The sequence below is a fragment of the Pongo abelii genome, chromosome 1, assembly GCF_028885655.2.
Source record: "Pongo abelii isolate AG06213 chromosome 1, NHGRI_mPonAbe1-v2.0_pri, whole genome shotgun sequence".
In the NCBI taxonomy this organism is placed as follows: Eukaryota; Metazoa; Chordata; class Mammalia; order Primates; family Hominidae; genus Pongo; species Pongo abelii.
This window is the reverse complement of record NC_071985.2, coordinates 224,831,351-224,959,554: the sequence shown is the minus strand read 5'-3', so window position 1 is coordinate 224,959,554 and position 128,204 is coordinate 224,831,351. Positions and strand designations below refer to the sequence as shown.

The 128,204-nt window shown below is 53.2% G+C and overlaps 1 protein-coding gene across 2 annotated transcripts; it reads left to right on the top strand.

Annotated features, from left to right (window-relative positions):
• The first annotated feature begins 14,822 nt into the window (after positions 1-14,822).
• Positions 14,823-92,851, top strand: SPSB1 (splA/ryanodine receptor domain and SOCS box containing 1). Of its 2 annotated transcripts, none has more exons than XM_024235867.3 (3): positions 14,823-15,003; positions 79,100-79,942; positions 90,762-92,851. In XM_024235867.3, exons 2-3 carry the CDS (start codon positions 79,249-79,251, stop codon positions 90,887-90,889), a joined length of 822 nt encoding a protein of 273 aa, XP_024091635.1. In that variant the 5' UTR covers positions 14,823-15,003; positions 79,100-79,248; the 3' UTR covers positions 90,890-92,851. The 2 variants fall into 2 exon arrangements, with proteins under 2 accessions (XP_024091635.1, XP_024091641.1); XM_024235873.3 differs by lacking the exon at positions 14,823-15,003 and adding an exon at positions 66,462-66,529.
• The last annotated feature ends 35,353 nt before the right edge of the window (positions 92,852-128,204 follow it).

Here is a 128,204-nt window from a genome sequence, read left to right as displayed (position 1 = left end):
CACACCTCACTTTGATCCTGAATTTTGGCCATCACTTGCTATATTTCCCAGGACTCCTTTGGTTGCAAGGGACAGAAACCCAACTCGAACTAAATTTAAAAATGAAAAAATAAAAATAAAAAAGGGAAATGTCCTGGCCCTTCTCCTTGGAAGGCCCCAGGGGTGGAAACAGCTTCAGCAGAGCTGGGTCCAGGGACGTTAAGCAACGTCGCCAGGAAACTGTGAGTTCAGCTCCCTTTGCATTCGCGTTGCCAGATTGAGCAAGTCAATCTTCAAGATGCCTAGTTAAGTTTGAATTTCAGATAAAGAACAAATACCGTTTTAATATAAGTATGTCCCTTGCAACATTTGTGACATACTTATACTAAAAATTATCTGCTGTTTATTTGAAATCCAAATGTGCCTAGGTGTCCTCTGTTTTATCTGGCAACTCCATCGTATGTATCGGCCATTTTCTTGCCTCCTGCATTTGGCTTTTCTTGTAAGGGAAAACGGCTCCAAGCAGCTCTCAGCATCCTGATGGCCCAAGATGCCAGAGGAAGAGAGGCTATCGAGCTGCATGGCTGCACCTTGTACATCCTAGGGAGGCCCTGGCTGGGTCTGTCGTGGATGCCGTGGCTGCAACATTGGGAAGCCCCTGGGGTGCCTTCTCACTTCCCCCAACCCCAGCAGCCTCCTCCCTCCCCCACCAATTCTTAGGTAGGACTGGTTGAGAGTTGCTCAGTCTTTGTCAAGGGCTGTGCCAACGCAGTTTCAAGCCTGGCTGTGCTCTCTCTCTTCCAATCGGATTCTGCCCAGAGCCCCTCTCCATGGGGATTCTGGTAGGGTTCATGTCTGAATCGATCACTTGCTGGATTGGGATGGGGGCCGGTTGTCCATCCCTGGGGTGTTTCACGGCCCTGGGTGGGATGCTCCCAGAAGGAAATGCCGAGCACAGAACCACACGAATCCGTGCAGGGGCTGGAGGTGAAAGTTCCGAGGCATCCCGGAACTTGTCACTAAGCGTCTACCAGGCCATAGAAATCAGGACGGCCTAGTGAACAGAAAAAAACAACTTTAGCAATTGTGATTCCATGTTCCAGGGAAGGGAACATCCACTCAAAAGTTTTTCTAATCATAAAGTTATTTCAGAAGCAAGTCATGCCCCAAGAAAACCACGCCGAGGGGTGTGTTTATAACCAGAGCCTCACAGGCAGTCGGCTCCAACGCCCACCTGCATTGGAGAGCAAAGTTCGCAGGAGACTGAGGTGGGAGGAGAAGAGGCCTCTTCCTGCTCTCGAGAATCAGCATGGGTCGCAGTGCTTCCCTTCCTCAGCTCCCCCCACCGCAGGCTGCTAAAATGACCCCAAGTGCCTCAGAAATCTCAGGGCCACCGCAGCCTCTCCCCTCTCAGCCATGGTTCGATTCCTTGTAAATATTAAGACTTCCTGTGCTCCTGCGTGGATTTTCACCAAGTCCTAAAATGCAGTGTAGACACTCCGGGGAAGAGGAAGCAAGTGACATTCCTGGCCTGCTCGGATGCCACAAGCTCTGCAGACACCGAAAGTTTGCTCACAGGAGGCGGGAAGTGCCAGGGATTGGGCCTCAGGTCATGCAGAGGCCAACTGTGGGCCGAGGTCCCAGCGGCAGCCTCCCCCACACCCAGGGCTTTGCTGAACCCTGGAGAGAGAGGGCGAGAGAGAGAGAGACAGAGCGAGAGAGAGCTAGCAGGAAGGCTTGTCAGAGGCCTGACTCCCCAAGGCCAGACCCTAAGGCCTCGAAGGTCAGCCAAGAAGTTGACCAAGCCAAGAAGTCTTGAGACTTGGAACCACAGGGCCAGTGGGGCACCATCTCCCCAGAACAAAAACGGTACCCCAAGAATTGAAGGGAAATATTATTTTTACTCTGAAACGTTCTGGAGCAGAATGCAAAATTCCATCCCTTTCAAATAGAAAACACAAGCTATTCCCACTTGAGGTGGGTGAGGGTGCTTTTGGGGAAAAGTTTGAGAGTCACGTGCTGGGCACTGGGCAATCATCAGAGAGTGTCTCCCTCGGGAGGGGTCCAGTCAGGCCTGGCTTCACGGGGATGGTCAGTGAGGTAGGGCTGGGCAATGGGCGCCGGCTCCTCCTGGAGTCAACCTTTCATTCATTCATTAAGCAAATGGCAGCCGTGGGGTAGGCAGCTATGCCCATGGCAGTCAAGGCCCTCCCTTTCCATTCCAGACAGTGATTGATCCGTGCTCCCTGCCCCGCCCCCACTCCCCGCCCCGCCGCTGGCAGCGGGCAAGGACCCACGACTCATCCCCGTGGCCTCCCTCTGGGTAAGTGCTTGTCGACTGAGTCAACGACTGAATCAGCCGCGGTTGTCAGGGCTCAGCTGGACTGAGCACTGCTGCCTGTGGGCGTTTCCTCCTCATGTGTTTTTTATCAGCAGCAGCGGCTGCAGGGTCCCCATGCCCAGGGGTTGCCTCTGCGTGTTCACTCTGCCCCGCGCTCTGCCCACACCCCTGCTCCACCTAACTCGCAGACAGAGCGGTTTCCTTTGAGCCCCAGTCCTGTCCAAACACACACGGGTGCTGGGTTTTCCCTGTGGCACATTTTCTACCGTCTGTAGGCGGGAAAGAGCAAGCACATGGAGGGAGCCCTGTTGTCCTTGGCCTTTCCAGGACATCTGGGAGGAGACAGCACCCTGTGAGGCTAAGAGCTGGACTCTGGAGTCAGAAAGGTCTGAGTTCAAATCCCACCCCTGCTGCTGAGAGAGTGGCACAGGGCAGTTTCACCACTGTGAGCTTGTTCCTCCTCTGTGAACTGAATCATAAACCCTGCTTTCCAGAAAAGAGGCACACAGCGAGGACTTTATCGTAGGGCCCACGATGAGCTCCCGGGGTCTGAGCGAGAGACCCGCAGCACCACTTGGTGGGGGCAGGGCCATGTGTCTGCGTGTGCACCTGTTCATCTGCCCACCGCAGGCTCTCACACGCCAGGGCTTTGTCTTCTGCAACGATGACCAAGACATGGCCCTGCACTCAGGAAATGACAGGCAAGGAGCATTCTCGGGGTGGCAGATGTTGTGAGAGCACTTGGGTCGGAGCCACAGGGCTCTGGGCAGAGACTGCGGTTCTGTGTTGGGGGAAGGAGGTTAGGGAGTCAGGAAAGATCTCCATCATGTGGGGGCCTCGAATTAGAAGTTCAGCAAGTGCCACAGACTGATTTCACATCCCACCACAAGTATTTATTGAGCACCTATTGTGTGACAGGCACTGTGCCTGGTGCTGGGATACACGGGGTGGTAGCACAAAGGAAGACACTGCCCAGGGCTCCTGGCCTGGTGGGGACACAGACAAGGGCCCAAGGGATGGCAGCCCCAAGGGGCAGGGCCGAGCTCGGCCATGCGGAGGGTGCCGTGGGACTGTCTGGCAGGGGCATCTGCCCACCCTGGGGATCAGCGTAGAACGTGATTCTATCCTGATGGAAAAGACGTTTCGGCTGGGAGCAGAAAGATGAGGAAAACGCTGCTGTGTGGCATGGGGCCAGCTGCTTCCCCTCTCTGGGCCTCGGTCTCCTCACCCACAAGCAGAGGGACTTGGAGCTCTGCTCTCTCAGGTTCCGGTGGCTCTGATGGGATGTGACACCCATGACATTCCCAGGGGCCGAGAGGATCTCCTGCTACTTGATAACCTGGAAGGCCCGTGAAAGCTTAGGGCTCTGTCAATGTAGAAATCAAGGCTGTGGAGGCAGATTAGCAGCAGTCCAGCCCCGGGCTGGGGCCTGCTCAGCACGCCTCCTCTGCACTGGCATTGCCTGCATGCCCAGGTCCTGCCACAACTGCACACTCCACCTCCCAGCCCGAGCCCCAGGGCCCCAGGGCCCTCTGAGAGGAGGCAGAGCTTCTCTCTTGGCCTTTGCTGCAGCTCCGCGCCCTCCCCAGCTGGCCCAGGAGCCAGATGGGACCCGGCCGAGCTGCAGAACACCGTGCACCTTCCTGCAGTCCTCAGCCTGGGACCCAAGGAGCACAGGCTGATGGCCTGATGCGGCTTCCATACAGAGCTCAGCCCACTCTTGGGAGGTGCCAGCTGCCTGGGTGGTCTGGTATCGGAATGAAATCCAGAGGCCAGAAGGAGCCCGGGGTTCAAATTGCCACCAATTTCCTGAAAGTTCCTCTAGAGCTCCGGGCAAACCCACCAGCTGATTGCGGAAAATAACAGACCCCTCACTTAAAACCAGATGTCAGCATCTGTCTTGAACCAGCCCAGGGAGACAGAGGCCCCTGCTCCCTCCTTTTCCTTCTCCTCCCCCTTCCCCACCTTTTCCTCCCCTTCCTCCTCCTCCCCTTCCCCCTCCTCCTCCTCCCCTTCCCCCTCCTCCTCCTCCCCTTCCCCCTCCTCCTCCTCCCCCCCTTTTCTCCTCCTCCCCCTTCCCCCTCCTCCTTCACCCTCCTCTTTCACCCTCCTCCTTTCCCCTCCTCCTTCCCCCTCCTCCTTCCCCCTCCCCCTCCTTGTCCTCCTCCTCTCCCCCTTCCAACTCTGCAACCAGGTCAACCACGACCTCTGGCCACACAACAGACCCTCTGCAAAGGAAACAACTTAGCTGGCACCTAAAAATATTGACTTGTGTTTTTCTTTAAATAGAAAGGAAACTCAGCTCACTCCACCCCAGTGCTCCTCTTTCTGGATTCAAGTGGGCACCCTGGGACCTCACCCAGACTCAGCCACCCCCTCACTGAGCCACCTCAGTTCGGAGGGATGGAGCCATTCAGGATGGAGGAGGGAGTGAGGCTTGCCTGCTCCTGAGAAAGGTCTCCTGGGGCAGGATGGGAGTGGGGCTGACCAGATATCCCAAAGCCCCATTCATCCAGAGAGGGATGGCCTTTGATCAAGGAATGGGGTGTCTCTGTGGCACACATAAATCAGAGGATGAGGTGCTCACAGTTACCAGATGATCCATAAAACAAGAAGAGTGACAGGCGCCAGGAACAGTGGCTCATGCCTGGAATCCCAACACTTTGGTAGGCCAAGGCTGAAGGATCACTTGAGGTCAGGAGTTTGAGACCAGCCTGGGCAACACAGAAAGACCCTGTCTCTACAAAAAAAAAAAAAAGCTAGCTGGGCATTGTGGCATGTGCCTGTAGTCTACAGGCACTAATTGGGAGGCTGATGTGGGAAGATCACTTGAGGCTGTAGTGAGCTAGGATCATGCCACTGCACTGCAGCCTGACTCTAAAAAAAGAAAGAAAAGAAAACGAAGGGGGTGACAGGGAGGCTCTGATGCCTCAAGCAGCCAGGCCTTGCCCAGATCTCCTGGGCTTACTGAGCTTGCCCCACCCCAGATCCCTACTTGGGCCTGTCTGAAAAGCAAGTTCGTGGACAGTGGCCAGGGCAGGAGCATCTCCTTCTGGGTTGGGTGCCAAGGCTGTGAGCTCTGCCTGAGAGGAGAGGCCCCTGGGCCCAGTGGCTCTACTCCTGCATCTGTGGCTGGCCTCATGAGGGCGCTTGAGCTCACACAGGCCGCTACAGCTGGGAGCCCCTGCCTGATAATGAGGCACAGCCATGCGATGGGAACTAGGGAGAGACCCTGACGCGCTGATGGAAGGCATCTCCAAGTAAGGCTGTTGGGGGAAAGAGGAAAGAGGGAGCCCTGTGTTGGTGTGTGGTACCCACCTTGGAGAGCACAGATGAGTCTGAAAGCTCTGGGCGACACCCAGGAAGCTGACCAGTGGGTGACCACTGGAGAGGGGAACGGGGATTCCTTTTACTGTCAGAATCCCTTTTTCTCGATTTGGTTTGCGTTTTCATCCAATAATGCATGCTGTTCAGTTCTGAATGTTTGTGTTCCCCCCCACCCCCAAATTCCTCTGCTGAAATCCTAACCCCCAAGGTGGTGGTATTAGGAGGTAGGAGCTTTGGGAGGTGATGAGGTCATGACAGTGGAGCCCTTAGGATGAGATTTAGTGCTCTTGCAAACATGGCCCCAGGGAGCTCCCTTACTCCTCCACCACGTGGGGTCACACAAAAAGAGCCAGCCCTCAAGGAACACCAAATCTGCCAGCACCTTCATCTTGGACTTCCCAGCCTCCAGAAATGTGAGAAATAAAATTTCTGTTGTATATTTCTCTTTTGCTTATAAGCTACCCAGTTTACAGTACTTTGTTACAGCAGCCTGGATGGACTAAGATACGTGCAAATAGTTTTTAAAATGTCAGAGTGCTACAAGTAAAACAAACAAACAAAAAAAACCCAACCACTTCTTACCCCACCCCTTCCCACGCCCAACTGCTACACCCAAGAGGTGACAACTTACTATTCTTTTTAGCTGTTCTGATATTTACTGCCGTATTTCTCAATAGCCTGCTTATGCTTCTGTTTTATAATCTTTTCATTTTTGGCATTACCTGGGTTCAATTCCAGGTGCCGCCACTTACTAGCTGTGCAACCCTGAACAAGTCACTAATCTGTGCCTCAGTTTCCTTATCTATGACATGGGATCATAGTACCTACACTATAGGGCTCATGTGAGGATTAAAGGAGTTTACACATGTAAGTATTTATTCTGTGCTTGGAACATAATAAGCTCTCAATTAAGTGTTGGCACTATTATTATTATTATTATTAACTTCCAGGTATGAGAGATGAGGAGTCACACTCTTCTTCCAACTTCATGGTATGGTTGTATTACAACTTTTGGTTAATCAATATTCATCATATTATTATCAGTATGTAAATATTGTTTACAGCTGAGCCATGTAGTGAACTATGATTACATTTTCTTTATAGTTTATTTTTTGCTCTATTTTTCCTGTATGTAATTATTGCCTTGTCTTTTAGTTTCCTAACGTGAGATTTTCCCTCCAAATCACTGACAGAATTATGACTTTTCTGTTAATATAACCAGTATGTAAGGTAACCCATTGATTCCACTTCTGGAGCCTGTTGGCCTCCTCCTCCTCACTGCAACCTCCATCTTCAGGGTTCAAGCGATTCTCCTGCCTCAGCCTCCTGAGTAGCTGGGAATACAGGCATGTGCCACCACACCTGGCTAATGTTTGTATTTTTAGTAGAGACAGGGTTTCACCATGTTGGTCAGGCTGGTCTTGAACTCCTGACCTCATGATCTGCCTGCTTTGGCCTCCCAAAGTGCTGGGATTACAGGCGTGAGCCACCGTGCCCGGCCTAACATATTTTTATAAATGAGATAGACATTAAACAAATCAGTAAAAGAAATAAGTATTTAACAATTGTGGTAAGTGCAGTATAGGAAAAGCAAGAGTGTTTGACAGGGAACCTAATCTTACTACGGCAAAGGGCAGATCAGCAAAGGTTACTTGAAGAAGTGATATTTAAGCTGTGACCTCAGTAAGTAGAAATTATCCAGGTTAGAAGGTGGTACAGAGTCTAAATACAGAGGAAAAAGAAAGCAATATATGAAAGCAGTATGGTATGAAGGATCAACCGGGGATCGGAGGGTACAAAGGTAGAAAGGTGTGTGACTCGGTGTGATCAGAGGGGGGCCCATGGGAGCCATGAGGTAAGTGAGCAGCACAGGGTCCTGTCCCAGAGTCCTCTTCTGTGGCCATGGCAGGGCCAGCGTGTGTCACCCCATGGTGAAGGTGGGCAGGTATGCGTATGTCCTTCCACAGGAACCTAATGCTAACCTTGGCAGGGTCCCCTGGAGAAGGTTTCCTGAAGACCACCTCAAGAGGCCGGGGCTGTAGCCCATTAGACCTACAGACTCCCAAGGTCCTCTTTCAGTTCTTCTCCTGCTGTCTCTTCATTTCCACTTAACTCAGTTTTGCTCAAGCAAATGTCTCCATTTGTTCAACAAACATTGTTTGAGGACAGTAGAAGATTACATTAGTGTTCAAATGTTTACTGTCCCCCCACCCAGTGAAGCAGCGTCCTTTTCCACCCCATGGCCTGGGGCTCGACCATAGGACTTGTTTTGCAAAGCCACTGGAAGTGAGTGGATGGGACTGAAGCCGAATTGAAATGCACTCGTTCTGACGGGCTTTCCTTCTCCTCCTCTACCATCGCCGGGAGAACTTCCAGGCCGCCCAGCACCCTTCGGCCCAAACCCCAGGACTAACACATGCAGAGCTGCTCTGTGGGCCAAGCCCAGGCAGCCTACATGCCAAAGCAGTCACCCGGTCAAGCCCAGGGGGACCCGCTGAGCCCCCTCCAGCCACCCTGCAGAAATGAGAATGAGAACAAATAATTTGAAGCCACTGAGTTTGGGGGTGGTTTGTTCCACAGCAATGGATGACTGATACAAGGGACTACCACGGGTCAAGGTCCCAACCACATAAGCCTTGGGAGTTCAGTGGGAAGCAAAGGCAGACCCTCATGAAATGAACAGTCTGGCGAGATGTAGATTAACGAAAGAATCAGACAAGTAAGTATGAAAATCGCCCCCGTGACAAGTGTAATGAGGGGGTCCATGGGAGCGTGTGCCATAGGAGCAGTGAGCAAGTCAGACCACAGAGAGTCTGTGGCCACGTAAGGTTTTTGGACTCTATTTTAAAAGCAGTGAGTGGGGGTCTGAAATGTGTATTTTGCAAAGATCATTTCTGCTGTTGAGTGGGAAACAGATTGGGAGGGGCTACGAATGCCAGGAGGTGGGTGAGGAGGCTCGGCAGTCAACCAGGTGAGAGGCGATGGTGGCACGTGGCTGTCAAGGTCAAGATCAAGGTGTGGGCAGGGCTGTGGTCTCTCTGAAGGCTCTAGGGGAGGATCCTTCCTTGCCACTTTCAGCTTCTGATGGTTGTGGGCAATCGTTGGCATTCTTTGGCTTGTAACGCATCACTCCAATCTCTACTCCTCTTCTCTGTGTTTCTGTGTTCAAATCTCCCTCCTCTTATAAAAAGGACACCTGTCATTAGATTAAGGCCTGTCCTAATCCAGTATGGCCTCATCTTAACTTGGTTATGTCTGCAAATACCCTATTTCCAAATAAGGTTGTATTCACAGGTTCCAGATGGACATGAATTTTGGGGGCACACTCTTTAACCCAGTACAGAGTGGCATGGGGTGGGGGCAGAGGATGTGACAGGGTGGACAGTGTTGGGGGTTACTTGGGAGGGGGCCACCGGTGGGCCATCTGGTGCCCTATTCTTTTCTTGAGCACCTTCTGATCCTTCTGTCTGGCCATGGAGCCACTCCTTAGAGCCAATGTCTGCTCATTTCCTTGTCGTGTAGTCAGCCTTGTCCCTTACTTGCACAGATTCTTTATGTGGCTATTGTTCTGCTTATGACCCTCACTGAGGCTGCAAAGGCAGCACCTACCCTTTTCTTTGCCAGTTGGTACTCCCAGTGCTCTGGGTTCAGAAGAATCACTCTCAATCTGACCTGGGCCAACGTGCAGCTTGGCTTTTGAGTTCAGGGGTTCAAGTCCTGGCCCTACCACTTACTGGCTTGGCGACTCTGGGAGATCTACGTAACCACTTTGTATCTCAGCTTCCCCACCATAGAGTGGAGATAATCATAGAACCCACCTCCTAGGAGGGTCACATGAGATGCTCCCTGTACCATAGAGAGCACGGTGCCTGGCACATAGCACTCAATAAATTTTAGCTTTGAAAACATCTATTGTCATTCTATGGGTTTGGGTCCCTTAATTATTTCTTCTTCCAACCTGATATCCCCTGAAGAGAAAGATCCAGGACATCCCCACTGAAACAGCCCTCCCAGAGCTGGCATCACTGAGTTTTCAGCTGGAATGTGCCAAGCTCTGTGCAGAAGGATGGCAGGACAGACTGGGTGCGGTGGCTCACACCCGTAATCCCAACACTTTGGGAGGCTGAGGCAGGAAGATCACTTGAGCTCAGGGGTTCGAGACCAGCCTGGCCAACATGGTGAAACCCCATCTCTACTAAAAAATACAAGAATTAGCCAGGCATGGTGGCAGGTGCCTGTAGCTCCAGCTACTAGGGAGGCTGAGGCAGGAGAATTGCTTGAACCTGGGAGGTGGAGGTTGCAGTGAGCCAAGATCATGCCACTACACTCTAGCCTGGGCGAGAGAGTGAGACACCATCTAAGAAAAAAGAAGGGTGGCAGGACTGACGCTCCAAGCTCCTGGGGGTATTTTTCCAGGAATGATGCAGAATGGGAGCTGATTCACTCTCATTCTCCAATCTGGTCCCTCATGGGATCAACGCTAACTTTAAAACCTCCAAGCACGGAGCAAGGCATACAACTTACATCCAATAAATGCTTGCTGAATGAATGAGGCAGTTGATCCTCTGGCTGGGGACAGGGGCATCCTGAGATGAGGATGGAGCAGAGAAGCTGGACCTGTCAGTCTGGACTCTTTGTCAAGGTGTTGACCAAACACAGCCAGCCCTGTGGTGGGAAACAGGAGGGTGAGATGTGTCCCTGACTATTGGAAGTCTCTGATCTGTTATTTGAGACAGAAAGGTGACCTTTTCTAGAATGTTTATACCAAGTCTTAAAATTTGAACTGAAGCCACCGAATACAGGTCTTTCTCCCTCTCTCTCTAAGTTAAAAAAAAAGACCACAGAGCAAACTTATATAAAATGATTATTTGTTAACACTGTTACCATGTGGAATGATCTCATTTATTGTTTACTATTGGTCTCTCCCACTGAAATGGAAATTCTCTAAGGCCCAGAGCCTGGTCCATGTGGTTTATCATTCTCCAGTATGCAGAACAGCACTGTTCCATATTTATTCATAAGATTCCTAAATTTTTAATAAAAATAAATACAGGAGCCAAATAATAAATACTTGGAGGAGGTTTCACTTTGATTGTTTAATGGAGTTTTACTACATTAATACTATTAAAATTAATTAATTATATTATAATGTATATTCGAGATGTCCCATGGATAAAAATAAACTGAAATACTGTTAAAAGCAACTGGTGAAGATTTAAGATAGGCACCAATATCACAGTCTGCTCACTGTTACTTCACTGTGTTTTTGAAGAACTTTGTGATAGTTATTGTCCCAAACACAATATCATCTCTTATTATTTTTTTCTCAAAGTCATAGGAACTCTTTCCAAGCCTGTTTATCATCTAATGTCTCATTTAAATCTCCCCAAAACTTTGCTATGAGTCTTTTCCTTTATTCATGATTAACAAAGTCTGATAGAGCTATAGTGCAATATCATGCTTTGCCAGCAGGCGTCGCTGTCTGACAATATGTGATCCAGTGTGAGCACTACAGTAGTACAATATGTGATCTGGTGTGAGCACTACAGTAGTTTATGACCAAATGATCTACAAAATGAATCAATGTACTAAATTAGGAAATATTATGAGATCAAAATTCTGTAAGAAGTCAGCTGTGATGGCTCATGCCTATAATCCCAGTACTTCAGGAAGCCAAGGCAGGAAGATCACTTGAGCCCAGAAGTTCAAGACCAGCCTGGGCAACATGGTAAGACCCTGCCTCTATTTTTTTTTTAAATTAACATATAAAGCACTCTACTTCTGTTTTGCATCATGAGATAAGTACACGTCTTATGCTAAGGATGCATAATAGATGTAAATTTTATTAATATGCTTCAGTGTTCTTTATGTTCTGGTGGATCTTGCTACAATTATGTGTTGTGGATCCCAGGCTTTTCTTTAAAAAAAAAAATCTATTATCTTGAAAATTCTCAAAATCCTTGATTTCATTCTAGCACAATTAATTGTGCTCAATTAATGTTTGTTGAATGATTGCACCACCTCCCCAATTTCTGGGGAAATATGTAGAGCAGTTCTACTGATGAGAACGGGAAATCTCAGAAAGGTTAAGTAACTTGCTCAAGGTCACACAGCTGATGAATGGCAGAGCTGGGGGTTGCATTGGGTTTGTCTATTACCAAATCCGTTGTCCATTCGCTCTAATCAGCAAAAGGGACTCAGAGAAGATGGCAGCCCTTAACACTTGTGAGGGCAACAGGATTCTGCACTAAGAGCTCAAGGCTCAGAACCATCATCAGAAAAAGCAGCTGATGCTAATTCACCATCTAACAGTTTCTCTTCACCATTTCCCAGAGACAGATTAAAGACATGAGCAAATTGTGCTGATGCAAGTGATAAAATGTGTGTGGGGGTGGGGTGGAGTTGGGGAGGGGGTTGGGGGTGACACCACTGGGAGCCCAGAGCCACCTCCCTCCCGACTCACCCCCAGTACACAGATCCTTGTATAAGTCCTGAGTCACCCTTCAATTTTTTGGATAGTATCTATCAGCTTATGTCACAATGTTGCAAGATTATGTATCTTTTTTTAACAAACAATAGTATCAGCATGCTAGGGTGATTCTGGGCCCTTCTGACACATAAACTGGCCTCCAGGATTGCTCAACATTACCCCATGCTGCAGCAGTCACTGCCGGCTGACCAGCTTTCCATCATCCGGCCAACCTGCCCAGCGTCCTGGAGGAGAGGAGGCCCACTCCCCAGGGGTTCTTCTGGGAAATTTAGGTCAGCAGGATCTAATTATTCAACTGGATCAAGAGCTGAGATTTCCAGATTAACGCCAAAGGGGGGTGGGGTGGGGGCGCTGAAGACTTTTCATCAGGAACTGTCTTTCAGGGCCTTAAACATCAAAGCTGGATCTCTAGCTCCAAAGTGCCCCAGTCTGCCCTGGAAGCTTCCCGGATGGTAAGAGGTGAGGCTTGGAGGAGCTCCTCTTAGGAAAGCTGACAACACCATGGCCCCAGGCCACGTGGCCATAGCACCCATGAGATGACAGTGTCTGGTAGGTGCCACACACACAGTGAATAACCCACCAAACAGGGCTACTCTCCCAAGGAGGAACGAACCCATCAGAGGCAGCTGTGATTTTCAGCAATGACTGACGTGGGTTGCACCCCATGGGCCTGTCCCAGAGGCTCTCACCAGTCTCCCAAGTAAACAACAGTTTTCAAACTGCAGAGTGGCTGGAGGGGGTCATATGCTCTTTTAAAATTATTATTACATTTTTTTTCTTTTGAGATGGAGTCTGGCTCTGTTGGCCAGGCTGGAGGGCAGTGGTGCGATGTCGGCTCACTGCAACCTCCGCCTCCTGGGTTCAAGAGATTCTCCTGCCTCAGCCTCCCAAGTAGCTGGGATCATAGGCATGTACCACCACACTCAGCTAATTTTTGCATTTTCAGTAGAGATGGAGTGTTGCCATGTTGGCCAGGCTGGTCCTGAACTTTTTTTTTTTTTTTTTGGTGAACAGAGTCTCGCTCTGTGGCCCAGGCTGGACTGCAGTGGCGCAATCTCGGCTCACTGCAATCTCCGCCTCCCGGGTTCACGCCATTCTCCTGCCTCAGCCTCCCAAGTAGCTGGGACTTACAGGCGCCCGCCACTACGCCTGGCTAAATTTTTATATTTGTAGTAGAGACGGGGTTTCATCGTGTTAGCCAGGATGGTCTCCATCTCTTGACCTCGTGATCCGCCCGCCTCGAACTCCCCAAGTGCTGGGATTACAGGCATGAGTCACCGTGCCCAGCCTGGTCCTGAACTTCTGACCTCAGGTGATCCACCTGCCTCGGCCTCCCAAAGCGCTCGGATTACAGGTGTGAGCCATCATGCCCGGCCAATTATTATTATTATTATTTAATTTTTTTGCAGAGTCTGTGTCTTGCTCTGTTGCCCGGACTGGTCTTGAACTCCTAGGCTTAAGTGATCTGCCTGCCTCAGCCACCCAAAGTGTGGGGATTAAGGGCGTGAGAGCCACCACCTCCAGCCTCAAGTGATCTTTTAAATGGGAAGCACCCCTAAGCTGCTGGCCATGGCTGTCCACCTGACTAGTCTGGGTTCAACATTCCTAAACCGCTGGCACCTGGAAAGTTAGAATGCCCACTCAGGCCCGCCCAGCCCAGGGCAGTTGGTTGAGTCTCCGTAATCCTATTCTGAGTTCAAACAAAGCTAAACTAAACCGATTTTCAGCACCTAAGATGGGAGACATCAAACTTTGTAATCTCACAGTTTAGTTGGTTTCCAAGTTCTGGACAGCTGGCCTCGGGCCAGTCACTGTTTCCTCGCCTTTACAGCAGTGTGTCATTAGTCCCACCCTCACTGTACCGGGTTATGGTAAAGACACAGTAACTACGGAAGCCCAGCTATTTGTTTCGGCTCCCCACAGTAAAGGTTAACTCCTCACCGTTTTCAATGGACACTACACAGCGAGGGGTGGGGAATGCCAGGAGATTTTGCTCTCAAAACAGCAATGTCTTTAAAATCTTCCCAGTCCCAAGTGACTGCTCTGTTCGGGGAAGGGGGAGGAAAATTCCTTGAACGAGCTAGAGCCACAGGACAAGTCCCCAGAGGCTGGGACCTGTTCAGGGAGCGGCCCTGCGGATGCCAGGTGCCCGCGCCCTCAAGGTCTCGAGGTCCGAGGCCCCCGTCCCGGTGGGCACCGAAACGTGAGCGGCCGAAACAGCGCTGCAGGAGGCTCCCTGGACCCCCGGCGGCCGCCCACTCGTCCCCGCTGGGCACTTCAGAGGAGGCCGGCGAGGCCTTGCTCGGGGTTCCTGGGACAACCCCACTCTCCGCGAAGATTTCTCCTTCTCGTAAGACCCCCGCCCCCACTCCAGCCTCCCACGGCTGCAACCCAGGCCCTGCGCCACGCGTTTCCCAAAGACGCCTCCGGAGGGACCGGAGCTTCGGGCCGGCAACACCAGGGCGGTGGCTCGGGAAAGGGCTGCGGACTAAAGGGGCGGAGGGGGCGGCCGAACCAGCGCCGGGCTGACGCGCCCAGCGCCCCGCGCCCTGCGCCCCCGGCCTTCCCTGTGCTGAGTGGTCCGTGCGCCCGAGGCCGGGGGCGGGGCGGGGCGGGGCGGGGCAGGGACGGCCCCGCCCACCGGCGCTTTTCTCTTTTTTTGACTTTAAAGCCGTCGGTTGCTTTTTCTCCTCCGCACAGAAGTCGCGCTCGGGCAGCCTGCGCGCACTCAGCAGGAACCAGGCTCCAGGCGCCGGCGCCGGGGCCGCGGGGAGGAGGCGACTTCGCTCCCTGCGGCGGGCGCGGCCCGGGCGCCCGAGCCTCCTCGGCCTTGGAGAGCAGGGGCGGCGGCGGCACCCCGGGCGCGGTAGGCGGCGCGGGGCACCTGGGACCCGATGGGTGGGCGTCCGGCCCGGGAGGGGAAGGCGCGGGGGGCCGGGCGGGGGCGGACGCGGGGATCGCGCCGCTGGGGGACCGAGTGGGTGGCGCGGGGCCGGGCACGGGGGAGCGGGTGGAGTACGGGATGGGGACTCGGGGCGCGGCCCCTCCCGCGGTGGCTCCGGGGGCGCCTCCCTCGCCGCGGCTCCAGGGAGAGGGGCCCCGGCCCGCCCCGCGCTGCCGCCGCTGCAGGGCAGGGGGTCCCGGGGCGAGGCGCGGCGGGGGTCTCGGGGCGCGGGGACCGTCGCAACGAGTTGCTGTCCCGAGGAGGGGCTGGGGCGCTTCGGGGCCGCCGACCCGTCCCCCCGTTAGCCCGGGGAAAGCGGGACCCCGCTCGGCTGAGTTAGTTTCGCTTTTCCCGCCAGTCCGAGTCGGGATTGGCGGCGCGGCCCGGTCCCCCGTCGGGGCGCCCCCACCCTCCCGCAGCGCCTCCCCCAGGGAGCCTGCCGGGGACACCCGAGCGCCGCCCTCCCCGCCGCCCCGGAGCCGCCGCGGCTTCTCCCAGCAGCGGAGGGAGAGCCGGAGGGTTGTCAGGAAATCGATTAAATCAGAAAAACAAGGGCGGCCTGGGCCCGCGGGAGGAACCGCGGATGGGTCACCGTCCCCGGGCGTGTACTGGGCTCGGTGGCGTCCAGGTTCCGGTGAGGGCGGGACGGGACGGCCCCGAGGGGAGGGTGCGGGTCTGCAGGAAGAGCCGGTGTCTCTGAGAGTGCATCTGCGTGTGTGTTTGTGCGTGTCCTTGTGAATATGTACCTGCGTATGAGTGTGTGTGTGTGTGTGTCTCTAAGTGCATCTGTGTATGTGTCTCTGAGTGTGTGTGTGAGTGAGTCTGTGTGTCTGTCAATGTGTGCCTGTCTGAGACTCTAAGTGACTGTGTGTGTATGTCTCTGAGTGAGTCTTTGTGTATTTGTGTGTGCCTCTCTGTGTATGTCTGTGTGTGTCTTTGTGAGTGTGTGTCTGTGTGTGAGTGTGTATATGTCTTTGGGTGTATGTCTGCACGTTTGTGTCTCTGAGTGTCTGTCTCTGCAAATGTGTGTCTCTGTGTCTTTGTGTGTGTCGCTGTGTCTTTGTGTCTTTGTGTGTCCACATGTGTGTCTGAGTGTCTCTGTGTCTGTGTCTCTGAGTGTGTCTGTGTATGTTTGAGTGTCTGAGTGTGTGTCTCCAAGTGTGTGTCTGTGTGTCTTTGTGTGTGTGTGTTTCTCTGTGAGTGTGTGTGGGGACCATCCAGGGGGCCCTCTGGTTCCTAGGTACTGCTCCTCATGGTGATTTCTTTGCTTGGTCTGGATAGCCGGGCGTGCTGGGCCGCAGACACCCCACTAGGCAAGCCCTGCTGGTGCCCCCGAGGAGAGCGCAGGCTCTTCCTCTCTCCATTTCTCTGAAAATGAACTACACGGTTTGGGGGTGAGTTGGCAGGGGCTGCTTCCTGAGTGAGTAATATTTAATTAAACACTCCAGTCTGTAGCATCAGAAACTGGTCATGAGTTGAGTTTTAACAGGTGTTCATGGTAAAAGCGCCATCCCTGGTGACTAAGGTTTGGTGTCCTTGGAAGAATTTTCTCGTTGGGGGGGCTGGGCCCACAACTTCATTTCTCACTGTGGGGTGTGAGGAGAACAGCAAGCAAGGAAGGGGATGGGGGCCTCTCCCTTCTGCCCTGTCCCCCTCCTCAGACCCCCTCCCAGTGGTGGAAAGCCCTGGGCTAAGCATGAGCGGCACAGGTGGTCTCTCCCCAGTGAGGAATTTTGGAGTCAGGGAAGCCCTGTCTTACTGTCTAGGCCAGCCTGTCCTAGAGAGGCCCAGAGAGGGTGGTTCACTTACCCAGACTGCACAGCCAGGGCTGTGGACCAAGACTCCCCAGTCCTGAAACTGTTGCTGTTGGTTACTGTCCCCAGCACTGAGGTCATGGGCCAGGCACTTCATGTCTCCCCAGCTGTGAAGTGATGGGCGGGATTAGATCATTTAAAGCACTCCTGCTCTCTTACAGCTGCTTTTCTTCTGCAGGGAGCACTTTACCCAGTAGATGGAGTGTGTGTGTGTGAGTGTGTGTGTGTGTGTGTGTGTTTGCGGTTGGGGAGGTGTGGAGTGGACTAAGGCAATCACTTTACAAGTCTTCCTTTTCCAGTCTGGCTACCACCCTAGCAGCAGAGAAAACAAAAGAAGTAGCACATTGGCCCCAGTGGCTCAGACAGCCCCGAGCACAGAGCAGGGCCGGTGCCATGCCGGCTTCAGAGAGGCCAGGCCCTGGGAAGAATCAGTGGGTTTCAGGGCTCTTAGGAAGGAGTGGTCCTGCTTGGGGCCCTGGTGATGTCACTTTGGAGCTGGGTGAGGCCGTTTCTTGGGCTGCTCTAGTAAGGCTGGATCCGCCCTTCAGTGGGTTCCTCTGGGCTGCTGCAAAAAACTCACCCCCTTGGAATCATCACAGATGTTTGATTTCTTCACCAGAGCTGGGGAATGGGGTGGGGGCCGAGCTCGTGGAAGCCAGCGCTGCCCTCCCACCCCCATGGTATGTGCCGTGCTCCCTTCCTGCACCCGCCCCTCCTCCTGGGTGGATGGAAACTTGCCTGCAGACGCATTGTCAAATTTAGCGAAACCTCTGATTCTTATGGTATTCATGAGTTCGTCTGGGCATTTTGTATCAATTCTTCTCAAGAAATAGGTTGTGGCTGGTGTGCATGCTTCAGTGTATCTTTTTGTTCTGAAAAATTTTATCGCAGGAAAGCACAAGGTCAGGTACAGGTGTGCCTCAGTCTGCCCAGGGGTGTGTTATCCTCTCCCCAACCCTCAACACTAGATCAATGAAATCCAGACTCTAAGGGACTTTGATTTTGGACTTTGAGTGCTCTCCCCTCCCCCAGTTATCTGATAACATCTCCCCCCAGTCTAAAGTTCCACTGGCAGCCAGGTGCCAGGCTCTGTGCTACAGAGTGCTTAATGGGCGTGACTTTGTTTGAATCCTAAGCATAATAATAGCGGGTTTCATGGTTTCACGGTGCATGCGCATACCGGCTCTGATCTGAGTCCTTGACGCATTGACTCATGGGCTTCCTGAGGACCCTGGGAGGTGGGTTTTGCCTCCATGTCCCTTCTCCTGAGGATTGCAGGTAACTTGGCTAAGGTCTCACGGCAAGGGAATGGTGGAGCCAAAACTCGAATCCAGATTTGGCACCCAAGCCCTTCACCAGTAAGTTTGTCACCTCCACCACCCTAGCCTTTTCTTCAAGAAGCATGGGCTCATTTTTTTAATGAAATTTTTTGTTATTATGGAAAACGTCAAACATACCAAAGTTAGAAGCAGAGTATAATGAGCCGTCAGCTTTCCTCACCTCGCACGCGCACACATACACATACTCACATATGCACATACATACTTATGCTCACAGAAGACGTGTACACACATATACAAACGTATGCATGCACACATACATATGCACACACATATCTGCACACATACACACACATGTTGGATTATTTTGAAGCAAATACAAGATGTCAGGTCATCTGTAGCTTCTTCCTAAGAAGCATTTAAAGGAAGCATCACGTCTCAAAGAGGTTGACTGTTACTCTATGCGGGGCAAGAGTCGGGAGTTGTACATCCTTTCTGACTTGGGCTTGAGGCTCCTTCCTTGCTTGGACAAAGGGAGGATGGCAAAATCCAACAGCACATTGGGGGATCTGTCCTGCTGCCAACCCCCTGAAACCTTTGGGAAGCTGCCTGTTTGCTTTGTGTTTTAAAAGTTCTGTTCATTGCCCAACATTAAAAATAAATGAGTCCAGTGGTCATGAGACAGACCACATCAACAACAGGCTTAGGCTTTTGGGGCCTTTCTTGGAGATGGGGAAGAGAATCCGCCAAGGCACAGCCCAGCCTTGCCTGCCATTGAGGTCCAGACCTTGTGCAATGCAGGCATGGGATTTGTGGCAGGGCTGGGTGTCAGGAGATGTGACCATGAGAATGGCTTGTCAACAAGCTCTGGATCTGACCTGAAGCTTGGCCTGACCCTCTTGAATTTACTGCGTAGGCGATGGGTGGAGGAATCCAAGAGCCTCTGCCACCCTTGGGCGTCTCTTGGAAAACTAGGGAGGCATTGGGTGATTTGAGCACAAGATGAAGAAAGTATTAGGATGCAAACTCCACACTTGAGAAATGACTGCTGAGTAGGAATATAGGATTCCAGGGTTGGAAAAACCTACCCGTGACAAGGGCTTGACAGGTGCCCCAGTTGTGAACACACCTTGCCAGACAGTCTGAGTGTGGCCGATCTGGTCACACCCTTTCCAAGGTCAGAGTGAGGAGCTGCACTCCACGCCAAGAGAACCACTTGAGTTTTCTAATTTATACAAGCAGACACCAAGGGAGCATGTGTGGGAGTGGATATTAGGATGTGGAACGAACATGAAGTTAGATCCGGCCAAATTTATGGATATGGACCCACTAAGCAGAGATTCTGCACTTAATGTTGTAGTTCACGGGGTTAAGAAGAGATCTCTTTGGTTGGTTGACTGGAACATGGATCAAAGGATGACCCACTGTGAGTGAGTTGTAGTTTCTGGGTCTCCTTTGGTTTAATATAGAATTAGGGATTCATAGGCTTAGGTTTCATGTAGAGTTAGGGATTCAAAGGCTTAGGGACATTGGAATGCTGGAGTGGATTTGTCTCTTAAAAGCTACTCACCCACTCTGGGAAGATTCAGAAGACAGATCTTTCACCAGTACGTTGAGAAATAGATTTGTGAGGGGGCCCCAGCATCCCTGAAGAGCTCCGTGATCCAGCCCTTACAGTGGGAGCCGCAGTCACTCAAATGGAAAACTTAAATGCAATGGGAGTAATTGCATTTGGAGTGCAGGGGCCAAGTGGCAGTACTCAGCCATCCAAGGCAAGGTGAGTGTGGTTACCTAATGGACAGCAGAGGCAAAGCTGCCGTCAGAATAGTCTGACTTGTGTGGATCTATGGCATTGGATAGTTAGTCGTGGTGTTCCTAGAAGTGAAATAGACAGGAAACCTGTGAAATTCTTACTTGATCTTATAAGTTACTTGATTCTTTTAAGTTTTCTGTATAAGCAGAAACTTACAGGTCAAATGAAAAAAAGTCTAACTTGAATAATTAAAACAGAAAAATAATTAAAACAGAAAATCACAGCCCTCAATCAACTTCCCAGACTTAAGCCAGTTTATACAACTAAGCCCCCATGAATGAATGAATGAATGAGTGAATGAATAAATGAATGAATGAATGAGTGAATGAATGAATGAATGAATTGGAGGCTGGGTCCCTTTGAAGAAGGACCTCGGTACACTAGAGAAAGTTTATGCTATTAATTTTTCTCCTAGCCTTCCCCAAAGGGACCTATGGCCTTTTTCCAGGGTGAATATGCATTGAGGAAAGGGAAACAGTTAGACTGTTCAGGGATAACTGGATACTGAACTGATACTGATTCCAGGAAACCAAAAATATCACTCACTGTGGCCCACTAGTCAGAGAAGGGGCTTATGGAGGTCAGGTGATCAACGGAGTTTTAGCTTAGGTTTGACTCCTGGTGGCTCCCGTGGATCCCTGAACCCATCCTGGGGTTATTTCCTGGTTCCAGGTTCGAAATTGACATACTTAGCACCTAGCAGAATCCCCACACTGGTTCCCTACCTTGTTCGGTGAGGGCTGTTATGGTGGGAAAGGCCAAGTGGAAACTATTAGCATTGCCTCTGCCTAGGAAAATAGTACATCAAAAGCAACATTGCATCCCTGGGGTGGGGCTGCAGAGATTAGCACCACCATCAGGGACTTGGAGGAGGCAGGGGTGGTCACCCCCACCACATCCCCATTCAACTCTCCGATTTGGCCTGTGCAGAAGACAGATGGACTTTGGAAACTGATAGTGGATTATTGTAAACTTAACCAAGTGGTGACTCCAAAATTCACACATCTCTGGTCCCTGCTACTGCATGCAGCTGTTGATCTGACGAATGCCTTTCTCTTTATGCCTGTCCATAAGGCCCAGCAGAAGCAGTTTGCTTCTAGCTGGTAAGGCCAGCAATGCCCCTTGGCAGTCTTTGCTGATGGGTATATCAGCTCTCCAGCCCTATGTCACGGTTTAGTTCACAGTCATCTTGATCACCTTTCCCTTCCACAGATATCATGCTGGGGCTGGGCACAGTGGCTCACTCCTGTCATCCTAGCACTTCAGGAGGCCGAGGCAGGAGGATCGCTTGAGCTCAGGAGTTTGAGACCAGCCTGGGCAACATAGTGAGACATCATCTCTACAATTTTTTAATTTTTTTAATTTTTTTTTTTAGGCAGAGTCTCACTGATCTTGGTTCACTGCATCCTCTGCCTCCTGAACTTAAGTGATTCTCGTGCTTCAGCCTCCTGAGTAGCTGGGCTACAAGTGCGCACCACCACGCCCAGCCAATATATTTTTTTTTTTTTGGTAGAGATGGGGTTTCACTATCATCATCTCTACGAAAACCTTTTTAAAAAATTAACCAGACATGATGGTGCATGCCTGTGGTCCCAGCTGCTTGGGTGGCTGAGATGGGAGGATCGCTTGAGCCTAGGAGGTCAAGACTTGCAGTGAGCAGTGATTGTGCTACTTTACTCCAACCTGGGCAACAGAGCGAGACCCTGTCTCAAAAAAAAAAAGATATCATGCTGGTCCATTACATTGATGTCGTTATGCATGATTGAACCTAGTGAGCAAGAAGTCGCAACCACTCTGGCCTTATTGGTAGGACATTTACATGTCAAGCGATGGGAAATAAATTCTACTGAAATTTGGGGGCCTTCTCCCTTAGTGAAATTTCTCGGGGTCCAGTAGTGTCAGGCCTGCGAAGGTATCCCCCTCTAAGGTGAAGAATAAGTTGTTACAGCTTTCCTCCTGCAACCAAGAAAGAGGCACGATGCCTAGATGTGGATTTTGGAGGCAACACATTCCTCATTTGGGTGTGTTACTCCAGCCCATTTGCTAAGTCACCCTAACGCTTCTAGTTTTGAGTGGGGCCCGTAACAGAAGACTGCAACAGGTCCAGGCTGCTGTGCAACCTGCTTTGCCACTTGGGCCACTAGCAGATCCAGTGGTGGTTGAGGTCAGCGGCAGACAGGGAGGCTGCTCAAAGCCTTTGGCAGGCCCCTGTAGATGAATCGCAGTACAGGCCTTGGGATTTTGGAGCAAGGCCCTGCCATCATCCACAAATAACTTCATTCCTTTTGAGAGACAGCTCTTGGCCTAATACTGGGCCCTAGTAGAAACCTAACGTTTGACCATCAGCCATGAAGTTGCCATGTGACCTGAGCTGCCCGTCATGAAATGAGTGTTATCTATGATCTGACCCACCAAACCATACATTGGGCATGTATGGCAGAACGCTCCCATTGAGAGGAGGTGGTATATATGGGATCAGGCCTGAGCAGGTCCTGAAGGCACAAGTAAGTGACATGAGGAAGTGGTCCAAAGGCCCATGGTTCTTACTTTGCCCACTGCCTTCTCTCTCCAGCCTGTACCTATGGTCTCCTGGGGAGTTCCCTATGATCGGTTGACAGTGGAAGAGAAGACTCAGCCTGGTTTGCAGATGGCTACAGATGGCTCTGCACTATATGCAGGCACAACCCGAAAGTGGACAGCTGCAGCACTATAGCCCCTTGCTGGGACATCTCTGAAGGACAGGGGTGAAGGGAAATCCTCCCGGGCAGAGCTTCGGGCAGTGCACCTGGTTGTGCACTTGCTTCGAAGGAGAGATGGCCAGATGAGTGATTATACACTGATTCATGGGCCTGATGATTTGGCTGGATGGTCAGGGACTTGGGGACTCAGAAAGAATATGATCGGAAGATTGGTGACAAAGAAATCTGGGGGCCTGGCATGGTGACTCACACCTGTAATCCCAGCACTTTGGGAGGCCAAGGTGGGAGGATTGCTTGAGCCCAAGGAGTTCGAGACCAGCCTGGGCAACATAGTGAGACTCCCTGCCCCCGCCATGTCTACAAAAATAAAAAATTAGCTGGGCGTGGTAGCTCATGCCTGCAGTCCCAGCTACTTGGGAGGCTGAGGTGGGAGGATCACTTGAGCCTAGGAGGTTGAGGCTGCAGTGAGCTGTGATTGCTCCAGCCTGGGCAACAGAATGAGACCCTGTATCAAAAAACCCAACCAAACAAAAAAGAAATTGGGGGAAGATGTATGTGGCTAGACCTCCTGAGTGCGCACAAGACATGAGGTATGTGGGTAGGATGACCTAGGTGGATTCTAGTCAGCCTCTTTCCCTGGCCACCCCTGTCATCACCTGATGGGCTCAGGAACAAAGTGGTCATGGTGGCAGAGATGGAGGTGATGCGTGGGCTCAGCAACATGGACTGCCACTCACCAAAGCCGACCTGGCTATGGCTACCACTGGGTGTTAGTCTGCCAGAAGCGGAGACTAACACTGAGCTCCAATATGGCCCCATTCCCCAGGATGATCACTGCACCTGCTGGAAGGCACATTGGACCACTTCTGTTTTGGAAGGGGCAGCATTTTGTCCTTACTGGAACAGGCACTTATTCTGGATACAGATTCGTCTTCCCTGCACGCAGTGCTTCTGCCAAAGTCACCATCCGTTGATTCACAGAACACCTTACCCACTGTCATGCTGTCCATGTAGCACTGCTTCCAAGGAACTCACTTCACAACCAAAGAAGTGTGGCAGTGGGCTCCTGTGCACAGAATTGGCTGGTGAGCACGAGCCCACTGGTTTTACCTATCATGCTAAGTGGAACCACGGTCTTGTTATTGCCTTTATTTGGAAATTAAGTATGGTTTAAGAAGATGCCAGTGGGTGTCTGTGGGTGCCAGTTGATAAGGGGTGGACTTGTGATGATTGATTTTGGATGTCAACTTGACTAGATTAAGGAATACCCAGATAGATGGTAAAGCATTGATTATTCTCTATGCTTCAGTACACACTGAGCCTGTCCCTTTTCTGCTGACAGGGAAGCCCAGTGGTTTGACATTGTGTAGAATGATCGGGCTGCCCCAGATGTGTCTGTGAGGGTGTTTTTGGAGGACACTGGCAATTGAGTCACTCAACTGGGTGGGGAGGATCTGCCCTCCATGTGGGCAGGCACCATCCAGTCAGCCGGGGGCTTGGATGAAACAAAAAGCTGGACGAAGGGCGAATCCTGGCTCTCTGTCCCGGAGCTGGGACGCTCTTCTCCTGCGCTTGGATGTCAGAACTCCAGGTTCTCTGGCCTTTAGACTCTGGGACTCGTACGAGTGGTCCCCAGGGTCTTTGACCTGGGACTGGGAATGACCACGTTCCTCACCATCCTGAACCAGCTGACTTGAAAGAAGGGCAGTAGAGTCTTTTGAAGTTGCAATTACAACGCCAGCTAGGTGACAATACTTTGTAGGGCTGGGGCAGGGGTCTTCAAAAGGCTCTATGTACTCTGTATCAGCATCCAATATATGGTTCTGGTTTCTCCTGTAGCCAGGATTCACGGGTCCAGGAATCAAGGGGAGGAAATGGGAGTGGCACCGCACATCATATCCCCTAGGGACCCACTAGCAAAATTGTTGCTTCCTGTTCCTGTGACTTTATGCTCTGCTGGCCCGGAGGTCTTGGTTCCAGAGGGAGGAATGCTCCTACCAGGAGACACAACAGTGATTCCATTGAACGGGGGGTAAGGCTGCCACCTGGCCACTTTGGGCTCCCTGTGCCTCTGGCTCAGCAGGCTGAGAAGGGAGTGATGGTGTTGGCTGTGGAGACTGATCTGGACTACCAAGGGGAAATTGATCTGGACTGCTCCACAATGAGGCAAGGAAGAGTGTGTCTGGAGTACAGGATACTCCTTAGGGCATCTCTTAGTATTACCATGCCCTGTGATTAAGTCAATGGGAAATTACAAGGATACAATCCAGGCAGGACTGTGAATGACTCAGATCCTTCAGGAATGAATGTTTGGGTCACTCTGCCACTTAAAGAACCACAGCCAACTGAGGTGCTTGTTGCAGACGAAAGGAACACAGAACAGGACAGAGGGAGGTAGTTATAATAAATACCAGCTCCAACCACGTGACCAGTTACAGAAACAAGGGCCAGAATTGCTGGGAGTATTTCCTCCCTATTTTGTTCAGAATACAGTTGTATGCATTTACATGTATATTAGGCAAATATCTGTTTTCTTTCCTCTCTTACTCCTTATTCTTAGAACATGCGTTGAGTCTATAGCAGTATTTAAGTATTAATTTTACATCATAGTATTTAAGTTATTGAGTATCAGAGGAGAGAGGAGTGAATAGCACTCAAGGACTGTACCTCCTCTCTGGAGAAGGGATTAACGTGTCTTTGATATGCAGTATGGTAGTGTCATGATAGGTGGAACTATGACCTTGATACTGTCCTTGGAGATTAAGTACGGTTTAAGGAGATGCCAGTGGGTGCCTGTGGGTGCCAGGTGATAAGGGGCGAACCTGTGATGATTGATTTCAGATGTCAACTTGACTAGATTAAGGAATACCCGGATAGATGGTAAAGCGTTGATTATTCGCAATGCTTCAGTACACACTGAGCCCATCCCTTTTCTGCTGACAGGGAAACCCAGTGGTTTGGCATTTGCGTAGAATGATCGGGCTGCCCCAGGTGTGTCTGTGAGGGTGTTTTTGGCATTGGAGTCACTCGACCGGGCGGGGAGGATCTGCCCTCCATGGGGGCAGCCACCATCCAATCAGCTGGTGGCCTGGATGGAAGGAAAAGCTGGAAGAAGGGCAAATCCTGGCTCTCTGTCCCGGAGCTGGGACATCCTTCTTCTCCTGCGCTCGGATGTCACAACTCCAGGTTCTCTGGCCTTTAGACTCTGGGACTCATACCAGTGTTCCCCGGGGTCTTTGGCCTGGGGCTGAGAATGACCCCATTGGCTTCCCTGGTTCTGAGGTCTTCAGACTTGGCTGAGCCACACTCCTGGCTCCCCTGGGTCTCCAGCTTGCAGATGGCCTGTAGTGGGACTCAGCCTCCATAACCGAGTGAGCCAGTTCCCCTAACCCATCCTTTCTCATCTGTCTCTCCCTCTCGATCCTATGGGTTTTGCATCTCTGGAGAATCCTGGCTAATGCAGTTATGGTCGCCTTAAGAATCTAGTGGAGAGGAGGCTGGAGCTGGAAGGCCAGGGAGATGGCGGTTCATATCCCTGACCTGCCAGATGGGATGGAAGCTGGTGGCATCTCCAAGGTGGCATGGGTAGGCTTCGGTAACTAGTTGAATGTGGGGTGTAGAGAAGGGTGAAGAATTGCAGGTGCCTCAGGTTCCCAGCTAGTTTGGGGGTCATCATGAATGATGACCTACGGGCTGGTGGACTAGGTCCACGGAGGTGCTTTGAACCTGTCCCAAGTGGAAGTGGTCCAAGTTGACGTGTCCAGATGGCAACTGGGCTCAACACTCAAGCAATCCTCCCACCTCAGCCCCCCTAGTAGCTGGGACTATCGGTGCACCCCGCCACCCCCAGCTAATTTTTAAATTTCTCACAAAGACGGGGTCTCCCTATGTTGCCCAGGCTGGTCTCAAACTCCTGGGCTCAAGCAGTCCTCCCAAAGTGCTAGGATTATGGGCATGAGCCACAGCGCTCACCCTCTGCCGCTTGGGTTCCGTTGCCCCATCCTGGCTTAGAAAGCTCTGGCCATTCCCTGGGCTGCACCTGCCTCCTGCGCCCAGACCCATCTGGCGTTGCCTTCCCTACAGGGGCCTCTCCCACCTCTCCCTCTCGCCCTTGTGGCCCATCTGCCCCCTCAGGAGAGTCCCTCTCCTCCCTTATAGCCTCAGCCACTGTCACCTATATTCTGCTGACCCCGTCTCACACTATTCATGCTGCCTGGTCCCGCCTTGGCTGGCCCGTTCCCACTGGCTGGCCCGTACCCCTCTCGCTTCACTTTCCAAAACTGGATCCCCTCACTCCTCCGCTCTTCCCAGGGATGTCCCCTTCAGCAGGTAGCCCTGCCATCCACGGTCCACCCTGTCACCCAGACACATGCACTCTCAGCCGTGCCAGGGACAGCTGCTGTTGTGGGCAGCCCAGTGACCTGTGGGCTCCAGGAGGGCAGGACCCGGCCATATGGCTGTTGTTCGCTGCTGAGTCCCCAGTAGTTAGGTCCACAGTAGCTTCTTGGACACCTGTTGGATGAAGGAGTAACGGCAAGACCGGTGGCGTAGTGGATCCTAGCAGGGTCTGGGAGAGCTCGATATGGGCCCAGGATGTGAGTGCTGGGGGTGGGGACTCCCCGTCACGGAACTAAACTGCCAGGTGTTCCGTTCTCAGACCAGACTTCCTTCCATGCCCCGTGGGAGGTCAGGAACTCCGAACAAGCCTCTGTTCTCAGGAGCTGTTAGTGAACCACTTGTCATTCATGCTTTCATTCAAACATTTGCTGAGCACCTACTATATGCAGCCAGTCTGCTGGGGCTGAGGATACAAAGAATGAGGAAGCTTTCTCTGTCTGGTGGGTGAGACAGGCCCGTCTCTGCTGATGATAGCGCTCAGGGCATCAGAGGACACTGGTGGCAGGGGTGGCCACGTTGGAAAGGTGGGAAGGGTGCCCGTGTGTGGCCGAAATGAGCGCAGAGAGGCAGGAGGGCCCACATACCTGGGGACATTTGTGCAACTGCGAGTAACGTGGGAGAGAGGTTCGTGCTTTAGGGAACAAAGGCGTGTTGGGGACAGGGCAGTGGTTTTTGAGAATCAGCCGGCAGGCTGGGTCCCAGCCGTGCCCCTGCAGCGGGAGGGACCGAGACATGGGGGCTCCTAGAGGGCGAGTCTTGCCGTTGACCCTGCAGGGCAGGGACTGAGGGCACCTCAGGCGATTGCCTGTTGCCATCAACCGCTTTCATCCTTTCGGGTGTGCCAAGGGATGGCCGAGCTCTGGGCCTTCATCCTTTCAGGTGTGCCAAGGGATGGCCGAGCTCTGGGCCTTTCTAGTCGCGTCCTGCAGCAGTCGGCTTTTCTGCTCTGTGGTTTCCGCCACGGAGAGCATGTGGAGCACAGCAGAGCTGGGGTGGGAGGGATAACCAGTTTTCCTTTGTGATGCCCAGTCTGGAGGAGGTGGAAGATGGATGGAGTGGAGGGGGCTGTGGGAGGTACATGGACTGGGGTCTGTCTATAGTGGGGTCAGTGACACCAGCCATCAACGATGTGGCATATCTGAGCACACTTCCAGGTGCCGTGCATGCATGAAGTCATTCAGTCGTTACAATGTCAGTGATACCTGTAGGGTAGGTACTACCCATTTTACAGATGAGAAAAACTAGGACGACTCTGGGCCTCCCAGCCATCCAGGGGAAGAGCTGGGAGCTGAGCCCCAGCAGCCAGGCTCTCAGTCTTACTCTTCAGCACCATTTGCCACAAAGGAGGAGCGAGGAAGAAATGAGCGATCTGAGAGATAGGTCAGCAGAGTGAATGTCACTGTGGCTGGGTAAATAGGCTGCAGGGGGCTGATGAGAGTCAGAAGTGGTCCCAGGTACATGGGGATTGGTGTCTGAGCTAAGGAGAGAAAGTAGAGTCAGCTCCAAGATGTCCTGGATATGCAGATGTGCTCTGTGACATTGGCTAATTAGGCTGTCTTTTTTCTTTTACTTTTCTTCTTCTTCTTTTTTTTGAGGTGGAATCTCGCTCTGTCATTCAGGCTAGGGTGCAGCGGCACAGTCTCAGCTCACTGCGGCCTCCGCCTCCCAGGTTCCAGTGATTCTCCCACCCTAGCCTCCTGGGTAGCTGGGATTACAGGCACGTGCCACCACGCCTGGCTAATTTTTGTATTTTTAGTAGAGACAGGATTTCACCATGTTGGCCAGGCCGGTCTCAAACTCCTGACCTCAGGTGATCTGCCCACTTTGGCCTCCCAAAGTGCTGGGATTACAGGCATGAGCCACTGCGCCCGGCCGTCTTTTTTCAGTTGAGGTGAAATTCACATAATGTAAAATGAGCCATTTTAAAGTGAACAGTTCAGTGGCATTTAGTACATTCACAGTGTTGTGCAACTATCCTCTCTGTCTAGTTCCAAAACATCTTCATTCCCCCGGAAGGAAACCCCATCCACATTAGGCGTTACCTCCCATCCTCCCTCCCCAGCCCCTGGGAACCAATCTGTATTCTGATTTGACGGGTTTGCCTGTGCTGGACAGTTCATATAAATGGAACCATACGTTGCAGGCCTTCTGTGTCTGACTTCTGGCTAATTAAATTTTGCATGGAAGATTGAAGCATTTCCTAAGTGGAAGCTGGATTTCCCGTCCTGGCTCAGTTGTGGAGGCCACGTGAAGGTGGGATGGAAGAGTCCGATCCAAACAGCTTGTCTAAGAAGTTGGCTGGGAAATACGAACACCTGTCTTTCTTTCCATATCCCTCATCACCAGAGACTCAGCCACCATCGTCTTGCAGCCAGCGATCTTGTTACTTATTTATATCTTTTCCCATTGATCTATTAAAAATGACACCTGTTGTCAGCTCCCTTCTGGAGCCCATCAACAGTTCCCATTGCTCTTACGGTGAATTTGCAAATCTGTGATATGGTCTTCGGGGTGCGCGTGGCCCCTCCCAGGCTTACCCTGCGCCACTCCCTCCTCGCCATGGTCCCCCTCAACTGTTGATGCCAGAGGTGTCCCCATGGGGACCGACCCTGAGGCTGGGGGTCTGTAACTCATGGTGCTCCTCCTCCTGGGGGGCAGGAGCTGTTTCCAGGATTGGTTGCTGACAGTATTGCAATTCGGTGCCCCTTCCAAATCCTGTTAACCTGTCTGGGACCAGAACTTCAGCTTTAGCAAGTTGCTTTCTTAATTCCGTTTCTTCCAGTGTTTTCCAAGACATGGCAGGCCCGAAGGGGGTGGACTGCCTGTCATTTGACAGAGAGTGACAGAAGTGTGCTTAGGAGCTTCTTGATGGTGCCCTTGGGGCAGCGATGCAGTTGCCCTGACTGGTGGCACCTAGCAAGGGGGCCGTTTGCCCTGGGCCCACCCTTGGCAGAGTCATGGGCACTCCAGCAGTAGGTCCTGCATACCCAGGGCCCCCGGAGCCGCGGTGCCCTGACTGTGGATCAGGGGACAGTTTGTAGAAAGGAGACGGGTGGGGTTGCCTCAGGCACGAGAGAAAACCTAAGCTGTCATCAACTGAGGGACCGCTGGTCCCTTCCTTGTTGGAGCTCCCGACAACTTGTTCCTGCCTTTTCTCTCCCATGCTGGGGCCAGCATTTAGTTTAGGGTGTCTCAGATCCCATCTGCTGTGAGTGTGATTCTGCCTGAAATAGTCTTCACATGTATTGATTGAATGTGTGCCGTGAGCCAGGCGCTATGCTTGCCACTGTAGATGGGTTTTTAACCCCTTAAACAATCCTGTGAGTTAGATGTTACCTCCCAGTTTACAGATGAGAAAGAAGGACTTTTTTTTAGAGAGGTTTTCTGCGTTGCAGGAAGTGGCATGACTCCCTGGATGCTGGAAGGTGGACCTGACCCCACAGCCTGTGTTTTTTTCTACTGTGACAGTGGAACGTGCCAGTCCTGTTGATTGGGCACCTGCTATTGCCAAGCACAGCTTGGGAGGCGTGTGATGCACCTCCAGGCCCCTGAGAGCCTGTGGCCCAGCAGGTGTATGCAGGAAACATGAGCTCCCTGCCAGAGGCTGGGCGGGCACCAGGCCTGCATGGGTACAGAGGGCCTCCTGAGACTGTCAGGAGGGTTTGTTCTAGGCTGGGGGGTTTCACGGTAGGGGGCCAGGAGATTGGCTGCCATGAGGAGAGGACCGGGAGAAGGCCGCAGAGCTGTGTAGCAGGGAGGGCATCAAATGCCAGGCCCAGGGGTCGTCGGTGGGCATGGGGTGTCCCTGCACTTCCACGCCATTCACCTCCAAAGTTGTTCCTGAGATGTGCAGATAAGCTAGACTCCCCCCCTCAATTCCTGTGTGCTCCCCTGCAGAGAGAGAGAGAGAGAGAGAGAGAGAGAGAGAGAGAGAGAGTGTGTGTGTGTGTGTGTGTGACAGATTCTCTCTCTGTCACCCAGGCTGGAGTGCAGTGGTGCAGTCACAGCTCACTGCAGCCTCAAACTCCTGGGCTCAAGCAATCTTCCCACCTCAGCATCCTGAGTAGCGGAGATTATAGGTACATGTCACCATACCTGGCTAATTTTTTAAAGTTTTTGTAGAGATGGGGTCTTGCCATGTTGCCCAGGCTCTCCCTTGCATTTAAAACGTGGTAATCAGGCCAGGCACAGTGGCTCACGCCTGTAATCCCAGCACTTTGGGAGGCCGAGACGGGTGGATCACCCGAGGTCAGGAGTTCGAGACCAGCCTGACCAACATGGTGAAACCCCGTCTCTACTAAAAATACAAAAATTAGCCAGGGATGGTGGTGCATGCCCATAATCCCACTACTTGGGAGGCTGAGGCAGGAGAATCGCTTGAACCCAGGAGGCAGAGGTTGCAGTGAGCCAAGACTGCACCATTGCACTCCAGCCTGGGCAATAGTGTGTGACTCTGTCTCAAATATAGAATAGAATGGAATAGAATGGAATAGAATGGAAATAGAATGGAAATAGAAATAGAATAGAATAGACTGGGGGCCCTGACCAGTCTCCCTTGGGAGACCCAATTCAACTTCCTGGTCCTTTTGTTTGGCTATGCCTGGGGCTCTTATCTGTCTTCTTGGGGGTTTGGCTGTGAGTCTGCCCGAGGTCCTGGGCTTCTGGCTGGGGTAGTGTTGCCTGTTGCCCTGAAGCTCTCCTCAGGTGGGGGATGGTGAGGGGCCTGTGATGATGCTCCTGCACCTGCCTTGGGAAGGCCGCAGAGTCTAGGGGCCATCTGTGATGATGCTCCTTCACCTGCCGTGGGAAGGCCACAGAGTCTAGGGGCCATCTGCGATGATGCCTCTGCACCTGCCATGGGAAGGCCGCAGAGTCTAGGGGCCATCTGTGATGATGCTCCTGCACCTGCCGTGAGAAGGCCACAGAGTCTAGGGCCCATGCTAGTGGGACTTGCCTCTTGGGTTGATCCCAGGAAGCTTCAAGCAAACTCAAGATTCACAGGATTCAGACAATGGCAATTTCTGTGAGGGGCAAGCCGTCTGATATGAGGTTCTTGGGGCGCCTTCCTGGATTTCTAAGGGATGAGCTCCTGAATAGATCAAGAAGACCTGAGGGGCTGGGCATAGCAGCTCATGCCTGTAATCCCAGCACTCTGGGAGGCCGAGGCAGGCAGATCGCTTGAGGCCTGGAGTTCATGACCAGCCTGGGCAACATGGTGAAACCCCGTCTCTACTAAAAATACAGAAAAATTAGCTGGATGTGATGGTGCATGCATGTGATCCCAGCTACTCTGGAGGCTGAGGCAGGAGGATCACTTGAGTTTGGGAGGTCGAGGCTGCAGTGAGTTGTGATTGCACCACTGCACTACAGCCTGGGCAATGGGAGTCAGACCTTGTCTTAAAAAAAAAAAAAAAAAAGAGACCTGGGCAGCAGGACCTTGTCACCTCATTCCTCCGCAGATGGGGGTTGGGGGAGATTCTCGAGTGTTTGTCCTGTCCGAGGGTCTTCTCATTTGGAGATTTGAAGAAAGCGCTAATGAGAAAGGTTGCCCTGGCATTTGTGAAGCTTGGGGAAGTCATCCTAAGGGGGCCACAGCATGCTTAATTTATTCTAATTCCGTAATATATAAATTATATGTACATGTCAGGGTTCTTCTAAAAACACTTCGCCATCTTTGGAAAAATGGAATGTTCAAAAAGATAAATATTTTCCCCCCTTCTTCTAGTTGCATCCTATCGGGCCAATTTTGAGCTGTTCAGTGTGAACAGATCCTTTCTTCTCCCACCTCTAGCCTCCCAGGCTCCCTGAAAGCCAAGTCCTCACCCCCACGCCACTCTCAGGGGTGTCTAGACAGCGCAGGATAAAGGGTTTTTTTTTTTTTTTAATGCCTTCATCATTCAGCCAGTATTCCCTGAATGCCTGCTCTGTCCTGGCTGTCACAGTGCCTACGCCGAGAGAGCCATGCCCAGACAGGGCCGACCCAGGAGGCTGCGTCTGAGCCGAGTCCTGACCCATGACTGGGGTTTCTTTCTTCCCCCTGATGGGTCTCGGCGTGGCTGAGGTTTTGCTTTGCTGTCTGCATTTATGGAGATTTTTATAATGGAAAATTTCAAACACTGGGCGGAGTAGAGAGACTGGTATCCTGAACCCCATACCCACACCACCCAGCACCAACAAATATTCACTGGTCTCTTCACCATGCACGGGACATCTTCTTTTCTGGAAAGACCAATCGGGCTTAGAAATAGCATCAGAGTCCTGGAAAAGGATCAGACTTGAACCAATCCTTGAGCCAGAGCAGTCTCACTCTTATCTCTAGGCTTTTTTTTGCGGGACAGGGGAGCATTCTGTAGAAGAGTTAACTCCGCTGCTTCTGGGAAACAGCAGGAATAGATAAGGGTCAGCACCCAGGATGTTTCTGCTGGGGTTGCCGAGTGGTAGACTTGAAACGTGGCTTTATCCACCACATTTTGTGTGTTTGGGATGGGACCTCTATTTTCTCCCTGAAAAGGTGGGTTTGGCGCATCCCTGGGGGGTATGAATTTTCTTGGTGGCACTGAGCCCTGTTTCATCCTCTGCCAGATGAAATAGCTATGCTCAGACAAAGCAGGAAAATGGGACTGGTTTTCTCTCCTTAAGCCAGTGGCCAAGTATTGAGATACAGGAGACCTCATGCAGATGACGTTTTTGTATTGGTGTAACCGTTGGCCCTGCCTGTCTCTGTTGCCCAGGCTGGAGTGCAGTGGCGTGATCATAGCTCACTGCACCTCGAACTCCTCAAGTGATCCTCCCTCCTCAGCCTCCTGAGTAGCTGGGACCACAGACACATGCCACCACGCTTGGCTAATTTTTATTTTATTTTAATATTTAATTTTTTAATTTTTTTCAAGGCACAATCTCGCTCTGTCACCCGGGCTGTGGTGCTATGTTGCTCAGGTTGGTCTCGAACCCGTCCTGGGCTCAAGCAGTCTTCCCAACTTGGCCTCCCAAAGCTCTGGGATTACAGGCACGAGCCACTGTGCCCGGTCTGTCTGGTTTTTTATGAGACAAAGCAGGGAGTCCCTGACCTTCCTGAATATTGTAGGCAGTGAGCGCTAACACAGGGTTCTTTCGTAACAGCCCTGTGGAGGTATTATGCACACGCCACGCAGTCCACCTATTGTAAATGTACACATTGATGATTATTAGTGCACACATGTGGTCAGGCAGCCATGGACACCGTCCTAGAATTCATTTCTTCTCCCTACCTCAGCATGCTGTGCGGTGGGGACTGGGGGAGGGCCGCATTCTCCCAAGTTTCCTGAGTGCTGATGGTAACACAGTCAGGTGCCAGCACGGAGTTTTGTTGGACGAGCATCCATGCAATGATTGGATGATCGTGCATGGACTCATCTCATTAAATTGGCGTGGTTTTGGTTTTCTTTGGGTTTTATTATTATTATTATTATTATTATTTGAGTTTTTCAACCTGGTCAGTCTTATTGCAAGTGGCGCAGTTTTGGAAGGCGCCTAGGGAAGGCTACTTGGTTGACATTTGGAACTGTGTGGAAGGAGTGGAGGTGAGGTGACCAGAGGCAGTGCATGCCAATTGTCCAAAGCCAGGCCCAAGAACATGTGTCCCCTGTAGACACACCTTTTCCTGCGGGCTTTAGAACGAGACCAGTTTGCTTGATGTTTACTGAGTGCTTGCTCTGTGCCTGGCAATGTTCTGGGCACTTTCCACACATTAACTATTGACTGCTGCACAGAACCCTGTGGAATGGGGATTACCCATTTCACAGATAGGAAAACCAAAGTTTATAAAAAGTCAAGGCCAGGTGCGTTGGCTCACGCCTGTAATCCCAGCACTTTGGGAGGCTGAGGCGGGTGGATCACCCAAGGTCGGGAGTTCGAGACCAGCCTGACCAACATGATGAAACCCTGTCTCTACTAAAAAAAATAAAAAAAATTAGCCAGACTTGGTGGCGGGCACCTATAATCCCAGCTACTTGGGAGGCTGAGGCACGAGAATCGCTTGGACCCGGGAGGCAGAGGCTGCAGTGAGCCAAGATTGCACCACTGCGCTCCAGCCTGGGCAACAAGAGCAAAACGCTGTCTCTAAAATAAAATAAAATAAAATAAAATAACTTGCCCAGGGCTGCACAGCCAAGAACTCAAGCTGGACACAGACCCAGGCAGTCTGTGCTCCGAACTGCTGTCCACATGGTCTCTGAGTGGGAACAGGCTCCTGCTCTGGGGTGGGGGGGATTCTGGGATGTGAGTTCTGGGAGGGGTGGGCCCGGGCTGCTGGGGGAGAAATTTCTGGTGGAGAGAAGCCTTAGCCAGGCAAAGGAGCCAGGCAAAGGAGCCAGGCATGGGAGGGTGCTCCTGGGGAGGGGTCGAGTGAGCACAGGCAGGGAGATAAGATTGAACATTCCCAGGAAGCTGCAGCAGGGGCCAAGGCCTGGCCAGTCCAGCCTGCCCGCTGTGCTTCAGTGGCTGGCCCTTAGCAGGTGCTCAGTGAAGGCTGAGTGAATGGAGGAGTGTTATTGGAGAGGCAAGATGGCTGGGGATCTCGAATCTCTTGCTTTTCCCTATAGGCGTGAACAAGACAACTGGCCAGGCGCTGTGGCTCACGCCTGTAATCCCAACATTTTGGGAGGCCTAGGCGGGCGGATCACTTGAGGTCAGGAGCTTAAGACCAGCCTGGCCAACATGGTGAAATCCCTTTTCCACTAAAAATACAAAAATTAGCTGGGTGTGGTGGCGGGCACTTGTTATCCCAGCTACCTGGGAAGCTGAGGCAGGAGAATTGCTTGAACCCAGGAGGCAGAGGTTGCAGTGAGCTGAGATCACACCACTGCACTCCAGCCTGGGCAACAGATTGAGACTCCATCTCAAAAAAAAAAAAAAAAAAAAAGTGAACAAGACAACTGGAAAATACCCCCAAATGCCCACCTGACATTTTCAGCATCTCTGCTGGGCCGGGAGTAGATCTAGCCATGCCCCACTGAATCCTTCCTCCCTCCCACCCCAAAATATACAAGGCAGCTGTCTGGCTTGGAAAGCTGGAGGGCTGCCTGTTCTGTGAGCAGCTATCCTGGTACCTTCCTGATGGGAAGACGGGCACCGGGCTGCCCGCTTGTGAGCATCTAGACCCCGACTGCCCACCCACCTTCTGCGGACCCAGAGGGCTGAGATCTACACAACGAGGCTGTTCATCAGCAAATGGAGAGAGAGGCAGGTTAGCGAAAGGGAGAGCAAGACCCCAGATATTTGCCTCTGCCCTTTATCTAGTAAATCACACAAAGAATTGCAGAAAGTGGCAGCCTCATCCCTGAGTTTCCCTCGGCCAGACTGGGGCATAGGTCTTCTTACATCGTCTTGTTTTTCTCCGGGAAGAATCAGCATTGAGTGTCAGACTTGAATTACCTTATTCCCAGGGGACACTTCCTGTGGCCATTTCTAGTGGCAAGTGGCTGAGGTTGTGCCCCTAAATAAAAGTAGGGTTTTAAACTGGGTCACAAACTCACATGCCCCCAGGCGTCAGGAAGGAGGCACAAATGAGGGAGGCAGCCAGTGGGAGGCTCCAGGGCAGGGAGACGACTGCGGCAAAGGAGAACGGCATGTCCTGCACACGGGAGTGGCCTCTCTTACCTGGGGGAGTGGAGTCCTTGGCACTGTAGTATCCCTTTTGAAGTCAAGAATCCAGACTTTTAAAAATGTTGGCAAATAATTCAGTGGGATTTTTGTTTGTTTTTAAAGACACAGCATTGCACTGGTTTAAAATACAACATCTTGTGGGATGAATCTCCCCTTTCTGTAGAGGTGAGGAGGGCGAGGCTGAGAAGCTCAGTGGGGCTGGGACAAGAGCTGTACCTGCTGGCACCCGGCCTGGCCCTCTGCCTGCCTCCCCATGCCGCATCACGGACAAAGCAGTAGGGCTGAGAACCAACTCAGCAGATTCCACTGCGACAAAAGACCCCGTACTGGCTCCAAGGGACACAGCCCCATGCCAGTCTTGCCCACCCACCTTAGCTCTCCCGCAGGAAGGCATCGCAGCAGCAGCCAGGACTTTGTGGCTGCCTTTTGGGTACCAGGCACAAAGCATCTTGTGTCGTTGTCTCTTGCAAGTCTTTACAATACAACACACACACCTTGTGGTTTCTGCTCTCCCCGTTTTGCAGATGAGGAAACCGAGAACTGGAGAGGCTCGAGTCACGTGACGGGGTGGGAGTTGAATGTGAATGTGCCTCCTGAGCTGCAGCTTCTAACCATCGAGTGATGCCCACTCTGAGGCCCACAGTGAGATGTGCATGGCACCCTTGGCCTGATGCCAGTGACCTTGCCCTCCACCTGTGGGATGCAGCCTTGTTTCGACCCTCTACCAGGGCATCACATGCAGCAAAGAACACTGAGTGGGGAGTTGGTGGGGGGCCTCAGGAGCACAGGCAGCCCCACCTACGGAGGGACCGCACTGCTCACAAGGTTGCTGACTAATTCTCTTTGCAAACGGTTCAGTTTCACATGCTTGAGTTTCCAGTAACTATGTGGGTGGATTTGTTTCATTTAAGGGGAAAACAAAACAAAACAAAACATGGAGTTTTCTTTCCCGAGAAGAGGGCTCGCCAGTTACGGGTTTCACGCGTGCGGCTCCGGGCATCCTGGTGCAGTTCTGCAGCCAGCGGGGCCTCTTGGCAGACGGGTTCAGAGGTGGAAATTGCTTAGTCATTTGCAAGCCGGGACCAGGTGCCCAAGGTCAGGGAGGTGGTGGGGCCGTAGCGGCACAAATGGTCTCCGGGTCCTGCTGAGGGAACCACGGTGGTCCTGTGTTCTTCTTGACTCAGCCTTGCCCTGGGCTGGCAGGGGGCGGGGACCTGGGTGAAGAGGGAGGTGCCAGGTCAGACAGCTGGCCTCCCTGACCCTGGGGCTCCGGCACCCCCAGGAGACCTGGCCTGGGAAGGAGACCCTTCCTGTGGGTGAGTCGCCTGCTTTGGGTGAGTTGGAGATGGGGGTGTCCCTTGGCATGCTAGACCGTGCTAGGGCAGAGGTGAGAGACAGCCCCTGGGGGACAAGGGAGGGGCATGTGTGCACATGTATTTATGTGTGTGCATGTGTGCTTGTGTGTGTGTCTGTGTGTGTGTCCCCGCACAGGCTCAACCAGATGATACTGGTACTCAGCAAGCAGAGCAGACTTTGATGGGTACATAGGGCAGGATCCCAGGGGGCTGCTGCTGGGCCAGGCATCACGCCTTGAGGTGCTGGATGGTGAGGAGGTGGGGGCCGATTGAAGCAGGTTCAGGGGCTGCCATTTACGAAAGGCTGGGAGTGTTTTGCTACCTTAGAGCCCATCTGTTCCCGCCACCTCGGGGCACAGGCGCAGGTGGTCAGCCGTGACTCTCGGATTCCTGTGGAGCGGCACCGGCCTTTGTCAGGACCATGGCTTCTTCTCCAGAGGAGACCGCTCCGGAAGCGGCATTGGGTCTGGGTCTGGGGGCCGAAGCAGCTTCGAGCCCAGCTTGGGAGGTGGCTGGCTTTCCTCCTCGGTTCTCCCTGCTCCTATTACCTGGCCGGGCCGTGTGACCTCTCTGAGCTTCAGTTTCCATCTGTGAAATGCGGGTATAAGAGTGCCCCAGGTGGAGGGAGCTGCCTCGTGCTCTCCTTCTGATCGCAGAGATCCCAGGCCTGTAGCAGGGCCAGGCCTCACCTCGGATGCACCTTCCTGCTTCCAAGTGGAAACACACTGTGGAATTTAGAATCCTTAACCTGGCCTGTGAGGGTTTGCTTCCGGTGCTCTCGCGAAGGAAAGAGAGAACTCACAAATAATATATTATACTAGGCAGAGGGTGATAAAGGTGATAAAGGCCAGCAAGGTTCTGGCCTTGGGGATCAGGGTTTACTCTCAGCAGGTGAATCTGGGAAGGCTTCCTGGAGGAGGTGATGCTGAAACTGGGCCTTGGGATGTGTAAGCACTGGAGAGGGAGGAGGAAGGGAAGAAGGGAATAAATGTCACTGGTGGAAGGTGGCATGTGTGTGCAAAACCACTGGGAGCTTTGATGATACCCAGTATATAGTAAGTGCTTGATAAAAGTCATCACCAAAATCAATCTGACCCCAGGATTTGGTTTAGGTATCTGGGAGAAGGGGTGTGGGGGCGTGTGGTAGAGATTTTCAGACCACCAGGTGAGAACAGACAGGTTTTTTGTTGTTTGTTTTTGAGACAGGGTCTTGCTTTGTCACCCAGGCTGGGGACAAAGCTCACTGCATCTTCTGCCTCCCAGGCTTGGGGATCCTCACACCTCAGCCTCTTGAGTAGCTGGGACCACAGGTATGCACTACCATGCCCAGATATATATATATTTTTGTATTTTGTATTTTTTGTAGAGTTGGGGTTTCACCATATTGCCAGGCTGGTCTCAAACTCCTGAGCTGAAGCAGTCCACTCTCCTTGGCCTCCCAGAGTATTGGGATTACAGGCGTGAGTCACCGTGCCTGGCCAGAAAAGACAGTTTCAGAGCCTTATGTAGGTGATTTCCGGTGGTGAGGGAACCGATTTTTTTTTTTTTTGAGCCCCTGCAGATTGGCTGGTCGCTTTGGTGGGAGTTTCTTGCTTCCTTGGCCCACCGTTCGCTCCGCAAGTTTGTTAAGGGCCCCTGTGTGCCAGGCTCGGCCCGAGCATCTGTGGAGCCAGAGGAAGCTGGGTGGACAGTCACAGGTTTGGTGACGTACCAGGTGGGGAGAGGAAGCAGCTGTGCTCATTCCCCTTTCCGGGCAGGTTGGGGAAACGCAGCAATTGTTCTGGGAAGCTGCAGCTTGGGGAGAGATGACATTTCCTGTGGCCCAGTGAGGGTGGGGCCCTGGGGTCTGGGCTGACAGCGGGCAGTGGGGGAAGGTGGGTGTGGGCACCTGGAGGCCCATGATGCCCCCAGATCCTCCACCACGAACGCAGCCGGCAGCAGAACAGTGACGGGTCCTCTGCCCGCTTGGGTCTCTGGCCACCCACACCTCCCTTGCTGGTTGTTCTCTCCGGCCTCTGCCTCCTTGCTTTCTTGGCTGACAGTGTAGGACCCTGCCTGAAGCACAGCATTTCCAGGCTGCCTTGGGGACAGACAGGGAATGGGGACAGCGTCTTGTCCTATCACCCATGAAGCCCCCCTGCCATATTCCTCTTTGTCCTCAAGACTACCCTCCTTCCTCCACTCCCAGGTTTCCAACATCCAAGGAAGACCCTGAGTTTGGAATCTGGCTTCCAACCTGGATCCTGGACAAGTTACTCAGCCTCTTTGAGCCTTGGTTTCCACATCTGTAAGAATGGGTGTGAGACTTACCTTGCGGAATCGTGCAGGATTGACCAAACCCCAGACCGTGTGGCCGGTGCCTCGGTGGCAGCTGTTTCCACCATTCAGAGGATTATTGTTCTGTCCATTCAGCAATTCAGGCAGCTCACTCAGATCAGGGCATCTGTCAGGCTCTGGATGTACAGCAGGACAGGGTCCCTGTCTCCAAGGACTCACTGCATATAGTGGGGGACAGTCACATGAGCTGGTGATTGTAACACAGGGTGACAAAAGAGGAGTCCAGCCTGGGGTGTCCTGCAGTGAGTCCTAAAGACATGGTAGGGCCGGGTGCAGTGGCTCACACCTGTAATCCTAGTACTTTGGGAGGCTGAGGTGGGCACATCACCTGAGGTCAGGAGTTCAAGACCAGCCTGGGCAACATGGCAAAACCTGTCTCTACTAAAAATAAAAAAAATTTAGCCGGGCATGGTGGCACACACCTGTACTCCCAGCTACTCCAGAGGCTGAGGTGGGAGAATTGCTTGAACCTGGGAGGAGGGAGAGGTTGCAGTGAGCTGAGATCACACCACTGCACTCTAGCCTGGGCAACAGAGTGAGACTCCATCTCAAAAAAAACAAAACAACAGTAACAACAACAAAAGAGGAGGTAGGACCTGGGAAGTGGGGGGACCAGGGGGGTGGCACAGGGAGGGCACCAAGGCAGGCAGCACTGTGGGCTGCGGGTCAGCGTGTGGACATGTGTGCGCTGCCCTGGCCGTAGCATGTTGCTCACCAAGGCGGGGAACACACCCAGCCCCCACAGGTCAGGTGCTTTGCTTCTCCTCCCTCCTCCTTCCTCCCTCCTCTTCCTCCTCCTCCTCCCTCTAGGATCTCAAAGTACAGGGGTGGGAGGAGAGGCCCCAAGGCCCTGCTGTCCCTGTGCCTTCCTTGTGGGACTCCTGGGCCACTGTGCTCCCCGCTGAGGTCGAGTGGAGGAGGTGGGGAGCGCTTGGGTCAGGCCCTCTGGCCTGTGTGTGCCGTGTCTCACGGTGGCTGATGTTCCTTACCGGGCTGGTATTCCGTTCCGGCTGATGCAGAGGATGCTGCGGGAGGCCAAGCCTGCTCATCTGGCGCAGCCAGATCTGCAACACAGAACACCCCCAAAGGTCTGCTCTAGTGAAGGGAGGGGACTACGGGGAAGTTGGCCTGGGGTGGCGGGGTGACTGGTTCCATGAGCCTTTGAATGAGCCCTCACATCCACACCCACTGTTTCTGTGGCCACTGGAGCTGCTGGCCCAGCCACTCTCCACCTGGCTTCAGGTGGGAAGCAGCCTCCCCGCCTATCTAGCCCCAGACCTCCTGGGAGGACCATAGCTGGCCCCTGAGCTGGCCACCTGCAGGCCTGGTCCCTGGGGTCAGAGGCAGGACCCTCGACTTCTCAGAGGGGTGGAGGGGAGTCTGTGCTTCGAACCCACTGGGCCAGGTGACTCTTGCTGTGTGTGCAGCTAGACTGACCTGCTCAGGGCAGGCCGCCAGGGACCCCAGGTGTCCAGGCGTCTGCTTCTTACCGGCCCCACCCCCCACTATAGTTTCTCTTTGCCTTCTTCCTAAATTTGCATGGCAGAAACTTCCTTCTACAAATATTTGCGGAGCACCCACTGTGTGCCAAGCATTGTTCTAGGCAGGGGGTTGCAGCTCGACCAAGACAGACTGCAGGGTAGTCATCAGCCGTTATTGCTTCTTGGGCCAGGACTGTCCTCTGTGTCTGTGTTGCCTCCTCCACCCCAGCCAGATGGCTGAAAGCTCCTGGGAACTTTGCCTCCTTTCACCTTTCCTCCCTCTGCCCTGCCCCAGGTGTGTACAGATATGGGGTGGCCCCATCTCCCCCATTTGATTGGGAGGCCTCTCGAGGGCTGGGAGAAGCCGTTTCCCTTGGCGTTCCATAGCACGCTGCTACTGGGATGTTTTGTATATAGTGGCCTCGCTCCGTGCGTCTAAGTTATTCCTTGATACACAGAGGAAGCACGCAGCCCTCTCTTCCGTTTTGCAAGTATTTGGAGCAATGGAGCAGGAGAAACTGACTTGCCCCAAATCTCTGATCATTTTCTAGACATTGCCCCACCCTGGTGACTTAGGGTCGTGACTGCACCCCGGGCTCGCCTCTGTCGGCTCTGGCTGGCCACGACCTTCCTTTTGAAGGTGCCTGGAGGGTGGCTCCGTGTTTCTTGTTTCCTCGTGGGGGATTTTAAATTTATGTCCCTGGTGGTTTGGAAGCCACAGCATCCTGCGCCGGGTTTAGCAGGATGGAGTTAGAGTGAGCTCTGGCCACGAAAGGCTGGCCTGATGGGAAGGGACCAAACCCCCCCAGGCTCCAGTGGAAGGCCCCCCTCCCCTGCTTAAAATGCTCCTGAGTCCCTGGCTGCCACTCTGCAGGCCAAGGCAGTGGGAGTTGCTCTGCGGGGGATTCTGGCTGGAAAAGGCCAGCTGTGTAATTACAGGTACTGGAAATAGTCCTGTTTCCCTTTCAGCCTTTTCCTTCTACCCCTCCCCCAAGAAGAAAACAACAACCAAAAAATCCCCCAAAAACACAAAGCTGGAAAAAGCTCTTAAACCTTCTTAGTTTAGTCTGCAGAGGCGTCTCAGGCGGTGGGCCTTAAACATTTACATTCTTGGGGGTTAGCTGACTCTTTCGAGCGTCGAGTTTCTGGGTTGATGGCACATCCAGGGTGAAGCAAGAACTCCTTACAGAGAAAGCCCGTGTGTATGGTGGAGCTCTAGATAGCCCGATGGCAGGGGGTGGGCTCCGAGCTCCAGGGCCCATTCTTGGGAGAGAGCGGATCCTGTGTGATTTTACGAAACTTGTCCTGACCTGTTATTCATCACCTTGGTGCCCGATAGAGAAGTGTCTCAGCAGTTCTGTTCTCCAGACCTTTACTGAACACTTACTGTGTGCCAAGGATTCAGCTCAGAACGAGGAAGAGGGTGTTTGAGAGACTGATGAGTCAGTGAGGGAGACGGATGCATAGGTAGCTTGCTAATGCTGTATTTCATCACATCTGAGACCTGTCGACCGTGAGCTTCACCTTTAAAAAAAAAAAATGCTGCTGATTGTCACTGTAATGTGCCCTTGACTCCAGTACCAGCCTGATGGCAGAGATCTTAAGATGTGAATCACGTGACTCTGAGTCGGTGGGGGAGGAGGACTCTGAGAGGCTGGGAGACTGGCCAGGGGCACCGCAGACACCACGGGAGAGACTCTTCAGTGGCAGGAGTACCTTGGGTGGCATTTTATGGGCAGAGTGGGATGGGGAATATGACAGCAGCAAGATTAATACCCGTAGGTGCCATTGACGAGTGATCCTGCTCTGGGCTCTCCAGTCACCTCTAACCCTGTGGGGGACAACCACAATGTCTGTTTTACAGGTGGGCCACAACCATCCCCAGATGATGTGTACCTGGGAATCACACTGGGCAGGTGATGTAAATATGTGCACTCCCCAAGCACCCATCCCGCAAGGGGCTTGAATGGCTCTTTATTAACGACCACATTCCCGGGACTTAGCTCCTGGTGGTCGAGGCTGGCTCCCTCTTTGTCTTGGACTCATCTCTGTGGCTTCTCTTTAATCAGCACTTAAAAATGCACCAGGCTGAGTAGGGTACCAGCATCGTCTCGTCTAATCCCCACATCATCCCAGTGAGACAGGGCTATTAGCCTCGGTTTGCAGGTGGGGAAACTGAGGTTCGGAAAGTCTCTCAGGTTATATCCGGGTAAGGGCAGAGCTGGGATTAGAACCCAGGGTTGTCCGCTCCAAAGTCCGTGCCTAGCTCTCATTTTTGCACGTTTTCAGCAGATTCTCTTTTGTTATTCCTGTCCTGAAAGGCGCCTGCTCACCTGCACGATCTGTCACCTACTGGGCTCTTGGCCAGAGGCATTTAAAGCCCTAATCTGATGGTTAATTGAAGAGGGATGGCAATCATGATGAGGGCTCAGGGTTCATAGCTGATGAGTTTTCTTTCAAGCCCCTGAGAAGTGGCATCGTTGCGGACAGAGGTGGGAGGTGGGCTGAAGAGAATCTTGGGCCAGATTCTGGGGAGGCCAGGACCACCTGCAGGTTCCACTGTGGCTGGAATATTCTGGAGGCTGAGGAGAGCCAGTACACAAGGTGGCAGGTGTCGGAGAGGGATGGTGACTTGGAGCTTGGGTCTTGCTCTGGCTGGTCTGATGGTCAGCTGGGGCAGGCAGCCCTGACGTGGAGGGAAGCACTGCGTTAGGTCACCAGACACCTCCAGCCCGCACCCACCCCACCCGCCCGGACGCTCTTCTCAGCCCCTTTTTTTGTTGTCTGGCTGTGTCAGACGTCTGGGCTCGCAAGGAGGTTCCTGAATGGGCCTTGGAAATAGGTCACTCCCTTCCCGTGCCGCCAGCACTGACCCAGATGTGACCTTCCCCACGGTGACAGTGTCTGGCTGTCACTCTTTGATGCTGGTGGTGGACGGGCCAGGCGGCCGCCTCTCCCCAGCTCCGGCCTTCGAGGACTTTGCCGCCTCTGCAGCCACCTGCCGGACATTCCTTCCCGCTGCCATGTTGGAGGGGGGTATCCACGGGGCCTCTGTCCCAGCACTCAGCCTTTTCACTCTCATGAAGTGTCCTGGCTGGGCTGGTGGCTTTGAGCATCTGGATGAAACATTCTAGTTCCCACTGAGCCGAGGGGGGCTGTGGCTCCACTGGGCCCCTCTCTGGCCCCAGCCTCTTGGCGGGGCGCTCAGCAGTGGATGTGCCCTCCGTGGAGTCGCTGGGGACTTTCCACGTCTCCCCCTGGCTGGCTGTGGAGCCTCCCTCGGGGCCTGTTGGCAGAGATCTCAGGGGATGTCAGAGGGTTCTCAGCCTGGCACTGGGTACCAAGGCTGACCTTGAAGGTCAGAAGTCAGTGGTGGACTGTGCTGCCCTCATGGGGGTCTGGAGCCCTGTCCACAAGCAGGGGCTTCATTGGAGCTCAATGTTTAGTCTTGGTGGAATCCAGATGTAAACAAAGTGGAGAAGGGAGAATGGCAGACGTGCCTCCCTGCATGGAGATGGTCTCGCACACATGGCTGCCCGCGCATCTCCAGGCACCGAGAGCCCATGTTGGGAAGATTCTGGGGACTCAGCCTTTGGAGGTCCTCAAGGTGGCTGGTCCTCCAGGCCTCAGTGAGACAGTGCCACATCATTTTGCTGCTAGTTTCCAGGGTTATGAGGAATACATTTCTTCTGCTGTTGCCCACGGACGGCAGGGGCTGCACCACGTGGGACCTTGGAACCAGAACCTTCTCCCATCCCTTCCTCTTGGATCTGCCCTCTCTGTGGCCCATGGGAAATTCAGGGGGTCTTTTCCTGCAGGAAGGAGAGCCAGGGTGCAGACCCGGAGGGCCACTTGCAGGTGACGAACCACAGCTCTCCTTGATGGCCCAGACTCGGGCTGCAGAACCCCTCCTCAGGCCAGCCTGGTTGCTCTGAGCCTGGTTGCTCCGTCATGGCCCCACCTTTATTCCTAGGTTTTTCAGTCCGTATCTTTTTTTGTTTGCCAAAGTGGGGAACCATATTTCTGGTAGATAATCACTGGTTTTTCTCATCCGGCAAGTGGGCACCTCTGATGCAGCTGGAATGGGCCTAGGTGGGAGGGACTTTGTCTTTACTACCACGTGGAGCCGGCATATAGTGGGACTCACAGCTCTTCATGGCATCGATGAATTGTGTCCCGATTAGCTGTTGGTGGTGTGCCATCTGCAGCTCTGCTCTGGTGAGTTCTGCTGCGATCCTGTGGCTCAGCACGTGGTAGGTCCTCAGTGAGGCTGTGGTGAGCGTGGGGGCGTCTGGTGCCTGGGTGCATGTCCCTGGCTGTCCTCCATGGTGTCTCTCTGTGCCCAGCCTCTGGAGGGTCAGCTCGGAGGGCTGTGGGCCTGGGACTCGGTGTGTCCGATGAGGAAACCAGCTTGGGTGGGGAGGGGGAGTCAAGACAAAAGCCTGGTTGTGCCCTGGGAGAAAACCCAAACCTGGGTTTCCCTGAGGCTGAAACTGCCAGTGGCCGGCCTGTCTTGTTCCTATAAAGGGCACTTTGTGTGTGGCTCCTGGCAGGAGGCAGCGGCCAGCCAGCATCTCCCGGAGCCCAGACTCTCTCTGGGAATAAGCGCAGCCACCTCTGAGCCACAGCTCACTCTGACAAAAACGCTTGTGGCCCTGGACTTCTTAGAGCCGACACTGGGCCAGACAGTCGTGTTTGGGACAAGTCTGTTCTCCTGGCCGTGGAGCCAGCATGATCTTGTCGGATCCAGACCAGACAAATGCTTTCTTGGAAAACTGAGTTGGGTGGGGGAGCAGGGACACCCGGCCTGGCGGGCTGGTGGATCGGAGGCGCCTGTGAACGGGTCTGTACTGGGTAGGCAGCCCCATTGGGAGGCACAGCCACTCGCTGGCCGCTGCCTCCTGAATGGACAGCCGGTGTGGATGCAGTGGCTGCACTCGCTGGTAGCTGGGACTCCAGAGCTCAGCACGTGGAGTTGGATGAAGCTTCCTGTGCTCTCACTGCAGACTGGGCTTCCCCCAGCCGGGGCGCTGGGCATCCAAGAAGACCTGTACTCCGCCATCTGGCCTGAGCCCGTGCTTCCCACCACCCCCCGCCTCCACCAGTGCAGATGGAGAGCTGTCCCCACTCCCTGGGTCCTCACCAGCCCTGCACGCTAGGGACAGTCTGGGCTGTGTAGGATTCAGCTCTTGCCACCTTTGGGGAGTGAGTTCTCAATGAATGAGGGGCCTGGAGGGCAGACCTGGGGCAGGAGAGCTTTGGATCCAGTGGGGAAGGTTCCATAGCAGGTCAGGGACAGAGAGATGGATGCCTGCCTACCTCTTCAGGAAGGTGGTGTGGGAGACCCTAGGCCCTGCTTTTGTGGGAGCGGCATTTCTGCGGAGCATAGTGGTGTGGGCAGGTGGCACCGTGGAACAGACGGTCACTCAGCAGGCACGTATTGAGCACTTACTCTGTGCCAGGCACTGTGCCAGCCCCTGAGGCACAGTGTGAACAAGACTGAGTTCCAGCCCCTGTGTTCTCATGGGGGACAGGTCTTAAGCAGATAACCAAGTGAACGTCATTGTGAAGTTCCATGGGGAAGCTCAGAGCGTGGCACGGGGGTAAAGGACGTTTGCCATTTGGGCAGGATGGCTGAGAAAGGCCGCGGTGACGTGGTGACCTCAGAGCAGAGCACTGAGGGAAGTAGGGGAACAGCCACCTGGGGCCTCAGGCCCGGTGTGCCCAGAGCCAGGCAGAGGACTTGGGAAGTACAGAGATCCTGAGGCAGGAGCTTGGCAGGTACCAGGAACAGCCAGAAGACCAGTGGGGCAGGCAGAAGAGGATGGGGGAAGGAGGTGACAGAGTGTCCTGGGTCCTGGCCAGGAGGAGTGTGGGCTCCATGAGGTCAGAGTGACCTGTCCCACTCCACCCCTGCATGTCCCTTAGTTCATCTGTCCCCAGGAGAGTGGCTGGGCTGCCGACACATGGGGAGGTCAGGTGGAATGCTCTTGGTGGGGCTGAATTTAGTCTTCCCTGCCTTTCATTGGGTGAGGTTTTGGTGCTCATGAGAAGACTTCTTCAATAACAAAGAACCATCCCCTGGGACCCTTTCCGATCTGCGTTTATTCCCAGCAGCACCCCAAGGGCTGGGCAGGTTGCTTTTCTGATCCTCAGTCTCCCTGTGCACTGGAGGTAGAGACACCCAGGGGCCACTGAGACTGGGCCCCGTGGAAGCTCTTGGAGTCTCTGAAGGGGCCACAGAAAAGTCAGTGGGTGGTGTCGGAGGAGTCACCTCACACTGCCTGGGCACAGTGGCCAAAGGCATGACCAGAGGGAACAGGGAGGCAGGAGGTTCACCTCGAGACCACCAGAGTCACTGTCTGCAGTGGCCGAATGTTCTTCCTGGTGGACTGGTGGGGGAGGGCTGGGTGGGCTCTGAGTGGGACGTGGGGTGTGAGTCTGAGAGCCCCAAGACACTGGGGGACCAGAGGCCTTGCTGTGGCTCCTGTGCCATCTCCCAGAAGGAAGCCACTGAGGCTAAGCCACCCTTGGTCAGCTGCTTCCAGAGAAAAACAGCAGCCTGATCATCAGCCGTCTTCCCTCCCACTGGCGGAGCAGAAATGGTAAGCCCGCTGCTTCTGAGGGGCCGTCCTCATTCCTGCAGTTTAGTCTGTGTTGGTTTAATCGGAAAGGCTTATTGCCTCTGAGTCAAAACACAAAAATCCCCGTGGATGCAGCAGGGTGTTTGCTGCCAAGGGAGCAGCTGGCGCCTCTTTTAGGTGGAGGGGGGGACCCTAACCCCTTCTTTCCTGCTTGCTGCCCTTTTCCAGACTTCCAGATTGGAGAGGCACCTGGATCCCGAGAACCCCAGCCTCCTTGCACCTGGGGGTCTTGGCTTAGGGGCAGGTGCCCAGGGCAGGGCACTGGGATGGTTCCTCATTCTTGGATGCATCTGCCGTCGTTTCCTGGGGAAGAGACTAGCACAACCCCCAGTGCCCGCGTGCAGCGCTTCCGGGGGTCCCAGGATGGTCCTGTAAGCCCACGGCCTCCAGAGTGGCCACTCACACGATGATCCACCCGAGTGTGGGCAGAAATTGGTAGCTATTTTTATCTCATCCAGTTTCATTTCTATTTTTGGGATGTGTGTTTCATAATGTATATAATCTATTGATACAGAAGCATGTGAGTATCACGTATGCATGGATATGTATGTCTTTGGCAGGTACATGCTTAAAAGTCGATCGCCAGGCAAGTGCATAACTAAAACAGGATAGTAGCTGCTGGAAATGAAGTTCTGGGGTGTAAAGGGAAGGGGGTGTCATCGGGGGTCCGGGAAAGGCTGTGCCATGGGGAATGCACCTTACGAGGCAGAGCAGGCAGACTGGGAGTGTAGGGTTGAGCACGAGCTGGGCAGACAGCAGGATCTGAGCGCTTGTCTGTGCTTGGGGAGCAGCTGGCCACCCCAGTGCACCAGGATGCAAGCACCTGAGCCAGTAGGACAGAGTCTTGGGGGAGTTTGGGGGAGAGATTTGACCCCTGTTTCTTCACCATTTCCTAAGGTCTCAACCAAGGGTCAGCAAACTTTAAGGGCCAGATGGTAATGATTTAGGCTTTGTAGACCATATGGTGTCTGCTGCAACTACTCAACTCTGTTTGTAGCGTGAAAGCAGCCACAGACAACATGTAAACTGGTGAGCCTGGCTGTGTGCCAGTCAAGCTTCACTTCCAGAAGTAGACAGTGGGCCACATTTGGCCCCTGGGCATAATTTGCCCAACTCTGGTCTAGATTTAAGAGGACGGACCCTAATGGGGCTCAGGACCAGCCTCAGTTTCTCACCAAAGTGCAGGGCCCTGACCTTGGATTGGTGAATGGAGTGCTCCAGTCACACTTACGCTTTGGGAGGATTTCGAGGGCCATGGCGTGGACTTTTCAGAGAGTTCGCTTAGCTGGAGCAGGTGATGAACAGCCCCTTACCTCACACGATAAACACCTCAGTTCTGCCACACACCTTTACACCCCCTCCTTTAGAGCCAGATGAACATGGCTGTGTGGAGGATTCAGTACAGGGGCTGAGGGAGGAGGCAGGGCCTGGCCCATCAATGGAATCTTGAAACAGCTGAGCCCAAAGACATTCGGAGGTCCTCTAAACTGTCATCCCTCATGATGTTGTGCAAAGATGCATTCCAGGAAGAGTGTCCCTTTTCTTCAAGTTTGGGAACTGCTAGAGTTCAACAGAACCTTGTGTTTCTGTCCTGTGGGACTTCTCAGAGCCTTTAAGATGCTGATGCGTTTGTGACTCTCTAGGAGGGGATATGATGTTTCCTAACCCAACTCAGACATGATTTCAAATGCCTTAAGAATCCATCAAGGCCACTTCGGGGGAAGGGCTGATTTCTTTCAATGCTTCGTTTTATAAACAGGGACTCTAAGGCCCAGAGAGGTAAACATCTCATTCGGGGTAACCCAGAGGCTGATGAGTATGTTGGGGTGAGCACCAAGCCCCCACTCACTACCTCCCTCTGGCCTGGGAGAGCCAGGGAGTTGACACAGGATCACAGGTGTTGGGTCCTAGGTGGTGCTTCTGGGCACGTGAAGATGGTTTTGTTCCAGGAGTACCCTGCATCTTTTCACCTGAAGCTCACTCTGCGCTGGGGCTTCCCAACATGGCACTACTGACATAGGGCAGGGGAATTGTCGATGTGAGGCTTGTGTCGGGCATGGCTGGGCGTTTAGCAACATCCCTGGCCCCCACCCACCAGACGCCACCCCAACTTGTGAGCCCCACCTGTGTCTCCAGACATTGCCAAATCTCCCGGGGTACACTGGGGTGAAGGAGGGAGGGTAGTAAAATCACCCGGGTTGAAAACCACTGCTCTGTCCTACTAGGGGCAGGCCCTGCATTTGCTGGAATTTGCCAGTAAAGGGCAGAAAGACTTGCTGGAGCTCTGGCAGGTATGTAGGAGTTCACTTGGAGGACAGGGTGGCGGGGACGGCCTCCCAAGGGGGAGAATTGAAGACACCTAAGGGCAATTGTATAAAGCAGTGTGAGGGGCATTGCAGGCGGTTCAGTCTGCGTGGGGCCCGAGCACAGCCAGTTGAGGGTTTGTGGGTGGGGGGGAAATGCAGCTGGAGAAGGAAGAAAGGTGAGATCCCGGATGGGTGGATGGGTGGACAGGTGGATGGATGGATGGGTGGATGGGAGTGATTGTCTCAGTCCAGGAACTTCATGCCAAGGGCTGGAGGGCAGTGATGGAGAGGTCGGAGGAGGTGACACCTGGTGGTGGGTAGGTCAGGTGAGAGGATCTGAGGAAGGGAGTAGGGAAGAGAGCCTTTGGGAAGATGAGCATGGCCACCCATCAGAAGTTAGTGCTGGACAGCCTGGCCAACACAGTGAAACCCCGTCTCTACAAAAAAATGCAAAAATTAGGCACAGTGGCATGCGCCTGTAGTCCCAGCTACTCAGGAGGCTGAGGCAGGAGAATCCCTTGAACCAGGATGGGGAGGTTGCAGTGAGCCGAGATTGCACCACTGCACTCCAGCCTGGGTGACAGAGTGAGACGTCGTTTCAAAAACAACAACAATAACAACAAAAAAAAAAAAAAAAAAAAAAAAGGGAAAAAAGAAAGAAAGAAGTTAGTGCTGGAGTCCAGGAGACTTCCCAGATCTCGGCATCAGACAAATGGTGGTGGGGCTGTGGGGATAGTAGGCTTGGGTGTGGAGGTAGAAGAGAACGTTCTGTGGGTAACGTGACTCTGCAGACATTTCTTCTCAAAACTTGGATACTATGAGGCCTTTGGAATCTTTTCTGGGAATGATTCCTAGAGTCCAGGGAGAAAATTGCTGTGGATGACAGGACAGCGGGTTCAGAGTGGCCCAGGAGCTGGTGACTGCACATTTTTGCAAAGAGGGAAAGGGAAACCTGACCATCTGCATGGGTCTCTTACCTCCATTCTGAGGACACAAGGCGTCTCTTCTCACTGTAGTTTGTCAGAGATCAGTGGCGTAAATAATTGCTAGGTGCTTGCTCATCGAGAAGAATCTGAATGACACCTGATATGTACACATAAAGATGTACCAGACTGGGCACAGTGGCTCACGCCTGTAATCCCAGCACTTTGGGAGACTGAGGCGGGCGGATCACCTGAGGTCAGGAGTTTGAGACCAGCCTGGGCAACACGGTGAAACCCCGTCTTCACTAAAAATACAAAATTAGTCGGACGTGGTGGTGCATCTCTACTACTCAGGAGGCTGAGGCAGGAGAATCGCTTGAACCCGGGAGGCGGAGGTTTCAGTGAGCCAATATTGTGTCCCTGCGCTCCAGCCTGGGCAACAAGAGCTAAATTCCGTCTCAAAATAATAATAATAATAATAATAATAATAAAGATTTGCCAGTCTCCTCACTCCTACCACCCCAAGGTAACATCCTGCCAGCTGACCTTGTGATGCAGACACACATATCCCTAACTTCACCCGACGCATTTCGGGGAGTATTTTGGGTTTGCCTGTCCTCTTCCTTTCCTCCCCTCCTTTTTCTCTCCCCTCCCAAACTGATGTTAGACTGGAGCATGTCCTTCTGAACTTTTTTTTTAAATCATAGTAAAACATACAAAAACCTAAAATTTACCATCTTAACCATTTAAGACGTGCAGTTCAGTAGTGTTGAGTACATCGCTGGATCGTATGATCATCATTTTGAGTTTGGGGAACCACCCTACTGTGTCCAGTGGCTGCGCCATTTTGCATTTCCATCAGTGATACACAAGGGTTCCAGTTTCTCCACATCCTTGCCAACACTTGTAATTTTCTGCGTCTTTTTTTTACATACTTAAAAAAAAATCATAAATCTTTTATTGAAGGATGATATACCCAGAGTATTTCCATACCTCCGTGCCTGCACTGACCTGTATGTCTGCATCTTTGGGGATGCCATTATTTTATTAGAATGGGCTCTCCTTTCATATTCTGTCGTGCTCTCCCTGCTGAATGCTTGTGGAAGTGTCTCCAGGCTCACTGATGTGGTTCTACCTGGTCTTTTTAATTGCTGTGTAACAACGGTTCATGGTGCAAACATATCAGAGTGGTCTGCCTAAGTGACCTTTGTCAATGACTGTGCACTCAATTTGGAGTGGCAGGAAGTGGCCGCACCTCTGTCATAAATACCCGTTTATGGATCTCCTTCTGCTACTGGCGCTCTTTTTTTTTTTTTTTTTTTTTTTTGAGATGGAGTTTCACTCTTGTTGCCCAGGCTGGAGTACAGTGGTGCGATCTTGGCTCACTGTAACCTCTGCCTCCCGGGTTCAAGCGATTCTCCTGCCTCTGCCTCCCGAGTAGCTGAGATTACAGGCATGTGCCACCATGCCCGACTAATTTTTTGTATTTGTAGTAGAAACGGGGTTTCATCATGTTGGCCAGACTGGTCTTGAACTCTTGACCTCAGTTGATCCACTGCCTTAGCCTCCCAAACTGCTGGGATTACAGGCGTGAGTCACCGTGCCCAGCCGGTACTCATTCTTATGGGCTCATGCACCAGGGGTGGGATTGTTGGATCAGTTGCCCATTCGTTTCCCCGAAGCTGCCGGATTCAGATCCCACCAACCACGTTGGTACTTGCTCTCCGCTTCCTGTATGTAGACAGGAGGCACCATCTCTGTATTGACTCTGTAGCAATCTGGAGGGTGCAACGTGCGATCTCATTACTGCTTTTCTTTTATGTCCCTTTGTCTCCTTGGGAGGTTGAGCTTCTTTTCCTACAAGTTTACTTATTGTTTGCATTTACTTTTTCTTTGCATTGTCTGTTCCAATCCTCTGGCTATTTGACTATTGTGTAATAAAAGGACCAAAAACAAATGTGCCAAACTGTTGACAGTTTGAGTGTTGAAAATATGTGACTCTTTTGTACATGTTTGAATTACAGATTTTCAAAATTTGAAAAAGCCTTGGCCAGACAAGGTGACTGATGCCCATAAATCTCAGCACTTTGGGAGGCCAAGGGGGGAGGATTGCTTGAGGCCAGAAGTTTGAGAATAGTCTGGGCAACATAGTGAGACCCCATCTCTACCAAAAAAAAAAAAAAAAAATCTCAATGAGAGCGTTTTAGGAAGATTTGTTTGAGTGGGCTGAGATCTAAGGGACTTGGAGACTCTTGCGGTGGCCTTGCAAGTGATGACTTAAACAGTGAGAGTGAAGGTGGGATTCAGCAATCATGGGGGCAGCAATTTACAGTGTTTGGCGCTAATGTGGGAAGTCAAGAAGAAGAGGAATTGAGGGAGATGAGGGGTTTGAATCTGGGTGAACTGGAGGTTGATGATAGAAATTGGCAGCATTGTAGAGGCCGGGAGGGGGCCATTTGAGTGTACGAGGGATGTATGAGTGAGGGCAGGGTCACCGCTGGGGAGGTGCTATTTGGTGGACACGTCAGGTTCACAGGCAGACACTCCCTGGCACCATGAGAGCAAAGGATCCCACGGAGGGAGGTCCTGTGGAGGGAGAGACCCTCAAAAACATCTTTGTGTAAGGAGCAGGAAGAACAGGCGGAGGAGCTGGGACAGAACCTTAGAGAGTGAGTCACCGTCACAAAACTAGGAGCGTTTCAGGTCAAGGGTATGGTGGTATTTTCAGATACAGTTGAGAGGTAGAGAGAGGATGCTTGTTTTTTGGGCCCGTTCAATGTATCGATTAGGTCACGATCTTGGAAGAGCATTTTCCCTGCAGGGTCTAGGCCTGAGGTCAGCTTGCTGCTCCTGCAGCCTGAGTGCGTGGACGGTGACGGAGACCACAGGAAGTGTGGTGGCAGCAGGAGAGGGCATCAGCCGCGGGGGGTTCTGGCCTGGGCCCCATCCTGGGCTCCGTGGCTGAGACTTGGTTTCAGTGCTCTCCACCAGCAAGTGCTGACTGAGCCTCTGCCCTCGTGGGCTGCGTCAGGCACCCAGCAAACCCCCAGGGTCCAAGAATCAGCCTCCCAGGTGCACACTCCACGGGAAAACGGCCAGAAACATGGAACCCACCTTCTTCGGTGAGAACCTTGGTCTGCCCTGTTCAGTGTCTGCTCCCGGAGGGACCAGCACAGCTATATGTCACTTCCTGGACAGCAGCCTGTCCCCAGGTCTTAGCCATTTAGGGCCTGGTCTTATATGCATTTATCTCCTTTTTCAAGTCCACTTCTACCTCCTGCCAGTTCTGTCTTCTTGTCAGCTTCTTTTTTTTTTTTTTTTTTTTTTAAGGCAGAGTCTCACTCTGTTGCCCAGGCTAGAGTGCAATGGTGTGATCTCGGCTCACTGCAACCTCCGCCTCCCAGGTTCAGGCGATTCTTCTGCCTCAGCTTCCCGAGTAGGTGGGACTACAGGCGCGTGCCAGTATGCCCGGCTAATTTTTGTATTTTTAGTAGAGACGGGGTTTCGCCATGTTGGGCAGGCTGGTCTCAAACTCTTGACCTCAGGTGATCGGCCCACCTCGGCCTCCCAAAGTGCTGGGATTACAAGCGTGAGCCACCATGCCCAGCCCTCCTTGTCAGCTTCCTGAAGCGCCTGCAGTGTGAGCCTGCTGTGAACAGCCTCATCCAGTGTAGGCTGACCCCCAGAGCGGCCTGGGGAAGAGCACAGTCCTTTTTTTATTCCAACGGAAAGGAAAGGAGGTTGCCAAAGAGGCCCAAGGAGCCCACGGGCCAAATAAATAGCAACCTTCTCCCTCTGCCCAGCTGGCTTTCCTCTCTAGCGCGGCTCTGGGGAAAACAGCTCAAGGTAGAGAGGACCTGGCTGTTGGCTGGCTTAGAGGCAGGTGGGGCCTGGCCAGGGATGCTTTGCCACATTCCTTCTCATTTTTTCGCTTTTGTCCCAGTAGCATCAGGACAGGGAGACTCCCTTCATCACCTAATCTCCATGCCTCAGGTTTCTGTTTATTTTTATATAAACCAAAGCATTTTTCAATTGTAGCAAATACATATAACATAAAATTAAGATTTTATTTTATTTATTCTTTGAGGCAGAGTCTTGCTCTGCACTCCAGCCTGGGCGAAAGTGGTGTGATCTCGGCTCGTTGCAACTTCCGCCTCCTAGGCTCAAGCAATTCTCCTGCCTCAGCCTCCCAAGTAGCTGGGATTATAGGTGCCCACCACCAGGCCCAGCTAATTTTTGTATTTTTAGTAGAGACGGGGTTTCACCATGTTGGCCAGGCTGGTCTCGAACTCTTGACCTCAGGTGATCCGCCCACCTCAGCCTGTCAAAGTTCTGGGATTACAGGCATGAGCTACCGTGCCTGGCCAATTTTTGTATTTTTAGTAGAGACAGGGTTTCGTCACGTTGACCAGGCTGGTCTTGAACTTCTGGCCTCAAGTGATCTGCCTGCCTTGGCCTCCCAAAGTGCTGGATTACAGGCGTGAGCCACCGTGCCTGGCCAAATTTACCATTTTAAAACCATTTTTAAGAGTTCAGTGGCATTAAGTACCTTCATATTGTTGTACAACCATCACCATTGTCCATCTCCAGAACTTTCTTATCTTCCCCAACGGAAACTATGTGCCCATTAGTTACTGACCCCCCATTCCTGCTCCCCGGAGCTCCTGGCACTGACCCCCCATTCCTGCTCCCCGGAGCTCCTGGCACTGACCCCCCATTCCTGCTCCCCGGAGCTCCTGGCACTGACCCCCCATTCCTGCTCCCCAGAGCTCCGGGCACTGACCCCCCATTCCTGCTTCCCGGAGCTCCTGGCACTGACCCCCCATTCCTGCTCCCCGGAGCTCCTGGCACTGACCCCCCATTCCTGCTCCCCGGAGCTCCTGGCAGTGACCCCCCATTCCTGCTCCCCGGAGCTCCTGGCAACCACCATTCAACTTTTGTCTTTATGGATCCGACTGTCTTAGGTACCTCATGTAAGTGCAATCATATAGTATTTGTCTTTTTGTTACTGGCTTATTTTACTTCATATAACGTGTTCAAGATTCACTCATATAGCATGTATCAAAATGTCCTTCCATGTTAAGGCTGAGTAATATTTCATCGTGGGGATGGGCCCCATTTCGCTTCTTTGTTCATCTGTCCGTGGACACGGGTTGCTTGCACCTTTTGGCCGTTGTGAACAATGCTGCTATGAACATGGGTGTACAAATATCTGTTCAAGGCCCTGCTTTGCATTTATTTGAGTGAACACCCAGAAGTGGATTTTCTAGGTCATATGGTAATTCTATTTTGAGTTTTTTGAGGAATTGCCATATTGTTTTCTACAGGACCCGTAACATGCACCGTTTTGTAAAATGGTGCATTTTCATTGGGTGATCTTTAAGGTATGTTTGTGCTTTAAAAGAATGTTGTGGGGTCAGGCACGGTGGCTCACGCCTGTAATTCTTGCACTTTGGGAGGCTGAGGTGGGCAGATCACCTGAGGTCAGGAGTTCAAGACCAGCCTGGCCAACATGGCAAAACCCCGTCTCTACTAAAAATACAAAAATTAACCAGGTGTGGTGGTGAGCACCTGTAATCCCAGTTACTCAGGAGGCTTAGACAGGACAATCACTTGAACCCAGGAGGTGAAGGTTGCAGTGAGCTGAGATCACACCACCGCACTCCAGCCTGGGTGACAGAGCGAGTCTCTGTCTCAAAAAAAAAAAAAAAAAAAGATCGTTGTGGGGTTGGGTGCAGTGGCTCACGCCTGTAATCCCAGCACTTCGGGATTCCGAGGTGGGAGGGTTACTTTAGCCCAGGAGTTCAAGACCAGCCTGGGTGAGATCCCATCTCTACAAAAACTAAAAAACTAGCTGAGCATGGTGGTGCATGCCTGTAGTCCCAGGTACTTGGGAGGCTGAGGCAAGAAGATCACTTGAGCACTTGAGCCCAGAAGGTTGAGGCTGCAGTGAGCCGTGATTGTGCCACTGCACTCCAGCCTGGGCGACAGGGCAGGACCCTGTCTGTGAGAAAAAGAAAGAAAGAATGTTGCAGTTCTCTGGTCCCTTGGTCAGTGGCTGGAAGATGATCTTTGGAGTTTTTCTCTCCGAATGTCATGTGCACGGTAATTATAATAGCTACCACCTAATGCCTTAATACATATCAAGTACAAGGTACTCAGAGATGCCCCATGCAAAGCCGTGTAAGCATCCAGCACTGTTTGAGGACCTAGTGTGTGCTGGGAACCGTAAGACTCTTCGTGTCTGTCCATTTTCTTCTCTGAGGCTCTCTGCAGGCTTCCAGGGTAGGCATTTATTGTTCTCGTCTCTGTAGGTGGAAAGTGAGCAGTGCTCTCTCTTGTTGGTTTGGAATGTTATTTCTTGGGTTGTTAACTCACTTTGAATTTTCTGTTTACTTAAAACAAATTTTCTAATTTTTCCTCCTGGTTCTTTTTTTCTTTGAGATGGAGTTTTGCTCTTGTTGCCCAGGCTGGAGTGCAATGGTGTGATCTCGGCTCACTGCAACCTCCGCCTCCCGAGTTCAAGTGATTCTCCTCCCTCAGCCTCCTGAGTAGCTGGGATTACAGGCATGCACCACCATGCCCGGCTAATTTTGTATTTTTAGTAGAGATGGGGTTTCTCCACGTTGGTCAGGCTGGTCTCGAACTCCTGACCTCAGGTGATCCGCCTGCCACAGCCTCCCAAAGTGCTGGGATTACAGGCGTGAGCCACCATGTCCGGCTCCTCCTCCTGGTTCTTTATTACTTCCCCCAAAGCAAAAGGAAGAAAGAGGAGTGGGGAATCCTCTGCCCGTATGCATTCGAGGAAGAGTCTGGGGCAGAGGCAGGGGCAGGAGGCCACTGCCTGGGTTCACTCGTGGTGCTGGGCTAGTGAGGACGCAACTCCTGGCCGGCTCAGGCAGGTCCCTCACTCTGAGACAATAAATGGGCATCAGTTGCTGTGTTCAGGGAACCACTGCCCTTTGCTGCCTTTTCATTCGGTGGTGAAACTGCACTGCTCCCTGGAAAGAGGGGGATACTAGCCCTCCATCTCCATTTATAGTTCTTTCTATAGTCCCTGTCCAGAGACCCAGGCGGGTACGGGTGAGTTTGGGGAAGGAGCCTTCTGACCTGCCACCTCCCCTTCTATTGCCTGCTGGTCCCCACTAAGGGGCCGCTTCACAGCACTGGGGCCTGCTCCCTGTTGTGGCATTCAAGGCCCTTGGCATCTGGCTGCAGACCATGTTTCTAGCTCTCTCTGGCATCATTGCCCCAAATGCTCCTGGCATTCTAAGAAACTCCTCCATCAGTTCTGCTTGTCCCTATGGGAAGAGATGACGAGGGGCCTATATGAGAGGGGAAGGGGTGCTTTCTGGTCGTTTCCATATGGTTGTCCTAGAAACTTTCCCATTTATGTTACCAGCACACAAGGTCAGGATCTGAGCCTCTAACCCCCGGGATTGGCTCCAGCTCAATGGCCTTCCCCCTCTGAGGCAGAGTGGAGGACAAGAGTTGGCCCTGAAGTCCCTCTAAGAGGCCAAGGATGGGGGCTCAGCAGGGGGAAGAGGAGAGGGCTCCTGACACTCGGGAGGAGTGTAGCCAGGGCAGGCACCTCACACCTGGCCAGCTACCTGCCCACCTAGCCAGTGAGATTGTTCACTCGTTTTAACTTTAAGGCCTCCATGGTTTGGGGACAGGAAGCCCTCTTTGGGGGGGTGGGAGAACAGGGCGAGGCTGGGGGTAGGGGAGGGGTGCACCCTAACCTCATACCCCAGCCCTCTGCGGGCTTTTCTCCCCTTCAGCTGTGAGTGCTGCGCCTCCAACCTTGCTGAGGTGGGGTCCCCACTTAGGTGCCTCTCTGGGGGTGGCACCCACTCAGAGCCTCAGGCCACCCTCCTGATGGGGACTCCCTGGCCACCAGGGCCCTGAGCCAATATCTGTGGAAGCTGCAGAGCCGCTGGTAAAGATGAACCTCCCTGCTCCCTACCTCTGTTCATTCTCCTCTTGCTCCCTCACTCTGCTGTGTCTCTCTCCTGGGGCCCCATGAAGCCAGGGCAGCTGCTCTAGACCAAGACCAGCATGGGGAAAAACAGACCCAAGAGTGCCTTTAGGGGCGGGAGGGGTAACTTACGAGAGTGACCTGGTGGCTCTTCCTGTGAGGAAGTGATGTGGATCTGCTGCCAGCACTCTGGCCAAGGTCAGCAACCTGTCTCTGAAAAAAGGCAGGGATGGAGATGTCCCCATCTCCATCCCTGCAGGGAAGAGGGAAGAGAGAGCATGGCTTGAATTGGTTCGTGGAAGACATTGAGTGCTTAGATGGGGGAGGGGCCAACATCTCTCCTTGCAGGTCGCCTGTCCCCTCCCTTCTCCCCACAGACCTGGAGACATGGAGGTTGGTGGGGGGAGGGGGTGGGTGCCACCCAGCTCTCCCCTACCCCATTTCTTCAGGCTTCTGCTCATGGAGACCTGGGACACAGCCAAGGCCCTGGCTGTGGGCTCCCCAGGACCCCTTTGTGGGGTGCCCCTGCCCAGGGGAGACCCTGTCCCCAGGGAGGAGGTTCGTGACTCTCTGGGGGCTCTGGGTGTGCTGTGACAGGAGGCAGTTGGGGATCCATGCCTAGGCTATCCTGGCTGCGCCTAAGGCCCCTCCAGGACAGCACTTGCTGGGGAGGGCAGGGGGCACAGCCAGATGCTGCCCTGGCCACTCTCCTGCCAGCTCCGGCCTCGCCCAGGAGGAAGTATACTTTCTCCTTTGCTGGTGAGTTTCTGTTCATTTCAGGACAAGTTGCCTGGGAACCAGAGAGTTGGTCACGGCTGGAAGAGGGTCTGGGAAGGGAATCGTGCTGGCTTCACCTTTGAGTCAGGGCCAGGGTCTTCAGTGCCGCCTTTTGAGGTCTGAGGGGGCGTCACCTCCCCCATGTGACTTCGTGGCTGTGAAACGTGGGTGGCGTGGGCCACGATTCTGCCTTCGCCCCAGCTTCCTGGGGGGGGCTCCCGCCTTGCTCTGCTGTGCTTTCCTGAATGGGATGAGGGGGTCTCTGGGTCTTGGGGAGGGTGCAGCAGCCACAGGACAGGAGTGTGGACACCCTGGCCCCATTCTGGAGGACTCTGGAAAACCCGGCTGATTACCTTGTAATTGTTCCCAGCAGTGAGGAGTGAGTCTGGGCCCGGGAGCGGCCTCCAGTGTTTGTTTTGCCTTCTGGTTCTCCAGGCCAGTGGTAACCAAGGGCCGCTTCCCCTTGGAGACGGTGGAGCTTGCTCCGGCCAGGGCTGACCCAGCCCAGGGAAGGCAGGCCTAGGGACCCGGCAGGGAGGCCCCCCTACTGTGGGATCTCCGGAGGTGCTGCCCTCACCCCTCTTCTGTCATTCTCCCCCCAGCAGTGAGAATCTGTGGGGCTTTTCTCCTGGGTCTTTTCCCAGGCACTTGCCTGGAACATTCGAGAACTCCAGATCCCCCGGTTAGTATCTGGGACACCCTGAGAATGCTCACTGGCCAGCCACATGTGGGTGGTCTCGGGTGGGGCGTGGACTTCAGCTAGGACTCAGGGCTGTGACTCACCACCAGGCCAGGTTCTGGCAGGACCCAGGGTCCTAAGGTAATTCCGGGGCGAGTTTGGAGGCGAAGGAGAGGTGCTCTGAGACAGCTGCAGTGGAGGCCAACCAGGGAAGTCTCTGTGGAGGAGGGGCCCCTGGAAGATCCCACACAGATGGGATTCCTGTGAGATGGGGTTGTTTGAAGTGAAAAGAACATCATTATAACTCATGTGGTTCTTAAGGACTAGCAGGGCTGATGTGGCCACTGGTGTCTAAGGGACCTTTGGAGAAGCTGAGAGGGCCTGTCAGGGGCTTGGAGGGTGGAGAGCAGGGACCCTGTGAGGAGGGGAGGGGCCTCCAGCAGGGTCGCCCTGACCTCTGTCTTCCCAGACCCCGAGTGACTGACGGCTTCTACAGGGTCTGGGCAAGGGGATCGGCAGCCTGTTTATGTGCCCTGCCCCCCATTCTTGTGGACCTGGTGGCAGGACAGGGGATGCTGCCTGCTCCTTGCGTGGCACAGGTCAGCCTCTAGATGTGGCTGGTTCAGGTCAGTTGTATTTTAGGATTGGCTTGGAGAGGGATGGAAGCCCCTCCACCTTTTCCTTCTGATGTGTGTTTCCTCCAGCCCCCCCACCTCAGGAGGACCCCCACCGACAGCCCTGAACCACCTGGGCACGCAGGTCACCCGGAGGTCTGGGGCTAGTGCCATTCAGGGGCAGTAGCCCGAAACTCTGCATTTCCAGCAAGCTCCCGGGTGATGGTCTGTGGGCCGCCCTAGGGTTACCGGGTGCAGGGCACGCAGGGTGACCGGTTCTCTCACCCCTATGGGAACTGTTCTCAAGAAGGGAGACAGACTCTCCTTGGGCAGGCTCTCACTCCTGTCTGGTTTTCCATTTGGGGGCCTAGAGAAGGGGTGCTGTCAATCAGCAGAGGAGGGGCCTGGGGGGGAAGGCAGGGACACTGGTGTTTGGGGACTGGCCCGAGCCCCGCGGTCTGACTTTCACACGGATTCCTGCCACCAGCCCAGCTGCCGATACAATTACACCTCAGTGATTCACTGTAGTGCATTTCAAGGCAAGGCGTTGTGTTGTGAAAACGTGGGTCCCAGAGGTTTGTTTTGTTGGCAGGTCTTGCTGCCTCAGCAGAAAAGAGGCACTTTTGATATGGGAACGGAAACTTGGGACCATGTTAGAAATAGTGTGTTCGGCAGAGAGGACCTTGGTCCTCCTCCAGCTGTGGAAACTCCACGCCTGGCAGGAAGACGGCAGCCTGTGGGGCTGGGGAGGGTCCCCGCAGCACCTGGATCTGTGGTCTGAGCCGCCTGTGCTGTGATGTGGCTGGCCTTCCCTGCCACCGAGGGGCGTGGGACGCACTCGTCCCCTGCTCGCCCCTCTGCCTGCAAAGGTAACATGCTACTGTTTTTTATTTTATGGAAAGTTCAGCTCGCAGAGGAAATACCTTTCTCAACGCAGCCTGTCTGATGTCGCAGAGCAGCTCTGCCCAGCAAGGCGAGCACATGAAATGCACATTTGTAGTCCTCATGTGTACCTGGCCGCGGTGCGGGGAGGCAGAGTGGGAAGGGGAGAAGACTGGTCTAGCTCAAAAGGCCAGTCCTGGGCTTCAATTTCCAACACTGGGCTGACTCTGCTGGGATAAGCAAGTGCCTCTGTTCTTGTCTCTTCCTCCTCGGGCCCTGATTGCTGTCCTAGACTAGCCCATTCAATGGATATTGGGCCAATTTCCCTTTTTTCCACTTCCCCTTTTTTCCCCTTGTGTTCTCAAAATGTGATAAATGGAATAGGCACACCCCAGATCCAAGTTGCTTTTCTGAGAAACTTCCCGCAGTGCTTAGGTCCTGGCCCCCCGGCCTCAGAACAGAGAAGCAGGGTGCACACACCTCTCCCCACCAGGACACTGCAGACCTACATCCAAGCTGCCACCCCTTCCCAAGGGCATGGAGGAGGCACTGGGGGAGAGTTCGGAGATGCAGGCAGAACCACCGCCAGCAGCCCTTTCCCCTGAAGCTTGCACTCATTGTTCAAATGATTGGGTGGTGCCTGCCTCCCCCCACTAGACTGTGAGCTCCCTGAGGGCAGCAAGTTCTGCTTGTTCTGTGTATCCAGTAGGTGCTTAATACTTTTGGAATGAATTCCAGCCCTGAGGCACATTATTTGGACTTGGGTGTTTTCCCACTGTTCACCAGCTGAACATTGCCAGACCATCTCTTCAGTTGGGTCACTTCTGCCGGTGACATCTTATCCATGTTGTTTGTTCTTTCCAGTTTCCTCTTGGGGAAGATGTTTTCTAGCAGTTCAGGGGAAGGCCTGTTCTCCCTTCCTGAACAGTGACCACGCTGGCCTGTGTTTTTGTTTTTGTTTGTTTTTTTGAGACAGAGTTTTGCTCTTGTTGCCCAGGCTGGAGTGCAATAGCACGATCTCGGCTCACCGCAACCTCCACCTCCCGGGTTCAAGCGATTCTCCTGCCTCAGCCTCCCGAGTAGCTGGAATTACAGGCATGCGCCACCACGCCCAGCTAATTTTGTATTTTTAGTAGAGATGGGGTTTCTCCATGTTGGTCAGACTGGTCTCGAACTCCCGACCTCAGGTGATCCGCCTGCCTCAGCGTCCCAAAGTGCTGGGATTACAGGCGTGAGCCACCACGCCCACCCTAGTTGGCCTGTGTTTTTGAATTGGCCACCTTGTTGAGGCACTCAGGGACTGAAAAACAAAGCAAGGTCTTGAGAAGCTCATTCTAACCTGTCTTAGGGGCTTAGCAGGTACTTGTGGGGTGGGTGAGCAAGCGACTCAGAGCACAGGCCTCAGATGGTCGAGTTCTCAGCCGACTTCCCATGTTCCATGTGAGTGAGCCTGGCCAGGAGAGGATCTGTGGGCAGTAGCAGCACCCGGCATGAGACACCTGGGCTGTGCCAGGCCTGTGAGTGACGATCCCTCCACGGGAATGAAGAAATGCAACCCATGAGAAGAGGTTTGCATAGTGACAAGTCCAGAAACCATGTGCATCAGCCTGGGGCACCCCTAGCTGTGGGCAGAAGCTCCATGGTGCAGCTCATAGTGGCAGTCACGCCCCAGCATCCACCGTGGGAGAGCACGGAGGATCCCAGTGGCTGGGCAATTCCCTGATAGCAGAAAGTAGGGCCTTTGCCAGTTTGGAGCTGCCTCAGCGTGTTGACCTGCTCAGTGAGAAAGTAGGCGCCTAGGAATCCAAACGTCCCTCTACCGCCTCATCCTGCCTCGTTCCCGGTGTAGGGATCGCCCTGACATCGGTTCTCCCATGTCCTCATCCCCCGCCAGCCCGCAGGGTCATCCCCTCCCCAGACCACAGTTTAGGCCCACGGGTGGAGATGTAGGCACACATCCCAGACTCCTCTGGAGAAACTCCATCTACAGGTGCTGTCTCGGGGCAGCAAGGGCCACCAAACCACAGCCCTGCACTTTTTCCTTTGGAGAACAGACAGGGGAGAGGGCAGAGGCCTGGACTGCAGCAATTCTGCTCTCGAAGGCTCTTCACTCCCCACATCTGAGCGTCAACGGTGTCCTTTTATGTAACCCTGGCTAACAAGCCCAGTTGAAACCGCCAGGTCTCTGTAAGCTCTGTGCCTCTCTCTGCCCTGCACCCCCATCCACACCCACCCCCTGTCCGTGTGGATCTTGGAGAGGTAGACATTTGTCATCGAGGTAGACATTTTTCATCCGTTCATGTTTTTTTTTTTTAATTGAGGTGAAATTCACATAACATTCACCTTTTTAAGAGTACAATTTGATGGCATTCAGTACATTCACAATATGGTATACCACCACCTCTGTCTTGTTCCAAAACAGTTTCATCACCCCTAAAAGAGACCTCTGTCACTTCCCATCCCCCTGCTTCCTAGCCCCAGGCAAGCGCCAGTCTGCTTTCTGTTTCTATGGATTTGCCTATCCTGGTCATTTCATCGAAAGGGAATCGTACAATGTGTGACCTTTTATATCTGGCTTCCTTCACGTTAATATAAAGTTTTGGGGGTTCATTCACATTGTATCATGCACTAGTACTTTATGCCTTTTTATGGCTGAATAATATTCCACTGAATGTGTATACCACAATTTGTTTATCCATGCATCCATCGATGGACATTTGGTCTCATCCATTTATGTTTTTGCAACAATAACAAAACAACAGTAAAGAAGTTTAAAAGGGAGGGAATTCATAAGCTCATCACTCTAAACATAGCGACATTTTCATTTCTCCGGGCTCCTTTCTACCTCTTTCCTGAGTATGCCGATACAGTTTTTTCGAGGTTTTAGTCTCAGGGCAGATGCAGTTGTGACCTTTTTTTTCACTTGACGTAGGAAAGCTTTTCCCTTGTGCTCTTGTACGGAGATCCTTCCCATTAGCAGGTTTTTTGTTTTTTACTTTTTTGAGACAGAGTCTCGCTCTGTTGCCTAGGCTGGAGTGCACTGGCGCCATCTTGGCTCGCTGCAGCCTCAACCTTCTGGACTCAAGCAATCCTCCCACCTCAGCCTCCCAAGTAGCTGAGACTATAGGCATGTACCACTACACCCAGCTAATTTTTGTATTTTTTGTAGAGACGAGGTTTCCCTATGTTATCCAGGCTGGTCTTGAACTCCTGGGCTCAAGAGATCTGCCCACCCCAGCCTCCCAAAGTGCCCAGCGCCCAGCCCCCATTAGCATTTTTGGCAGGTAATACTCCACTGATATGCTAGCTTGGGAGTCACTTCCACACTCTGCCTGATCCTATATGTGACGAGCTGGTGCCGTGCCATTCTGGCCCCCAGGCCCTTCTGCTTGCCTGGGAAGTTTAGGATGAATTTATTCACTGCCTTTGAACTTGCTGGGACCCTCCCCTCTTGAGCGTCGACCGGTGTGTTCCAGGTTGATAGAATTGGAGGAAGGAGGCTGCTGGCGTATAAGAGGAAGTGCCCGAAGGTTACTGTGGCCTGAAAAGTATGTTGAAGTCCTTTTTTATTCACCACCTGCCTGGGAGGCCCCGGGATTTACCCCTGCCTTGGCATCCTGCTCAGTTCCATGAAATCTCACACGGGGAATGGCGATTGGGTTGCACAAGGAGGTACACAGCCTAATTCCTTTTAGAATCCTCTCAGGTTCATTGGCCGAGATCCAGTCGAGGTCCAGTTGAGAAACGTCCAGTCCGGCTATCTCCACAGACACTCCCCACCACCCTGGGCTTGCCTCAGTCAGTTGCAAAGATCAGGAACCTGGAGGTGGGTGACTTGGACACTTGATTTTCTTCTACCAAAAGTGGATAGTGGGGCGGATGGTCCTGAGGTCCAAGATTTTGAGAGTGGTAAGAAGAGAGGTGGCCGTGAACTGAATTAAAAGAAGCTGCTCTAAGGCCATCCTGTTATGAAGAAATAATTAACTCCCCACACGTGACCGTGATTACAGCAAACAGCCTAGATGTCCATCTAGGAGGGAATGTCACCAAAATTATGATAATAGCACACAGTGGGATATTATGCAGCCACTAACATAAAATTGATGGAGGAGCTAAGATATTGTCATGGAAAAAGCAAGCTGTGGATTCGTATCTGCGGTGTTATCTTTTGATGTAAATAGACTATTCTCATATGCACCAGAATGTTCTAGAAGGACACAACTCTGTGCTTCCCTGGGCAGTGGGTGAGAGGCAACACTTTATACTTTTTACATTTCTGTATTGAGATTTCTTATGAGAATGCCTAACATTTGAAATATCTCATATCAAGATAAGTTTTTTTTTTTTTTTTTTGAGATGGAGTCTTGCTCTGTCGCTCAGGCTGGAGTGCAGTGGCGCAATCTTGGCTCACTGCAAGCTCTGCCTCCCGAGTTCACACCATTCTCCTCCCTCAGCCTCCTGAGTAGCTGGGACTACAGGCGCCCGCCACCACACCTGGCTAATTTTTTGTATTTTAGTAGAGACGGGGTTTCACCGTGTTAGCCGGGATGGTCTCGATCTCCTGACCTCGTGATCCGCCCACCTCGGCCTCCCAAAGTGCTGGGATTACAGGCATGAGCCACCATGCCTGACCAAGATAAGTTTTTTAAAATTATGGTACAAGTGTAATCCTGATGGTTTTCATTTAATAGGGATCTGAGATTCTAAACTGTTGAGCCGTAATTCCTTGAAACCAGTGGTTCTCAATCTCTGGCCTCATCCTAGTTCCCTGGAGGGCTTGTTAGAATGCAGGATGCCCCACAGAGTTTCTGATTCAGAAAGTCTAATGGGGTCAGGAATTTGCATCTCTGAATTCCCAGGTGATGCTGACTGATGTTGCTGGTTGAGAACCAGTGGTTTGAGAACCACTCCTATAAAACAGGGCCTTTCCATCTGCCTTTCCTCACTGCCAGATAGAGAGAGGCCTGTGGGTCTCGTGACGGGACCGAGCAACTTGGGTCACCCCTGTGAGCTGTAGGGCCAGCACCTGCCGTGGCATTCCCTGCCTGCCGCTCTCCTGCACTTGGCATTCACGATTCCAAGCTATCAGGTGTCCCCGATAGCCTCAGGTGTTGAGAGGCGGCAGGAGGAGGGCAGGGAGCAGCATGTATGAAGCTCCTACTTTGTGCCTGGAGCTTTAGTTAGGCGATTCTACAGTGAAATCATGAACGCTGCCCTTCTTATTCCCCCAAGTGGTTTGAGGGCAGCCACCTGGGCCTCAGGGGGCAGATGAGTGGGTGCCCGGCCCCCTGACTGTCACATAGGCTGGGTGATGGTCCCTGAAATCTCTCTGGGTTGATGCTTCCTGAGTCCTCAGATCCTTTCCCCAGCCCTTTCCTGGTCAGCCTGCTGCTCATTATCCCTGGAGGGACATGAGGGTGACCCAAGGACCACTCCCAGAGGTGACCTTTGCCAGCTGGCACATCCCATGGAGAGAGGTCAGAGTGTCACTGGCTCCCATTCAGGCCTTGGAAACCCTGAAAGCCTGGGTTTGGTCGGATCCCCTGTGTCCAGGAGACTGCCTTGTTGGGGGAAGGTGGCAGACTTTGGATGCACTCCAGCCTCTTCCTCTCAGGCCAGGTGGCCCTGAGCTCTGGAGTCCCACGGGAGGCTAGGCTGGAGCGAGGCCCTTCCAGAGAACCAGCTTCTCTGCAGAGCCTCCTCCTGGGAGTTGCTGGGCCCACCTGATCCACCCTGCCTCAAGCCCCCGTCTCCTGCCTTCTGGGGAGCTGCTGGGAGTCGGAGGGCAAGGAGCACCAGCATCTCTGAGCCTGTCCCTATGGGTACCCTGTTGGTGGCTCTTTTCTTGGAGATGGCCGTGGGGCTGCTTTTGGGCCTGCCTTTCTGCTTCCACTCTTTGGGGGCGCCCCACCTCATGTGTGAACCAGATGGGCCCAGTGTGTTACCCCCCAAGGCTAGGCAGTGTCGGTGGTCCATAGTCTACGTTTTATTCCTGTTGCTGTGGGAGGGCATGTCTGCTGCTGTCTGGGTCACCTTTTGGGAAGTTTGCTCTGTATCCCTGGGGTCCCTCCAGGAACTGGCTTCTCGTCTGCATCAGGCACAGTCCGTTGTCCTCACCACCCTGACTAAGCTACAGCTGCGATTTATTGTAATTTTCAGTCTGTTTGAATATCATGCTGGTTTCCCAGGCCATGGCTCCACTGATTCGAGCCCCCTGAAAGTGCTGTGAGTCATTTGGGCCCTTCCATAGGTGTTTACAGCAGGTGCATTTTGGGTCTTTTGAGGTCAGGGACTAGAGCTCTGGACCGTGTGGGATTTTCTCTCCAAAATCACTTGTCAGAACTTTCCAGAAGGATCCTGTTCTTTTTGTTGATTCTAGGGGCACAGACTTATTTTTATATCCCTGCTTGAGGGGTCCCTCCTCAAGTTGGCAGTTGGCAGGGTGAGGAGTGGAGGGTGGTAACCACGTGTCACAAGCCCTGCTGGTGGTGGCCCCTTTGCCAGGGGCTCCATGGCCCAGCCAGCACGGAGCATGTCCTGAGCCCTTCCACCACCAAGAGTGTCCCTGCCACTCATGTTCAGGATGCTGGAGGGAGCACAGAACCCCAGTGAGTGGGCAGAGCCCAGGCAGCGGCTGAGCCAAGCTGCAGAGGTTGATTCTGATAAAATAGCAGATCGCTTGGGGCATGTTTCTCTTGCAAAATCCTGGGCTGCCACCACTGATGTGTGAGACGGGGTGGCAGAGGGAGGGAACTTACGTGATCTTCAGGTGAAAGGAGGCTTTATAAATAGGTCACCTTGTTCCACATCCTGAATCTCATTCTTTCCCCATCTTGGGGCAAAACAATGGTTTTACTGTTCTGGGGTCAGTCGGACACACTGTGGGGGAACTGGGCGTAAGGAGGTGGGTGAGTGTCTGCCACTTCCTGGTGACAGACCCACCTCTATGCATCCCTTACCTACCCTTTCTGTCTGTTTGTCCCCAGTCGCCTTGGCTACATCCCCAAAAGAGGGTGTAGCCTCCCTTTCAACAGACCCCTTCCCAAACACCACCACAAACAGGTAATTTTTAGTGGAAGCAAGGCTCGGGGACAATTGATCTGAAAGCATTTTGGGGGAAGGTGGGGTCTGCAGGGTTGTGGCTTTAATTGAAACACCACCGGGGGGTTGCAGGCAGGTGCTGTGCAGTCTGGCCTGTCTCAGCCTCCCCCAGGGTCTGCTCTCAGCACCTCATTTCCTCCTCACCTCCTCCACTTCCCTGGAGTTGGTCTGTCAGGGGTGGAACAGCTACCGGTGTTTCTGATGGGGCCACCTCACCTGGCCTTTGCCACATGCAGAGCTGCTATGCAGCTGCCACCTGGCTGGGTATGGGGACGGACCAGCTGTTCTCTTCTTGTGTTCTGGGTCACTAGAGAGAGACAGCTGCCCCATTTTTACTGGGCTAATTAAAATCTGTAATTTTGAAACAGTATAATCGGAAGTCTTGATATAGATCACTGTAGAAATAATGTCCCTCTTTGGGATGGCCCCAAAGCTTCCCCAGGATTCTCATCCTTTATTTAAATACCCTTCTGCCAGGCTGGGCATGGTGGCTCACACCTGTTATCTGAGCACTTTGGGTGACCAAGACAGGAGAATTGCTTGAGCCTCGTAGTTAGAGAGCAGCCGGGGAAACATAGTGAAACCCTGTCTCTTTAAAAGAAAAAAAAAGCGTTTTAAATGCTCTTCTGCCAGTTATGGATCCTGATCTAACACGTACCTTCATGGATAAAGCATTCAGGACAACAGTGATTACACATTACCCTGTGCTTGCTTTATAAAAGCAACACAGGTGCAGAACCTGTAGGAATTGCTTTGGGGATAACTTGTTCTTGCAAACATAGTGTGTGAAATCATTGTTTCTCAGCCTTTGATTCTCTTTTGTGTGCTTAAAAATCATTTTAGTTTGAAAAGGAATACATGCGTTTTAAAAAATTCAATTCAAAAAGCGTTTTTTCCCTCCCACCCACAAGCATTAACCATTGTGAAAGGTTTGATGTTTATCCTTCTAGACCTTTCTCTGTACCTACAAACAGATAGGCACAGAGAGAATCTTTTTAAATTCTGTTCTTTCAGAAATGGCGTCATGATCTGCATATTGTTCTGTGATTTGCTTTTAAAAATGCAACAGCATCGTGTTACATTTTCTGTTGCGTCACCACTTTGGGGGGGCTGCATGGAGCTCCGTGGTGTAGACGAGGTAGGACTCATGCTGTCCCCAGCATCTTCATCCTCATGTCCCTGTGCAGGTCTATAGGGTTTGGTAGACAAGAGCCCTGGAAGGGCTGTTGCTGGGTGATTGTTGGGCGTTTTGCACATGGACAGGGACTGCCTCGTTGCACCTGCACACCTAGAAGGCTGTCCCAGTTCAGGGTCTGTCCCCCTTCAACACACACCCACAGTGTGTAGGAGTGTCCTTTCCCCACATTCTTTGCAGTTTCCCTGCAACTTTTTTTTTTTTTTTTTAAACAGAATCTCGCTCTGTCACCCAGGTTCGAGTACAGTGGTACGATCTCGGCTCACTGCAACCTCCGCCTCCTGGGTTCAAGCGATTCTCCTGCCTCAGCCTCCCAAGTAGCTGGGATGACAGGTGCTCACCACCACGCCCAGCTAATTTTTATATTTTTAGTAGACATGGGATTTCACCATATTGGCCAGACTGGTCTCAAACTCCTGACCTCAGGTGATCTGCCCACCTCAGCCTCTCGAAGTGCTGGGATTACAGGCGTGAGCCACCGTGGCAACTTTTTTAACCCTGGGCATCCCACAGCACTGTCTCGCTCCTGTCTCGGCGGTAGTGCTGTGTCTAGCATCACATTCCTCTGTGCCTTGCATAATGAAAGCAAACCATGGCTGTATCCAGAAGGCGCTCTCCGACCACGGGGGCCCGCCTTGCCTCTCCTGCCCCTCCAGGCTCCCTCGGCCTTCAGAGAGAATGGCTGCCCTAGATCATTAAAGGCTGAAGACAGGTGCTTTTCACCTGTCCCGGGTCTAGGACTCCCAAACAGTGCACTTCAGGGATGCTTTTGACTCCTCCCTACCCCCTGGGAACAGCATTCATTTCCAAGCTTCCTTCCCTCTGTATCTGCAGACCTGGCTGCCCCTGCCTGGAGGAGCCCACAAAACTGGAAGATTTGCGAGGTTCTTTTCTTCCTTCCTACTAAGATCTGGGACCCCCAGCAAATCCAAAGACGGCCTCTTCCCTGGACCCAGACAACCTTAAATGGCTGTTCGAAGCTGGCCGAGGGAGTACGGGGCTTTTGGAAGCTCATCTGCTTAGAGCCCAGGCTGCCACCGGGAAATCCAGTAGGGACACGTGACTCTGATGGGTGTTTGGAACCCCAACCCACCCCTGTCCCATGGCTGCTCTGGGGACACTGGGTTGAGGGCTTTTGCCCTCAAAGGATGTAAGGGACATCCCCTTTCACTCATGCAAGAGTGTGTGTGTGTGTGTGTGTGTGTGTGTGTGTGTGTGCTCTGGAGACACTGGGTTGAGGGCTTTTGCCCTCAAAGGATGTAAGGGACATCCCCTTTCACTCATGCAAGAATTTGTGTGTGTGTGTGTGTGTGTGTGTGTGTGTGTGTGTGTGTGTGTGTAGTGGTGGGATATTCCTCCCGCTGGGGGAAGAAGTTCACTGAAGCCAAACCCCAGGGTTTCGTGTCATCTGGTGTCCCCGCAGGTAGCCCCTCCCCCTCCTCCAGAGCTTTTAATGGCCTTCACTGTGTTGTAGGAAAGGCAGAATCTCCTCCACGGTGTGTATCCCTCTGCAGGGGAAGCCAAGGTGACTCCAGGGCCCGTGGCTGCTCTCTGGCTCTGAGGGTCCGGGCGGTGGTTCCTGCCTCTATCCCGTTTTGCGCTCCTCTCTGCTTCCCCGAGCCCAGCCCTCCCGTGCATGAGACAGACGCTCCTGCCATGTGCTTGACTTTGATATTGGTGACGTGTCCTCTCCCTTTATCCCCCACCTGCTTGTGGCACGACGGGGCCAGAGCTGTGCCGGGCCAGGACTGGGGGTGGGTGAGTGTGGGGTCAGGGGGCTGTCCCAGCTGAGCTCAACCAGAGAGGCCGAGGGATGTGGAGTGTGAGAGGCTGAGGCCTTGGCGCCAGCGCTGTAGATGCGCGTCCGATTTGACAGCTGATCTCTGACACAAGGCGTGCAGGAGCGTGGGTGGGTGGACGGCTTGCCTGCCTTCCTCAGGAGGACGCTCTCCACGGGACATGTCCTGAGCGAGTGTCAGGGAACTCGTGCCACACACAAGCCGCCACCAGCATCGACTCTTCGACCCAGATAAGATGCAGCTGCCTTCAGTGACTCACGGCCTCTGGGCTAGTTGTGTGAGGAAGGTCCTTTCGGGAGCTCCCAACCCACCGTTTTATGGCTGGTTTTGTCTCTTGACCCTTCTTGATCTTTACTTGAATCTGATCTTACTTGTGGGAAAATGGTGCTAGGAGTTCCCAACCCAGAGTGACTGGTGAGCTCCCTGCCACCCATGAGGAGGAGGATCCTGCAGTTAGAGCTCCTGTACATACATATGCGTACACACACACAGACACACGCCACACAGACACATGCAGACACATGACACATGTACATACATGCACGCACATATACATATGTGCATGCACACACAGCACATATATACACACATGAAGACACACCACACACATACATCCAGACACACCACACACACAGATGCATACATGCCTCACATATCTACACACACACACACATACCTACCACCCGCACATGCACACACTTACACACATTCTTTCTCCTGGTTGAAATACCCTCACGGCATTCGCGCCTGTGATGAGGTAACAACCTGGTCTTCAGGAAGCACTAGACACTGGACCCCTGCGTGTGACAGCTGATCCTTGCAGCCTGAGGGCTGCGGACAGTGAGAACTGCCATTGTTTAGAGTGAGTAGAGTTTGGTGGGGCAGGAGGGGTACAGGCCAGGAATTGGTTTGTTGTGGGGCTTGGCTGAGACAGCTGTGCAGAGGACGAGGCAGGTGCGGTCCTGGGGACATGGTGACTAATGCAAGAGTGTGCTTTTGGGGATGAAAACTTTCACTAAGGGAATGGAGAGCAGGCGCCGCCATCCAGGGCACTGCCTGGACTATGACGCCTCTGTCCTGCTCGTTAGTCTCAGCTGCTGCCCTTGCTCTCAGTGTGCAGGCACACAGTGTACACGTGTGTGTATGGGTGTGTGCATGTAGGCATGCGTGCACGCATGTGTGTGGTGGGTGGCGGTGGTGGCAGCAGGGCCACATCTGTCCTCTGCTCTCCCGTTCCAGCCCTGCAGGGCAGTATGAGCCATGCCCTTTGTGTCTTTGCTCCTCCTGGGTGGGGATGAAGGCTGAGTCCTCCTACCTCCTGGGAACTCACCAACTGCTCAGCAGTCCCAGGCACTGTTGGGCCCCACAAGGCCTAGGCATCTGCATTTGCTTCTCAGAGCAGCAGTAAGTGGGGGTGGACCCAGAGCAGGGGCCTGTACTGTTCTCCCAGCTCCTGCCTGAAGTGTAGTGCCCAGTGCTGGATGCCCTCCTGGCCCAGGGATGTCTGTCTTGGTCCAGTTTTAACAGGAGCCATCGAGGCACCTGTGAATGTTACTCGGTACCTGTGGATGGTACCCCTGATCCTGAGTGCCATGTCCAGGAATTATGGTGATGGTATTAGCAGTTTTGCATGGGGTCGGCAAACTACAGCTCCAGGGCCAAATCTGCACCACTGTCTATTTTTGTAAGTAAAGTTTTATTGAAACACATCCATGCCCATTGGTTTAATATTGTCTGGAGAGCCTTAAATAGTTACTATGTGGCCCCTTATGGAAGAAGTTTGCTGACCCCTGGTTTAGAAGGGGCCTTAAACTTGATCTGCCCTAGCCCAGACTTCCAAGTCCTTGGGTCTTGGCCCAAAGGCAGCGTCCCTCTGTAGGGCCAGATGTGGTGACCAGGAAGACGGGAGAACAGTGATCTTTGTTCAGTGGATGGAGCACAGGCTAGGAAATAAATGAAAGTGGAAATGTAGTAGCGCCAGCCCCCTCCGGAACACTGTCTCCACTGAGTTTTAGGTAAGTGTGTGACAGATGAACGAGCAGAAGCTTGGAGAAGCTCAGGGTGGATCTTGGTGGCCGGAGCTACTGTCTCAGCGCATGAGCTTGGAAGCTTCAGGAAGCAGGGCTGGGGAAGCACCCTCCAGGCTGCAGTTCCAGGGGAGGTGGCGAGTCCAGCTCCTGGGGACCCACAGAAAGGGTGGATCTGTGCGGCCACATTTTAAAATAGAAGGAGGAGGACAGATGGATGGCTTCACTGTTCCTGCACAGCAGGGAGGTGGCTAGGTGTGAACAACAGGAAGTTGGGAAGGCACTGTCATCTTTAACCATAGCCTGGACACAGGGTGGGTGACAGATGAGTCAAGAGTAGCCCTAGGGCCACCACAGTGATTGACTACCTGGGAGGTGACTCAGATAGCAGAAGTGGCTGGGTGTGTGGGCCACGTTCCCTGGCTAGGCCCTGGGGTGCCCTTGTGAGGGAATCACCCCACAGTGCTGCAGGCCCCTTTACCTGCCTGCCCTGCCCGGGGAGAACGCCCCACCCTCTTTCCCCAGCCTCCCTCCTCCCAGGCCGTCCCTCCCACAGACTCCCACCCCTCACAGCCATGTGGTCCAAGGCCTGGGCCGGGGTGAGGGGGTGGGGGGAAGGTGGGTGGAGGTGGAGGGATGGTGGTTCGGGTTAGGTTTAGGGAGCTCAGCCCAGCATTGGTGTTGAGGACTTGCTGGGCCACCTGAGGTGCTGGCATCTCAGAACTAGGAGAGCTTGTGGAGCCGACCTGGACAGACAGACAGTGGATGTCCCACATCAGGGTGAAGCCGTCCTTTCTGATGGCTCTTTCTGGGACGGGGCTGGCCCAGCCTCTGGGGATCCCCCCCCTCCCCACCATCCGGCTAATGCCTGCTGCAGCCCCACAAGGCTGTGTCTTAAGTGGAGACGACGCAGGGCCCTGTCTAAGCTCTGGCTGGCGGACCCCAGGCCGGTCTGTCCTTATAAATAAAGTTTTCTGGAACTCAGCCACGCGCGTTTATTTATGTCCCGTCTGTGGCTGCTTTTGTGCGACAACAGCAGAGACTGTCTGGCCCTCAAAGCCAGGCATTTACTATCTCGCCCATTTCAGAAAAAGCTGATCTCCGGTCTCGCTGAGACAGGCGTTCTGTGTGTTCAGGCCTGGGTTTATTAGCCTCCTCCCTCCTCTCCCTCCCCCTCCTTCCCCGTCCCTCCCTGTCTCACCCCACTTCACCCTTTCTCCCCCTCTGAGGTGTTGGTCTCCTCGCCTCTTCCCCACTCAACCTTTCTGTTATGGTCCCTCCTAGCATTTTCAATTACCTGCTAGAAGTCCCCTCCCTGCCACCTTTCTCTCCCACCCTCCCCTCCCTCCCCCAGCCTCCTCCTCACTCTTCCCACCTGCTCCCACATGTGGAGAGACAGTGGATCTTCCATGACAGATGAGATCCCGGGAGAAAGGTCCTCCCTGCTGCGACAGTTGAGCGGCAGGGGGGCTGTGGAGGGGCTACGCTGCAGGAAGCATGACATGAACTAACTCTCTTAGAAAGTAATTCCCGCCCCATCCTCCCAGGGAGCTGACCTCTCTGCCCACAGGACCCTGCAAAATTGAGAATATGGAGAGGTTCCTGGGCACCAAGCTGGAGGGGGTGTCCAGACAGATGGGAGGGGAGTTACTCTGCACCCCTGCTCCATGCGGCTCTGACCTCGAGAGCCGCCTCTGCCCACCCGCCTGGCCCCTCGAGAGCCGCCTCGGCCCACCCAGCCTTCCTACAGCTCAGAAAATGCGCCAGTGGAGGTTGGGGAAGAGGGGAATTCAGGGAAGGCCACACCCGCACCACACCAGACCCAGCTCTCTCCCCCTCCCGCAGCTTGAGGCGCAGGCCCCAAAGCCACGGGGTGCCCCTCTGCAGCGGCATAGAGGGAGTCCTAGAGGTTTCAGTGGCTCCCAGGAGAGGAGATGAAACTAAAAGCTTGAAAATGGGATTTTCCTGGGAGATCATGGATGTGAAGTCACAGTATTCACAGAACTTTCTGGAACCAGGGCGGCCCTCCAGGCTGCAGAGGGGACACCTCAGCTCTGTAACGGCTTTGCAGACACTGGACACAAGGAGTCCTGCCCTGTCTCTGAAGAAATGACCGTGCCCCTGAGATCAGAACCCTCTGTCTATGGCTGGGCGCAGTGGCTCACACCTGTAATCCCAGCACTTTGGCACGAGGTGGGTGAATCACCTGAGGTCAGGAGTTCAAGACCAGCCTGGACAACATGGTGAAACCCGGCCTCTACTAAATAGAAAAAATCAGCTGGGCGTGGCGGTGGGCGCCTGTAATCCTAGCTACTTGGGAGGCATAGGCAGGAGAATCGCTTGAACCCAGGAAGCAGAGGTTGCAGTGAGACGAGATGGCACCATTGCACTCCAGCCTGAGCAACAAGAGCAAAACTCAATCTCAAAAAAAAAAAAAAAGAACCCTCTGTCTCACATCAGAAAGGGGAGGGCGAGAAGCATGACCTGGCCCCTGAGATAAGGGGGTCAGGGCACCAAGTGTTCCCATGTGGGAAGGTTCTGCCAGGACCAAACTTCCTGGAGGCCTGGCCGCCCCGGGGACGGGGTCTCGTGGGGCCTCTTCCCAGCTGAGAGGGAGCTCTAGGCCAGCCCCACTGCAGAGCCTGGCCCTGGCTGGCCCTATACTGAAGGAGGAGGCCAGCCCTCTGAGGTCCCTGAGGTCCCTGGATTTCCCTGTGTCTGGGAGCCTGCAGCCTCCCCCACCCCGGGTTCCTTTGGGTTCTCTTTGTCTCCTTTACTCGGGCACCCTAGTAACAAGCGACCCAGCGTGACTCTCTCCCGGCAGCCAAGGCTCCGATGGCCTCCCGCCTAGGCGCCCCCACAGGCTCCTTTAGTTCCGTTTCTTCAACAGGAGCCTGCCTTGCCCCTGGACTGGTTGATCCTAGGAGCCTGACCCCAAACCAGGCCGCTCTCCTTGGCCTCTCTGGTCCCTTCCAGAGGCCAAGGAGGTTCTTGATGGCAGAAAGAAACTTCTCTCTTGAACGAGGCTCAAATCTTCTGCTGCCTTATCTTTCTCCTTAGATAGAGCTCTTCCTGGCCAGCACTTTGGGAGGCCAAGCCGCGTGGGTCACCTGAGGTCAGGAGTTCAAGACCAGCCTGGTCAACATGGTGAAACTATGTTTAGTAGAAATCTCTACTAAAAATACAAAAATTAGCCAGGCATGGTGGTGGGTGCCTGTAATCATAGCTACTCAGGAGGCTGAGGCAGGAGAATCACTTGAACCCAGGAGGTGGAGGTTGCAGTGAGCCGAGATTACACCACTGCACTCCAGCCTGGGCGACAGAGCAAGACTGTCTCAAAAAAAAAGAATTCTTCCTGGGCTACCAGTGGAGAGGATGGGGTAGATGATGCAGTGAGATCTCTCCCCCAGAGTCCCTGTTCTCCCTCCTGAAGGACCCAGGGGATGGTGAGGCCAGAGAGGGAATGAGGCATCCTAGCGTCAGACTTTCCTCCCCAGACGTGCTGTTGAGACCCAGAGGGCGAAACCCTGGCTTCTAGTTGAAGGGCGTGGGCAGGAAAAAGAGGTGGTCGGTCATCTAAGAACTCCCGGGGGTCGGGGGATGAGCCCCCCATGCTGTCTGAATCGAGGCCTTCCCTTGAGAAGAATGTTGCTGGCAGAGGAGGCTCCTGGTGCCTTTCCTGCCAAGCGCACACAGACCCCTGAGTTGAGCTGTCCAACTGCACCAGAAGGCCCTTTTCTGCAGTGAATTGGTGGTGCGTCTGCTGGAGGTAGCTGTGCCAGAGACACGGAAGAGGAGCTGGGATTGGCATCCTCAGCAGCCTCTGCTGCTACCTGGGGCTCCACTTCCCCTCTGAACCGCAAGGCAAGGGCCATGCACCTCCCTCTGTTTTGACCAAGCAAATGCCCACTGTCGTGGCTGAGTCCTGGTTCTGTGGCACCATGGGCTTCCGCCCTGTGGAACCCTGATGAGGTTTTTGGTGGGCATCAGCCGTGTGTCTGTACCCAACACAGATGAGGGTGACGCCCGGCCCCCAAGCCCACCTCTCCACACAGTCGGCCGCGTGGACAGACAGACCCTTTCCTTTGTGACAGCCTAGCCAGGGAACGGGGGATTTCATTCTGCACCAAGGCTCCAGCCTGGCCGTGTCAGGCATGACGGAGCCCAGGCGCAGGCTGTCGGGATATGCTGATGTGGTCGCCTTGCCCTCCGGGTTAACTTTCCCCTTCATCCCACAGCCCTGCTCACCGGTTGTTTGTCTTTCCGTCCATTAGGCAATACGGAACACTGCACAGCTTGCAGAGGTCTCCTGGCCGCCCTCCTTAGGAACCCTGTCTGGCCCCGATCAGAATACTGGAGACGAGACCACGAGATTGATGAGTTTGCCTTGGGAGTCGGTGAGAAGGTGAAACCAGGGGCGAACATGGGTCAGAAGGTCACTGGAGGGATCAAGACTGTGGACATGAGGGACCCCACATACCGGCCCCTGAAGCAGGAGCTCCAGGGTCTGGATTACTGCAAGCCCACCCGGCTGGATCTGCTACTGGACATGCCCCCCGTGTCCTACGATGTCCAGCTGCTGCATTCGTGGAACAACAACGACCGGTCGCTCAACGTCTTCGTGAAGGAGGATGACAAGCTCATCTTCCACCGGCATCCGGTGGCCCAGAGCACGGACGCTATCAGGGGCAAAGTCGGGTACACCCGTGGGCTGCATGTGTGGCAGATCACGTGGGCCATGAGACAGCGGGGCACACACGCCGTGGTGGGGGTGGCAACGGCAGACGCCCCCCTGCACTCTGTCGGGTACACAACCCTCGTGGGGAATAACCACGAGTCCTGGGGCTGGGACTTGGGGCGCAACCGGCTCTACCACGATGGCAAGAACCAGCCGAGCAAAACGTACCCAGCCTTTCTGGAACCAGATGAGACATTCATTGTCCCTGACTCCTTCCTGGTAGCCCTGGACATGGATGACGGGACGCTGAGCTTCATTGTGGATGGACAGTACATGGGAGTGGCTTTTCGGGGACTCAAGGGCAAAAAACTGTATCCTGTAGTGAGTGCCGTCTGGGGCCACTGTGAGATCCGAATGCGCTACTTGAACGGACTCGATCGTAAGTGTCTCCTCTGCTGTCAGAGGCAATGCCCTCCCTCAGTCCCCATGGTCCTGGCGGGGCTCAGGCCAAAAGTTGATACAGTCGTTGGAACTAGAGTGTTTTGAAGACGATATTCCAGTGTATTCAGACCCTCAGAGGCAACTTTTGCACCTGGTTAAGTGAAGAATTCTACCCAGAGTCTGCTAGATTACCTAGCGGCACCTCATGAATGAGTGGACAGATGGATGGATGATGAATGAATAGATGGATGAATGATTGGTTGGATGGATGGATGATGAATAGATGGATAGATGAGTGAATAATGGATGGATGAGTGTATAATGAATTGATGGATGAATGTTTGGATCGATAGATAAGTGGTTGAACAAACAGATGGATGTGGGTGGATGGGTGGGTAGGTGGGTGGATGAGTGTTTAGATTGATGGATGGATGAGTGGATGAACAAGTGGATGGATGAATGAGTGGATGGATAAATGAACGGATAGATGGATGGGTGGGTGGGTGGGTGGATGTATGGATGGATGAGTGAATGGATGGATGGATGGATGGGTGGATGGATGGATGGGTGGATGGATGAGTGGATGGATGGATAAATGAACAGGTGGATGAGTGGGTAGATGGATGGATGGATGAGTGGGTGGATGGATGAGTGAATGGATGGATGAGTGGATGGATAAGCAGATAGACTAATGAATTAATGGATAAATGGATAGATGGATGAATTAATGAGTAGGTGGTCTTTGTTTCTTTGGGTGACCTGCCTCCAGGTTTGATCCTCAGCTGACCAAATTCTAGCCCAGTTGCCAACATATCGAGCTGGGGTTTGTAACCTTGGGGATACTAGGGCGTCTCCGGTAAATGAATGCTAGTGACCTCTGTCACTCATTAGACAGGCTTAGAGTCTTTCTCTTCGGCTGGAGGCTTCTGAGTGGGCTCCTTTGAGATACAGTCCCGAGGGACTTGTTCAGTCATGAAGTTGGGGAGGAACATGCGGATCAGAAACAGGCTGAGTCAACAGCGAACTCCACCTGTCCCTTTGGGAAGGGGAGTGGCCTTTCTCAGACTGTGAACGCAGCCCATGTGTAGGGGCACCGTGCTGGTGTGGGAGGTGAAGGCTCCATGGCTGCCCCCATGGTAGCAGGAGGGTCTGGCATTGCCGAACGGCTCACCCCGTGTACGGCCCTCTCTCAGAGTTCCTTGCCTGCATGAGTCCCTTCTACCGCCTGCAAGTCCCACGTTGGGAAGTAAGTGGGCTGGAAAGCTCCATCCACCCATGGGCTGACTGTCCTTAAAGGGCAGGTTCGGCTCAGCACCCTCAGTTCTAACCCCACCCTGCAGGCCAGGCAAGAGGCAGAGCGGGGTGAGGCCCCCCCACCAGAGGTCAGGAATACAGACACTGACTCTGTCTTGAAGTCTCCAAGCCTGCAGCTTCTCCTCCTGGGGAAGGAGGTCCTCCTCCTGCTCCTCCTTCCCCACGTCAGCCTTTGAAAGATACTGGGGAAAGTGTCGGGGTGGTTAGGCATGCGCAAACGCTTACACATTTCTCTTTGGAAGCCTCCCCACCCCTCTTTCTCTTGGTCCTCTGCTGTGACTTTGACCGTGATGGCAGCGAGTTGACAGCCACACACGATGTCTGTGGTGCAGGCTCCCAGGGCTGCTTGGTCCTCGTCTGTGCAGCCTGGCGCCCCTAGGTCACAGGACTCCTGGAAGAGGTGGGTGGCCAGGTCTGCAGCCAGCAGGTAACCTCCCCGGGGAAGTCACCTTGGAACTGGATGAGGGAACCAGCAGAGTGAGTTCTGTGTCTGTCTCCCCAGGTGTCAGAAATGAGTGGCACCACGTCCACAGCCAAATTTGCCTCAAACTGGGATGGGTGCCGATTCGGAGCCCTGGGCACATCCTGCCCAGGACCTAGAATCTTGAGGAGCCCTGGCCCTCAGCCCTGCCTCCCTCCTCCCAGCCAAGGGGTGGTCACGGAGCCAGGGAGGTTAATGTCCATTCTTTGCAGACAGACAGATGAGGGGACTGCCAGGCCTGCTCTTGTTGCCTGGCCACTGAGACTGTGGGGCTCCATGAGGATTTGCAGCCCTGTGCCCTCCAGGAACATGCCCCCTGATGCTGTCATGAGCTCTGGGTTTGCACAGCTTCACGGTTATGTATCACAGCTCCAATACAGTACACAGACCCCTGGAGTGGCTGGGAGGGGACTGGAGCCTATTTGAACAGAGGGTTCCACCCACCCAGTTCTGGAGGTGCAGACACATGTCCTGTGAATAGGCAGTTTCCTGCTTAGTTAGCTCTGTATGAGATGGGAGGCTGGATGCTTTCATAATTTTCCTTGTTTGGAAAATCCTAAAGGTGTTGGGTGAGTGGGGGATATGAGAATGGGAATCAGTATTCGGGAACCGCATCTGTGAGCTGGAATCTAGATGGCCACTCAGAGCATCACAGCCGGGCACTATTAGTCAGTGACGAGGATGCTTTTTCCTCTCCACCAGCATCAGATGCCCGGCAAGTTCTGGTCAGACAGGAATGGGCCCTGGGCCATGTGGTCAGTTGACTTTAGAGGCTCCAGATTGGAAAATAGATGTGGTCGTTCTTGGGACACTGAGCAAAACCTTGGAGGGTGGGGCACTGTCACAGCTCCGCTGCAGTGTGGTGATAGGGTGAGGCGCGGGTGTTAGTGCCGCCAGCCTCAACCCGCTTAACCCGACACCTCCGGACGCTTATTGAGGCAGCATCTTGTGTCTTAGAAGTGTCGTTCTGTGGCTGGGCGCGGTGGCTCACACCTGTAGTCCCAGCACTTTGGGAGGCTGAGGCAGGTGGATCATGAGGTCAGTAGTTGGAGACCAGCCTGGCCAACATGGTGAAATCCCATTTCTATTAAAAATGCAAAAATTAGCCGGGTGTGGTGGCATGCACCTGTAATCCCAGCTACTCGGGAGGATGAGGCAGGAGAATTGCTTGAACCCAGGAGGTGGAGGTTGCAGTGAGCCGAGATTGCACCACTGTACTCTAGCCTGGGCAACAGAGCAAGACTCCGTCTCTGGGAAAAAAAAAAAAAAAAGTATCATTCTGGCTGCTCTATAGAAACGGATGGCAGGGGCAAGAGTGGCCTCTGAGAGTCCAGGCCAGGGACGAGCCAGGCTTGTCCTGGTGAGAGGTGATGGGCGCTTGGGCCAGGATGGAAGCCGGGGAGGTTGTGGGGGGGGCGGCCCGGTTCCAGGACTCTTTGGAATGGGCTCATCCATGGACTGGATGTGACGAGAAAGGGAAGCACCAAGGTGACTCGAGGTGTTTGGGTTGAGCAGGTGAAGGCGGGGGCTGCTGACCCGAGATGGGAAAGCCCGAAGGAGGAGCAGGTATTAAATTTGAGACGCTTCTTCGACACATCCAGGGGGCCCTGCAAGCCTAGTCTCGGAGAGCGGTCAGTGGGGGAGTTGTCTGCACGTAGGCGGCTTCAGAGCTGCCATCCTGGGCGAGGTCACCGGAAGCGGGGGCTCGAGAGCGAGGAGAAGAGGGCTGAGGCTGAGCCCTGCTTAGAGGCCAGGAGGGTGGGGGCTGAAGGGACCCAGTAGATTTTGGTGTCCTGGATGCCAAGTGAGGAAGGGGCTTTCAGAAGGGCAAAGTAGCAGCAGGTCAAGTACATGGACGGCTGAGAACTGTCCATCAGTTTTGGCAACAAGGAATTGACAGTTGACCTTGAGGAGAGTCATTTGGGTCAGGGGACATGGGAGGAGCCTGATGGAGTGGCTGGAGGAAGACGGACGTGTCCTGGGGCTGCTGAACACATTACCACAAGCAGGACAGCTGAAAACAGCAGAAGCGCTCAGGAGGCCAGGTGTCTGCCATCAGGATGGTAGCGGGCTCGACTGCCTCCGAGCTCTGAGGGGGAGCCCGCCCCAGGCCTCCCCTCGCCCCTGGGGGCTGCCGGGAATCCTTGGCATCCCTTGGTCTGTAGATGCCTCCCTGAGTCCCTACCTCTGTTTCCCCAGGGTGCTCCACCTGTGTATGTGTCTCTCTGTGCCTCTCCTCTTTTTAGAAGGACACCAGCCATTGGATTCAGGGCCCACCCCGATTCACTGTGCCCTCATCATAATGAAGTACATCTACAAGGCCCTGTTTCCAGATAAGCCTCCACTCTGAAGTTCTGGGCAAACATGAATTGGAGGACACTGGTCAACCCGCTCCAGATGTGGAGGCAGCCAGTATAGACTATCTCCACGAGGCCTTCCTCTCCCTGTGCTGCCACCTGTGGGGGGTGAAAGATGAGCCTGGAGCTCCCTCCCCTCGGGTCACCCCCACCAATGCTGGGGTGCCCATAGTGAGGTCAGAGGCCACCCAAGTCCCCCGTCCCAGGAGAGTTGGCTTTGCCTTCCATTACAGCTAAAGAAGGGGGGTGTCCTGGTGAGATCGAATCCCAGGGTCTGCCTGGGAGCAGAGCATGACAGGGGGAGGCTCTGGCCAGGCCTGGCTGGATCTGTCATCTTTTTTATTTATTTATTATTTTTTTTTTTTTAGAGATGGGGTCTCACTTTGTTGCCTAGGCTGGTCTCAAACTTCTGGGCTCCTAAGTGGTCCTCTGCCTCAGTCTTCAAAGTGCTAGGATTACAGGCGTGAGCCACCATGCCCAGCCGGATCTGTTTTCTTGGTGGCAGACCTGATCTGGGACTTGCTGTCTCTGTCTTGGAGGTGGAGGTAGTTCCACTCCCTGGGATATCTGGAGGGTCGTCAGTGTCCCCGCCACACCTGGGTTCGACTTCTGCAAGGGGCAGCTCTTTGTAGGGCAGCTCAAGCAGTTTCCCTGCATGTGTGCCTTCCCGGGGATCTCCCAGCCCACTGTGCCCTGTGGCCTCTTTCCTGCATGCCAGGCAGAACGCCCCCAGCAGAGTCCCGGCTTCTACACTGGGGCCGTGGCCGGGCAGAAGCAGGGGTACTTAGTTCTCGACGTTTCCCTTTGCAGCCTCCCCACTGTCCAGCCAGCTGGGGCCACAGGCCCCGTGCTCTGATTCCTCCTCAAGGCTTGAGGCACAAGGCCTTGTGCTGAGGATGCAGCCAGAGAGGCTGCTGTGTCACTCTCCCTCTTTCCTGGGGGGCAGAAGTGGAGATGGCCATTGCTGAGTGCGGAGACACAGGGCCTGGCCTGACCCCGGGCCTGCCCGCCACCCTCCCTGGAGATGTGGAAAGGCCTGTTTGCAAGCAGCAGGCTGACAGGCAGTCCAGGGAGAGCCCCTGACCTTGTGGGTCCTCTGGCTCTACCCGCACTGCTTTAAAGACATCTTCCACTGAGGAGGCGTCTTCCACGCAGCTCAGCATTTTTGAATTTTCTTTAATGGCCCCCAGATGGGTTTGGTGTGGTTTGTCGTGGTTGAAGGTTCAGGGAAAGTCAGCTCGTCTCTTCAAGATCAGCGCCTCCTCCCAGGGGCCTCCTTCCTGCACTCCACTCCAGCCGGTCTCTGCCGGGAGCTACTCATCAGGAGACTGGTACCCCCGCCACCAGGGCCACCCACCCTCCCTCCCTCCCTCCCTTCCTCCCTTCCTTCCTTCCTTCCTTCCATGTCGGAGAGGGGTTGTTCCAGACCCTATTCCCCACCCCCTCCAGAAGGTCTGGTCATATGAGGACTGCAGGCTCTCAGAGTTCGGGGGGATAGGGGACCAAGGGTGTCTGATCACCTAGGTGGATCTCAGGTGTCCTTTCCCAGTTGACAAGGACAGAGGCTCCACATTGTGTTTGGCTGTGATCTTTCATAAGAACTGCTTAGTGTAGAGGAAAACACACACACATCCTATGATGGCCACCCGACCTGTGACATTCTAGAATCCATGTCCTGGAGCATGGTCCCCACAAGCTGCTTGCAGGGCCAGCCACAGGAGTCATGACAGCTATCGGTGAGGACATGGCGGAAGCCGGGGCATTCTCTGATGTGGAACATTTTTCCTTGACCTCACTGTTCTGCAGCTCATTCATTCAGCCTGTGAACTGGGCACAGCACCACACTCTTGAGGCTTGAGTTGGGTTGAAATCTCTCAGGGAACGGCGAGACAGTCGTGGGTTGGGGCTCTGGGGCTGTGCATGTTCACGTGGGTCACCAGGTAGCCGTTTCTCACAGAAATGTGGAAGCTGGTGCACTGTCTCTTCCAGTTCCTCAGCCTTCTGCTCCCAGAAATAGCGCCTGATTGACTTCCTGATTTCTTTGCTGCTCATTCAGCATTGCACTCTCATTCACAGAAATTATTTAAATGAATGAGCACCTAAGCTTCCCGGGGATGGGCATAGCAGCCAGAGGCCCCAGGCCACAGGGCAGGTGCCCACCCCCTCGGTGGATTTCAGCAGGCACCTGGGTTTGTGGCTGGAGCTGGGTGCAAAGCTGGCAGCCTCCAGTCAAGAGTGTGGAGGTTGGGGAGAACTCCCTGGTCCTGGTAGTGACCAGCTGAAATGGGGGCTGGGCATTTTTTCACGGCATGAAGCCCATGTCTGTTTCTGTGGCCATGCATTCTTGGTCTCTGCCCAGCCTTTGGAAAGCAGTTAGACCGGGCCCTATGCGCCATCAGTTTCCTCTGCAAGATCAAGGAGGCGTGACCTGTTTATGTACTTGAGGCCCCAGAGAATAGACCCATTCACAGGATGCCTGGGTGACTCTGGTCCTATTTTCAGCTCATAACACATCACTGCAGCCATTCACTGCCACTTTCGTAGCCCATCTTGGTGGATCCCATGACCGGTCCCTAACTGGTTTATTCAGTGAGATCCAGAGATGGTCAGGCTGTGGCAAGTCCTCTACCCCACACAGCTGCGTTCACAGGGGATGGACTGTGGCAGCTGGAGGGCCTCAACCCTTTGGAGTCCATGGCTCTCAGAGCTTGGACCTGTAACTCTCACCTCCCCAAGCCCATTTCCCCATCTGTAGGTTAGGGTCACAGTCCCCATCAGGCACACGACTGGTGCCCCACAGGCCATGGCTAGGGCTGGGGCTGTGGTGTCAGCCACTCAAAATAAGGCGCTGGAGGGAGCTGGCGGCTCATGTGGGCCTCTGCAGTTTAGAAACTTTTTTTTTTTTTTTTTTTTTTGGAGATGGAGTCTCATTCTGTCACCCAGGCTGTAGTGCAATGGCGCGATCTCAGCTCACTGCAACCTCTGCCTCCCAGGTTCAAGCAATCCTCCTGCCTCAAACTCCCAAGTAGCTGGGACTACAGGCATGCATGACCACACCCGGCTAATTTTTGTATTTTTAATAGAGATGAGGTTTTGCCACGTTGGCCAGGCTGGTCTCAAACTCCTGACCTCAGGTGATCGCCCACCTCGGCCTCCCAAAGTGCTGGGATTACAGGCATAAGCCACCGCTTCCAGCCTTAGAAACATTTCTTCATGGGTTGATTTGAAACCCATTACACCAAGAAGGTAGTGACGGAACTCCCTCTCAGCCCTCACTGCTGCAGCCTGGCAGGGCTCTTGGGCCACATTCAGTGGCTCTTGGAGCTTTCTCAGGTGCTTTTCAGCCACCAGGGAGAGCCCCTCCACCTTCTGGCGGGGGCTGAGCCACATCCTCCCGGGAGGGAGCTCAGGGCAGCCCAGGCCCCTTGGCCCTGATGAAGGCCAGATGCCGGTGCGCTCCCAAGCAGAGAAGAGAACACACCTCCAAATTCCCCACTCCTCTGAGCAGAAGACCCACTCCCGACGGCCAGGCCAGGCCGCGGGCTGCGATAAGCACTTTGGCCTTCAGGATCTGGGCTGCGTGGGGCTTTGAGGAGAATCTGGTCTGGATTCCATGTCTTACAGATGGGGAAACAAGTCCAGGCAGACGGAGGGATCTGCTCCAGGTCAGGCTGCGGGGCAGGGTCTGGAGTCACCAGGCTGGGTGTTTTACCCGAGGGAAACCCAACCCTGTGAGCAGCCGGGTGGGTGGAACCCAGTCCCACCCCATCACGAGGGGTCTGTGGGATCCTTGACCTTAAAGAACCCGAGGTTATTTCATTCCTCCTTTCGTCTCCAAGCAGAGCTCCTCTTAATCATCCTAAGCTGGCCACGAAAGGCCCCCTTTCAAAATTCTCCATTAAAAATACTGAACATTTCAGTTCCTTGTCAGGAGCTGTGGCTGTGACTGTCCACGGGGGATGAAGAGCAGTGGCCCCTCTTCTTTTGTTTATTTATTTATTTTTTCAGTTTTGGGGTTTTTTTTGTTTTGTTTTGTTTTTTTGTCATTGTTGTTGTTGGTTTTTCTGAGACAGAGTCTTGCTCCGTCACCCCAGGCTGGAGTGCGGTGGTGCGATCTCAGGTCACTGCAACCTCTACCTCCCAGGTTCAAGCGATTCTCCTGCCTTAGCCTCCCGAGTAGCCGGGACTACAGGCCCATGCCACCATGCCTGGCTCATTTTTGTATACTAATTTTAGTAGAGACGAGGTTTCACCATGTTGGCCAGGCTGGTCTCGAACTCCTGCCCTCAGGTAATCCGCCCGCCTCGGCCTCCTGAAGTGCTGGGATTACAGGCGTGAGCCACCACACCTGGCCTTTTTTCATTTTTGAGACAAGGTCTCTGTTGCCCAGGCTGGAATACAGTGGCGTGATCACAGCTCACTGCAGCCTTGACCTCCTGGGCTCAACCGATCCCCTCCCCTCAGTCTCCCAAGTCCTGACTGATTTTTATTTTTTGTAGCGATGAGGTCTCCGTATGTTGCTCAGGCTGGTCTCAAACTCCTGGGCTCAAGCAGTCTTCTGTCCTTGGCCTCCCAAAGTGCTGGGATTACAGGTATGAGCCACTGTGCCTGACCTGGTCCCTCTTCTTTTAAAGCTTGGGGTTTAGTAAATGCATTATCAAGCCTAAGGTTCATTCTTTTATTTTGTAACAGCTTTACTGAGCTATAATTCACATACCTGACAATTCACCCATTAAAGTATCCAATTCAGCGGCCTCTCCTGTGGTGAGATCTCGGAAACAATTTTAGAACATTTTCATCACCCCAAAAAGAAACCCTGTACCCATAAGCAGCCTCTCTCCATTCTGCCATGCCTCACCCGTAGTGTCTGGTCTTCAGTAATTGATTTTCATATATTTGAGACACACTGGTGAATATTAAAGAACTTTAATCCACTTTTTACTGGTAGGATGGAGTTTTGCGGGTTCCTTTCGTTTTGGGGGCTGACTTTATTTTGCTCACAAAGGAGTCTCAAAGTCAAGGGGAGACCGTGGATGAAGCCTCAGATCCATTGATTTCAGGACTTTCCATCTGCAGAACAGCGTGGGTGGCCCCACGAAGGTCCAGGTGTGCTCACTCATACCTGGTTTCAGGAAAGAGAGCAGAGAGGGGTCTGCTCTGGCGAAGCGGGTGAGCAGGGCCGCGCAGCCTTCCAACGCTCAGAAGCCTTGGAAGGCATGAGTTTCAGACTCCTGAGATCTGAAGCTGGTGGCTCATCTGAGATGCAGCTGAATGAACACAGCCTCCTTTGTAGGAAGGCAAGGCTGGGCACTCTGGGAACACAGGACGGAGGTGCCCGGGAGGCTGCAGCTGGAAGCGCTCTGTAACCCGGGGGCCTGAGGCAGCTCTGCCCAAGTTCCCCTGGCTGTGAGAGAGCCTCATGTGCCTGGGGCAGTTGCGGGGAGAAGGATCAGGCAGCTCTGGGGGATCAGCTGAAGCTGGGCTGGCATTTCCAGTTTCCCAAGGCCTGAGCTTGGCCTGGGCCCTCAGCCTTACTGTCAGACAGAAGCACAGACACCTGGGGTTTCTCTGGCTCCATGTGGCACAGAAATGACACCTTCAAGCCATGGGGCCAGCCAGGCCTGTCACGTATGTTTCAGGACAGGGTTTGCCATGTCTTCCTTTTGCAGCATGGTTAGTGGCTAAAGGCATGGACACTGGGCACTGGGCCCAGGCTGCCTGGATTCAGATCCCATCCCTGAACCTTGGCACACTTGGTGTCCCCTCTGTGCCTGTGTGCCTGTGTGTCCTCGGTTCTTTTTTTTTTTTTTGGACAGAGTCTTGCTGTATCGCCCAGGCTAGAGTGCAGTGGTGTGATCTCAGCCCACTGCAACCTCCATCTCCCAGGTTCAAGCGATTATCCTGCCTCAGACCCCTGAGTAGCTGGGATTACAGGCACATGCCACCACGCCTAACTAATTTTTGTATTTTTAGTAGAGACGGGGCTTCACCATGTTGGCCAGGCTGGTCTTGAACTCCTGGCCTCAAGTGATCCACTCACCTCAGCCTCCCAAAGTGCTGGGATTACCGGTGTGAGCCACCATGCCCAGCTAGTCTTCAGCTTTAAAACAGAGGTGAGAACGGTATCTGAGAGCAGCTGGTAACAGAAAATGATTCCCTTCCTGAAGCCAGTGCTGGGGGTGCGTGCCGGGAAGAGCTGGCTCCCATGTGCTCCGACGAACAGGCCCCAATGGCAGCTGCTTGCCTGGACAGGCAGAGTCACCAGTGGGGAAGAGCAGGGATGGCCTGGGTTGGAATCCTGGCTCCATCTCCTGCCAGCAGGGCGACCCCTGGCAAGTCATTTAGACTCTGTCCCTCAGTTTCCTCCTCTGTAAAATGGGGATGAAGGTAATGGTGTCTCTGTGACTAGTAAGTCATTCATAAGAAACCACTGTGAGGATTAAATGAGTGTTAGCAGAGGGCTCGCCCAGGTGCCCAGCCCAGGGTGGGCTCCTGGTGGTAGCTATTCACATGCTAAATTTAAAATGAAAAAGCATTGCATTTTTAATTGTTTCTTTACTGATTTGAATGAGTACTAATCAGTGATAATATTGCTGCCGTGGTTAGCGCTGTTTGCTGAACACCCACCCAAGCTGCGCTGACCTGCAGTTTCTCTGTCTCCCCAGCCGAGCCGCTGCCGCTCATGGATTTGTGCCGTCGCTCGGTGCGCCTGGCCCTGGGGAAGGAGCGCCTGGGGGAGATCCACACGCTGCCGCTGCCGGCTTCCCTCAAGGCCTACCTCCTCTACCAGTGATGTTCGCCATCGGACCGCTAGCGCGACAGCCACCTGGTGCCAACTCACTGAGCCGCCCGCCGCTGGGGCCGCCGCACCCTGCGCCTTGGACCGGCATCCATAGCCATGGACAGAGGTCCCTGGTATTCCCTCATCCTCCGTGGCTGCCTCCATGGGACAAGGACCAATTCCAACACAGGCTCCTCTTTCCCACTTCCCGACATCAGCAGAAGGCAGCATCCCTGCATGCCATCCATATACAACCCCTCTTTGAAAAAAGACACAGAGAATAAACTCCTACGAAAGCCCTACGTTGAGCTCCAATCTGCTCTCGGGGTGGGGCGGGTACTCCCCACATCTCCGGGAGAAGGCTGCAGCCACCTGGGGGTCCCAGGGTGGTGGGGTGGCAGGTGGTACCACAGCTCTGAGAGCAGATACCAGGGGTACTAAGAGGTGCTTAGACAAGGGCTGGTGCCCGGCCAAGGGTGCCCAGCCCAGTGGGGCCATGCCACGGCAGATAAAGCTCAGGACGTCAAAAACTCACCATGGACACCAAGGCAGAAACCAAGAACTGTCCGCAGGCAAATAAGCACCCAGCATCCATCCCGGCTGCCGGTGCCCCGTACCCTGTATTTATTCTTTTAACAATAACGAAAGCCATTTATTTATTCCATCTAGAAAGGAAACCTTGTTTCAGTCCCCTCTCTCTGGCTGTTCTGTTACTTTCCTCCCACCTGTGCCCTCCCTGGGATGCGTATGCCTCGCCCGCCCTCCCTGGGCACATGTGCACACGTGCCCAGGCACAAGTATGTCTTTGGGTCCCTTGCCCTGCAGTTTCCAGGGGGCTCTGCTCCAAGTTCCCTAGCTGGCCCCTCAGGGAGAAATAGCCTCACGTGCAATCTGGGTGTCTTCGGGGGCCCGTCTGGAAGGGCTGCGGCAATTCCCCTGTGTCTCCAGGTAGCCGGTTAACTCTTGGGCTCAGGCGTCCTTACACATGGTTGCATTTCTTTAGTCTTCTGTGGGTCTTTTGGTGTGGGTTTGATTTTGCTTTTGCTTTTCTACCTGAGATTTCCCAAGTGCATCCTCAGAAGCTCTGGGTGTGCCAGAGGACCCCCAGAACTAAGAAGGGAGGGCGAGTGGGTCTCCATTCCCTGAGAAGCCAGGGGCAGGGCGGGATGGGGAAGAACAGGAGCAGAGTCGAGCCTCACAGAAGCCAGCGCGGGTCTCTGCTCAGCACCCCAGCCGGGGCTCCGGACCCAGGGTAAGAGCCCCGGTTCATCCCAACCCCTCAGAGCCTCAAGAGGGATAGCTCGGCTGCCGGAAGAGAGGGGTGCCCTATCCCTGGCAACCCCTCCGCGTAGCATACCCCAGCACCTGCCATCGCCTTTGCCATTTCTTTGAGCTTGAAGTTAACTCTCTTAGAGTCTAACTTTGGTTCATTTCTGCACAGGTACAATAGATGACTTTATTTGTTTAAAATGTTTAATATATATACATACATATATATATTTGTAAGAATTATGTTTTAAACAGCTGCTGTAGAGTACCTTTTTTTAAGTAAATCTTCCAGTGGAGTATATTTTTTAAAGCACAAAATTGGTGCCAAGACTGGGTGAGAAATCTACATTACCCCCTTATTATTTTGAGGGTTTTTTTTTTTTTTTTTCGGGGCAGGGGACCTTACCTGTAAGACTTTTAAAGATTTTCCTCCCTCCTGTTTCAGGTGGGTCGCATTCTGATGAATGTTTCCCTTGTACAGATCCCAGCTTATGGCCTTGACCCAGCCGTCCTCACGGATGCCGGGTGACCCTCTAGCTCTCTCTGCATCTCCCACCCCCCGACGCCCTGGGACCCTCAACCCCACCCTTCTTTCCTACCAGCCCAGAGCCTTGTGGCTTGTACAGTTTTGAAACTCCCGTTCTGTTTTATGATGGTTGATAATAGTCAGTAACCTAATAAAGGAACGTTTGTTAAAATATCAAACCATTTTTGAGTTCCTCGTTTGTGCCTCAGGGGAGGGGAAAGAGACATAGCTGACCCCTCCTGGGTCCAGCCAGCTCCACGGCCCACAGTTTTCAGCAGATGATGGGCTGACTCCCTACCACCCCTTGGCAGAGGGTGGGATGCCAGGCGAAGCCCCAGACAGAGAAGGAGAAGGAGAGTCCTGGAGGGAGGACCCCAGAACAGCCTCATCCCCATTTCAGAAGTTCCTCAGCCTGGCAGCCCAAGCTGCGGAAACTTGCCGAGTCTAATAGACATTGATTCTGCGCTTTCATGAGTGCATCAGGTTGGTTTGTGGGGTTGTAGAACTTGAGTTGACCGTGGGCTTTTTAGGAGCAGAGTGTGAGCCATTGTGGGCATCCTCAGAGTCCAGGCTCTAGGGGAAGGAGCAGGTCCTTCATTCGTCTTTGTGTCCCTTGGGGCTGAGTGCACAGTGATGTTTGCTGAACTATTGCAGAGTGAACTTGTTCTGCTAGCCACGTGGGCAGAGCCCCCGACAGAAAGGACAGGAAACTCTGGCTTATTTAGGGGATCAATGGGTGATAAAATGACAGTCAAGAAATTTACTAAGATGTGATCACATGTCACGGCTAGTTTCCAAAGAATTAGCAAGAGCACATTCAGCTTGCGGTGGGGACGCTTCATTCTGAAGGCGTGTTGGGACCTGATAGTGCCGTGAAAAGTGCCTGGCCTGAGGGCCCAAGATCCCTGGGCCCAAAGACCCATGTTCCTTTCTCTAAGAGCCTCCTGACCAGCTGTCCTCAGACCACACACAGCAGCAGCATCTGGGAGGGGGTTGTGAAAACGCAGATTCCAGGGTCCCACCTGAGATGTACCAAGTCAACACTTCTAGGGCCAGGCCCAGGAACATGCATTCCCTCAACTCCCTAGGTGACCTTGCCTAAGAGAGTTTGGACACCACTATTTGTGACAGTGTCAGCTGTTTTGCAAAGTTGCTGGATAGAGGGAAATTATTCCATGGTGTCGGTGGATTGGCCCAATGAGGAGCGCATGCGCTCCTGAGTCAGACCTGGATTCAAATACTGGCTTTGTGGCCTTGGACGAGCCTCCGGAAAACAGCAGTCACTGTAGTGTAGTACCTGTCTCACAGGAGGATAGCAAGGGTAAGATGAGGCTTTCCGAACAGGACCTGGAGTCTTAGCGAGTGTGCAAACAAATGCTTTAAAAGCTCCTGCATTTCTGGAAAATGGCCGTTTCTGGGTTGCAACTTTGTCTTTTAAGAATGGACCAGATACCCGGGCTTGGTGGCTCACGCCTGTAATCCCAGCTCTTTGGGAGGCCAAGGCGGGCGGATCACAAGGTCAAGAGATCGAGACCATCCTGGCCAACATGGTGAAACCCCGTCTCTACTAAAAATACAAAAATTAGCTGGGCGTGGTGGCGCGTGCCTGTAGTCCCAGCTACTCAGGAGGCTAAGGCCGGAGAATGGCATGAACCCGAGAGGCAGAGGCTGCAGTGAGCCAAGATCGCACCACTACACTCCAGCCTGGGCTACAGAGCAAGACTCTGTCCCCTCCAAAAAAAAAGAATGGACCAGACATTCCTAAACCAACTTCCTGATAATGATCTTCCTTCCCAGGTAAAGTCTCCAAAGGTCAAGGTGGGTATTGGGAAGAGGGTCCCCTAGATGCCTTTCCCAGATGCGGCTGGATGAAAGGGGTGGTCTAAAATGATTTTCAGGTTGGAGTTCATGTCTGGGTTGCAGTTGGAACTCTGCTTCCTTTGAAGGGGGCAGCAGGGGAGGAGTGGGGTTGGGGTCAGGCGCTGGGGGTGGGGGGAGGCACAGGGAAAAATCAGGGCCCTTGTGCTGCCAGGAGACTTCTTGGGGAGCAGGGTTTTGTGCCGAAGGGAGTGGGATTAATAAAACCATCTGTGCAGACTTGGCCCGTGTGGTTGTAATTAATCCCCTGCCTTCAAGCAGGTAGCAGACTCTCAGGGCTTGGCCATAGATGGGAAGAGTCCTCCCGTCCCCACCCTTCAGCACGCAGCTTCCCTCCCGCCTTCTCCGCTCCTCGACGAGATGAGGAATGTGGAATTTACTGAACCATAAACTATGCCGGGGGAGCTGGGGAGGGGGCCGAAGACAGAGCAATTAGTTCATGCTCCAGTCCAGACACCCAAACATGGTTGGATTCCAGCTGCAAGGAATATTTGAAATAAATGAGCTGCCCAGGGCCAGGAGTTTGCTGTGTTTTCTGTACGGGGCCATGGCAACCAGGGAGGAAATCGTGAGCTAGGGACTGGGCTCTAGAGTCAACAAATGATGTCCTGGCCCAGCAAATGCAGAGGAAGCCGCTCATGGCTCTCGTCGGGTTTCTCAAGACTCAGCTGCTGGCAGGCAGGACTCAGGCCGAGCATCTCCCTGGTGCACTCAGACCGTGGTGTTCTCTCCTGGGTTCTGATTTTTTTTTTTTTTTTTTTTTTTTTTTTTTTGGTAAGAAAAGAGAAAACTAACTCTTCTCTGGAACCTTTCTTCCTGGGCCAGAGAACAGCTGCTGCTGTTGCTGCCGGGCTGATAATGATTTTCCTGGGTAGAGGAATATTCTCTGTGGAAAAGCTCAGGCTGAGGGCAGCTAGCTAGAGAGAGGTGGCACTGACCTTGTGCAGGGTTTGTCTTCCCGCCCCACCCCAATTGCAGCCTCTACTGGGTCTGCTTTATAGGCAGGAAAGGCAAAGGTCTCCTCCAGCTCCCTTCCTTAGTGGCATTTGGGGGTGAACCTTACAGCTGTCCCCAAAGATGTGTCTTACAAATGCATGTGAGTACCAGGACCTAATTGGGGATTTCACCTTGAAGTTCACAGATGCTCCCTGCATCTGAATCACCCGGAGGAACCTAGCGGGGGAAAGCAAAATCCTGGTAAGCTTGACATGCAATAGGATAGGCCTGAGAAGAGGCATCTTTGAACACCCATAGATGACTCAGATAACATTGTCCTGAAGGTTGCTGGGGTCCCAGCGTTACATGCAGAGTTGCATCCATGCAGAGTTGCATGCAGTTACATGCAGAGCTGCACCTATGCAGACCTCTCTGCTGTATTCCCATGGTCCTTCAGAGTCCTGCCAGGGGCTGAGACCCACAAAAGCTTGGAGACCACGGGTATAGAAGATTCTGTTCGTATGGCCCTCCCAGCTCTCTCTGCTCTGTGTCTCAGAGCACAGGCACTCCCAGAGCTGCCGATCAATGCATCAATGCCAGGCACAAAAACTTCTCACCCAGGCACAAAAGTGCTCGTCTTAGGAATGAACAAAGTCGGTCCAAGGGAGAAATACTGGAGTCCAGGCAGGGAAACCTTGAGCGCTATCCTTTAGCCTCAGTTTCCCCAGGAAATTAGACCCTGGAAAGCTGAACCAGGAGCTTGGAGACAACATTCAGGTCTACAAGCCATGGCCCACGCAAGACCCTTCCAGCAGGGCTATCCCCACGGGAGCTGCTCATGGGTATTTCCCACAACCTCAGCATAACATGTATGGACAAGGGCCTCATCAACCCAGGACTGTGCCTCTCAGAGCATGTCTTCCTCTCTCTTTACAGCCTAAGAAGCAAACATTTTAATCCCCCTCCCACCTACATCCCTAGCCCTACCTTTCGAAACATGTTCAGCTTTGCCAGTGATTTCTGTTAAGCAAAGTGGGGCCGCCAGGGTTTCTGATGTCCACAGGTGGAATCAACTCCAGTGGAAAAGGAACCTCAGCTTCCAGGCTGGCCATGTGTGGAGGCTGAGTGACCGGGGAGAAGGGGCCTGGCTTCAGGACTGACGCCCGGCTTCCCACTTCCTGTCCAGGATGGTAGCTTTAAAGCCTGGAGCCTTGGCGTCTCCATCTGTGAAATGGGAACAGCACTTGCCTCCCAGCGGGGCCACTGAGACCCACATGCTTAGGGCTGGGCACATCAGGGCCTGAGCCCATGGTATTCCTATCTCACCCTTTTATTTGTAATTAAGGTGAAATTCACATAACATCAAATTCACTGTTCTAAAGTATGCACATCAATGTGGCGTGTAGTACATTCGCAATGTTGTACAACTGTCACCTCTGTCTAGTTCAAAACATTATCATCACCCCCAATGGGGACCTCACACCCCTTAAGCAGCCACTCCCCATTCCCCTCCCCCTGGCAACCACTAATCTACTTTCTGTCTCAATTTGCCTATTCTGGACATTTCTTATCAATGGTATCAAACAACAGGTGACCCTCTGTGTCTGGCGTCTTTCATTTCCAATTGGCTTTTTAAGGAGCTGCTCCCTGGCCCCTCCCCCATGACTTCCCTGTGTCTTCGTTTCCTTATTTCGTCAAATGGGAGAACATTTCCTCTTCTTAGTGTTGTTGTGAGAATTAAGTGAGCCATGTATGTAAAGTGCTTAGAAGCTGGTCGCTGGTCATAGGAAGCAATCAATAAAAATAGCTAGTATAATTACTCCTCCACCCCCCAGGGCACCCAGAGACCCTTGTTTATGCTTCTAAATTCACTGAAGTCACCTAGTCCATGAATGACCCTTTCCTAGAGGGCACCTTGCAGGGAAATTGCCTGAGCCCAGGGGCCTCAGTTTATCAGACCCGGTTTTCTAAAAATCAGTGTGGTCACCAGGGCTAACAGAGAGTTGGGTGGTTAAGAGCTGTGTGGCCTCGTGCAGCTCCTCTGATCCCTAGTTTCAAAATTATATTAGTTTCGTGGGGCTGCTATAACCAAGTACCACACACTGGGTGACTTAAAACAATGCACGTTTATTCTGTCCCAGCTGTGGAGGCTGGAAGTCCAAAATCAAGGCGTTGGCAAGGCTGCACTCCCTCCAGAAGTTCTAGAAAAAGATCCGGCCTATGGCTGGGATTACAGGTGGCTCACACCTGTATTCCCAGCACTTTGGGAGGCCGAGTTGGGTGGATCACTTGAGGCCGGGAGCTCGAGACCAACCTGGCCAACATGGTGAAACTTCGTCTCTATTAAAAATACAAAAACTTAGCTAAAAATACAAAAAATTAGCCAGGTGTGGTGGTGGCGTGCGCCTGTAATCCCAGCCATTCGGTAAGCTGAGGCACAAGAATCACTTGAACCTGGGAGGCAGAGGTCTCAGTGAACCGAGACTGCACCACTGCACTCCAGCCCGGGCAACAGAGTGAGACTCTGTCTCAAAATAATCATAATAATAACAATAAATGTGATTAAAAAAGAAAAAAGAAGATCCATCCTGGCCTCTTCCAGCTTCCGGCAGCTTCAGACTGCGTGGCTTGTGGCTTGTGGCTGCATGGCTCCAATCTCTGCCTCTATCTTCTCATGGGCTCCTCCCCTCTGTGCCTCTGTCTGTCTGGTAAGAACACGTGTCATTGGATTTTGGGCCCACCCAGATAATCCGGGATGATCTCATCTCAAGATTCTTAAATCAGTGACATCTGCTAAAACCCTTTCCCCAAATAAGGTCACATTGACAGTTTTCAGGATTAGGACAAGACATACCTGTGGAGTCCTAATTAGGGAAAAGGAGTCAGGCTGGCGGGACCAAGGGGAAGCAAGATGAGAAAGCAGATAAGCTGTAAATCTGCCTTTCTTCGTGGTCTGGGACACAGCGCCCTCCTGCACAAGTATCTCTCCATCTTCCCGTGCCCAACTATCACCAGACCCTCAGCTGATAGGAAAATACAGGTTAGCTCACTGCAACCTTGGCATTTAAGTACTTCACAAAGCCCTCTTCAGCACATGGCATAAGCACCATCCTGTAAAATCCCAGCAAGCCTTTGTCTCATTGCAATCAGCTCCTCTCTTGCTGATCTGCACCCTTGCAACGTATTTCCATATTTTCTCTAATAAATTTGCCTTTCTTTACCTACAATTGTCTTGGTAAATTCGTCTTACCCCCACGCCACTGACTTGGGGAGCCACCATGCAACCCTCCACACACACCTTCAGGGCAGAGTGCGTAATAGTACCCACTCCTGGAGGCGCCGTGAAGACCGATGAAACCAAGCAGGTAGAAAAGAGCTCAGCCCCAGGCCGATGGTGGGTGCTGCCCGACAGGCAATGATTCCCATCCTTATTTGCGACATGCCATCTGCCTCCTGTCCTGGCCTCTTGCAGCCAGTCTCCTGAGACCAGATTTGCTCTAGAATTAATTGGTCGATGTTCTAAGAGATGAGTACCGAGGGCTTGCTTAGAAGCCACAGGACCAGGCTCAGACCAGAAACTTGTTGGATAGAGGACTTGGACTGTCTCTTGATCCCTCCTCTGACAGGCTACAGTGAGTGGGTCCTGGGCCCTGCGAAGGATGGGCATTGCCCAGGAGTCATTGGAAATAGGGGCTGAGCTCAAGACATCATGTCCCAAGTGCCAAGCATCGCCTCCCCGCATCTTTCACTGAGACAGACGGATGAAGCTTGCATCCCTGCAGCTTCTGCGGCCAGGCCTGCTCTGAATTCATCGTACAAGGAAATGGAATGTGAACCCCAGGCTATTTAAAGAGCCAGGGAGACTGGGGGCTCGGCGGGGGCCCAGCCAAGCCAGGGTGCCTCGGATCGGCACAGGGCTCCTCTGTGCACATGGTTTGATTTACAGGAGGGCTGCGAGCGACTCCAACTTCAGACAGAGAACTATTTGAAGCAGCTGCCAGATGTTGTGTCTGAATTGGGTTTTTACAACTTGCTTACTGGTTAGCAGCCTGCCTGCCGCCAGAGTTCAGCTCGCCCCGGCGGGTTCAGGGTCCTGGCACTGGCCCACAGGCCTTTGCTCGGCAGCCTGATCCCTCCTGCTCAGCCCGAGCCTATTCTGCCTCGAGTGCAGCGGGGGTGGGTGCCTGGTTTCCGAAGCATCCCACCTTCCTGGGGTGGTGTTGTGGCCCGATTTCAGTACATCCTTCAGGCACCCTAAGAATGCTCTGGAATATTCTGTCTGAGCTCCCTGCAGGACCCTCTGGGAGAGGCAGAAATTTCACAAACAGCTTTGCAATGAGGCACCCCTTGGAGCAGATCCTCCATAGCAGGACCGTCCCCAACCCCTTGAGCGTGGCCTGGGAGGTGTGGCACAGACTGGCAGGTCCTGTTCTTCCATCCCAGTCCCTCCCACTCATTTCACTTTGGTTGATGCCAGCCTCTTTAATTGGACCGTGGAAGGTCACAGGGGACCAGGGCTGAGAATCCAGTTCAGCTAGGGACTTCTGGAAGGATCCCAATCCTCTGGAAATCCCGGTGAACCAGGGAAGCTCCAGGCAGGCATCAGTGGAACCAATCTGTGGATGGAGGCCACCGTGTCCAGGCCAGACCCACCCTGTCAGGGTCAGTGGGATTTCTACGAGCGAGACTACGGGGGTTCACTTGGAGTTGGAAGGTGTTTCTCAGCCCCTCCTCACTCTGGGGAGGCCTGTGGCGAGAGGCACATGACTCAGTGTTCACTTCCTGAGGCCACTTGGAATGGACGTCCCAGAAGGTTTGCTCGGGAGCAAAGCGGGTAACCAGGGAAGGGGGTGGGGCAGGAGGTGGGGCGGGCAAGGCCCGGGAGGGAGGAGGTTGTGTCATTAATCTTGTTGCATGTGAAAGCACACTTGTGTCCGTCCAGGAATCCTGAACTCGCCAAAGTGGACAGAGTGTTCAGTCCCCTCCCGAAAGCACCAGAAATGTTTTGTCCACTGGGAAGGAAAACATCCTCTGCTTATGTGTTCGAATTTGGCTCTCCCTCGCAGGAGACACCTCGGAGGGCCCCGATCCGAGCAGCGGGCCGGTGGCTGCAGGGCGGGGTGTAGGGGGCGTGCAGCCAGCCTCGAGCACCCTGCCTCCCTTTGGGGTGAAAGAAGACCCTTCCAGCCTGTGTTTTTGGCAGCCCTAAGGAACTCTTTCTGCACCACCCAGCCCCAGCCCCTGCTCCCTTTTTTTGCTTCTGAATCCTTCTGAGAATCAGAAAGAGAGGAGATCATGAGCAGGACACCCTCTCCGAAGAGCCCAGAAATAGTGGTGGAACTTAGCAAGCTCCCAGGCTGGCCTGCTGCAGGGGTGAAGGCTGCAGGAGTGCACAGAAATGCAGGCCAGGGCCCAGGTGGTCTGGGGTTTGGACTCAGAACACCAGCCGCTGCCGGTCCCGGGACCCTGGACTAGTCGCCCCCTTAGGGAGCCTCAATTTCCTCTGCCTTCAAGTGGGAATAATGACACCTTCCAGCCAAGCTTGTGGCATTGTAAAGATCAAATGAGGTCTGTGTATGGGGCAATGCCTTGGGAGGCTTCAAAGCCCACACTGCCCAAGGGTTTTTTGTTTTTTTTGGGGGGGGGGGAACAAAATTTCACTCTGTCGCCCAGGCTGGAGTGCAGTGGCGCAATCTCAGCTCACTGCAAACTGCCTCCCGGGTTCAAGTGATTCTCGTGCCACATCCTCCTGAGTAGCTGGAATTACAGGTGCCTGCCACAACGCCCAGCTAGTATTTGTACTATTAGTAGAGATGGGGTTTTGCCCTGTTGGCTAGGCTGGTCTCGAACTCCTGACCTCAAGCAATCCGCCTGCCTTGGCCTCCCAAAGTGCTGGGATTACAAGTGTGAGCCACCGCACCCGGCCCCAAGGTCTTAATCTAATAAAATTTGTTTACGGGAAAGAGGGAAAGATAAGCATCCCTAGGAATGTCTGTGCCTTCTGGAGAGACCCCTCCTTCTGGCCCAGCAGCTTCTCCTCCTGGGTCTCCTGCAGCTGTCCCTGGACGCTGGGGGCCCTTCTGAGCAACCCCATCCCCCGCTTGCTGGAAGGATGAGCTGGGGATGCTGTTTCCCCCGAGGGAAGCCCCCAGGCTGCGGCAAAAGCCCAGCCCAGACACCACTTTGGAGGACGGCCCTTGAGGACGTCCTGGCCACTTACGAGCCAGCAAGTGCCTTTCTCTTTCGGGGCCTAGCCCCCAAGTCCGAGAGGTCCTGTCAGGGTGGGGTGTACAGGTGCTGCTGCAGACCCACAGTCTCCATCGTCCCATTTGGCAAACATATTATGACCCTTTTGTCTGTGCCAGATACACGTGGACATCAAGATTCAGACTCAGGGCCGGGCGCGGTGGCTCATGCCTATAATCCCAGCATTTTGGGAGGCCGAGGTGGGCGGATCACCTGAGGCTGGGAGTTCAAGACCAGCCTGACCAACATAGCAAAACCCCGTCTATCCTAAAAATAGAAAAATTAGCCGGACCTGGTAGTGTGTGCCTGTGATCCCAGCTACTTGGGAGGCTGAGGCCGGAGAATCGCTTGAATCCAGGAGGCGGAGGTTGCAGTGAGCTGAGATAGCGCCACTGCACTCCAGCCTAGGCCACAGAGCGAGACTCTGTCTCAAAAAATATCTATATAACATAAATAAGTAAAAAATAAAAGATTCAGACTCAGAAAACCAGGCTTCTGAGCAAGGAGTCCAGTGCGGGACACAGACCAGGAAACATGGGAGAAGGGGTCTCAAGTGATGCAGAGGAGGGAGCAATAAACTTTGCCAGGCAATCAGGACAGGGATGTGCTAGCAAGGTTTTGAAGGATGAGTAGGAGTTTGCCAGGGGAGGAAAGTGAGCTCATTTGTTTATGTTCCTCTGTAAAGTGGGGACCTTGCTGAGTGGCTTTTTGTAAGGTACTGAGAACAGGGCCTGGCACATGGTGCCATTTAAGTGTTGGGTGGATACAGTGAGGATGACGGCAGTAATAATACGCTATCCAAGCCCACAGCCTCTCTGCCTCCTACGGGCAGCACCTTGAAGGTGCCTGAAACCCAGAACTTCAGATCTCCAGGGTCATTTATTCTGTTTAAGTTCAGAGGTTCTGCCTCCAGATAGCTCCTGATCTGGGCCCTGACTCTGAATTCCCACTGGGTGGTCCAGTTGTGAAACCCACTAGCAGTCTATATCCCAAGTGTTTTCCCTGGAGAGGCCGGCCCCAGCCTCTCATAGGAAGAACCTGGGCTGGGCGTGGTGGCTCACGCCTGTAATCCCAGCACTTTGGGAGGCCGAGGCATGCGAATCGCTTGAGCTCAGGAGTTGGAGGCCAGCCTGAGCACCATGGTGAAACCCTGTCTCTACCAAAAAACAAAAACTTTTCCGGGTGTGGTGGTGCATGCCTGTGGTCCCAGCTACTCAGGAGGCTGAGGCAGGAGAATCGCTTGGGTCTGGGAGGCGGAGGTTGCAGTGAACCAAGATTGTGCCATTGCACTCCAGCCTGGGCAACACAGTGAGACCCTGTCTCAAAAAAAAAAAAAAAGAAAGAAAGAAGTTGTTCTTAGAGGCATGCTGACCAAGACAGATTAAAACCTTTTTCTTTTTAAAATAAATAAATAAAATGTAAAAAAAAAAAAAAAAAAAAAAAAGAAGCCAGGCATGTTGGCTCACACCTGTAATCCCAACATTTTGGGAGACCAAGGCAAGTCGAGACCAGCCTGGCCAACAACATGGTGAAACCCCATCTCTACTAAAATACAAAAATTAGCTGGGCGTAGTGGCAGGCGCCTATAATCCCAGCTACTCGGAAGGCTGAGGCAGAAGAATCACTTGAACCCGGGAGGCAGAAGTTGCAGTGAGCGGAGATTGCGCTACTGCACTCCAGCCTGGGTGACAGGGCAAGACTACGTCTCAAAAAAAAAAAAAAAGAAAGAAAGAAAGAAGAAGAAGGAGAAGGAGAAAGTGGGCCTCTCTGAGTGGCTCCCTGAGCCCTGCCCTTTGGTTTTTCATTTTTCTGGCAGTAGCCACAGTGGCTGCTTGGAGCCCACTCAATGCTATGTGGAGCAGCTAGCCCCAGAGTGTCCTGGATCCCAGACCTCGTGTGTGCCTGGAGATCAGCCCCTCAGGCACTCTGAGTGTGCGGTGGGCCAGCCCGGAGATGCTGTACAATGGAGCATTGCAGTGGATGGGAGCAGGACTCAGCACCTCCCAGGATCCCGAACGGCCAAGAGCAAACCCAGACTGCCATCCTCCTAAATTCATTTCCTGGGAAGGATCCCAGGAGGAGCTGGAGTTTGCTCCTCCCAAGGGTAGTAAGTTCAGAAAAAGAGATCCAGGTAGAAGACCTGGGACACGGGTGGAAGACAGGGAGACAGGGCTATAGTTCTGCTACTCATTTGTGGGCCTAGGAAAATGACCTCACCTCTCTGAGCCTCTGAACCCACCCTCCCAAACAGGCATGATTATAATATTCACATCTTGCCAATGACATAATTCTGAGAACTCGCCCTGTCTAGCAAAAGCACTTTGCATGCATTAATGCATGTAATCCCTTACCAGCTCTCCGTGGCAGGTGCTGCTGTGACCCCACAGGCTCAGAAAGGTTCATTCGCTTGCTCAAGGTCACACAGACGGAACTGAAAACCAGGCTTCACCGGCATCAGACCCTGAGGTCTTGACCCTATGCTACGCCACCTTCCTCAGCGGATCCCAGGCAGCTTGCAGGCAGTCAAGGGCTTCCTGAGACCCAGAAGTCTTGCTCTTATTCCTTCAGCACTCACTCACCCTTGCTCTGTGCAGGACAGTGTATTGGGTTCTGAATGTGGTCCCTAGAGACCGAGTGAACTCTGCCCTGGGGCTTTCCTGCCACAGGATTGGGAGGAGTGGTGCTGTGTCCTCTGGTCCCTTGCTTGATCCCGGCACATAGTAGGCATTCAATAAATGCACATGGGCTGGGCTCCGTGGCTCACGCCTATAATCCCAGCAGTTTGGGAGGCCAAGGCAGGCAGATCACTTGAGGTCAAGAGTTTGAGACCAGCCTGGCCAACATAGCAAAACCCTATCTCTGCTGAAAATACAAAAAATTTAGCTGGCCCTGGTGGCAAACACCTGTAGTCCCAGCTACTCAGGAGGCTGAGGTGGGAGAATCGCTTGAACCTGGGAGGCAGAGGTTGCAGTGAGCTGAGATCACACCACTGCACTCCAGCCTGGGTGACAGAGCAAGACTCCATCTCAAAAAAAAAAAAAAAAAAAAGCATGTTGGATAAATAAGAAAAGAGGATGGGACAGGAGCAGCTCAGCTGAATGGAGGAAGGCAGGGCTGCAAACTCGCTCTAGAGGACCTCAGAAAAGAACCCTGGGCTTTGGGCCGGGAGCAGTGGCTCATGCCTGTAATCCCAGTACTTTGGGAGGCTGAGGTGGGTGGATCACCTGAGCTCAGGAGTTCAAGACCAGCCTGGCCAACATGGTGAAACACCATCTCTACTAAAATTACAAAAAATTAGCCAGGCGTGGTGGCAGGCGCCTGTAATCCCAGCTACTCGGGAGGCTGAAGCAGGAGAATCACTTGAACTGGGAAGATGGAGGTTGCAGTGAGCCGACATCGCGCTATTGCACTCTAGCCTGGGCAACAAGAGCAAAATTCAATCTCAAAAAACCCTGCGCTTTGCCAAAGATGAAGACTGAGGAGGCCCAGGCCGAGGGATGAGGCCAGGGGGCAGGTTAGGATGGAGGACTCCACACTGAAAGCCAGGGCGACCTTCAGGGTGATGCAGAATGAACTGGCACCTCCAGCCAGGGCCAGGGTGAGGATGGGGATGGGACATGCACCAGGTACCAGGAAGGACCACATTCCTCTCTCCCCTGGCACAAAGGAGAGGCTGTCTTTGAGCGCTGGGCTCGCCATGCCTGCAGAGTTCACCCAGCATGGGCTCTGCTGCTGGCCTGTCTTCTTGTTCTCAGGAGAAGCCAGGACTCAGGCATTCAGACTGCAGCCGGCGCTCCCTGGACACTAGGCACACTCCACCCCAGGCAAGCCTCGGGACCTTGCAGGGGAGCTGCTGCCGTACCTGTTTCTCAGAAGCAGAAACTGAGGCTCAGAGGGGCGCCGTGACTATCTGCTGAAGGGCAGAGCTTCAGCCTAGTGCTCCCCTTCTGCTGTGCTGGTTCCTGGGGGGACCACTGTCTCCCCACCAGATCTGGGTCCCTCTTCGTGCTGCCCAGGCAGTGTCCACACAGAAGCCTTCACTGCAGCTGCTTGGCCCCTTGGGAAGGGCTGGGTCAAGGCCACCCTTGCTGCCTTCTCTTCCTTTTCTTTCCCAGGAATTGACTTTTCTGTTTGGAGCTGAGAAACGGGTCCCCTGAGGATGTCAGAAGCGAGGGGATCTTCCCAGCCAACCTCCTCCTCTCACGTTGCTCATGCAGGCAGCGAACAGTTTTGCTCATTCCCTGTGGGTCACCCTCGGAGCCAGGCTCTGAAGGTAGGAGGCAGCGCGATGGAGAGAAAGGCAGGGTCACACTGGCTGGCATCAGTGACGCCCTTGTGTGTGCTGGCACTGCCTAACCTCCTTAGCCCGTCATCCCTGCAGTCCTCTCCCTGAGACGGAGGGTCTGTGCTCATCTCCACTTTACAGATGAAGACACCGGGGCTTAGGGCAGCTAAATGCACATTGAGGCCACAGGTCAAGCGCAAGTCCACTGGGCTCCCACACATGCTGTGCTCAGCCCCACAGCCCCTGCCTCCTGGGAATTCCAGGAAAGGGAGGGAGACATAGAGTGGCCACAGCCCATGTGCTTCCAGGACCCCGGCCTGGGGTGCCAGCTGCCAGGGCTTCCCCGAGGGGGGACTCTGGGATGGATTTCCCAGGGGGGACCTGCCGGTACCTTGTGCAGAGCAGATGGAGCGGGGGCTCCAAGGAGGGGAAGATGGGCCCTGGTGAGGGAGGAAGGCCATCTCCAGGCTCGGGGCTGCAGACCAGAGGGGCGGGAACTGGCAAGGGGAAGGCTGATAGCAAGGAAGCCTGGGTCCAGGGGTCCCCCCTTCTCTCACAGGCATCGGGCGGCTCTTTCACTAGGACAGTGTAGCCTAGGCAACATAGGGAGACCCTGTCTCTACAAAAAAACGAAAAATCAGGCTGGGCGCAGTGGCTCACACCTGTAATCCCAGCACTTTGGGAGGCTGAGGCAGGAGGATCGCTTGAGCTGAGGGGTTCAAGACCAGCCTGAGCAACATGGTGAAACCCCATCTGTACTAAAAATACAAGAATTAGCCAGGCATGGTGGTGCATGCCTGTAGTCCCAGCTACTTGAGAAGCTGAGGCTCACTTGAGCCTGGGAGGCAGAGGTTGCAGTGAGCCAAGATCGTGCCACTCCACTCCAGCCTGGGCGACAGAGTGAGGCTTTGTCTCCAAAACAATAAAGCTAAAAGAAAAAAAAAGAACTAAGAGAGTGACGCCCAGATTTGGGCATCTCCAGTATTTCTCACTGGGACTCCCCCGCCCTTTTTTTTTTTTTTTGAGACAGGGTCTCACTCGGTTCCCAGGCTGGAGTGCAGTGGTACAATTGTGGCTCACTGCAGCCTTTCAGCCTCTGCCTCCCAGGCTCAAGCAATCCTCCTGCTCAGCCTCCCAAAAGGGCTGGGGTTACAGGTGTGAGCCACCACACCAGGCCAGTCTGTGTTTTCATGTCCCTCTTCCCCATGTCTGTCTGGAAGCCTCTGCCTGGCACCTTGTAAGTGAGCACTCAGTACACATTTGTAGATTGATTGGGCCAAAAAATGAGCAAGTGGATGGATAAGTGAACAAAGCGGTAAGTTGACTAGGACACGGGACTCCTTGATCAATCCCCAGGGTCCAGCTCCCCCATGGAACCCAGATAACTGGGGTAGCCAGCAATGCCCCCTGTGCCAAGGGCAGGAGGCCAGGGAGAGGGTGGCAGCTGTTCATCCTGGTTTCCAGGCCAGGGGAGATGGAGCTTCCCATCGAGTCTAAGCTGTTCTGGATGGCCTGTCCCAGGCAAGGTGGCCCCTCCATCCCACCCTCCTCCTCCTTTGCCATGCCAAGCAGATCTGCGATAGGGAGGGGCCATCCCGCTAGTCCCCGGCTCAGGACAGGGCTCTTCAGATGGAGGGGTGCCTGCAGGCCTTCACGAAAGGGGCTATACACACTGGAGGCTTCTCTCCTTCCCCTCGCTCTCTCCCTTTACACCAACAATGTCTCAGCGGAGGGAGCACCAGCAGGACTGTGACCAGCAGGACCGTGATGGCTTTCCCAGGGCCACATCTCTCCTTGTTTTCTCTGAAAACATTCCCGTGTCCAAAACGAATGAGGACAATTGACCTAGCCAAGGTTACCTTGGTCTTCCTGGCCCAGTGTCGGTTCCCAGCTTATTTTTACGAGCTGTTTAATCTGCACACTGTCCTCTGTTCTCAATAAATGGGGCTGCGCATTCCAGGATGGCCTCGAATGATAACACCAGCTGTCTAGACGGAGGCCAGCCCACTGACACTATCATAAATAAAGATAGCTTTGTATTCCAGTCTCTTGCCAGAGCCTGAGAGGGGCCGGCACATTCCCTGCAGGCTGGCTGTGCCACAGCTCACCCAGTCTCCCTGCCTGGCTCTGCCCCGCACCCCATGCCCGGGGGAGCCTGGCAGAGCCCGCACCGCCTGTGGGCAGGAGGGAGGAGTGCGGGGTTCCTGGAATGGCCCACCGGGGCCGCGTTGGTGAAGCATCCGTGGGATCTCTCCTTGACGCTCCCCACTTCACGTGGCCTGAGGAAGCCGCTTGGGCAATGGATACCCAGGCAGTCATCTGGGGCTTTACTTTGTTTTTGTTTCTTTAAGGCAGAGTCTCACTCTGTTGCCCAGGCTAGAGTGCTGAGGCGTGATCTCAGCTCACTGCAGACTCTGCCTCCCAGGTGCAAGCAATTCTCGTGCCTCAGTCTCCCACGTAGCTGGGACTACAGGCGCGCACAACCATGCCCAGCTAATTTTTTATATTTTTAGTAGAGACGGGGTTTTGCCATGTTGCCCAGGCTGGTCTCGAACCCCTGGCCTCAAGTGATCCACCTGCTTCAGCCTCCCAAAGTGCTGGGATTACAGGCGTGAGCCACCGCGCCCGGCCTTGGGGCTTTAACTTTGAATTCCAAAGTCAGGGCTCTACCCACTGTTCCCTGGGTCCCGCCTGCCCTGGGATAGGCTGCAGGACCCAGACCCGGGACTGCCTGGGATTACACCCAAGACAAAAGGTGTGCAGCCCAAGAAATGAAGGCTCACGGTGGGGATTTTCAGTTGCTTGCCTCTCTTCTCATGGTCCTCACTCCCTCCGTTGCTCATTCACTGACTGCTCCTTTATTTGCTCCTTGAACGCTGAATGCCTGCCCTTGAGGAGCCGGATAGGGTGGGCTCAGATCTCAGGGCAGCAGACGGGCGGAGGGAATGGGGTGTCCCCTGAGCTCAGTGGCCACAGTGCTGCTACACACGTTATGTGGGTGTGTCAGGATGTGTAGGGTGTGCTGGCATCTCCCTGTGTGTCCAGGCCAGTGTGGAGCTTCCTGCTCCAGGCCCCAGGCACAGGCCCAAGTCTCCACACTCACCCACATGCTCTCAATCGATTAGTTTACATCTACACTGAGAATGGCGCCCTGGTGGGTGAGATACCCTTGTGCAGTACACAACCTGAATACCTGTTCAAGGCAGCCCTGCACCACCTTCCCTCCCTTCCCCATTCGGATGGAGTCTCGCGAACAAAAGTCCTGGCTGCTCTTTGGGTCAGTAGAGCCTTCATTTCGGCCTCTCATATGGGTGCGGGGAGCCACGGGGGACAGTGGGTGAGCAGAAGAAGGAGAGTTACACAGAACGAAGAGGATTCTGTAAGATGGAAGCGGCTGAAGGTGGGGAATAGGGGCCGTGGGGTGGATATGACTCAGCACATCGTATGTGCCCTATAGATGGGGTGGAGCTTCTGTTTTCATTACGACTGACCAGGGGACCGGGTCCCTGACGTGCAGGCCTCTAATCCAGTGCTCCAGCCCATCCTGGAAGGGAGGCTTCCCGAGTGGGACCTGGTAATACCACGCTGACTCCCTGATCCACAGCCCTGAGGCTCTCCAAACCCTGCCCCCCATCACAGAGAGCAGGGCCCTCAAGAGCTGAGCCAGAGGAAAACAGGGGTCACGGGCTGACCCTTGGAGGGTCAACGCCAGCACAGCACATCCCAAGAAGCACCTGAGCCCTTCCCCTGCTCAACAACAGCCAGGAAGACGCAGGGGTCCTTCTGTCGGGATCTCTGCTGATCTTCTTTATCTAAACGGCTTATTTATTATTTATTTTGAGACAGAGTCTCACTCTGTTGCCCAGACTATAGTGGTGCAATCTCGGCTCACTGCAACCTCTACCTCCTGGGTTCAAGCGATTGTCCCATCTCAGCCTCCCGAGTAGCTGGGACTACAGGGGTGTGCCACCACACCTAGCTAATTTTTGTATTTTTAGTAGAGTCAAGGTTTCGCCATGTTGGCCAGGCTTGTCTTGAACTCCTAACCTCAGGTGATCCACCCACCTCAGCCTCCCAAAGCGCTGGGATTACAGGTATGAGCCTCTGCACCCGGCCTAAATGGAATCTTTAGATCCGAATATTTGGTAAGGAATTCCCAAAATCACGCCAAGCAGATCTGCAATGGGGAGGGGCCATCCCGCCAGTCCCTGGCTCAGGACAGGGCTCTTCAGATGGAGGGGTGCCTGCAGGCCTTCACGAAAGGGGCTATACACACTGGAGGCTTTTCTCCTTCCCTTCACTCTCTCCCCTTACACCAACAGTGCACAAAGCAAGAAGAAAATGCCTCTCTGCCCGAGTATTCAATAGTAATGATGTTAGAAGAGGAGCGCGTGAAAGCCTTCTGTGGCCCCAGCTTCTATCCGCGTCGTGAGACAGAGACTGATCACCAGGCCAGGTGTCCCCTCACCTGTGGGGGCCGTGGAACCAGCTTTGCTGCGCCCCCAACTTCCTGCCCCACCAGATGTCTCCCCGTCCCAGCTGCAAGGAGGGGAGTCGGAGAAAATACTGGGAGACGCAAGTGGGTTACGGAACAAGGAAGGGCGAAGAAAAGAAGGGAAGACCAGCCGTTCATCCCTCCTCCCCAGGGACAGGAATGGAGGGAAGAATGGGGGTGAAGATGGCCCCTCTAGAAAGGACCAGGACCAGGGCAGGACTAAACCGGCAGGTCTCTTGACTTGTCACCAACCCTCCCTTCCCCAGCACACAGGAAGAGCTAAAACAGAAGCAGAAGGGAAGAATGAAGAAGAGACCAGAGCATTTCAATACACAGCCCTGAGCATTTTACATTTGAAAATGATGGGGGCCCGGCGCAGTGGCTCACACCTGTAATCCCAGAACTTTGGGAGGCCGAGGCGAGTGGATCACTTAAGGTCAAGAGTTCGAGACCAGCCTGGCCAACATGGGGAAATCCCGTCTCTACTAAAAATACAAAAAAAATTAGCCAGGCGTGGTGGCACACACCTGTAATCCCAGCTACTTGGGAGGCTGAGGCATAAGAATCGCTTGAACCCAAGAGACAGAGGTTACAGTGAGCCAAGATTGCACCACTGCACTCCAGCCTGGGTGACAAAGTGAGACTCTGTCTCAAAAAAAAAAAGAAAATGAAAATGATAGGAAAATCTGTGAGTCAAAGAACAGGGAAGAGTAGTTTGACCTTGCACAGCTGGCAGGCAGGGACTGGAGGAAAAATCAAAAGACTCCAGGCTATTCCATAAACCAGCTCCGAAAGCCCCATGCAAAGCCCGCCAGAACATTCCACCTCATTTAATGCTGACAGCACTCCTACGAGGTTGCAGTTCTGTCCTCTTTTTTATAGAGGGGGAAACTGAGGCACAAAAGGGTAAAGGCTTGACCAAAGCGTGACTCACAGCTGGCAGGAGGCAGGGCCAGGGTTCAGACAGAGACTGTTCTGACTCCAAGCCGTGCCTTGTCCCCGTCGGCCTCTCTGTGCCCCGCACTGCCTGGCACTGTGTTAGCTCAAGACGTGTTTATTCAATGCACGATCTGGAATAAACAAAGCCCTCCCAGCTCGCACATCAGCCACTCAAACAAGCATTTGTTGAGGATGTTGAGGGTGACAAAGGCAGCATTCGGCCAGCCGCCCTGACTTCCTGGGCCTCCAGGCTGGCCAGGCACAAGCTGATCCGAGAGGAGACAAAAGAGAGACGTCCACAGACAGGATAATTGTCGAGTGCCCCACTCCGCTGCACCCCTGGGGAGGAAGCTCAGAGGCTGGGGTTTTAGATTTGGGCGTGGCACTTGCTGAATATCTCCTAAGGCCTGGGTAATCTGCTCACATCCCAAGTCGCACTAGAGCCTCTCAAAAAAGGGGAGCAGGTCCCCTTTTTACAGCAGGAGAAGTTGACGCCCAGAGGGTTCAAGGGCGGTCCAGGGTCACATAGCCTGATTACGGTAGGCAGAGTTCCTCCAGAGCCTCTGTGGGGAGCATCTGGGGCCACGGTGCCTGAAGCTGGAAGGGCACACTTTGAAGCAGCAGCTTGGCCAGCTGGGGTGGAGCTGAGTCATCCATCCCTGGGGAAGGTTTATGGTGTTGAGGTCCTTGGGACCAGGTCAGGGGTGAGGACTAAACTCTGACCTTTTTTCTCTCTTGCCCAAAGTCCTATCTAAGGGGCCTAGGGAGTGTGAAAGGAAAATAAATCTTGGGATCCCAAAATCACTAAGCTAAAGGGAAAAGTCAAGCTGGGAACTGCTTAGGGCAAACCTGCCTCCCACTCTATTCCTTAAAAAAACAGCTACTAAGATTTAAAAAAAAAAAAAAAAAAAAAAAAAAAAAAAACTAAATGGCCGGGCGCGGTGGCTCACGCCTGTAATCCCAGCACTTTAGGAGGCTGAGGCGGGTGGATCACAAAGTCAAGAGATTGAGACCATCCTGGCTAACATGGTGCAACCCCGTCTCTACTAAAAATACAAAAAATTAGCCGGGCGTGGTGGTGGGCACCTGTAGTCCCAGCTACTCAGGAGGCTGAGGCAGGAGAATGGCGTGAACCCGGGAGGCGGAGCTTACAGTGAGCCGAGATCGCGCCACTGCACTCCAGCCTGGGCGACAGAGCGAGACTCCGCCTCAAAAAAAAAAAAAAAAGGCTACATACCTCCCTCACAATTTGTCCACAAGGAAATTCCTTGTGGACAAAGGACAGACCGAACTCAGTCATCCTCTGCTCACTGAGATCAATGCATATCTGATTGCTTCCTTTGGAAAGGCTCATCAGAAACTCAAAAGAATGCAACCATTTGTCTGTTCATCTACCTGTGACCTGCAAGCCCCCTCCCCACTTCGAATTGTCCCACCTTTCCAGACCAAACCAATGTACATCTTACATATATTGACTGATGTCTCATGTCTCCCTAAGGTGTATAAAACCAAGCTGTGCCCTGATCCCCTTGTATAATAAACATGACATCAGGACCTCCTGAAGCTGTGTCACAGGCGTGTCCTAACCTTGGCAAAAGAAACTTCCTAAATTAAGACTTGTCTCAGATACTCTTTGGTTTACAGGAGTCACACCCTAGAAACCGTCGAATCTCATCAGTTGGGTTTTAGTTAACCTGATATAATGTGGCTTACTTTTCAACCTGACTCCAACATAATATCACATGACAGATAGAGAAACAGATAAAGAAGGAAATCCGTCAAGCGCGATGACTCATGTCTGTAATCTCAGCATTTTGGGAGGCTGAGGCAAGAGGATCGCTTGAGCCCAGGAGTTCAAGACCAACCTGGGCAGCATGGTGAAATCCTATCGCTACAAAAAAATAAAATAAATAGCCAACATGGTGGTCCCAGCATGTCTGTAGTCCCAGCTACTCGGGGAGGCTGAGGTAGGAGGATGGCTTGAGCCTGGGAGGTGGAGGCTGCAGTGAGCCCTAATCACCCACTGCCCTCCAGCCTGAGTGGGGAAATTTGCATCTGTAAAGAATCTCTATTAACATCACTAAATTTTTACCCCCTTCTAGACCCTTCCAATCCTGAAGAGATTAACTGAGAGTCTTGCACATTTTAAGGGTCTGAGTAGGAAACATTTGCCATCTACTGTCTCTAAGGGCACTCACCCAGGAGACTTCATTAGAAGCTTGGTCTCCACAATCCCTTATCTTAACCCAGACACTCCTTTCTACTGATTCCAGGTTTTTCAATAATATAACTCTTTCAACCAACTGCCAAGCAGAAAATCTTTGAATTTGCCTGTGACCTGTAAGGCACGCCCCCACTGCCCTACACTCCCACCCTTCAAGTTGTCCCACCTTTCTGGACTGAACCAATGCATTCCTCACGTGTGTTGCTGATGCCTCTTATGTCTCCCTAAAACGCAGAAAACCAAGCTGTAACCCAAACACCTTGGGTACAGGTTCTCAGGACCTCCTGGGCTATGTCCTGGTCATGGTCCTCACATTTGGCTCAGAATAAATCTCTACAAATATTTTACGAAGTTTGGCTTTTTCAACAAGGGGACAATTCCCATGTGGCAGCCTGTGTCTTCTCCATCCAACACAAAACATCCAGGTGCTTGCATGTCCCTCCCCAAACAGCTTCTGACTGTCCCCTTACCCCTCCTCAGCATGGGAGGTCCCCTGCTGAAACCGCCTTTGCAAAATTATGACTGAGACAGTGCAAGAGATCTAACTTAACCAACTCCATCTTGCTTCTAGCATCCAAGCTGTCCTTGTTCATTCCTGGGCATAGGCTGAACTAACGTTGAGAGAAATTTAGTTTATAGTTTAAACAAAGATGGTAACAGCCCTTTCCCAAAGCAGACCTCCTTCTTGCCTGGGGACTAGATTGCCTTTGCAGGACTAACATTAGCCACAAGATTAGAAATGATGGTTTAGGAGTCATGTACCTGGAGTCTACAAGATTCTGTCCCTTCCTAAACTGCTCCTAAGATCAGCGCTTGAACCTAGGCATGGTAGCTCATGCCTGTAATCCCAGTACTTTGGGAGGCTGAGATGGTTGGATCACCTGAAGTCAGGAGTTCAAGACCAGCCTTGGCCAACACGGCAAAACCCCGTCTCTACTAAAAATACAAAAATTAGCCCAGCGTGGTGGCAGGCACCTGTAATCCCAGCTATTTGGGAGGCCGAGGCAGGAGAATCGCTTGAACCTGGGAGTTGGAATTTGCAGTGAGCCAAGATCTTGCCACTGCACTCCAGCCTGGGCAACAGAGCAAGACTCTGTCTAAAAAAAAAAAAAAAAAATCATCAATGCTTGAAATATTTTGCAGACCCTGCACTTGATGAATTAGCTGGCACCAGCCAGATCGATAAGCTGGCTCATCTGATCTTGTGGCCCCCACCCAGGAATTGACTCAGCGTAAGGGGACAGCCTTAACTCCCTGTGATTTCATCTCTGGCCAATCAGCACTCCTGGCTCACTGGCTTCCCGTACCCACCAAGTTATCCTTAAAAACTCTGTTCCCTGAATGCTCAGGGAGACTGATCTGAGTAACAATAAAACTCTGGTCAGCACAGTCAGCTCTGCGTGAATTACCCTTTCTCTATTGCAATCCCCTGTCTTGATGAATCGGCTCTGTCTAGGCAGCGGGCAAGGTGAACCCCTTGGACAGTTACACTGCGACATGGAAGAAGAAGCCCCACTCCCACGTCCACTCTCCCCCTTCCCCTCAGTTGACCAATTAAAGCTCTGCCTGCCTTCCCTGGCACACTAGAGCTTTGGAGCCCAGGCTGCACCTGTTCTTCCCAGAAGTCTCGGAGACGCCCTGATTGTCCTCCGGGAAACCACCTTTCAGGCGTGTGACCCAGTCCACCAGTGTCTTCCCTGAGACCTTTGCAGGCACTGCGGGGAAAGCAACTCTCTTTCTGCTGAGACTCTGGAGCTGGTAGGATGAGGGTCTGGAGACACCGGGAGGCATCATAGCCCCACTGCTACAAAAGGAACCAGCTCCTGGGGGAGACAGGACATTGAGACGGGGGATGCACCTATTCCAGGCCGGCATGTGCACACCTGAATCCAGAGGTGCCTCAGGCCAGGCCACCCCCAGGACCTTGAGGCACAGGAGCCAGTACATTCTCTCTTTTGCTGAATCCAGTTGGAGCTGGGTTTCTCTCACCTGCAGCAACCACGCAGTCAGATCCCCCTCCTCCTGAAGGACCCGAAGGACCCCTCCCAGAGGCAGAACTGGCTTTCCTGGGACCCTGAGAGAGGGAGGACATTGCCCATAGCATTGAAGCCCCATGGCCAAGAGCACAAGTCTTGAGGCCAACTGTGGCCCCATCTCAGCTGCAAGGCCTCAGGCAAGCACCTTGGCCTCCTCGGGCCTCTGCCCCTTCCTTTCAAGTGGGAATAACAGTAATTGTGAGGATGGAAGGAGATGGAGTCAGTGCTCCATGCCGGTCACTGTACCCATCAGTGTCCCAACATGAAATGACAGTACCTTCAGGATAATTCTAGGAGGGCTTATTTACAAGGTGGGGCCCTAGGGGAGCCCCAAAAGAGAAGTGGCAAATGAAGGAAACCAGTGCTGGCGATGGCATGCTCTCTCCACTCCTAGGCCCAAAAGGACGATGGTGGGGAGGAATTACCCAAACCAGAATGCAAGCCAGGCACAGCAGGACACCCTCAGGGGAGCAGTGCCCTTCAGTCAAGGGACACGGCCAGTCCAAGGGGCCTTTGCATCGGGTTGACGCATATCCCCAAAGATTCACACCCACCCAGAACCTCAGAATAGGACCTTACTTGAAAATAGATTCTTTGCTGATGTAACCAGTTAAGGATCTAGAGATGAAGTCATCTTGGTTTTAGGGCGGTTCCCTAAATCCAATGGCGGGTGTCCCTATAAGAAGAGGAGAGGGCCAGGTGCAGTGGCTCATGCCTGAGCACTTGGGAGGCCAAGGCGGGCGGATCACTTGAGGTCAGTAGTTGGAGACCAGCCTGGCCAACATGGGGAAACCCCGTCTCTACTAATAATACAAAAATTAGCCAGGCATGGTGGAGCATGCCTTTAGTCCCAGCTTTGGGAGGCTGAGGCATGAGAATAGCTTGGCAGAGGTTGTAGTGAATAGTGACCTGGGAGGCAGAGGTTGTAGTGAGTAGTGAGCCAAGACTGCACCGCTGCACTCCAGCCTGAGCGACAGAGTGAAACTGTCTAAAAAAAGAAGTGGAAAGGACACAGAGAGAGAGGGGGGAAGGTAGAGCCAGGATCCAGAGGGACAAGAGAAAGGTAAAAGAGAGGAGTTACTGTTGCAGTGACATCCCACCCAGATGTCCACAGGAGGTCTGTGGCTCTTCTGTTCCTACTGCATCCACAGAGACCCTGATGGCCCCTCGTCTGGCTACCTGGCTGTCATGCTGCTGCTGCTGAGAATGTGGGCATCTTGGTGTATTTCCTCCCTGCTGGTTATCACATGTGTATCCATGAAATTTCTCCAGAGACCCACCCTTGCTTTCTTCTCCCATGCCCGCATGCTCTTCTAGACCATCTTGGAACAAAACATCAGAAAACAGGGTCTCCATTGGCAGGAGGGAGAACTGAGGTAGGTGTTCACCAGGAAGGGGCAAAGCGAGGAGAGTTGCAACAGTTTTGCTTCAATCATCTTTTGCTAGCTCCTCCACCAAATACCAAACCCCGAGCCCCTCAACCACCCCCTGCCAGTGTCCAGGAGAGCAGCGAACACGGCCCCAATTGGTTTCATGATCGCCAGCTCCAGTGGCTCCCGCTGAGTGCCAGGAACTGAGTTCTGCACACGTTTCCTGATTACAAATTGCCAGGAAAAGGCGAAACGTGTCCACCGACTCTCTGGCCTCCAAAATTGCAGTTCTCCATTTTTTCCCATGCAATAGACATAATAGATGGAAGACATTCATGCAAGAAGTACACTCCGATTTTAATGGAAGTTCCCAAAATAAAATTGTTCAGAGAGCAGTACAGTAATCATAATTACCCCCACAAACACTAAATGGCAGTGACTGACATAAAGGTAGGCCAAGGGTCCCACACAGCTGGCCGGAACTCCACCCTCTCTCCCACCTGAGAATAGGAATGGATGGAAGTGACATTCAGGTAGGGCTTTTGGGGTTGCAAGTAACAGAATCCTACCTCAAACGGGGTTAAGCAAAACAGGGGCGTTAGCGTTTTGTGTATCAGAAAAGCTCAAGATCAGTTTGATTGAAGCTCGACTAGGGTGGCCAGGGAGCACCCACCCTGTCGTCTCTCTGGGCTCGGGGTCCCTGGTTTCCCTCTGTGGGGTCCGTCTAGAGGTGGGCTCTCCCACCACAGTGCTCAGGCAGCTGCCAGCCCCTCCGGGCTTACACTGATCCTCAGCCAGCTCTGAGGGAGGAGTGATTTTCTCTTCCCCACGGTGTCTGCAAATGTCCCTGAACAGAGCCCTGTCGACTCAAGGCCACCTGCAGTGTGACCAGGGAGATGCCCTCTTCTGGTTAATTTTCTGTCACGTGCACCGAGGAGCACCGGGGCATGATGAGCCAGCTCTACCCAAACCCAGGACTGAGAGTAGGGAGTGGAGGTTCCCAAAAGAAGGTCCAGGAGCTGTCACCGGGAGAGGAGAAACTAATACCCAGCAGGGCCAGGCAAGACCACGGGCGGCCCCTGTGAGGTTCTTGCGGCTGCTGTAGCAAACAGACACATATCAATGCTTAAAACAACACAAATGTATTAACGTACAGTTCTGGTGTCCAGAAGTGCTGGAAGCAATGCGTCAACTGGGCTGATCCCTTCTGGAAGCTCTAAGGGAGAATCTGTTTCCTTCCACTTTCCAGCTTCTAAAGGCCACCTGTATTCCTTGGCTCTTGGCCCCATCCTCCCTCTTCAAAGCCAGCAGAGCATAACATCTTCTGGTCTCTATTCCTTTTGGTCTCTGTCTCTCTCTGACCCTGTTTCTATATGCGTGTGTGTGTCTCTCTCATCTGTCTCTCCCTTTCTCTCCCTCTCTCTTTCTGATCCTCCTGCCTCTAGCTTATAAGGACCCTTGGCATTACATTAGGACCACTTGGGTAATCCCATCTCAAGGTCTTTAATTGAATCATGGCTGCAAAATCCCTTTTGCTGTGTAAGCATCTTCACAGAGCCATTATTCTATCTACCATGTCCCAGTGAGAATTAGCCTCACCTCCATCTGCATATGCTTATGGTGAAGCCCTAACTCTCACCCACGGCAAGTTATTCGTCCCTGCCTCAGAGGGCTGTCTGGTACGTCAGACCCCCGCAGTGGAGAAGCCTACCCCTGACCTTTGACCTATGCACACAGGGTCCAGCACTTGGTCTGGTGGCAGACAGAGAACCTTCCCCAGAAAGCACCGGGGGTTGCAGGGTCAGAGGCCCAGTGGCCAGACCCAAGGGGAACTGTGTCCTTTCAGGTCACTGTCCTAGCTCTCCAGGAAGTCACAGGAAGGTAAAACCATGGAGAAGAATCCCTGGGCAGAGGAGAGAACTCCACCGGCCTGCTCACCTCCACTTGCACTGGGGTCTTGGGGCAGAATTCCAGGTCCAATACAAAGCCTTAAGATTTATTTTTAGGCCAGGCGTGGTGGCTCACACCGGTAATCTCAACATTTTGGGAGGCCGAGGCAGGCAGATCATTTGAGGTCAGGAGTTCAAGACCAGCCTGACCAACATGGTGAAACCCCATCTCTACTAAAAATACAAAAATTAGCCAGGCATGGTGGCACACACCTGTAATACCAGCTACTCAGGAGGCCGAGGCAGGAGAATCACTTGAACCCGGGAGGCAGAGTTTGCAGTGAGCTGAGATTGTGCCATTTCACTCCAGCCTGGGCAACAGAGCAAGACTCTGACTCAAGAAAAAAAAAAAACAAACACACATTTATTTCCTGGTTGGGTGTGGTGGCTCACACCTGTAATCCCAACACTTTGGAAGGATGAGGCAGAAGGATCACTTGAGCCAACGAGTTCGAAAGCAGCCTGGAGACTGGGCACTGTGGCTCACGCCTGTAATCTCAGCGCTTTGGGAGGCTGGAGGCAGATGGATCACGAGGTCAGGAGATTGAGACCATCCTGGCTAACACGGTGAAACCCCTTCTCTACTAAAAACACAAAAAATTAGCCAGGCGTGGTGGCGGGCACCTGTAGTCCCAGCTACTCAGGAGGCTGAGGCAGGAGAACGGGGTAAACCTGGGAGGCGGAGCTTGCAGTGAGCTGAGATCTGGCCATTGTACTCCAGCCTGGACGACACAGCGAGACTCCATCTCAAAAAAAAAAAAATAAATTAAAAAAAAAAAAAAAGAGCGGCCTGGGCAACGTAGGGAGACACCGTCTCTACCAAAAAAAAATAATAATAATAATAATAAAAAGAAAAAAAAGATGTATTGTTTTTAAAAAGGTAAGTGATTTCTGATATGAAAGGAACGGTGAATCCTAACACAGGTCACCGTTCCTAGAGCTGACATCAACAGGAGCGACTCCCTCTCCTCATTCCAAGAAATGTGGGATCGTGGGGTCAGCAGGATTCTGGCTTCCCATCCCTGGACAGTTTGGGCCTTGGCAAAGGTACTGTTGACAAGGGGCTGAGCCCTGCCAAACACATCCCGGGATGCTCTCAGCTACTCCCAGGAAGAGGAGAGGAAGGAAAATGCTGCCCAAAGACAGTGCCCAGCAGGCGTGCTGCCCCCAGCCCAGCTGCCATGCTGCCTACCCCACAAAAGCCTAGGGCCTCCCTAAGTCCTGGTAAACTGGACTCCACGGGGACTGAGGCCTCACACAAGCTGAGTCCCCAGGCTTGGTCATGGCTCTTGCCCTTTCCTTTCCTTTTCTTTCCTGTCCTGTCCTGTCTTGTCCTTTCCTTCTTTTTTTCCTTCCTTCTTTTCTCTCTCTCTCTTTCTCTCTTTCTCTCTCTCTCTCTCTCTCTCTCTATTTCTCTCTTTCTTTCCCTCTTTCTTTCTGACGGGATCTCACTCAGTCACCCAGGCTGGAGTGCAGTGGTGCAATCATGGCTCACTGCAGCCTCAACCTCCCAGGCTCAAGCGATCATCCTGCCTCAGCCTCCCGAGTAGCTGGGACCGCAGGCATGCACCGCCACACCCAGCTAATTTTCAATTTTTTTGTAGAGACGGGGTTTCACTATGTTGCCTAGGCTGGTCTCGAACTCCTGGACACAAGCCAGCCTCCCACCTTGGCCTCCCAGCGTGTTGGGATTACAGGCATGAGCCACCACACCTGGCCTGGCCCTTGCTGTTTCTTTCCTCCGGGAGGAACAAGGGCCTTATGGGACCGGGGGCTTCCACTTCCCCAAGTGGAAACCTCAGCCTGGGCTTGGTCAGAGCTGGCTTACGAGCTGGAATCAGCCCAGTCCACCTGGCCAGAGACTTCGATGGTCCAGGCCACGCCAACCTCGAGGGGCCGGAAGGGAAAAGAAATTCGGCTCTGATCCCTCTGGCTCCTGGAAGAGGAGGTGGGCTCCTGCAGGTGTGTGCCTTGGGATGGATTCTAGAGCCCAGTGTCCCCTGTCCAGGCCTGGGTGACCCAGCGATGGGAGAGATTTTTAAATATTTTTCAATTAAGTCCGTGAGAGAGCTCAGAAGCCAACCCTGTGTGTGGCGTACAAGTCCGGGCCGTGCAGCAGCAACTCAGTTGGCAGGGGCCTCTCACTGAGCCCGCCAGCCGCACCCTTGGACAGGCCAGGTTTTTCCTGAGTGGAAGCAGGGTTCAGGCCCTATGTGCCCCGCAGGACTGAGGAGTCCAGCAGGCTATCCGGGTCCCATAGAAAAGGTGGGGAATTCTGGCCAGCAGCCGGGGAGGGGACGAAAGAGGATGCTGAGAAGCTTTCAGGCGTTTCTCCACCCTCCTGAGTCACACGGGAATGTCTGAGACCGGGAGGCAGGTCGGGGGACTGGACGGGGGGGTGCTTTTTCGCAGCCTCTGCCAGGATCCCAGTGGGGGCAGGAGGAGAGACAGGCCCAGAGCTGGGCGAGGAGAGCTGGAGAGAGGCTGAAGAGGATACAGCTGCAGCCTCAAGCCCAGACACCACTTCCTCTCTCCCACCCCTCCCTCCTTTCCAGCCATGTGGCCCACCAAAGACCTCATCCTCGGGAAACGCAGCCAGGTCCCACCCACGAGGGCAGGGGCCTGGGGCTCCCCATCCCCAGCTGAGTTCAGGGCAGCACGAGGCCTGGCCTCACCTCCCTCTGCTCTCCCACCCGTGGGGGCTGCTGCCGTCACCCGTGGCTTCTAGATGATAGCCTCCCCCTCCATCCTATCCTGAACACCTTGCACAAGCTGGGCATACAGCTAGGGCTTAATAAATACCAGTTTTCCCTCCTCCACTGCACCACACAGAGATTATGCAGATCCTCACCTTGCCTGGTAGGCTTATCTCAGGACATGGACAAATTAGAAACTATTTTATTTGTTTGTTTATTTTTATATTTATTTATTTTTGAGACACAGTCTTGTTCTGTCACCCAGGCTGGAGTGCGGTGGTGCCATCTTGGCTCACTGCAACCTCCACCTCCCAGGTTCAAGCGATTCTCCTGCCACAGCCTAAAGGGATTACAAGTAGCTGGGATTACAGGCACCCGCCACCACACTTGGCTCATTTTTGTATTTTTAGTAGAGATGGGGTTTCACCATGTTGGCCAGGCTGGTCTCGAACTCCTGAGCTCAGGTGATCTGCCCACCTCAGCCTCCCATAGTGCTGAGATTACAGATGCGAGCCGCCATGCCCAACTTATTTATTTATTTGTTTGCTTATTTATTTATTTTTAGATGGCGTCCCACTCTATCACCCAGGCTGGAGTGCAGTGGTACATTCTCAGCTCACTGCAACCTCTGCCTCCTGGGGTCAAGTGATTCTGCTGCCTCAGCCTCGCAAGTATCTGAGATTACAGGTACACACCACCATGCCCAGCTAATTTTTGTATATTTATTTATTTATTTATTTTCTTTTTTATTATTATTATTATACTTTAAGTTTTAGGGTACATGTGCACAATGTGCAGGTTAGTTACATATGTATACATGTGCCATGCTGGTGTGCTGCACCCATTAACTCGTCATTTAGCATTAGGTATATCTCTTAATGCTATCCCTCCCCACTCCCCCCACCCCACAACAGTCCCCAGAGTGTGATGTTCCCCTTCCTGTGTCCATGTGTTCTCATTGTTCAATTCCCATCTATGAGTGAGAACATGCGGTGTTTGGTTTTTTGTCCTTGCGATAGTTTACTGAGAATGATGATTTCCAGTTTCATCCATGTCCCTACAAAGGACATGAACTCATCATTTGTTATGGCTGCATAGTATTCCATGGTGTATATGTGCCACATTTTCTTAATCCAGTCTATCATTGTTGGACATTTGGGTTGGTTCCAAGTCTTTGCTATTGTGAATAGTGCCGCTATAAACATACGCGTGCATGTGTCTTTATAGCAGCATGATTTATAGTCCTTTGGGTATATACCCAGTAATGGGATGGCTGGGTCAAATGGTATTTCTAGTTCTAGATCCCTGAGGAATCGCCACACTGACTTCCACAATGGTTGAACTAGTTTACAGTCCCACCAACAGTGTAAAAGTGTTCCTATTTCTCCACATCCTCTCCAGCACCTGTTGTTTCCTGACTTTTTAATGATTGCCATTCTAACTGGTGTGAGATGGTATCTCATTGTGGTTTTGATTTGCATTTCTCTGATGGCCAGTGATGATGAGCATTTTTTCATGTGTCTTTTGGCTGCATAAATGTCTTCTTTTGAGAAGTGTCTGTTCATATCCTTTGCCCACTTTTTGATGGGGTTGTTTGTTTTTTTCTTGTAAATTTGTTGGAGTTCATTGTAGATTCTGGATATTAGCCCTTTGTCAGATGAGCAGGTTGCAAAAATTTTCTCCCATTTTGTAGGTTGCCTGTTCACTCTGATGGTAGTTTCTTTTGCTGTGCAGAAGCTCTTTAGTTTAATTAGATCCCATTTGTCAATTTTGGCTTTTGTTGCCATTGCTTTTGGTGTTTTAGACATGAAGTCCTTGCCCATGCCTATGTCCTGAATGGTAATGCCTAGGTTTTCTTCTAGGGTTTTTATGGTTTTAGGTCTAACGTTTAAGTCTTTAATCCATCTTGAATTAATTTTTGTATAAGGTGTAAGGAAGGGATCCAGATTCAGCTTTCTATATATGGCTAGCCAGTTTTCCCAGCACCATTTATTAAATAGGGAATCCTTTCCCCATTGCTTGTTTTTCTCAGGTTTGTCAAAGATCAGATAGTTGTAGATATGCCGCGTTATTTCTGAGGGCTCTGTTCTGTTCCATTGATCTGTATCTCTGTTTTGGTACCAGTACCATGCTGTTTTGGTTACTGTAGCCTTGTAGCATAGTTTGAAGTCAGGTAGCCTGATGCCTCCAGCTTTGTTCTTTCGGCTTAGGATTGACTTGGTGATGTGGGCTCTTTTTTGGTTCCATATGAACTTTAAAGTAGTTTTTTCCAATTCTGTGAAGAAAGTCATTGGTAGCTTGATGGGGATGGCATTGAATCTATCAATTACCTTGGGCAGTATGGCCATTTTCATGATATTGATTCTTCCTACCCATGAGCATGGAATGTTCTTCCATTTGTTTGTATCCTCCAGCATATAAACAGAACCAAAGACGAAAACCACATGATTATCTCAATAGATGCAGAAAAGACATTTGACAAAATTCAACAACGCTTCATGCTAAAAACTCTCAATAAATTAGGTATTGATGGGACGTATCTCAAAATAATAAGAGCTATCTATGACAAACCCACAGCCAATATCATACTGAATGGGCAAAAACTGGAAGCATTCCCTTTGAAAACTGGCACAAGACAGGGATGCCCTCTCTCACCACTCCTATTCAACATAGTGTTGGAAGTTCTGGCCAGGGCAATTAGGCAGGAGAAGGAAATAAAAGGTATTCCATTAGGAAAAGAGGAAGTCAAATTGTCCCTGTTTGCAGATGACATGATTGTATATCTAGAAAACCCCATTGTCTCAGCCCAAAATCTCCTTAAGCTGATAAGCAACTTCAGCAAAGTCTCAGGATACAAAATCAATGTACAAAAATCACAAGCATTCTTATACACCAATAACAGACAAACAGAGAGCCAAATCATGAGTGAACGCCCATTCACAATTGCTTCAAAGAGAATAAAATACTTAGGAATCCAACTTACAAGGGATGTGAAGGACCTCTTCAAGAGAACTACAAACCACTGCTCAATGAAATAAAAGAGGATACAAATAAATTTTTGTATATTTAAATAGAGACAGGTTTCACCACATTGGTCAGGTTGGTCTTGAACTCCTGACCTCAAGTGATCCACCTGCCTCGGCCTCCCAAAGTGCTGGGATTACAGGTGTGAGCCACCACACCTGGCCCAAATTAGGAACTAAATCATCAGCAAAAGCTGAGTCGCTCGCCCCTGGAAAAGGCAGCTGAGGACCAGCTGGGGCCACTTGACGCTGGGCAGGGAGTGGGGGGGGCCCTGCCCTGCTCAGCCCCAGGGAGGTGCTGCTGCAGACCTTGCCTGTGCTGCAGTCCGAGGCCACCCTCAAACCCCCACTTCCAGCAGGATCCCCGCTGTCACTGAGATTCAGAGCTGCCACTGCTTCCGCATCATCCTTGTTTGCTATTTGGTGCTTTGGGCAAGCAGAGCTGTGTTTTGCCAGCTGCCGGCTGGCAGCTCAGCCCATCCTGCAGCTGGAGGCCCAAGCAGGGGGCCCAGGGAGCCCTTTGAAGTCCCTGTCTCAGCTGACAGCCCTCCCCTCTCGCCTCCCACCAGGGAATCCCACTGCCTCTGGTATGGACAAACATTCGCAAAGCTCAGAAAAGTATAGCCACCTTTCCCGAAAATACTCAGCCTGGCCCAGCCCTGCTGGAAGCAACTGCACATGGTTCTTGGGGCTGAGACCATGGCTTTCTGCAAACTGACGTGGTCTTTGGGTGCAGCAATGGAGCCAGAAGACATCAGGGTGGCCTCAACCTAGAAGCCAGGTCTGGGCCACCTCTTATACAGGCTGGGCTAAGGGGAGGCTGCAGAGGAATTTCAGTGGCAGCTGTTCCCTTTGCACCGGGGACGGGAGGTTGGACAGCTGGGATTAGTCAGAGGTTCCGAGCTGTGTCCTCTGCCATCCCAACCATGGGGACCTTCTCCAAGTGGAAACCTCGGCTTGGGCTTAGCCAGAGCTGGCTTATGAGCTGGAATCAGCCCAGTCCACCTGGCTGGAGTCTTCGATGGCCCAGTCCACGCCAGCTTCATGGGGTCTGCAGGGAAAAGAAGTTCAGCTCAGAAATCTCTGGCTCCTAGAAAAGGAGGTGGGTGCCCTCCTGCCAGAGCCAGTTGATTTTAATTCAGTTACCCGGCAAACCTCCCTGGTTCCTGCTCTATGCCAAACCCAGGGCAGGTGCCAAGATGCAGAGATAGACAAAACTCAGTCCCTACCCTAGAGGAATTCGTAGTCAGGTAAAATAATGGCCACACAGTGTGTCTGTGCCCATGTGGCAGAGGCCCAGAGAAGCAGCCTGGGACTGAGCTGAGCTGATTGGCTTTGCAGGAAGTGGGTGAAAGTGCTGCAGAGGCCTGGGAGGCGGGGGGCCAGGTCTCTGGCAGTGGGGGTTCTTTCTTTAGCAGTCCACTTCTAGCACCCACACAGTGCCAGGCCCTGGGAGGGCCAGCTCTGCACCCCAAAGCTGCTAAGTCTGTGGTCCAGGAGGTGGGTGGCCACAGCTGCACCTGCCCGTCCCTCAGCCAGGGAAAGTGACTCGCCTCTGAGGCTCCTGCAGGCTGCCTCCTGGGGGGAGCGTGCAGGAAAGAGTTTGCAGGTTTTATGGCCAGTGAGGTCGGGCTCAGGCCTGAGGAGGGTGCAGGCCAAGCCAGCCAGTTCTAATTAGGGGACTGGGCTCCTTGTAGCAGCCCAGGGGCCTGGGGGCTTTGCCAGTTTGTAGAACAGCCAGCACTGTTTTGCACAGTGTCTCCTGGCAAAGGGGGCCACTCCAATGGGGAGCAGGGTACCCTGGGAACCGTTGTGGGCAGCAGCCAGCCACTCAGCCTGAGCTCACGCGTGCGGTCCCCTCCAGGTACTTCAGCCCTACCAGACTGACCTTGGGGGACACAGATCCCTGCTGGACCATGGGGCAAACTGCCCTCTCCCAGCCTGGGTCAGTGCTGCCAGAACCCAAAGGGACTGGGGACAGAGGCTGGGTCTTTGCTTCCCCTTACCACCTCAGGTTGCCCTGAGTGAGCATTCTAAAACAAAAGGAGGCCGGGCGCAGTGTCTCATGCCTGTAATCCCAGCACTTTGGGAGGCCAAGGTGGGCGGATCACTTGAGGTCGAGAGTTTGAGACCAGCCTGGCCAACATGGTGAAACCCCATCTCTACTAAAAATACAAAAAATTAGCCGGGCATAGTGGTGCACGCCTGTAGTCCCAGCTACTCAGGAGGCTGAGAAACAAGAATTGCTGAGGCGGAGGTTGACAAAGGGAGTGGAGGTGGCAGTGAGCCGAAATTGTGCCACTGCCCTCCAGCCTGGGCGACAGAGTGAGACTCTGTTTCAAAAAAAGTAAAACAAAATAAAAGTAAAATAAACTAAGAATGAGTACCGACGCCTAGTGTCTAGACAATGCCTAGCACACAGTAGATGCTCAAAGAATGCAGAGTGAATAACCAAGCTCAGTGCTTGGAAACCTGGCTGGCACACAGTAGGCTCACAATCCATGTGCTGAACACAAGAAGGAATGAAGTTTGTCTTCAGCCCCATGCAGCGAGTTCTAGAAAGCAGGCGGCCTGTTGCATTCATCTTGTGTCTGCAATGCCTGATACAGGACCCAGGACTCCCCAGGCCTGGCAGGACCCGCCCCAGCCGAGGTTCCCGTCCTGGTGCTGGGGGTGGAGGGGAGGGAGGGAGGCCGGCAGGCGGCTGGTCAGACAGTGTGAGTCTGGCCTTTGAATGTTATTCCCGGCAGTTCCTCTGATTCACAGCTGTCCCAGGAACAGTCATGGCTGTGTCAATAAATATTGGTGACTTTTAATGACCTCTCCGTCTCGCAGGGCCATGTGGGCCTTCCTGCCCCTCCAAAGACCCCGTCCAGGCTGTTGTTTTTCTAGCCAGCGTATAGCGCTCTGTGCCAGTGAGAGGGCCTTGGGGACCGAATGGCCCCCGCAGGCTGATAACTCAGAAGGCATTTTCTGTCTCCTTGCTTCGCATGCTCCTTTTCACCATAACTCCCCAGACCTCCTGGGAATGACCCTGAGTGCAGAAGGATGGACAACATCAGAGGCCCTGGTTCGGAAAGAGCCAGAAAGGAGCTGCCACCTTGGCCCCCCTGCCCTTCCCCCTACACCTCTGCCTGGGTGTCTTGTCCTTTCTCCACACTAGAAAAGGACATCGCATCTCACGCCAACACAACATGCCAGGCAAAGATAAGCTGCTTTTCCTCCTTCCACACTTTCACACTTTCCACAGTTTAGGCTGAGGGAGAGTTTGAATTAAAACCCAACTACAGCACGTCTGGGCATGGTGGTTCACGCCTGCGATCCCAGCACGTTGGGAGACTGAGACGAGTGGATCACCTGAGGTCAGGAGTTTGAGACCAGCCTGGCCAACATGGTGAAACCCTGTCTCTAAAAATAAAAAAATTAGCCAGGCGTGGTGATGCATGCTTGTAATC

What these genes read in the sequence shown, in the direction of transcription:
- SPSB1 (XM_024235867.3), top strand. Translation starts at nt 79,249, where the DNA reads ATGGGTCAGAAGGTCACTGGAGGGATCAAGACTGTGGACATGAGGGAC. An exon ending in CTACTTGAACGGACTCGATC is followed by an intron (nt 79,943 to 90,761) that starts GTAAGTGTCTCC and finishes CTGTCTCCCCAG; the next exon opens with CCGAGCCGCTGCCGCTCATG.